Consider the following 144,179-nt stretch of genomic DNA (forward strand, 5'->3'; position numbering starts at 1 on the left):
TAATTATTTTATTTTAATTTATTCAATATAATTTATTTTGATAACAAAACCTCCGTGAGACACAGACATATTAAATATATGAAGAACAGGGATAGCCGGGGTTCTGCGGTGACGGAACACGTATTGGATTCGGATTCGACTCACTATATACGTTTCGATAAGGTAACCGTGCTGGCGAAAGAAAAGTTTGTGATTCAGCGAAAAGTACGGGAGGCTATCGAAATTGGTCGTCATCCGAATTTTAACCGTGATTGTGGTTGGTCAGTGCCTCCGAGCTGGAAAACTGTTTTGGGTACTACGTCGGTGGACAGTGTGGACGAACCATTAGCGAATGACGTAGTGGTTGTTGTGTGCAACCCACCATTCGACAATAATGCCGTAAACGAGGGTAGTTTCTCGCCCCCCCTGCCGCCACCGGCGCCCGCGCCGAGTCATCGGGCGCGGAGAGCTGCGGCCCGCAGTCTGCGCCGGTCCGTCACCGTCGACGCAAGCTCCTGATGACGCTCCTCGGTACGGAGTGAAACATGTCGAGCGTTTTCGACTTGAAACACGTGAGTGACCCGTTATTAATATATTTAATAATTTATTTTTCACCTCAGCAGCTCGAACAAGCCTACTTTTACTACAATGTACCTTTTTAATTTAGTGAAGGCCATGTACTTCATACTTTTATTACATTTTTTTTATGGTATGGTATGGTACGGTACGGTACGGTACGGTACGGTACGGTACGGTACGGCACGGTACGGTACGGTACGGTACGGTACGGTACGGTACGGTACGGTACGGTACGGTACGGTACGGTACGGTACGGTACGGTACGGTACGGTACGGTACGGTACGGTACGGTACGGTACGGTACGGTACGGTACGGTACGGTACGGTACGGTACGGTACGGTACGGTACGGTATGGTATGGTATGGTACGGTTTGGTATCGTATCGTATCGTATCGTATCGTATGGTATTACTTTAAAAAACTCTGTTCTCGCCCTCTTGCGACTGTCTGTAAGCACTTAAGCAGTCAAATTTAGATTGATACAGTATTGTTTTTTTTCTAATCAAAGAGAAGTTCTGATAAAATCGACCTGTCTTAGCTGTAATTTTAGTTTAGTTTAAGTATCTGCCGCATGGCGCTAGTTATAATGTGCGGCCAAGCTGAGTTCGGCCGGATATAACAGCTGTACGTGGTGATAGCGTTTATTCTAATATGTATTTTTAACTTATCTCTGTCTCTGTCTTTTGTATGTTATATTATATATTAATTTTGTTGTTTTTCTTGTTACCTGTCGTGATTGTTTCACCGGATGGTCTCACCGGAAGATCAGCGGTGGAAGTCGCCAGCAACATGCTGAGGTGAGACCATTTCGTGGCACTTTTTATTTTTATTTATGTTTCTCTGTTTTGTATAATTTTCTATTTGTGTGTGCTAACGAATAAATTATTTCTATTCTATTCTATTCTATTATAATACTTTTTTTTTGTTTATTCTGTGTAATTCGAAATACATTTTAACCTTTAATATGTTCTCACTACTGAGGTGAAAAATTATGTGTGCAACTCTCTGTGTGTTTTGCTCTCGTGAGCAAAGTTATTTTACATCTCGTGTTTATGAGTCCCTCGCTACGCTCAAGATTCTACCTTAGAATCACTCGCTTCGCTCGTGATTCAATTATAGAATCTTTCGCTTTCTCGGGACTCAAAATAAACACTCGCAAGAAAAACCAACTTTCCTCTCTTGTTGCACAAATAACTATTGTCTAATACTGACACAACTGTACTAAAATAACAGTTGGAATCAGTAGATCGGGCAATCGAACTGTCATTTTAGTATCTCGGATATACATAAGTATGTAAAAACAGAGCTTAGTTAACACGTACCCATACTCTGAATCGCCTCCTAGTTTCTAGTAAATCAAGTCCGTGCATCTGCATTAATGTATTCTGATTCACAGCATCTGAACGAACTTCATCGAACCCTTATCCGCTGGTCAGATAATTGGTGTTTCATGTAAATAACGTACAAGCTCATAAATTGCTGATAAATCAAGTCAGTGCCTATTTTAGGAGGATATAACCAAACGGAGACGCCTTGTCTGTAATTTTCTGTACAAAACACTGCCGATTTTTGCGGGGGTGGGGCATGTCAAATGTATACGTAGGTAACGTAAAAATAGCCATGTCAGATAAACGTCAGTCCATACAATGTGTATGACCATTGGTCAGAGTTTCGACAGAGGGGAACGCCTGTTATTGGCTACTCCGTTTGGTTATATCCTCCACTAGCGACCCGCCCTGGCTTCGCACGGGTTATACAAAACCTTTACAAATTATTGTAGCAATTTTGGGAATAAATAAAAAATATAAATGCCACAAGATATATATATATATATATATTGATATTTACAAGCCACGGAAATCAACCTTATTAAATAAAATGCCACGGAAATCAATTTTATAAAATGCCACGGAAATCAATCTTATTAAATAAAAAATGGCTAAAGCCTACTGGTACCAGTGGGGATCAGCCAGGAGTGAAGGCTGCGAGTAATAAATATTTAACAGTGGTTTAAATTATAAAAGATATAAAAAGGAAGACGTTGAGTAGATTGCCTAAAATTGGTAGGTAGGAAATAGGTTGGTCACTTCCCTTGAGAGAGGAGAGTGAGCTGCTTGGAGAAACAGGCCCAGGCCTATACCGGTACCGGTCAGGCGGATGTCGGAGCCGCAACCAGGGATCTATGCCGGACACTGTGGTATGGCGTGCGCCGTGATCCGTGTCCAGAAAAAGTAGGAGCAATATGTTCTCCAAATAAAATGAGAAACTGCGGACGAAGAGAAGGGCCACGCTATAATAAAGTGATGAAATGAAAACCAATAAAATAATAAAATAGAATATGGAACGGACTTACCCGCGACAAAAAGCGGTTCTCCTTATTTCTAAAGGGTCGGCTATTCACGTTAAAAAAACTTCCGTGATCCTGGATAAACCCGGTACTTGTTATAGTTGGGCAGAAATGGCAGAATTACTTTTATTTTGTGAAAAGATCAATTACTTTTTCACCATCACATCTAATTCCTTCTCACATTGACAGTTTTCACACCATCTTTTTTTCATTCTTTTGGCAGTTGTCAAAGCAAATCAAAGAATTCACTTGTAAAGAAAAAAGGTTTCTCCTAAAGCGTTATGCTGCAGACATCCTCTAACATACACAAAAAAAGGTGGTTGTTATGAATGGTATCTCAACACAAATACCAAAAAAAAAGAGCACCTCCAACAACTAAAAAGGTCAGACTGAAGTTCCTAGTATTACTTCATAGTGATGTTACAAATATGGGAAATGAACCCGCAAACAATTGATCCTTAACCAAGGTGTCCTTTCTTCGTAACCAATAAAAAAACTTTAAACGCTAACAACAAATGATTGTTATGAAAATGCAACCAGGCGCAAATAAACGGTACCTTATGACACTCGCGAAACGAATTATGTAAGCAACAAAAAAAACTAAATTATCGCAACTTTCCCGAAGGTACTTTAAGATGTCTTTGACGTCGTGTGGTGAGCTTACGTCAGCCAGTTCATAAACTTGCGGCGAAATACGCCTGACTATGCGACACGAGACAAACCGCGGAGCGAACTTCCCGCCAGGTCCTTCTCCGACAGGGCAACGTTGAAAATTCTTCCGCCATACTATTTCACCTGGCTGAAACATAACAGCCTTCCTTTTCTCATTATGGGTGTTTGCGTTCCGTTGAAAAGCAAAAAACAAGGAATCAGCAACTTTCGCATAGATGTCTTGGAGTGCTACAAGACACAAGGCGCGATCACTCCGACTACGGACCAACTCTGGGCCTGGAGTCTGAGAATGGGCACGTTGTCGCGTAGTCTCCACCTCACGTCCATACATTAAAAAATTAGGGGTATATGAAGTTGCGAGGTTTACGCATGAATTTAAATATAATGCTACTTTTGGCAAATTCCTTGCCCAAGTGCGATTATCATTATCTGTCAGAATACTAAGAGTCGAGATTACGGTTTGATTGTAACGTTCAGCGACGTTGGCCTGAGGCGTGTAATAGGGCGTGTAACACGGACCGGGAATATCGTAGGACTTTAAAAAATCTACGAATGCTATGCTACAGAAAACAGTCGCGTTATCACAAAGAACGTTGAATGGCGTTCCATAGCGCAATATCACTTCCGACTCCAAAGCAACTGTGATAGATCTCGTATCAGCCTTCTTCAAAGGTACCAACCATACAAATTTTGTAAAAACGTCAACTATGGTTAAAATATATCTATATCCGTAATAGGCTATCGGAAGAGGACCCACCAAATCTATGGAAATTAAATCTAGTGGAGCGTATACAGGTCTTGGATAAAGCTGGTGCCCACGCGGTTGTGTGTTAGAAATCTTGTATGCTTTACAGACTTGGCACTCCCCAAGGTATTCGGTTACATCGCGATACATATTTGGCCAATAGTATAAACTTCTCAATTTCAAATAAGTTTTCATGACCCCAGGGTGAACATTCGGGAACCCGTTGTGAATCTCAGCGATAGCCTCTCTTATTTTATCTTTAGGCAAAACCGTCCGCCAGGAGTTAGTCTCTAAAGGATTATTAACCGCCATCTTACGCATTAGAACCCCATCCCGTATTGCATACGCCGGAAATATTTGTGGCGATCTTGTTGTACCTGTAAACACCCTCTCGAACCAGGGGTCAGTCGTTATGCTGTCACCCCGTCTGAAGGAAATCAAACCAATATGGGGACGAGAAAGAACGTCTGGGACAACGTTTAATGCGCCTTTTCGGTGCTCGATCTCAAAATCGTATTGGGATATTAGAGTAGCCCAACGAGCTAGTCGGCCACTTGGATTGTCTAGGGTAATGAGCCATTTTAGGGCAATGTGGTCTGTAATTATCTTGAACTTTATTCCATCGAGATAGCCGCGAAAGTGTTTAATAGATTCCAAAACCGAGAGCAGCTCCCGTTCTGTCGTTGAGTAATTGCGTTCCGCTTTTGAAAGCAACCGTGAGTAATAGGCAATTGGATGCTCCTTTCCATTAATATTTTGGGCTAGAACCGAACCAAGACCAACCGAACTGGCATCACATTGCAACACGAAAGGCTTTGTAAAGTCTGGACATGCCATAACCGGAGAATCAATAAGGACCGTTTTTAATCGCTTAAACGCAGATTCAGACTCACTGGTCCAACTGATGGGATCTTTGCCTTTCTTTTTTCCGATAAGAGACGTTAAAGGCGCGATGATAGATGAGAAATTATCCACAAAACGTCTGTAGTATGAGCACATACCAATAAATGCCCGTAGAGATTTTGCCGTCGTAGGCGTCGGGAAATTACTAATCGCCTCTAACTTTTTTGGATCGGTCTGGAGCCCGCGTTCATTGACAATGTACCCCAAATATCTGAGTTCCGATTTGCAGAATTCACATTTCTTTAGATTGATAGATAGACCGGTCTCTCTTAAGCGATCGCGGACTTTGGTGATTAGGTTTAGATGACTATCAAAATCGCGAGATACTAAAATTAAATCGTCCACGTAACCAAATACAAAGTCGTCTGATTCAGCTGAAAATTCATAGTTGACTATCATATCAGTTAGCCGTTGCATTTCTGACGCAGCATTCGTGAGCCCAAAAGGCATACGGACAAATTCAAATAACCCGCGTTGAGGAACAATGAATGCTGTACGTTCACAGCTGTCCTTGTCGGCGAGCGGAATCTGCCAGAAGGCGCTCCTAAGGTCAAGCGATGTGAGGTATCTGGCACCACGTAAGTTATCCAGGATGTCTTGGATTCGCGGAAGCGGGTAGGAATCGCGGATAGTAACACTGTTTAATTTCCTACTATCTACGCAGAATCTCACACTTCCGTCGCTTTTTGTCACCATTACAACTGGGCTTGCCCACGGTGACCGAGAAGGGAGTATGACCCCCATCGCAAGCATCTTATCAATCTCTTCATTGAGGACCTTCAATTTGACAGGAGACAGTGGGTAATAGCGCTGACGAATAGGCGGTCCAGTTGTCTCGATTTTATGGGATAACCAAGATGTACATCCCAGACCTATCTTGTCAGAAGAGATGTCTTCCAGGGTGTTTATAACGGACTGGAGTTTGAGTTCTTGATCGGCAGAAAGGACTCTTCTCGGATGTAAATATCGAGTATCACTAGCCTCGATGCGTCCGCTGACAGGAACGTGAGTAGACGGCACAAAAAGCTTACCGCTATTCTCACCTTCGAAAAACTGTTTGATGACCGATGTCAATCCGCACACATCCCAAAACTCCATTCCGAGGATAAATTGTGTAGGTACCTACGAGACATGGGTGGGTAATAGACATTCCATGAAAAAAAAATGGTAAGTTCTACTCCACCAAGAATCTCGATCGGTGAATTGTCCGCGGATACCACTACTGGCATTGTACCCGTGTAATAATTTAAACCTAAACCCCTAAGAAGTGAGAGGTCGATGAGAGACCTCATAGCACCAGAGTCTAAAAGAGCTTTAACAGGAATACCAGAAACAGAAACTTCGACAAATAATCTATTATCAAGAGAGTTGTTTATGACTATCGGCGACACCGAAGGATTGAGCGTGGCGCCGCCAACATCTAGTTTTTTTTGTGGCGTGGGAGGGTTACAGTTGGAACAATTCCGGGTCACAGCACCTGCCCGCTTGCACTGAAAGCACACCACCCCTCGAACGTTTGGACACCCCCTATAGTCGTGTCCCAACATGTCACACTTAAGGCATGCTGGACTTAGGGCGTTAATCGGAGCCACTGTAGTAGCCGGAACCAGCTGTGGTTGGAATGATTCAAAATTTTTAGCTACCTCCAGCAAAGCGTCCATGTCTCTTATAATATTTGTGGCAAGACATGGGTGATATCGCTTGTGTAATCCGTATTTGACGATAGTAAATAAGTCGTCTTCACCGACTGGGGCACGTAATTTAGCATTAAGGTCACGGACCTGTATGACGAAATCGATAACGGTCTGAGTATCGGACTGTTTCAGTTCTCGCAGTTGACGTTCTGTTTTAAAATCAAAATCAACAATATCGAAGGTGCGCATAAAGGCTGACTTTAGCTCAACATACGAAAGCCTCGGATGGCGAATAGCGCGAAAATATTTCAGAGCGCTGCCGGAAAGTAGCTCGTGAAACCTCTGTACAACGTAGGATGGTTTAACGCCGCGCGCAATGCCCTCCTCTTCAACCCGACCGAAAAAATCGCGAACACAGCTCTCACCCGAAAAGGTAAAACACCATTTAGTCAGCGACTCTGGTTTCCATTGGTGACTCGTATACATCGGACACGGAGATGCTCCAGACTGCGGTGGTGGTTCCGCGAATTGACTTGAGTGCGCGTCACCGCTATCCATGGTTAGCACACGTGGATTCGGGTCAGCAAACGGATTTAGAGATCGGTGTGGAGTGTCGCCAATGGATCCTTCACTTTGATTTGACATTATAACACTACTGTTCTTGGGCACGAAACTAAGCGTTACAGTGAGGCCGTTTGACCGGACTCCCTCCCCTTTCTTTAACAAAAAAAAATTAATATCGAAAGTTTATATAATAATAAAAACTTTCTTCTAAAGCGTTATGCTGCATTACTCTATTGATAGGTGAAACCGCATCAAAATTCGTTGCGAAGTTTTAAAGATCTAAGCATACCATAGGGACAGACAGACAGCGGAAAGCGACTTTGTTTTATACTATGTAGTGAAGATCATACCTAATCATAATCAATTATTCCATTTATTTAACCAACTACTTAGATGTTATAACAGTGACAGTCTTGACTTGACACTAGTCTGTGCTGTGACAGTGGCAACGAAGGTTTTTCAGAGTATTTCACATGTGATTGTGCAAGCATTAAATTAATATGTACTTACAAAACAAAAAAACATCTGTAAAATTTATATCAGAATTTGTGGATTTAGTTTCAAACGCAGGCTACACGCTCGTCACAATGAGAAATAATCGTGTCCAGATAAAGAAAGGTATATTGACAATCTACAAACAACTGTAAATTTAACCAAGATGTAGACACTACCCACCATGGACTCGACAAGTTCAAAGACACATGAAGTAATGACTTCGAATATAAAACAAGTATTCCACCACAAAGGGAAATCTTTCATACGGGAAGTACTTTTAGCGGATGCAAACGTACCATACAAATTATCCGTAGACCGAAGTAAAAACAAACTGTTTTTCTGTATAAATGCTGACGATTTCTCTGACCAAAGTTTCCATTTAGTAGTGTTGGATCTTGAGACTGGGATGCCGTGGGTCATCCAGGGGATACGAAACGGGTTTGCGAGCGCCGTAGATCCCGCCACCGGCACCGTGTATCTCGGTGGGAGCAATGGCATTTTCAAATACAACTATAATACATTAGCTGCTCAAGGCCCCGTGCTCAATAGAGTCGATGTCTTTGATATGTTCTTCAAGAATGAACTTTACTTCGTTGACACGGCAACGCAGGCTTTGTCCATTCTCAGAAATACTACAAAAGTTCCCGTTAAACCTCTAAAGGGTTATTTGATCCAGCATTTCGTAATAGATGGCAACGAAGATTTTCTTTTCAGTAATTCAACGGGTCTTTATATCTTACCTCATGGAAATCAAGCTGCTAATTTAGTCCCCTATAGCGATACTATGAACTTCAGAGGGGCGGCTGTCGATACTTATGGACGCGCACATTTTATCACTGAAGATGGTGTATATCAGATTGATAAGAATACCAATCAGTTGCGGAAATGGTTATCGGTCCGTAATGGATATGGTTTGGCATTCGACAAATATAATAATATCATTTACAGCGATGACCGATCTGTTAATAAAATCTGCCCTTTAGAATATACTACAGATGATGGCGAAGATTCTTATCGTTCACAATAAAGCCAAATAAATATATTTCTTTTTATTTTATCTAAAAAATGCAATTTATTATGAGATAACAACTAATACGTTACGTACGTATAATATATCCAGTGATATTAATGGGTATCCAGTTTTTTATCCCCGATGGAACGGAGACGAGGCGGTATACAAATAAAATGGTTACTCTTCTAGCGTGACCTCTTCTTAAGTTTTAACTACATAGACGTATAAATTGTATGACGTTGTGTTGTTGATATTATAACGGGCCATGCATTGGTAACGTCTTTGAAGTTATTTTTCGAGATAACGCGAGCACGACGACGGCGAAAGCTTTAGATACTCGTATAAAGATGTCTATGTCTAAAATTACATTTTTTTATATGACTAAGGCAATCGTATCAGCTGTATCAGCATAAATCTAGTTACCCATATTATTGAGTTACCTATTTTGTTTTCTTTGTTTATATAGTATAAGGACTGTAGGTAGTGAAAAATTAGACGTCATTCATGACTAACCACAATAGGTATGAGCACCTTGTAGCGGACCTTGGCTGCTTTCACAAAATATGAAGCGACTCAAATGGAAACAAATTGCTTTAAGTTTCACCAAACTTCGCTTAATATCAAAAGTACCTTTCTTTGTACGTTAATGAGACTATTATTATTATCGACCGAGAGGGGGTCTTATAGCCGACAAGGCGCGCATTTGTGCTAATGTTTTTTTTTATAAAACGCCGACGTTCATGATAAGATTGATAAGTGTTGTTTTGTTGTTGAATATATTTCGTAAGAGCAAAGTTATGTACTAATATGTAATGTGTTTTTTATAAGTTCTGATAATTCTAATATTTCTAACATGATCATCATCGGAGTGTTACAGTCATGAGTATGAAGCCAAATATATAGTATGTACCTACTTAAATAAAAAGTACCTATAGTTCGAGTTATCCATCTGTTATTAGCTTTTTCTATTCTATAAATTTTCCTTCGGTTTTATTATGAATTATGATTAATAAAAGTTATAGTTACTATAGATACGAGTATATGTATAAATCCAGTGAATAGTAGTACCCTAGATCTGTTCTATTTCAATAATAAAACCTAGGTACCTTTATTATTAACTATGTATGGCCTTCGGTCACGAAGAAAACTCTCCAGGTAAGGTAGAATCGGATGGTACCTTTTTGTGCTGTTTTCGCCAGTTTTCTATATAAAATAACGCGGCCGTATCTCAATAGGGATAGCACTTGAACGTCTCGTTAAGAAGCGGCACACGTGTTCGGCGTTTTCGCGAAATAAAGCTAATAAAGTTCGCATCTGGGAGCGATTGTGGATTTACGAAAACTACCTACGAACGTGCGTTGCCCTGAAGGAGATCCTATGGGCTAGGGATTGGTAATAGAAACGGTATTTGTAGGCTGTTTTTGTAACGCATAATAAGTAAATATTATAAACTATGTAAGCATGTAGGTATCATCATGTATGATCGAAAATAAAAAAATAAAAAAACATATATATGATTGGGTACTTATATCATGTTATTTCTTATTTACCGTGTAAGCGAATTGGTTTATACTATGGTTTATACTGTAAGCTTATATATGTGAGAATAAAATTGGATTTGAATCGATTTGAATACGATATACGTGACGTCTCCCTTCGGGGTGCAGAGAGCAAAGATAATTCCTATTTTAAATACCAAAATTCATTCATTACCTATTCTACGATCCCGTTCCCAACTAGGTTTTTCCTATCTCCCTCTTTCTGATCTTATTTATGATAATTTGCAGAATGAGAGGTATCTACATTCGACGAAACAATAACACGTATCTTGTCAAAGGTTTGTAGGTCAAACAAGGGTGAAACTGTCAAATACATTAAGTTAGGGTGTTGAATTAACAACATAAATAAATGTAAACATCTCAACAATCTTACACCTATCGACCTGGCCCCAAACTAAGCAAAGTTTGAACCATGGATACTAGGCGACGATATAAATTCTTAATGTAATATTCGTATATAGGATTTTGATGATTTTGAATTTCCATTGTGAGAGGTGGAATATTTTATCTTAGTTATTTACGAGAACTAAACACGGACTTAAAAAAAAAGTTTTGAATTAATATGAAATGAGTTGCACAGCTTGTCATTAATCTTAGTATTCTAAATGAACCTAGCTTGTCTACTTGTCTAAAACATGGCACATAGTAAGCTTGAGCAGTTAATTATTCCGTTAAAACATATTACCTACTGTCCGCGCGCGAATTCCGTGCACGGCTTAGGAATGTTAGGAATGTTGGGCGTCATGACCGAGTGGTGTCATTTTGTACGTACGGGCGCGGCGCACACCCTCCCACTTCCTCGACCTCCGAATACACGCGCGGACAGTACGTAGAACTCTGTGCTTGACGTTTAACAACTACAAATATACCTAGGTATTACTTACACAAATCATAAATATTTTCTAACAGGAACAAATTTCATATAATTATATTTAACAGGTAAATATAGTAAAATCTAAAAGAATCCATGTACCTATGGTATAAATATTTTTTCCTCGAACTCTCCGATACCGATACTCGTGATCATAATATAATCATATGAATTAAACTGAAATGTACATTATTTAACGTTCTACTGCATTAGGTAAAATTTGCAGCTTTACTAGAGTTAGATACTTTCTTTGTTATCGACTTCTCGAGTATGAGATTGTAGGAAGTAAATGTACTCGAAATCTAGGTAAAAAAGTTAGCTGAAGCCTCTCTTTCATGTAGTTGTGTACAGTTTACAAAAACGCGGTAAATAGATTACATACATTTGATAGTAGTAGATCTATTTCTCTATAATATTAAAAAACTGGAATTCATTGAAAGGGTTGGCAAAAATAGTTTAAAATAGATAGTTTTGATAGAGATACCGTAGGGAACACTAACTTTACCAACGGCCGGGTGATTTCGCCCATGTAAAATAGATTATATAGATAGATTGGATTCGCAATGAATAAATAGAGCTAAATAAAAAAAATGTAAAATAACCTGACGTCTCCACCTGTCCCCAACTTCGGCTAGTACTAATTATGCTGCATTTTATGCAGAAAGCAAGCCGCTTTGCCCACTGATACAAGGGACCAATCTGAATGATTTCATCCAAGGACACACAAATTTCATCCACTAGAATTCAAGTAGGCGGACCTTTTCCAAAATGGCGGCTGCAAAATTTACAAAAAATATAGACACAAAACGGCTTAACCGATTTTAGTGATTGGGGTATCAATCAATAGGGTATTTGACTGTATTAAAAATAAATTGTTTTACACCATGCATGAAATAAAGCACCAGAAGATTAATAGAGAAACGTAGACAGCAGTTATTTTTAGACACAATTTCTATTTTAAAACCCGTATAAAACTATAAGAGTAGGTAATTTGATTGTGACGTCACATGCTAGTGTTTCATATAAATTCCATAGTAGCAAAATCGTTTTGACAGTTCGAAAAAAGAAACTGATTTGACTAGTAGTCAAATACCCTATTCGTATTCGTAAGAAATTAAAGATGGCTTCCGAATATTAAGAAAATTGTGAAATTTTCGAATATTTTTTTCCTTCTAATGAAAATAACAACTAAATATTCTATATTATTTTTTAAGATTTTCTTTATAAATAAAATTATTAATTAAAAAAAAAAAAATATTCTATTATATGGTCACATATTCTCTAATTAAAATAAAACCTAATAATAATATTACATACAAAATAAAAAAAAACTTGACAATCCGTCAAGTAGTTTTTGAACTATACGTAGCTGGAGCTGTATGTATAAATAAATTTATTTCCGCTTATTATTTACTCATCATTTTCGTCAGATGTGGTTGAACTTACAGAAATGAAAATTCATATGAAGTCAGATCAAAATATACCTAATATAATAGGGGGTATTACTGCAATGTTCTGCCGCCAGAGTGCAGCACTAGCACCCATCGTAAACCATAGAGTAACTTGTACATACCGTGCCTTTCTCAGAATAATGACTAAAGCATAGAAGTCGGGCAAAAATGCTTCGCAAATATGTATACCCGTACTTTACTTCCTTACGAATTAGATAATGTGCCGAAAAGAGATGCATATATGCTTGTTATTTCTCATTTACGTACGGTGTCATAAATTTGATAATTTGCTAGGGATGTAACTGTGTCGACTTTTTATATCGATAAATTATGCCTAAGTTTATGTGCCGTGTAAAAGAATAATCACGAAATTGGCAAATTGATAATTGTCTGGCTAATGAAAGTTGAACCTGAAAAAACGCGGCAATTTCAAGAAATCTGTAGCAGGCGGCTCGTTGAAATGAAATGAATACAAGGATTGCATAACTTTTATACTTTTTATAATTTTCATATGCTAAAAATCATAATATATTTATTGTGACTATAGGTAAAAAAAAAAGGTGTTACATTTTATGGGTACTAAAACCATAGCCTACCATCTTAATGGCGTACAATATTTGTTACTTAAAGCTAAAAATAATATTTAATGTCAAAAGAGAACATAATTAGTACTATTAAAAAGTATAAAAATTATGGAATCCTTGGAATCAAAGAGCCGCCTGATATGAGGATTAATGCATGTACCTAATATAGCTTTTATCTCATTTGCAGTCTACCACTCAGAACCGTCTAACTATACCTCTCGTTTTTTTATCATTAGAAAGAAGGCGAGCGATCTTAACGTGTCGTTTTATCGAAAAATACTGAAAATAAGTCACAACAAATATAATATACGATCATTTACATACTTTTGCTTTCATAAGTAAAATATTGCTATATCGCTAGATGGTATCGATATACCATCTAGCGATTACGAACACCATGTTCCGACTTCCAGCTAAGCACAAGAACACGTGGATGCACCCTAGGTCCAAGCACTGGCACCTGATAGATTACGCAATCGTGCGGCAAAGGGACATTTCCCAGGTCCAAGTCACCCGCGTAATGCGGGGCGCTCACTGCTGGACCGACCACAGGCTTGTAATTACAAAGCTACGCCTTCGCCTCCGTCATCCTCGTAGGCGTGAAAGATCGAAGCCGGTATGTTTTAACGTGGACAGGCTCAATGACCGCGAGGCCAGGGAGACATATGTTGAAGCCTTAAATTCAAAAATCGGGTCAGTGGACATGAACACGGGTGATGTCGATGCTATCTGGGGGACTGTGTCATCTCATATATTAGACTCTGCTAAGTCCGTATTGGGCAAGAAAGTTCGTAAGCATGAGGATTGGTTTGATGAAAATGACACAGCCCTTTCGGAAGCTATTGGCTAACACCGTCGTCTTCTTCAGCAGCACGGGAGTGCCGACCAAGGCAGAAGCGTTGCGGAGCTACGGCGGAGTAACATAAGTCTGCGTAAACTGTCAAGGGAAATTAAAGACAAATGGTGGCAGGATAAGGCTCGCCACATGCAGTTGCTCGTGGACACTAACCAGTTAGGGGAGTTCTATAAGGAGATCAGGAACCTAACGAATACCATACCACCTGTAAAGGTACCTCTTAAGCCTTGTAATGGCGAAGGCCTTCTTAAGAGTAAGGATGAGGTGTTGACAAGATGGGCAGAACACTTCAACACTCTGTTGAATGTTGATCGGGCAGCAGATCTGGTACACGTCCGGTCAATACCTCAACTCCCCATTGCCGTTGAACTGGATGAGCTACCGTCAAGGGACGAGGTTGCTCTTGCTATTAAACAACAGCAAAACAAGCGTGCGGCTGGCGTCGACTTTATACCAGGAGAACTGATTAAATACGGCGGCGAGGAGTTGCAATCAGCTATGTGGAAACTTTTTGTTCTTATATGGGAGAAGGAACGAGTCCCTCATGACTTTAAGGTCTCTCGCATAAGGGCATTATATAAGAACAAAGGTGACCGTTCTGATTGCAACTCTTACCGTGGTATTTCGTTGTTATCGGTCCCCGGGAAAGTCTTTGCCAGAGTCTTGCTGAACCGCCTAATGGATATATCCGAAAAATACTTCCAGAGACCCAGTTTGGCTTCCGGCCGGACCGAGGCACCTGTGAAGCTATATTCTCAGTGCGTCAGCTAGAAGAGAAGAGCAGAGAGCAAGGTCGTCAACTGTTTCTCTGCTTTGTTGACCTCGAGAAGGCATTTGACAGAGTGCCTCGTGAAGCCCTCTGGATAGTTCTGAGCAGGCTTGGATGCACGGAGAAGTTTGTAAGGCTAGTGAGACTCCTACATGACGACATGGAGTGCTGCGTTGCTACCGACGACGAACAATCGGACTTCTTCCGCGTTACGTGCGGGGTGAAGCAAGGTTGCGTCCTAGCACCCACTCTGTTCGCAATGTATTTATCGGTCGTAGTCCGAGAAGTCTTACTCACATGCTCTGAAGGTGTTCGCGTCCGCTATCGCATTGACGGCAACATTTTCAATCTGGCCAGGTTTAAAGCACGCACAAAAGTCTCATACGCAGTGATCACAGAGATCATGTATGCAGACGACTTGTGCTTTGTGACTGAGTCCCCGGAAGGCATGCAACAGCTCATGTCCAGCTTCGACGAGTCCTGTCGCAAATTTGGGCTCAAGATCAGTGTCAAGAAGACTGAGGTGATGTCGCTGGACGTTCTCAGTCATCAGACACTGGTCGTTAGACTCGGCGAGGACCAGCTGAAGCAGGTAGACAAGTTCCGCTACCTAGGGAGCACGTTAACATCCAAGTGCGACCTTGATGCTGAAATTAACTGCAGGATCGGGGCTGCGGCTGCAGCTTTTGGCAAGTTAGACCACAAGGTCCTCAGCTCACATGACTTAAAACTGGCCACTAAGATATCCGTTTATGTGGCAGTCGTGCTGCCTAACCTTCTATACTCCGCTGAGACGTGGACCGTTTATCGCCGCCATATTCGCATGCTGGATCGGTTCCACCTCAGATGCCTACGCAAGATACTGAAGATCCGATGGTCTGATCGTGTTCGGAATACCGAAGTACTGCGTAGAGCAAATGTGGGTGGTATCGAGGTATACCTCATGCGACGTCAGCTTCGGTGGTGTGGTCACGTTTCACGGATGAACGACCAGCGTGTGGCTAAGCGCATCTTTTATTCTGAGCTTGAGGAGGGCAAGCGGAAACAGGGCGGCCAATTCCTCAGGTACAAAGATGTGCTTAAGCGGCACATGAAAAAGTGTCGTATAGAGCCCTCGCGATGGGGGCAGCGGGCAGCCATACGAACAGAATGGCGGGATACAATAAATGCCCGGGTGGCTGAATTCGAATCGCGACGGCGCTTAGAGCTGGATTCCAAGCGCGACGAAATAAAGGCCAGACCACCTGCGGCAATACATTATAATTACTCAAATGGTGTGCTCACATGCCCGCAATGCTCGCGAACTTTTGGAAACAAAATCGGCTACGTCAGCCACTTGCGAGCACACCAGAGACAACAATAACGGAGTTGACAGCAGTCGCCGTGGCCGAATCGGCCGTGGAGTTATTATTATTATTGCTATATATTTATAAAAAAACTTGTCAATAAAAAGACACGTGGAAATGGTTTACCGTTTTTTCTGATGCTAAAAGACTAAGTATAGTTTCTAGTCATGTGCAGTCAGCTGCAGAGAAAAAGCACCCCCCCTGCATACAAAGTTCTGTAAATTAGTATGGACGTGGGGTACCTTTTCTCTGCAGCTGACTGTACCAAATAGGAAATGAAAAAAAAAAAAACGTTCGTGTAATATATTTTTTCATTTAATAATAGGGAATATTACGCGAAACTCGGCGTAGGTGGCGCCACTATCACAATCTGAGGGTCTATCGCGAAACAAGAAAATCTAACTTTCGTCATCTAACATCTCTGTCACTCTTGCGTATTCGAGCGATAAAGAGGCAGCTAGATAACGAAATTTCGGATTCGAGTTTTCCGGTAGGTCCCCTGAAAACTTGTCAAAAACCTGTTAAAGGTACAGTATGAATAAGTTACTCTACGGTGCACTAAAAAAGCTAGTGCCGCACTCTGGTGGCAGAACATTGCAGTAATATCCCCTCGTCCTTTGGAAATCTGAAATAAAAAGTTGAGTTTTGTGAGATAGGTAAACCAACAATATTAATAAAAGGAACATTCATCAATGATCATTAATGTCTTTTTTATTAGGGTTCCGTACCCAAAGGGTAAAAACGGGACCCTATTACTAATACTTCGCTGTCCGTCTGTCTGTCACCAGGCTGTATCTCATGAACAGACAGTTGAAATTTTCACAGATGATGTATTTCTGTTGCCGCTATAACAACAAATACTAAAAAGTACGGAACCCTTGGTGCGCGCGTCCGACCCGCACTTGACCGGTTATTAGTATTATACTATAGTCTGGCAAACACAATCTGTCAGTAAGTAAGAACAAAGAAAACTATAGGTACAGTCGAAGGCAAAAATATCGATCCAGACAAATGGCTTAAAAATATGTGAACACGATTTTATTGTCTGAGCGTACACATATTTTTGAGACTTTGGGAATGTATATATATTTATGCCCTTGACTGTACTCATCAATTAAAATGAGACAGTCCTGGGCCAAACTATAAGAAAGCTGTAAATGTCGATAGGTTATTGATCTGAGGTCGATACATCACTATGCCAAAAATATAACCTTTCATACTTAGCAGAAAAGTTCGAAAATATATGCAAAAATCTATATAGACTTGGAATGCAAGTAATAATTACATAAACAACATATCGATTTCTATGTTTAGGGTCAGGTCCTATAAATTAATTTCTTCAAAATTGAACAATACTCACCGATTAAAGGTTATCGGTTCGTGCGTATTTTCTTTTCTTCCTGTATGCGATTTACAGCCCTCGATCACACAAGACATTATCACAAAGGGAACTTCAAACCATTACAAATAAAAACTCAGCACGTTTTTCAACAATCTTTCAGGAATAGCAAAAATATAATTAAAATAAACCAAGATGACCGCTGAAACATCCCGAAATATTTCAACTAAAATAATACGACTATGTCAAGTTGTTACAGTTGACACCTACCTGTGAAATAACGAACATATATTTTATTTGGCTGGATTATATTATAGAACCACATAGGACCATTTGACATTTCCCTCAGTTTATCTTATGACAATACTGAAAAACACGAAAGAACTTGCGGATTGTTGTCTAAACAAAAAGTAATAACGTGTTGTGAATACGATATCTTTTACCAAGCTTTTATTTTTGCCCGGCTTCTTTGCTTTAGTCATTATTCTGAGGTGCCTTTAACTGTTTTTTGACAAATTTTCATAGACAATAAAATATGAGATTGATGCATCAAGGCGGTTTGTGTACAAAGGGCGTGCCGGGAAACGCGAAAATCGAAACGGCTATCTGCCTCTTTATCGCTCAAATATGCAAGTGATAGAGGGGTTAGATAACAAAATTTCGACTCTCGTTTCGCGGTAGACCCTCAGATTGTGATGGATTGCCACTACCAAGTGGCGCCCCCTACGCAGAGTTTCGCGTAATATTCCCTATTAAATTAAATACATACATAGAAATGAATTTCACCAAACTGTCCCGCCCCTCAGTTACTATTTCAATGTGTGTTACCTAGTATTCAAATAGTAATGGAGGGGCGGTACAGTTTGGTGTAGTTTATCTATACCTTTCATTTTTGCAGCTGCCTTTGCATGTGCTGCATTGCACTGTGCAGGGTAGACCCATCCTCTGACACGTGCAGGCTGCAGCGCATTGTTTCCCATCCTTTTTTATTTACTACGATATTTCTTTCAAAGCTGGCGTTACTTCAGGGTGTGACAACACTGACAACCACGTTTTGAAGCAAGACTTCTTTCCTCTTGCATGGAAATAAGAAGTAGTGTCACACCCTGTAAAGGCGTGAAAGCCAGGAAGAGCAGTCGATCTGTCAGGACTCAAAGTATGTATTGTATTACATATTTAAAAATAAGGCCTCCGACGATATTACCTAGGATGGCTACTAAGTATTAGGTATCATTGAAGTAAATCCGCTTAGAAAAAAGATATGATAGAAGTTTCACAATTGAATAAAACTCATATTCATTGACAGTACGTCCTGCAGTGGGTCAGGTAGGTATAGAGGACGTTTTCTATTTTTCTATTTTTATCATTCGCCAGTAAGCTCTTTGCAACTTGTCTTTGTTCAGGCGAGACTGAATATGTTTCCACGAAGCTTATGTTTTTTCCCCCACAAAAAATCTACTCAACAAACAACAAATAGGTGGAGACGTATTCTGATTGTAACAACAGGTTATGAATTAGATGCAGATTTCAAATGGGCAGTGCCAGACAAAAGTGACATTTGTTCAACCAGAAACGGCACTTTTAACCACGGAACAAAGAAAGCGCGCCCTTTTTTTGTGCTTTTAACTTTAACACTGTGAGATCATATCTATAACAAATACAAATCAAATTCATAACCTTTTATTACAATCAAAATACGCCTCCTAAGGCGTTAAAATAAAATTATTTCTGTTTCTGCCGTTAAATTAAGCAAACAAGAATTTTATTTGAATAGGTACCTACGTAAATTGTATCTCTACGGGCAAAATATGGAATCTGAGAAGCATTGTTGTTTAAACTTTTAATAGGATTGCTAAATTCGGACTTAGTGTAAACGAGGTCAATTGCCTGTATTGTTTAGGTCGTTAACTATTTCCATGGCATATTGTTTTGTAATAAATTGAAAAATGAAGAAATAAGTTGGTGCTAAGACGGGATTCCGCGGTTCGGTAACCGCTAACCGAGTTATGAAAAATTTTGCGGAAAGCAGGTAAAATGTAAATTCTGAATAAAGACGAATTCAAATACCGAATTCTGAATAATAAATACTGCTAGTCTAAACAAAGTTGTGTTCTTCATAATTTTTGTATATACGAGCCTTAGATGGGTTTTAGTTTTAGGTACACTAGCTAAGCAAGGTGTAGGCTTGGCACACAAGTAGATTTAGTGCGCCACATGCTTGAAGAATGCCCCGCTTGGGAACTCAGACGAGCCGTATTACGGCAAGAAGTGGGAGCTGACCTCTCACTGCCAGGCGATTTATGGGCGATGCTTGATAGCGAGAGGAGCTGGAGAGCTGTAGCCTCTATCTGCGAAGACAAAATTTCACAGAAGGAGGCTTCGGAACGGGAGCGAGAAAACGATCCGAAACGGCACCCGCTCCGTCGACGTAGGCCAGGGAGGTCGGTGCAGACGTTATGCGCATTTGGTACCTCCGCCCTAGTAGATCCATGGCGAGAATGGGGAATCACCCACTATGGTAGTATCATTAAAGCCACCCCCTTTAAACTAAACTACTTAATGCCCCATAGAGCCTGCAGCCCGGTTGCGGGCTGCCCGCTGGAACGTCGCAGTTGAATGCTCACCGCGATCCTGCGCCACCCCGTTATACTTAAGCCGAGGTGGCACTCGATGGGTTTTTAGACAGCAGTAGGCATCCTCGTCCTTTAGTCTGTCATACTTACCCGTTCACCCGTCTTGCTCCCCTCGAGACGGGATGCGTAAAGGCATTTTCCCAACGCAAAAAAACTACTAAGCTGCTAAGTCAGTAGACTTAAATTTTAACGTAATTTCTTTTATCTATAAAAAACATACAAGAAATATATTTTACTTTACGAAAATTGCATATAATTTTACCTGTAGGTACTTTAAATTATAAGCAGTAAAAATAAGTGTCTTAAAATATGCAGTAACGAAACATTTGTCTTAATAGTACATTTCGATGCTAGTGCGGAAAGATTGACATTTCCGCACGTGTATCGAACGACGTTTTTAATACAGTTGCGAAAAAATAAGAAAAGCAACAAGTAAAGAACGGAATTCGAAACTTTCATATTATTAATTCTGTGACATCAATCATCATTGACATTGACATTATGAAGAAGTGTTTTTCTAGCTTTTATTCGACTAGAATAGATTTTGTTATTATTATTGAACCCACTTCAATGAAAGTTTTTTTCAAATGCATGTTCTATAAGACAGAAACAATTGTAAATATTAAAACATTGTACTATTATTACCTAAATATCGTTATTTATGATTATTTGTGTATCGTATATGTATAAAAACCAAAACAATATCGAATGTTGCATTTGGAAACTTAAAACATTCTTGCAGTAAGAAAATACGCCTCTTCTTTGACAGGCGTTCCGTTCCATTCAGACAACTTATTAATAACGGTGTTTCAACATTAAAAAATAAACGTGTAATGATGAAGAGGTAAGTAATAAAATATGAAATATGCATATATTTCGTATTCTTACATTAACAGTAGGTTTTTATGTTGATTACGACGTTTAAATGAAACTAATATAAACACTCATCAATAAGTAGTCATGAATTGGCACAAGTAAAAATTTAAAAAATTGGAAAAGTAAAAAGCACTAGTTCGCGAAAACCAACTTTCCGCACGCTAAACAGCCACGAAAAGTAGCACTTTTTGAGCAACTGTATTAAAAAATACATTTATATTTGTCCTCCGATATTTTCAAACTAAATCAAGTAAGCATGACACTATTTTCATACCGGGTGGGCCTTGTAACAGGAACAATAAATGAATACTCTTTAAACTGACTTTGTTTCGCGACGAAATAACTTGTACGCAGTGCCGCACAGTAGTATTGAGAATTATCAATTACAATGATGATAGCGTACATTGAAGATAATAATTAATTTGTATGAAAAATAGGAAGTAGTTGAGTAATGCACCAGGGGAATGGTAGTCAAGTTCTGGACACATATTTTTAGGGTTCCGTAGCCAAATGGCAAAAAACGGAACCCTTATAGATTCTTCATGTCTGTCTGTCTGTTCGTCCGTATGTCACAGCCACTTTTCTCTGAAACTATAAGAACTATACTGTTGAAACTTGGTAAGTAGATGTATTCTGTGAACCGCATTAAGATTTTCACACAAAAATAAATAAAAAACAATACATTTTGGGGCTCCCCATAATTGGAACTGAAACTCAAATTTTTTTTTTCATCAAACCCATACGTGTGGGTATTTATGGATAGGTCTTCAAAAATATATAATTAATTTAATAATTAATAATTAATTTAATATTTAATTTTAACTATTTAATGTAATTTTTTAATTAGGTTAAGTTAATTATAATAGAAATTCAAACACAATGTTTATTGTTATACTGAATAAATATATATATGAAATGATATTGAGGTTTCTAATATCATTTTTTTCTAAACTGAATAATTTGCGCGAGAGACACTTCCAAAGTGGTAAAATGTGTCCCCCCCCCCCTGTAACTTCTAAAATAAGAGAATGATAAAACTGAAAAAAATATATGATGTACATTACCATGCAAACTTCCACCGAAAATTGATTTGAACGAGATCTGGTAAGTAGTTTTTTTAATACGTCATAAATCGTAAACCGCAATTTACCTTTCACTCACGTTTCGCATAAAAAATACATTGTTAAAATTATGTAATGTACGGAACCCTCGGTGGGCGAGTCCGACTCGCACTTCGCCGGTTTTTTGAAATTAAACAAAAACTACCTATCAGACTCAAAATAAAATAACTTAGTTTTTTTGGGGTACCTACTTTGTTCAAAAAATAGGAAATGAATGCGCCAGGGTATTTTTTATATTCGACGGCTACTTTTTTCTCATGGACGCGGAAAATTGACTTTTTGAAAATGAACGCGGTACAAAACGGAATTAGAAAGTAGGACCACATACAACACACAACAACACTGACTACATACAAGTTTCCAAACGAGCCATTGAATTTAGACCTACGTAGTTGCGCCATCTACAAACAATGTCGAGGAGGAACGACTTTATGTACCTACATAAAGATGGGCCGATTTTTTTTCAATATAATTTGGTATCTAGGTTTGAAGAGCTCTTCATTCTGGTCAGAATAAACACGAAATCCCAATTTGGGACAAACATGTATGTAAATTCCCGTTGTGTTACGAAAATTCCATACGTTTTATAAATATTGTAGGGCATACTACAATGAAATTGCGCTTGTATTCTACAGAATAGGGAACTCTATCTATCCACCAAATATCAAAATATGACAAAAATGAAAGGAACGACAACAAAATAAAAATCGGCCCACTTCATCATCTTCATCATATTCCTCGCGTTGTCCCGGCATTTTTTGCCACGGCTCATGGGAGCCTGGGTCCGCTTGGCAACTAATCCCAAGATTTGGCTTAGGCACTAGTTTTTACGAAAGCGATTGCCATCTGACCTTCCAACCCAGAGGGGAAACTAGGCCTTGTTTGTTGGGATTAGCATCCAAATAAACGTTTTATCTATCTATCTATCATTAGTCCGGTTTCCTCACGATGTTTTCGGCTCACTTAGCGTTTATTAATTCTCTGTGAATCCGACTCACTTTCCAGTTGTATTTTATTCATGGTATGATATAGCCCAGCGAATCCAAATTATAAATCGTCTGATGGAACACAGTCCCATAAAATTTACATGCATTTTGTAATAACCCTTACTAGGAATTGTTAGCTCTGTTTCATTCGCCCTTTAAAGATTCGAAAAGCATAGCATCAGCTAGGTATAAATCGCAAATATAGCTAGGTAATGTAGGCACCTACTTGTGGTTGTTAAGAAACCCGAAATGAGGGTTGCTGATTAGAATTCAGTGCGTCGACTCCGCCTTTCTCGCCCCTTTTTGCTCATTTTGAGAACTTAATAACACATTTTGGTAAGTAGCTCTTTTATCGTATGTTAGCAACTAACATCACAAAAGTTGATATGGAAGAGCGGCGCTATTGAAAGTACGTATACTTATATTTATTATATAAAATAATCCTATATAAATTGATATTTTCTTATCTGATGATAAAAAAAAACACTAGATTGATTTACTTACTAGGGAAATGGGAGCGGGTATTCTTTTCTTAAAGTAAGCGTGTTATGTTTCATAATTTTAAAACTCCCAATCTCAAATGGCTCATTAAAAGTGAAAGTAAGTAAAAAGTATAAACAACAGCCTAAAGCTACGAGTATGAAATTTACTATAATTTTAAAGGTAAACTTTTTGTAAAAAGCTTATATACTCTAGGGCCCCGTGCCGTCAACGAAGGTAACGTTCACCGTAATTTCTTAAAATCGCCGACCTTAATACATATGGACTAAGAGTTTGATATTAATATCTGTTAAAAGCGCACTACTTACTTGCTCATGGTGATACAGTCTTTAGATAGCGAACGTACGCATAAATGTCAAATTTCTAGTAAAAGATGACGTTCACAATGATACTCCCACACTTTGTTCTATCAAAGTCGGTGCAGAGTTCGCAAAGGCGGACTCTAATGCTTTTAACCATTATCGTCTACTTACTTGTATTTTTATAGTAATATGTGCGTGCTGTTGCCCTGCAGGGGCACTTATCCCTAGTGACCTAATATTTCCGATAAAATAACATTACGCCTTATTTTGTTTATCTACGTGTAAACGACACAATGTACGTCCACAATTTAGGTATGTCAATGGTCAAAACCTCCATCTTGAATCGCATCGTTTTAAATGAAGGTAAGTTGATTTTGCGTCAATATTTGAAGTGTAGTTTAAACAAGCAAATGTTTACGCAAGTTGAGCGTTTGATAAATACATCCAAGTTTATGTGTTGCATTTGTACGAGTTCAGGTTTAATAATTAAAATTATTAACGGAATACAGGTATGATATGTTTAAAAGAAAAAAGTAGAATGAAAGGCACTCATACCTGCCGAGGTATTTTGGCGCTCGAACGCAGTGAGAGCGCCAATAGTCCGAGGCAGAAATGATGCCTTTCACCCGAGTTAAACACTCTACTTTTTATTTCGAATACGAGGAAAGTAAAATGCATGTGTTTTTTTTAAAACATGACTAAGTATACATTTTTACAGTATTTCCTGAGGGTACTTTCAATTAACAATTCAGGCAAAAGTATCGTTATTTATGGAATGGAGAGTCAAATACCATAATGGAAATTGTATAACAAATCCATTTAAACTCAAATTTTAATTGCTTATCGTAAAAAAAATAAAGAAAAACGTACTTCGAACGTAAAATGCTCTAGTGCAGACACGTATCATTTTCTGAACACCTTTCAGAACAACAATGACCCTCTTTCAGAGCATGAGAAATGAAAAAAACTTTCTACTGCCGACTTTATGACGTCACAGCAACTACCCCACACTCTCGCGCTTGTCATCTCATATATTTGTATTCAGGGACATCATACTGAATGTACTGATACCAAATATACCCATGTCCGAGACGACATGAGCGAAAAGTAACCTAAAGCCTGTTCGGCCACTCTACTAACCGCTTAGTACTGTTTTTAAGCAACTTACTCACACAATGACGCATGCCGCGTGTACAGACGTGCCGTTCACACATAGAAATGCAAGTGATATTTGATGTATAGCGTGTCCGCCCTGTGACGAAAGCCGCAAAAATATCTGACACGATCTTATTTGAAGAGCCATAAGAGCGGGCTACATATTTTTGCGGCCTTGGTGACTGTATACTTGTATAGTACATTCTCCTACTTGTGTCTATGTATGTAGTTATCTCACTCCTAAAGTACAAAAGTTTATTTTGGCCTGGTTGGTGTAGGATTATATTCAGATCTTTGGGCTTCATTATGCACACTCGACACACATATATGTATCTACCTATGTATATGAACTGAAATGAAATAAAAATAATTTATATCAATGTAGCATAACTGCAATACAATTAAAGTATAAACTGCAGGATTAGCTGCATTCCCTACCTAAGCAGCCCTAGCAGGGTTAAGGTTATTACCAATTTTAAGAATTGAGAGACCATACTTTCATTGTTGATTATTATTTTAATGTCACTCAAACTCACCTGCACACCCTTAGAATGTTACTCAATAATTTGTCCTTCAAAAAAATTACATAAATATGATCACTGACCCAAATATCATTCCATTAACAGGCGAGTCCTAGACAAGAACTGTGTACGTAAAGTTGGGAAGGATTTGTAGGTCAAGCTTTACTGTTCAGCCTAAGAAAGCCACGAGCATAAACCTCTATGACGATCACAGCCTAACAATCTAATTTGTCTGCCTTTTGCCTCATCCTGTGCCTACGGATGTAATGTCCTTACGTAGATAAAAGGTAGCGCAAAGAACGCAAAGTCGGGCAGAATAAATTACATATTTTGATCTTTCTTGATGTTACATTCTTGAGGTATATTGTTCAGATTGTAAATCTCTGGTGTGTCTCGAAATGGGAGGGAATGTACAGAGATAGCTATCATGTTGGCGTCATTTTCCTAAGGTATTTTCAACCCTTTTAGTTATATTTTGCGAGGTGCACATATAGACCATACTGAGTAGGTAACTTTTACTATGGGGCCAAACCCAAAACCGCGAAACAAAAATCATAATAAAAAAAACAATCAAATATGTGAAGTTGTAATAAGCAAAGTGATGATAACCGCAATGCAATGTTCATTTCCACTCTAATGAATTTCATTATAAAAGCAATGGTGTATTAAACCATAATTGTTTGACAAAATCACACTAAAATATATATTTATTGAAATAATGCGTTTCAATATATATAATGAAACGCATTATAATTTATGTATATATATATAATATACCTATAATTGTGCGACAAAATTACACTAAAATTATAGTGAGTTTCAAAATATATAATTCTAATACACTCATAATCAATTAAAAACCGATCTCTGTTTATAAATATACATACATTAGGTACTAGCCGTTACCAAATCCGAAGTCGTAATTTCTCACGTAGCTCGCGAAAGGCTGAAGAGAAACATATTGCAGTTGCAAACACATTTGAGCTGACCCCCGACGGGACATCCTGACCTAATTAAGCGACGATCCACATAATACAGGTCCCAGGGTAAACAATATGATGCGAACACTTAATAAATACCTATGGAACGTGTTGCTCCGGGAAGTGTTGGAGTGGTTTGTAGCCATTGTTCGTAGGTAAGTACAAATATTATTCATCTCTCTTCGGGTACAGTACAGGTAACATAATATTTCTCAAACGACATTATTTTATTAATTATTCTACATTCCCATCGACAACGGGATCAGTTATTGGCTTGTTTTGATGAATTATTTTTATCGTTTAAAAATGCATTGTAATATTTTTATACTTTTCCAGATTTCAAGTATTACCTTACCTGCCTCAGATATAATGATTGTGTTGTTTTGTTTTCATTTCGAATTTTCGTCACTTCGAAACGCTTATTAGGCTTATTACAAGCTTTTATTAAACTTGCCTTGTTAGTATTTAGTATGTATATATGTTGGTTTGTTTTAGTTTGTAAGTTAGTGTGGGTCAAATCTTGAAAGCTAAATTTGACCTATTTCCCGATTTCCGAATAAGCTGAAAATTTGCATACATATTATCTTGTGGCGGTCGATAAGTCGGGTAACAATGCAATATTATGGTACCAACGAGCTAATCTGATGATTGAGACAGAAGGTGGCCATAGGAACTCTGTGATGAAACAACGCAACCTAAATTGTGTTTGGAATTTTTAGAATTGTCTCGATGAGTATTAGTTGCCTGCGGTAAGAAAAGTACAGTCAGCGATAAACTCAGTCAGTCAGCTGCAGAGAAAAGGCACCCCCCCCTGCATACAAATTTCTGTAAATTTGTATGGACGTGGGGTACTTTTTCTCTTACCTTTTCTGTACCAAAATAGTTATTTGTTATACAAGGGTGCAAAGTTGTATTTTACCCGCGAGTGTGGAATTGAAATACGAGCAAGCGAAAGGATTCTATAGTTGAACCACGAGCGGAGCGAGTGGTTCTAAAATAGAATCCTGAGCGTAGCGAGTGTTTTAACACACGAGAAGTAAAATACATTTGCACCCGTGTGTAACACAAAACTTTTCCCCTCACTATAGCGAGGAAAGTGCAACATCCACAGGCTTTAGATCATCTTCATCAACTGGAATCACTCATTTTTTTACGATATTATAACAAAAAACTCTCGAAATTCTGTACTTTTACGTGAGAAGTTTATAAGTAAAATTTTTGTTGACAATGTTGACATTTCTGACGTATGAAATGTCAATGATGCGTTTTGAAATTGCATCGACTTAACTTGTGCGTTCAGAATTATATTTAACATAATTATTAAAAAACAAACGTTTATTATGGAATTTTAAGGTTTATGACTTAAAATCATTAAATAAAGCTAAATCTGATATTTTCTATTAGATTCTCAATCCATTTATTTAATGATAATGAATATCGAACGAACCATTATTATGAGCGTTTTACGTTTTGTTATCTGTCAAGCTACTTAGACACGCTCCATCCAAGATCAAATTACTTTCCCCACTAGTGGATAAAATGCGTTTTTCCCCGCTTGTTTTAGAGGATAAAAGACGGCTTTCCGAGCTAGTGAGGGGAAAATATTTTTTGTACCTAATTATATGTCTGTGACCGCAGTCTGCAGTTGAATTTTAAATCATTAAATAATAATGCTTGAAATCATCTTCGGTTTAACGTCATTAAAAAAGACAATTTCAAATAGTTTTGAAACTTGTCTTCTTTATAATAAGGAGCGAAATAAATAAATCAGTAAAACAACGTTCCTCCATAGAGTTTATTTAAAGCCAGGAACACAAGTGTTGATAATAGTTTACAGTAGGTACATACATCACGGCAAATTATATCACAAACGGGTTAACAATTTTCCTGACAATTTTCAGGAAGTGTGTATGCTTCTTGGATTACAATCATCTGTAAAGTAATGGTTTTGTTTTGTAATATGATTTGGAAGAGTTGTGCATACAAGGTTTTTGCATACATTAAAATGTATAGGAAGATTAAATAATAATCTCTCAATAAAAGAGGCTTATTTTAATGATTACTTGAAAATAAAAAAATAAAAAGGAGCAAAAATGCAAAAAAAAGTCCTAAAATCGGGCCCCTTTTGCTATACCCCAACCGAATATTTATGGTATTCGAGTAATGAGCCTATTATTACTTTTGATTTTCTCTAACAACCAGACCGTTTAAACATTTGGCAAGGAGCTACAAAAAAACCTCATTCATGTAGGTACATACAAGCTTAGCTCACTGCGGCGAAAAATATTTATCCAAAATATGTTTGCTCAATGTAAAAGAATATTCCTTCGAAAAGCCTATTTTTAAATAATTGACTCATGGAATGGTCTTGATTTTATTCAAAAGTTGTAAAATTTTGGTTTAATAATACATTTTCTGTTTCTTACAAAGATACAAATGTGTGATTAAAATCTCAGTGATATGGTTTTTGGTTGTTTGGATATGTCGACTTTCTAATGCCTTATTATTAGAGTTATTAGATATCGTATAGGCAAGACCCAACCATGAAAAAGGCGTTGATGATTTATTTATTAAAATGTCTGTATTTGTTGGTTATTTCAAATTCAACGTTAAATTATCTTGAAGTAAGAAAATATTGGATAATATACCTACCTTTTTTATTATAATTAGAAAAGTTTGACAGCTAAGCACACGTACAAGGTAACACATTATCTACACACTGAGTAGTCTGACACGATATAGATCCTTGTTAATGTGACGTAAACTATTCCTTTGTTAAATAGTATAGGTATAATCAATATGAGTTTTATTATTCTCTATATTATAGTACACATCAATACACTTTCTTCTATAATAACAATAGGTATACTTGTATACATACGCAATAAACAATTTTCACATATAGTTATAAAATTTTGAATATCTTCATACAATAATTACACTAACGATGAAAATCAGTCGTCAAGACAATGTAAATAATCATTTTTATAGATTACAATGACGGATAGATATTTTACGTGTGATACAAAGCTCTTTTTGCGTGGATCATGCGGAGGTATTTATTATTATTTAAGTAAGCGGAGTTTGCTCAAAATCTTTTCATACATATTTGAAGAATGGTTCACTTAAGAGTAACGGTGCGTAATAAAATAGATATTTCAAGTGACCAAATATGGAAGGAAGCCACAATTATGCGTATCAAGCTCAGTGCAGTTTGTGTATAATAACATGAAGTGCCTGTAGTGTTCATTGTAGATGTAAATAATGTAAAGCGCGTATATATTAAAGAACCGGTAGTGAAATGTCTAACGACGAGTCTTAAAGTACTTGGTCAGGAATTCTAATAGATACTACGACTAGGTACATAAGCTCCGAGGGTGCATACTAATTATAGGTACACGTACACAGTAAAATTCTCTCGTGAATGAAGAATTACACAGTCTTTGTAGTTTATAATACATTAATACTGATGCGCTCGACATCTCTGCATAAGTAGGAACGGAATAACAAAGAAAAAAGAAAAATACAATTTTGGCAAATATTTAGGGCAATCGTTACAGTTACAACGCATACTTGGAAGTAAAGCGCAGACTACCATTTTTCTTTGGGTTTTCTATCAACCACTATAACAAACGTATATTATTAAAGTAAAAACAACATTTCTCATAACTAACTTTTAAAATATCAAGCTGCAACTAAAAAGGTCTAGAAATCAGTTAAGTAGACGTATTAAAATACAACCCACCATTTATTTCCCCTAATCTATAAATATTTATATAAATAAATAAATATGATCTCATAAGTATTGAAAATTTGTAAAATATTCTTAATATATTGTCGACATTATAATGGACGTTGTGCGTCAATAGAAATTTCAATAAAATTAACTTCATTTGGTAAATAACAAAATAATATTGACAATGTTTTCATATTATTTTACTGCTCTGCAAATCGTAATTTTTGTTTTTTGACGAAGTCTATAGCAACCTTGTCCGTGGTGCGCGATTCCAAAATTTGTAATATAGGGTGATCTGTAAAAAACAATTGTAATACACATATTAACATGTTTAAAAATAAAATAAAATAACGGAATCACTTATTTTGAGGTACGTAAACTCGCAAAATTAGTAACGTATTGCGACTGCGACGTGATTTGTTTGCTAATCGGCCTGATTCTAACTTTAAGATACGTCAAAAATTTATTTATTTAGAAAAAGGCGCGAGATTCAAATTTTCCATGGGACGATATTCGTGTCTACATTTTTAAAATTTGCCGCCTTTTTCTACTGACAAGATTTGCTTGACCAGCTATACATGAAATCAATATATTGCCGCTCTAGTTTTTATGAAAAAGATGTTTCCTGTCAACTTTCCAGAAGCTTCAGTAAGTAAGTATATAACGTTCGAGTAAAATTTCAGGCATGTGGTAAATTATTCCTAAGTTTGTAAATCATCTTGTGCGGTTTCGTAATCGCGCTGAATATTTTTGAAAGAACGCATGGTACATTATGGCATCATTTTAAAAATAGTATTGAATTGATTCCTTAAACACATTAAAAATGCATCAAGTAAACGTTTAAAGTTAAGCCTACTGATTCTTAATAACAAAAAAAAAGGTACTTTTAATCGGAGTTTGTTTGTCATTTGTTACCAAATATTACAAATCAGAATTTGCCCACTTCTTGGTTTCCGATTGAGCTGAAATTTAACACATTCGCATAAGTTCGATGTTAATGTAGTATTAGGGTAACATCAATGGAAATCCAATAAAGTCAAACTCATCCGATTTGAGCTCGTTAGAATCGCCTCGAAAGAGAAGCAAAATTGGCAATAAAAGGTACCGTTCTACTAAAAGTATTTTTTGATAAACTTATTAATTAGCAATTTTAGTGTCGAAAGTGACATTTCTTCAAAAAAAAAACTTCACTTTTGACACTGATAGATCGGTATCGTATCGCTGTGACATCTTATAAGCATTGCTCGATTTGGGCCGACTGTCATTTGCCAATATTTCCAAAATTCAAAGCCGTAGGTACTTACTTCTATCATGTAGCTGCATGAGAGGCAGCTCAATGGGACGCAGCGGGTCAGGAGGAGCATTGCTGTTGACGCCAGGAATCCGCGAGAGGGACACGTAGGCTTCGCCGGCGAAGTCGTCAGCGGTGAGCACGTCTCGATCCCACACGGACAAAGCCAGAGCCGCCTTAGGCGACCGACACGACTCCAGCGACACCGCGAACTCGAAACACTCGTCCCATATTGGATTCAGGGTTTTCTACGAAATTAATTTGTGTATAAGTAGTTCGATGTAACTACAGGAAATATTTTTTTAATCACACTCGCTCAATAAATGTGGAATTGCACGCAGGCTTAGCGGGAACTATAGAAAAAGCGTTTTCCCTTGGGAGTTATGAAGTTTCTAGTACTAATACTAGAAACTATACCAACTATACTATACTTTAGTATTTAAACTGTTAATTATAATTAACAGTTTTTTGTCTTTATAATTCATTTTTGTATTGCAAGTGTGATGAAAAACATTGTGGATAACTCGGGGCGTAATAATATTGCAAACTCGAGTCTATAAATCGCTCCGGCAAGCCGTCGCGATTTAATTATACTCTCGTTTGCAATATTTAACTTACGCCCCATGTTGCACAATGTACAGGATAAGGAACCTAACACATTAGAGCTTAATTTACCTACGGTCATGCTGCGTTTATGCGGCATACTGTATGTTAAAATCGCGACGCACTTGGCAATCACTGCGTATTTGTCACGTCACGTCGTACTACTATAATATGGTATGTATTATATTTATTGGACTTAGACAAAGGGGAAAAATATGCCTACCAGTTTGCGCCTAACCAATTATTAAATAATCGCTACCACTAATATAAACTATATTTTAAGTAACGTCGGTTAGTAACAGAATCACATATAATTTGCGGTATCGGAAATCGTGCTCTATTTATTTGTTAGACAGGGAAGCTTAAACCTTTAATAAATATCTAACTGGCTTGACACTATTAAGTTTAGATTGCTATCTAAAGTTACTAATTCATAAGTCACTTCTAGTGTTGGATTTAATTGGGTTTCTTAGAAAACCTTTTAGATCGGTAAAAATAAAGTGACTAACCTTTTGAACATTAGTAGTTTGTTCGTGAGCTTTGGGGAAAATTCGCTTAGGCACCAGTTCCAGAACGACGAATGGGTCGCTCAGACCGTTGGGGTCCAATGGTATGACATCACGAGCTGATAGCACTTCCACCGACAATGAGTCATGATTGAAGTATACCCTATAAATAAATATTTAAACCATTTTGGATTCATTATACAGGAATTCCAACAAAAATATGATCGACTTTAGCCCTTCGCATGCATTCAGCCCTTTTCCTGGTGGTAATGATGATCACTGCCTCAGCATTGGCATCGGAAAGTCTTCATTAGATATAACGCAGCAGCCGAGGTGCTCAAAAATATCTGAACACTCTTTCTAACGCCTTGCTAATAGAGGCGTGTTTAGATATTTGAGAGCACCTTGGGCGCTCCTATATATATCTCATGGTAGCTATACTTTAAAAAATTGCAGTGGAGCAATGCGTTTCGGACAGGATTTTGCTCAGCAAGGGATCAAAATCAAGTTTTAATTACAAGCTTTTATTTCCTTTCACCTGTCCTGCTGTCTGTATGTAATCAAAGCTTGTAAGCTAAATTAAACCCACTTTCCAATATTCGATAAAGCTGAAACTTCACGTACTTATGTAAGTTGGGTAAATAGTCAGATGGAGACCGGAGGTGGCCATAGGAAATTAGGAACTCTGTGATAAAATAACGTAACTTCATGCCTCAATAAAAACCAGATTGAAAAAAAAACAACGTAACTCCATGGTTTTTGGGTTTGTTAGAATCGATGAGTATTAAGTTGACTGTTTAGAGAAAAGTACAGTCAGCGATAAAACATTTAATTAAAAATGTTTTTTTATTATTATTATTTAATAGTGGCATACCTGACTAATATTGATCCGTAAGGCGATGGCAGTGGTGTCCGAATCTGTTCTGTAAGTCTGTCTGCAAGCCAGAGCTCAAGCAGCTCATCAGTCGGAGCTTGATGGTACTGCATTCTTTGTTCTACCTTTCCCCAATCTGCGTTGTGAACTTCCGACATTGGTAATCCTATTGAAAACCAAAAAATCGTGGAACGGTCAAAATGGTCTAAACAAAGTCTAAGTCAAAATTTGGTCTTAACAAATCAAAGCACCTTGATAAATGATAACACAAAAAAAAACAAGAGGACTAAAGCTGTCATATTTTACTGAACTAAATAAGAAAAAACACATAATTATTACCTAATGCCAAATCTTTAAATAATTTACCTTTTCCTTCGGCGTGGAAAAACTCTGCTAGCAAGTCTAACGCTTCCCGCAGCCTAGAATGGTAAACCCTCGGTCTTTCGGCGCCACCGGCGTCAGCCTGAGATGACACCTCCTTCAGCACGGCGCTCCAGCAGCCGGCTAGGGCTCGGATGAATGCGCGCGGCAATAGCCACGTGTTCAGGGACGAGAGATGCTGGTCCAGGAACTCCAACAGTGGGGTTATGGCCTGTTATTATAACATTCTACTCGTAAATGTTGTAGGGCGACATTGGGAGTTGCAGTAGGTAAGAGAAATACTGTCGAATAAGGCAGTGGCTATCCGATGGTTCCACTGTCAGCAAGTCGCGGTCACCGCTCAGATACCGATGGAAAAGCTGTTTGCTATGTGATTGTATTATAGAGCCAACATAGTAAGTGAGTAAGTACAGAATCTATTACAGCTCGAGTGCCGAAGACATTTTGTAATTAATTTCCGGGATAAGTAGACACATCTTTCCGACGAAAATAAAGCATCTTCAAGTTAAAGGTTTATTTACCTGCGGCGTAGGCAGAGTATCCGGTGACCAGGCGAGGTGGAAGACCGCCTTACGAAGAGGCGGGCGAGCGCGTGTAGCGAGCGGCGCCGCAGCGCGCGCCGCGCGGGCGTCCAACGTGCCAAGCGCCCCGCGCACTAGCTGACGCGCGCTTTCGTCGTTAGCCCTTAACATTGGATAGCATATGCCGCATATGAAATTATGACATAAATGTTGAGCTCATGAGTAGGTATGTTCCCAGTCGGACCAAGCTAGGTTTCACTGTACCGACTTTGACGAGACGAAATGTGGAAGTGACATAATAAACCATTGCCATTGCAGTCTGAGCAGAGTAAACTAAGAGCTTAATTCTGCAGCTTACTGATGGTACATCACAACTGTCAATTTAAGTACTTTCTTTATTTCTGGATATGAGTGTAATAACTAATACTACTAATTGTTTAATAGGCGCTATTGTTGCTTTGGTATGCTATGTGTGTGGAAATGCGAGCATGTGTTTCTACCTATGGAAACTTTTAATTGGATCACTGTTTCTAGGTATGTCTTTAACTTTCTTGTTACTCTAGCTGTAAGCCCAAAGACGAATAATTGATACTAATATTATGTAGGTACAATTAGTAGTTTTAATAATTATATTACTACTTAAGTATTGTTTTTAAGTTGGTACAATAAATAATAATAAAGTTAATCATTATTTACTTCAGCAGCCGGGCTAGCACATGATTGGCGCGAGAGTATCTCGCCGCGACATAGACTACCCGTCCCCCTTTAATTCATATAGTTAGTAAAAGACGGGTAGTCTATTTTGCGGCGAGATACTGTCGCGTCAATCATGTGCTCGGCCTACAGTACAGATATGATGGTCGTATTTGTCTATGTGACAGCGTGATATTGACAGTGTCTGTGTCAACCACGTGGTGTCAAAAAGTTCGAGACACTTCTTTTGTCACGTGGATAAAGCCATAAGCATAGAGTAACTTATACTAGAGCGGTACTGTCATAGTAAATTTTGTAACCCCAGTAAATTCACTGCCATCTGTCGACACACTATAAAACTAAAAATGAAGATTTATAAAAATACGATAAAATGTATTTAAATATGGATAAATGATTTTTTTTATTTGCATTAATTATTTTTATGATTTTGACCCATGTTGTTTCACTGATATGCGTTAAAATTGTTAAATAACAAACGGAACCGTCAACGCCATCTATACGACAGTAGGCCAAAGCTAGTAGCGCCCTCTGATCGAGAATCAAATTTTCTTGATTTTCGAGGCACGTTTTTTCCTTAGACTGTATCCATCTATTACGGAGTTATATCTATCTTTGCCATAAGCCATCAATGATACGCCTGGTCTGCAGGGCAAATATCTATACAACTGTTCACTTTATACCTACGGTAAAAGCAATTAACGATTTGTGATATAACACCAATTAAATCCGGCCTGAAAGTATATTTATAATTAATTTTCCTGTAATTGAGTGAGTTTCAGGAAGGTACATTATTTATGTGAGATATAAAATATCTTCTCAATTCATTCAGCAGAATTAAATTTTTGCAGTTCAAATCTTTGCCTACGTTTGACCTTTCTTTGATGACCGGTCTAGAGTATTTGTAAACGCAATCATGCCTAGTCCAGGACATTGAAGTAAGTGGCATGTATACCTGATGTCGACTTAGTGACAAGACACAAGGCAAGGGGTCGAATTAATTGACTTTACAATTTTTTATTTTTAAACTACTCGTACATTTATTCTTGCTCTAAATAATAGGTATTCTTACTCGTTAAATCACAAATTCCTACCCACTTAATTCTATCACAAATACTCGCATACCTATTCATTGGCTGTACTGCCTGTACTCAAGCGTGTACGGCGTGTACCTCGCTCCCACCTACCTACAGTCGCCATTAGATATATCGGAGCGGCCGAGGTGCTCAAAAATATCTAAACACGCCTGTAGGCGTGTTCAGATATTTGTGAGCGCCTTGGCCGCTCCGATATATCTGATGGCGACTGTACATTTGTACAAGCGCACTTGCGCCACTTCGCACTTACATGTGTTCATCGTCGTACTCGGCTAACGAGCGGCGCACGTACTCCAAGTTGTTCACGATTGTGCATATCTCCTCCATCGTTTTGTTTTGACCTGCATACAAATTATCCTTGTAATCCACAGCTTTCTTAACATTATCTTGATGTTAATACCAACTAAGTGGGAATCCTTAAAGGTTTAAAATGTAAAATAAATCCGCAGTGCAAAGCTACGGTTAACTTGAATAAATCTTTCTTTTTCCGCCTTAATAATGAAGAAGTTCTAGGCATCTATGCATAAAAGAAAAGTTTGTTCTTTTGTTCGCTTCGACTTTAGCCGTTGAATAGGAGACAACGACATTAAAAAGTTACGTATTTATTTATTTTATTGATACAAAATAGGTACGAGTCAAATGTATCGAAAATTTTCTTCGATAATTTGTCGATACATTAGTAAATAGTAACGTAATCACTGTCTATCTAATTACACATACCTATCTACCTATGGAAACTATATGACCTGAAGCCACTGTAGGAATTAATGCACAACTAGTATTTTACACGTTTCAGATGTATTTGACTGATTAGACCTCAAGTAATTAGTAAGGTGAAGTAACACATTAGAACGTTCCATGTTTATGTTACATATCTGAAAATTTACAAGCTAATCGGCGGTAAGCGGTAACATGATACAGCAGTAGCGCGTTTGTAACGCTAACATACCACAGACTACCTCACATAGAATCCGTCGAGAGCAAACAGTCCTCGGTTCCCATACTTAATTTTTCCTACACAGACGCATGTTTTTCATTTAGAAAGGCGCGCACAGAGGCCTATATCACGAAAGTTGTTTTATTAAAAAAAAAATCTTCATACTTTATGAATACTCTGTAAGCGCGAATAATTTTTATTGCTATGCTCGATTTAATAGGACTTTCAAAAGTGATCTTTGTAACATATACAATAACACACGCCCAGGAGCTGTTATGATAAAGCCACGTGCCGCACGTGTGTCGTAACGTATGAATAATTTTAACATTTTATAAGATTTACTTTTTTGTAATTCTGTGAACTAAGTAATTAGGTACCTATCTCATTTCATTAATTAAGTTTCGTATTTATTGTATTTTATAATAATATTTAGAAATTATAATACATTTACCCGGTTGGTAAATTTCCTGTTTCCTGACTGTAGAAATTGTAGAATAATGTACTGTAGCATGATATTTGCTGTTCTATTGTGGTTGGCGCATCATTTGGCTAGTTTGCCGCAAATGGAGTGAAAGGCGTGTTGATAGTGTTACAAAGCAGTTTGCTTAAACGCCGTAGCTTGCGGCGGCTGTCCTAATCATGTGTTGGTTATGTTATTACGATTGCACCATGCAGTACAAGGACGCATTTCGACACTAAATTTTGACTGCTCGTGTACCAATGTTGTAACATGACCATTTGTGACCATATATGTTTTTAAATCACGAAGTTTCGCATAATAAATAATATATATACGTCCATTACAACTTTCATGACTGAACTGCAATATTAGTTAGTATGGTCGTTGTTAAAATCTTGGGTTATAAATCTGTCAGTGGTCCTAAAAAAACAAGCAGGCACAAAAAACAATGCGGTAAGGACTGTATCGTTCGCAGTGGTGGCGCACGCGGCTTCGAGCAATGGCATACCGCCGCCCACCGTGCCTCCCTCTACCAAACCGATCCCTCGCCATACTAGCCTCATGTAGCACAGGTGTTCAACTTACCGTGGTTGTCATAGTAGCCCTGGTCTGCAAGCGCGCCGTGCACTAAGTCGGCGTAGTGCAACGCAGTAGCGCACGCGGCTTCGAGCAATCTCATACCGCTGCCCACCGTGCCTTCCTCTACCGAACCGATCCCTCGCCACACCAGTCGCATGTAGTAAAGGCTGCCAAATATATGATCATTAATATATTAATTTAGATAGATCGCAGCGCCGAGTTATATAATTTTTCCGTTCTCCGTGCGGAAAACGTTAAATTTCGGCCCGCTACGCTAAACGAAGTTGCCGTTTTCCAGCTCCGTCGAACAGGAAAATAGTATTTACCTACACCTCAGCTTCCCCTCGGCCCACGATTACATGTGAACTCAGACATTTCTTACTTTACTGCCCTAGGTATGTAATATACTGTTACGTCAAAGGTCACGAAGTTCATGTGTGAAACTTAAAAATGTATACGAGAGGCTTGTTGATAGGTGATATATGCTTATCTGATGTACAGTATACAATACTAGGCACCTACTGAATTAAAAATAAAATCTTTACAAGATGCCGCTCGTGTATAATATGTGTGTAGTGTACCTTTAAATAAAGGATACGGTAGAACAATTCCAAATATCGATGTTAACGCCTGTTACCTCTAAGACGCCGTAGCCAGTAACATATAAGAGGATTCCGGGTCAATAGTAGTAAGGTAATTGGCTATTAGGGCAGCATCCGGCATTGCACAATAATTGGATGCAACATCTACTTAATATTATATTGAATTATTGCTAACGGATATAAAATAGTGTTCAGGAATTGTAGCATAACAATAAATCTATTCAATTTAAACGTTAAATAAGTATCCTTTATACCTACCTAAATATTATTTTAAGGCCACGTTATTTATTGTAACTAATTATTTACCCTAAAATGGTTATTAGACTAAAATACATTTTATCTTGGCTGTATTCTAAACGGCCGCAGTATTTATTATTTAAGGAATATTGATGAGCAGTATAAATCGTGCCGGCTGACGACTTGGAACATTTTATGAGTTTAACGGTCCAAAATTCATGCAGTTTGTACTCCTTTTAATTATTGAACACCATATATGGAAGGTGATCCGGGGTTATTGTAACCATAATAAAGCATAGAACAACTCGAAATGATTGTGCTTTGTGAACGAATAAATGAGATTATTTCTTGATGTATATTATATGAACGATATTGTTTTACGGGTTCATTAGTGGTGCTTGGTTTGGCAAACCGCATAGAATAAGTACGTATACCATATTTTTCAGTTTAATAGTGGATATGTCGTATAGGTATAATGTAAAAACTACGAGCTCAAAACGTTGAGGTCCATTAGTAATACCTATTGCATTTGGAATGAATTCAAACTTCGTCACTATTCTACATAGACTTAAAGGATTCCCGATAATGCATCAATTCAAATAAAGTTATTGAAACAATGCACAGTATTGGCCAGCGGTTGGTACCTAGTAAGCAAATACATAATAGCAATTCTGCAAGCGCGGGATGAATCTGGTTTTGTCAGTTCTGAATACAGGAGGTATTGTTTTTATTTTATACGATCCGCAATCCGAATTTCAGTTGTTTGTTTGACTGTCAATACTATCAGCAAATTGTGGAGGTAAAATGTTGTAACATGTAACTTAGATTGGCATTGCAGTGAGCTACCGAAACATTATTATGACAAGTCTTTATTACATTTTATTTCTGGTTTACAATACCTATTCTGTAAATATGATGTGAATAATTGTAATGTAATACGAATTCGTAAATTACATAGTCTTTTCCTAAGTTTATTGACTTGTATGTCTCTCGAGTAAGGTACAACTGACACAAACGTAATTGATTATTAAAGTTATAAAAGTTTTGATGCGCTCGAAAGTTAAATGTAAGTAGTCTCGGTGGATTAAGTTTTAAGCACTTTACAAAGTTTTAATAGTTATTTTATCTTACGACAGTTAGATCGTATATATAACCACAAAAATAACCTAGAAGCGTTTATCTTAGAAATCTTAGAATAGGTATTAAAAGCTGATAGTCAATAATTTGTGCCACTGGTGCGAAACTTGTTCAATGTAGGTAAATAGGTCGCATTAAAATATGTTCCAATCCTTGCTCTTATGTCAAGTGTGGGGTAGGTCCGAGTTAAAAGAAGAAGCCCTCGTCAAACGTATAAATTGCAGACGATTGTCCATAAAACGTGACCGAATATAATATGAATAGAGTAAACAAGAGCAGTGACAAAGCGGGGATATTCTCACCATGCGGCGGTGTCCACCGAGGACGTGCTGTGCTTCACAATGTGCTCGCCTTCCACCAGCCGGTCTGTAACAATATCATAGGATCAACCGGACATCGACTGGAATATACTTCTTATTACCTACGTGTACAACAGGGATGTTTTATCGGAACCGAAAGCGAAACCAGATGTTTTAAATTTAGTTTATCGGAACCAGAAACGGAATCGGAACCGGAACCAGAATCCGAGCCTGAATCAGCACTGTCAGTTTGAACGAACACGAATTTTTAATTTTTAAATAAATACGTATTTTTACTTTTTTAGTTCAATACCTAACGAGTAACGAGCGAATGACAGGTATATTATAAACCTGTTTGTTTTTGATGTTCGCCGCGCTAAGCTTTGACATCCGATATTAGGTTAAAAGATATAACTTCCGATTCAAAAGTATCGGAACCGAAACCGAAGCGGATGTGTAATACCAATCGGAAGTTTCGACTTAACGGAACCGGAAACGGAGCTCCGTAACATCCCTAGTGTACAACACGTCAATAAGTATAACGGGCAATAACGAATGCAATAAAAATTGTTTTAGAACTAGAGTTCGGTTCTGAATTAAATGTTTGTCCTGAAACTGTTATGGATTTGATCTGACATCTGTCAAAAGTAACATTTCTGGCCATAGAGTAACTTATACTTATACTGTCATAGTAAATTTTGTTACCCCAGTAAATTCATTGTCATCTGTCGACACACTTTAAAACTAAAAATGAAGATTTATAAAAATACGATAAAATGTATTTAAATATGGATAAATGATTTTTTTTATTTGCATTAATTATTTTTATGATTTTGACCCATGTTCTTTCACCTTTCACTGATATACGTTAAAATTGTTAAATAACAAACGAAACTGTCAACGCCATCTATACGACAGTAGGCCAAAGCTAGTAGCGCCCTCTGATCGAGAATCAAATTTTCTTGATTTTCGAGGCACGTTTCTTCCTTAGACTGTATCCATCTATTACGGAGTTATATCTATCTTTGTTTCTGGCCCAGATCAAAGAACTGGTAATCATCAAGGCACTACTAACTTTATTTTTCAGCCTTGAAGATCTTTAGTTTATTTTTTTGATTTTAAATCTAACGAGTGTAAAGTACAACAACATATACCAAGTTTCGTGATTGTACGAAATCTAATGTAAACCAATAAATAGTAAAATGACAAGTTATTTGAATTAGTGATTGTATAAGATTTTATGATTATTCGGTATCTTACTAAATATGTAGCTAATTGACAATTTATGTTGGTTTAATTAAAAATAAACTAATTGTTTATAGCACTCGTCAACATTATTTTAGTTAAAATTCGTTTGTTTATGTTATTTATTACTTTTAGAGGCTTATTTATGAATGAACAAGGAATATTATTATAATAAACGTAGGGGCAAACGTAAAGCATCGGGATGAGAATATTATCTTTATCTCCACATGCAATAACAATAGAGGACGTAGCTTACCCACGGAGCTACGGGCCGCGACGCCCGCGACTTGCCCCGGGCTACGCCGAGCCTTGTATCTCAAGCGGTATTATATTTTGTATATTGCTTTTCCGTAAACCAGCAATTTAATTTAACAGGTAAATAAAGGTAACAAAATAAATTCGCGATAGACCCGATTTTAAATGTGATTTAAAATTTAACAGAGCCTGAATATAGACTTACAACCACCAGTGAGAATAATCATTAATGTAAATAGCGTTAAATATTATTTGAACATATGTCTAGCAAAGATATATGTAACTCCGTATTAAGTAAGTAAAGTCTAAGGAAAAAACGTGCCTCAGAATATCAAGAAAATTTGATTCTCCTTTTTCTCCAATAGATGGCGCCATACCTTTGGCCTATACTCGTGTAGATGGTGTTGGCGATACCGTTTGATATTTAACAAATTTAACACATATCAGTGAAAGAACATGGATCAGTCATACGGCGTTCTAAGAAAAAAAAACATACATACATATATCATTTTTATTGATATTTTGATTCGTTTTAATTTTTAGTTTTAATCCTGTAATTTGCCTTGTTGCTAATTTATAACTTTGAAACATAAAATTAGACTGACTTGATGTTGACTTGACTTGTCGGCACATGACTGATCCTGATTGACACAATGATTAATGTATACATTTACAAACGAGTAAACAAGCATTATCATTATGAAACCCTTTTACGGCATGTGTTAGTCATTATTAGTCTCAATTTGCTCAGTACTGCGCCGTTTGATACCCATAATACGGTTTATGATGCAAGTCTAATTTGAGGCTGTTTTGCCTTGTTTCTATCAATAGAGACGCACGTAGTACACGCCGGGCCTAATTGAGATGGATACATGCCCGCTGACAGCTCAGTAATTAAATTCGTGTCGCTTCCGATTAGGACTCCATCCAGATAACAGCCAGTTAGTTTACATTCCAACCATACGCTGCACATCAATCTTGGCTACAATTTGAGTTATCATCATCATATGATCAGAAAGACCACTGCTGGATAGGTAGATAAAAGGCCTCTCCAAGAATCTCCACAACGATCGTTGGAGCATTGCTGTCATATCATCTTATGGTTTCCTGCAATCTTAAACTAATCGTCGGTCTAACTTTTTGAGGGCTTCTCCCGCCGTGATTTTCCACTTAGCGGCCGTTGCTCCTATCTTGCATCGTTCCCTCAGGATAGATGTTTATTTTAATTCCCATACATTAAATTTAAATAGTTCTGAATAAATGGTAATATCGCATCATGAATATGTCAAATTATTTTCTTGCGTCTAGTTTCAATAGTATTTAACAAGGATAGTTCCATTCCTTTTTATCTTACAAACGTAATATAAATTATATTGTGAGTTTCTCCACACTCACGTCATAACAGCATTGTTAGCATAGCCAAGGTAATATAATATCCCCGTTGCCGCTTGTTTGAATTGAAATAAGCTAAACTCCTGTCACGCAAAAATGGTAATATCTCGGCTTTATTGTGTGGGGCATCCGCTTTGTATTGGTAGGGTAATCGAGAAGACTTCGTCGGCGTTTCGTATTTTTAAGGCATCTCTAAAAACAATGGAAAGTTTTGTATTTTGGCGTTTTATCTAGCGCTATTCAGTTTACCGGCTTATTTAACGAAATATGAGTTTTACAACATTTATGGAGTATGCAATAACAAGAAAATATGCCAGTCGGGAGCAACGAAAAAGAGTATGTACGTCATGTATACGGATTTTATTTTTACTGTGTTGAGCGAAAGTGGTACGTGCCATGATGTTAATAAGGAAACGATAGGTGGGTTTGGAAATAGAATGTATAATTTAAACTTCGTTAAAATATACTCATGGACAAATTTAGAGGAACGCTAAAAAAAAGTTTATTTATATACAGAGGTGTTACATGCGCGTTGCCGACCCTTTAAAAACCTGTACACTCCTTTTTTGAAGAACCCCATACTGTAGACCCTAAACGCTAAAAAAAAAGTTTATTTATATACTAATTTTAAAATGACTAGGTGCTGTATGTAATCCAGTAATTAAACCTTTCTTTCTACTCGTCGAATATAATCTGTGTATTACAACTTCATATCCAACACTACAACGTTACTCTTTTCAACGTTGGATAGTCTATGGCACTTCCGACTCAAGCATAAGAATTTTATCGTTACGGTTTAGTCAATTATAAAAATTTTGAAAATAGAACTTCATACATTTCGATAAAATATTTCTTGTTTAAGGAAACTGGATTTAATGCAAATTAATGCAAATTAGCCTACTTAAACACGCTGCTGCGTCGCATCTGCTTTGTGATTGGTTGGCCAACAAAAACATTTTATTTTATGTTGTAGTAGAAACAATTGCTTCATAAGTCAGAAACGCGCATGTGACATCCTTCATATAGCAACATCCATACCCTACGAAAACCGCTTAGCGTTGCTTGGTAGCCTCCATAGGCTACGGTGGCTAAAATCGAGAAAAAACGGTCTTAAAATTGAATTTAGCGCGGAGCAGGTACCAGGGCCTCATGAGTTACGAGGAGGTGTCGTTGACCAACCCGGCGGCCGGGGCGCGTACGAGGATGAAGGTATCGCGGGCTGCGGCAGCTCGCGTATCTTAGCTGTATACTTTTGGTTTGGTTGTATGATTCTACTAGTTGAAAGTATTATTTTTTTTGTCTCGTAGAAAAAGTATTGTATACAATAGTGATATAATCAAGCTTTTCAAGCTCGTACCTTAACTTAAGCAACTCAGCAAGCTTCGTTGCTTAAACACGGTACTCGACTGAAAAGCTCTCTATTATATCACGATTGTATAAAATACTATTTTGCGTTCCTCTAAATTTGTCCATGAGTATATTATAGAAATAGCTTTTGTGTCTATTCCACAGCCAAAATTTAATTTCATATTATAATATTTCGTGATACGGAGCGGGCTGGGCGGAATGGGAAATGTAGTTACTTGACTCACAATTTATTAAATACGTGAAATATAAACTGCTTACAATATTATGTACAACTATTAACCTTTTGAACACTTTATGTCATTAACAAACACATCACTCAAACGCCAAGCTCCCGGGTGGAAGGGAGCTAATGTAAATAACCTTACTTGAAAGTGTGAAGGTTTCTTTTACAGCGTCCGTCATAATACCTATTGGGGCCGTGCACGACGACAGCGCCACACAGCGGTTGCAACTATAGGCCCGTATTTTGTCACAACTATTAAGCAAGGAGTAAGTAAGTAAATCGTAATAATTTCAGTGAAAGCTACTCAACGGATTTTTATGCGGTTTTCAACTATGAATACAGTGATTCTTGAGGAAGGTTAAGGCTTATAATTTGTTAAGGTTTTGTGTAAATTGGTTGAAATATGACGATATTTGCTAATGAAGTCAGAAAAAAATAACGCTGGCTAAGAGCTTTAAAAACAAAAACACTGGCCAATCCGTAGTGGGACAGAATAGCCTTCGTGTTGTTGTATCGTTTAGATTGCGATGCTTATCTAAACGCTTGCCCAACCATTGGGTGTGAACCTTGGACCTTATTCTCTTATACGCATCTGACGGTTGGAAATTATATCGAAAATTTACACGCGTTAGAGCTCAGAGGGCCTTCTGCGAATAATTAAATCGAAATTTCGTTATCTGCCTCTCTATAGCACGAATATGGACGAGCGCTAGAGAGGCAGATAACGAAACTTAGATTTTTGTTTTTCGCGGTGTCACAAAATAAATAATAGTACTATCGCGGTGTAGGCTAAGTGTGTATGCGAGCGCGACACACCACTGCTCTATTGAATTAGTTTTTAATACTCATTTCTGAAAACGGTCACTACACTGTTCATGTTTGTTTGTTAGTTTGAAAACCGCTCTTTTGTTCTCCATAATACTTTACAATTTCTTGGAAATCTACCTTGATATATTCGTGTTTCGGAAACGGTTCGATAACAATCCGCTGCTTATTCATACGGTTTGATAAAAGGAAACTTTACTACGAGCATAGCATTAGTAAGCATTTCCTCCCGCGGACGCTCCGGCTGTGGAATGAGCTCCCTGCCGAGATTTCCCGAGGGTCTACAGTATGGGGTTCTTCAAAAAAGGAGTGTACAGGTTTTTAAAGGGTCGGCAACGCGCATCAGCCGGGCCGTATGCTTGTTTGCCACCGACGTGGTATTAAAAAAAACTATACTGAGTGATTCTAACATTAATTATGTAACTACACATAGGACGAAGTAAGTGTTCATTTATATACAGGGTGATAAATCCAAATGGGTCAGTAGCATAGACCTAGCATTACATAGACCAGCTATATGCGTGCGCCCGTAAGGGATAGACATAGATGACGTCATAAACGTGGGGATACCATATTGGTAAAAATTACCCCAATATTTGATATCACGTTGGGGCGATTACCCTGAAGGCAAAGTTAGCTTGTTTGACGGAATTAAAAAATTGTTAAATAAAATGTCAATGGGCCGTTCTTTTTAGGCGTATAAACAATGAAATACCTCCTATAATTCGCGCAGGTGGTACAAAACTAAACATGTTTAGTAAATAAATCGTAAAATAAAATGTATTATGGGTTTTAATTTAAAGAAATCACAAATCGCAATCACACCAATTAATGTACACCACATTTAATCTTCACAACATTTGTTTATTTATTTTTTGGAATTAGAAGTACGAAAAAACTTCGAGGTCAAAATTACCCATAAAATTATGATATTTTCATCTGGTATCCCTAACATGATTGTTATGCAGCTAAATTAAGAAGAAGTTTAAAAATCCAATCCAAATTTTATATATAAGGAAAAAATGGAAAAAGTTACACTTCCGGCAGGATTTGAACCCGCAACCTCCATCCTGTATACATTTTATTGAATAAGCCTATAAAGATAAAATCCACAATTCCTTATATTTTATGACAGCGTCTCGAAAATGTCTTAATACGGTGTCGTAATTTTGCCTCACAGACTTTATGCCTTGTTTTATTAACCCGAAATACGTTTTGCATAGCATTAAACCTCAAAAAGTCATATAACTCGTATTGACATGGAAAAAGGTTCGTCTTCTTTTATCAATAAAATATAATTGTTTTGAAACATTTCATTTGGCTAGAGGAATCCTCTGATGCTTAGCTTAGGGGGCGAAACGTCCAAACAAATGTGAACGAAATTGCAATATTAGTCATTTACTTTCTCGTTCCGAAACGCGTTTAAGTTTTGTGTGTCTTTTCAGTTAAAAAAAGCATAGTTTTGTTGAGAAATCTAAAACTGGTCATATAACTGAAACTACATCCATCCATGCAAACTATGACCGGCGCTAAGCCTCAATATAAATAATTTGGTCATATAATGTATATTTCACATCAGTTATTTGTTTTACAATGGGGTAAAATATTGATACCAGAATAAGCGAAAAAGTTCAAAATTGAACCACAAGCGTAGCGAGTGGTTCGAAAAGTGGAATCTGTAGCGTTGCGAGGGCTAGAAGGCATGAGGGTTGAACAAACATTGCTGCCTAGTGAAACACAAAAATTTTCACCGCCTTAACGCGGGGATAATATATAAGTACTAACTGTAAAACATTACATTACATAGTATAGGTAATACAGCGATTCAATTTAACTGAGAGCTTGATTCTAATTTATCAATTTGTTATGGCTTTGTTTGATCTGTTTTTTTTTGACACGACCATGACGATTATTATGGTGATTAGCGCGCATCTCACGCACGACTTAATTTCGCATGCACCAATCAACGTGAGCGATCTAAGGTTGTATCAAATAAGATCAAAACCATAACAAATTGTTAAAACCTGAATTTCTCTTTTCGAAAGATAAAGAGTGTCTTTATGAGCTTTTGTGGTGAAAATAAAAATGTATCATAGTGTGTATAAAAATCACAGAGAGGTAGTTATTCATTAGGCATAATATGATGTTCTCTAAGACTAACCTATCTGTTTATCTCTACTCTTGCTCAAATCATTCCCGATGTATGCTCATGACATGTTGCCAGAGTTAGTACAGAAATCCAAGCAGACTATTTACAAAGTATCACTCATCCTCAGTAAAGTTTTAATGATACCATGTTTCCATTATTGAAGTTCAGTAAGTTTTCAAGAGTTTGCCAATTTAATTTGTTTGCAAACATTTTGTAAATATAATTTGTAACTTGCATGACTTAAGATTCTTAGCATAATCTTGTTTTTGTATAATTTAGATACGATTGCTAAGAGTAGGTATGTATGAGATTTATTTCTGCACACTTTTCTGCGTATATTTCTTTGTATCTATATACTTATGTACGGTCAGCTGCAGAGAAAAGGTGCCACACTGCATACAAACTTCTATGCAGGGGTGGCACCTTTTGCTCTGCAGCTGACTGTACGTATGTACATATTAAGTTTTAAGCGAGTTCCAAACTTGTAAATAATATTGAGTCAAGTATATTGTTAAGTAAGGAAACTCATGTATAGGGTTTGCACGACGGCTCAGAAATGTATTTATGGGAAGATCCGCGGATCCGGATCCAGATCCGGTTAATTTCATACATTTCTGGTCAGGATTGCAAAGCCTACTCATGTATGGAGTTCGCACTCTAAGTTTACTTATTTTTCTATGGTCCATATTTATCTAGCCGCTAGAAACTTTTAGTAAAATATTTTTATAAAACAAAATGTAAACAATATTATTTTTCGAAGGTAATCTATATTAATGAGTCAAGTCACCTGTTATCCTAAACAATAGCTTCTGTTAATTAATCTCCCGAGTCAGTCACCGCCGGCGGGCCTCCGCCGCGCACGGCTTATCGGTCAAAATAACAAACCTTGCATTAATACAGGGTGAAATTGGGGACACTGTCAGAAACTACGAGAAATTAGAAATCAACCAGTATTTGTCGTTATATTTGAACTAAATAACGCAAACAATTTTTAGAAATCGAAGTTAATATTTACTGTGAGGCTACTGTTAAACAAAAAAGAAGCCGCAAAAGTCGAGTTCAGCAAACCGCAGCAAAAGTAACGGTCGTAACCCACAATTTGGGTCGAGTTTAATTATTCCAAGGTCACCTATATTATCCTCTACAGAAAGTGCTAATAAATTTGTTGTTTAATCACTCACCGAGCTCGACGGCCGCACGCACCCGCTGCAGCGCCATCGTTTTGGTCACGGCCAGCCAGCGATCGATCAGAGGCTCAAACCACCTGCGAACAACACAATATGTACCGACGTGCAGGGATGATTAAACCGGTTGAATACGGCCAATTCAAACTTACGTGCTGACATTAAATTGATATCATTTGATCATTCGCGCGTACATTTCGCTAGTACCTTCTTGTCCGTACATGTATTGGCGCGAGATGCACGGGCGAATAATGACATCATTTAGCTATATCAATTTGATATCAAAACGTAAGTTTGAATTGGGGTCGTGGTAAAAAAAAACTGCTAGTAACATATTAATAAATGAATTATGACGATGTTTGATCTGTGATTGATCATTATGTTAATGCCTAATCATAATCACAGTGATTATATCTATTTCGGGGATTATTTACAAAAAATATTTTTTTACCTTAGCAGCTTGAACAAGCCTACTTTCGTCACGCCCTAGACTGAGGAAAGTGCGACTTTCCTCACTCCAGGGAGTGAAACAAAGTAGCTTTTTAATTTAGTGAAGGCCACGAACTGCCACTTCATACTTTTATTACATGTTTTTTTATGGTATGGTGTGGTATGGTGTGGTATGGTGTGGTGTGGTGTGGTGTGGTGTGGTGTGGTGTGGTGTGGTGTGGTGTGGCTTGGTATGGTATGGTATGGTATGGCATGGCATGGCATGGCATGGCATGGCATGGCATGGCATGGCATGGCATGGTATGGTATGGCATGGTATGGCATGGTATGGTATGGTATGGTATGGTATGGTATGGTATGGTATGATTTGGTATGGTAAGGTATGGTTTGGTTTGGTATGGTATGGTATGGTATGGTATGGTTTGGTATGGTATGGTATGGTATCGTATGGTATGGTATCGTATCGTATCGTATCGTATCGTATCGTATCGTATCGTATCGTATCGTATCGTATCGTATCGTATCGTATCGTATCGTATCGTATGGTATGGTATGGTATATATTATATTACTTTTTTTCTGTTTATTCTGTGTAATTCGAAATACATTTTGACCTTTAATATGTTCTCACTACTGAGGTGAAAAATTATGTGTGCAACACGAGAGCAAAGTTATTTTACATCTCGTGTTTTTGAGTCCCTCACTACGCTCAAGATTCTACCTTAGAATCACTCGCTTCGGTGATTCAATTATAGAATCTTTCGCTTTCTCGGGACTCAAAATAAACACTCGCAAGAAAAACCAACTTTCCTCTCTTGTTGCACAAATAACTATATTTTTGTTTAGGTTTAGGCAGAACAATAGTAGCTACTAGGCCTACCCCTAGTAGCCCTAGGGTACCTAAACCATTCTGTCAATTCCATACTAAAATTGATAATGGTGTAAAAATAGTGTTTCAACCTTTTATCAAACCTGCCTACGTGCTAGTCCCACGGGCATCGGCCGAACGTCACCTTACTCTACAAAAGCAATTTACAGGCAACACATTTTAAAATAAAAATTGGCCAAGAGCATATCGGGCCATGCTCAGTGTAGGGTTCCGTAGTTACCATTCTGTCAGAATAGGCTAAATGGGGGCTATTAGTAAGTATCATTTACATTCCAAGCATAAGGGAGTACCTTCGCAGCGCTTTGTTCCTTGTACCTACATCCTTTTACTAAAGAAGAGAAGACTTATAAGCTATAACTCAAAACCGGCTGGACCGATCATGTTCCATATAGTTTTCATTGAAAGTATGTATTAAGCTTTTCATATATTTTTCATATATTTTTTGGGCCCGTGGTTCAAGTTAGAGGGGGGAGGGGAGGGTGGAGGGGCGGAGGGGCAGGGGAGGGGGGGAGGGGGACGGCACACACATGTTTTTATTCTTTTGGAGCGATTATTTCCGTAAATATTCACTATCAAAAAAATTATGTAAAGACCCTTATTCGTTTTGAAATACCTATCTAACGATACCCCACACACCATTGGGTAAAAGCGAATAAAAAAAAATGTATTTTGTACCCTAAAGTTTTCGTTCGCCATGCATGATTTATATATCCATGCCAAATTGCAGCTTTCTAGCACTAACGTTCACGGAGCAAAGCCGCTGATGACGGACGGACAGACTGACATGGCGAAACTATAAGGGTTCCTAGTTGACTACGGAATCCTGAAAGTCGATAAGCGTCGCTTTATACATTTGTTTTGGAAAATGTACGAGTATTTTTGCGCATGTTTTTCATCACGTACAATTCCCTAAGCTCCATGCCTGTGAAATTTTTTCGCAGTTGTAATATTCTTGACTGTAGTTTTTCTATGTTCAGTTAACGTAGGGTAGGTACGTCTGTAATCTATAACTCTACATAACGGTCTAGCTAAGATGACTAAGTTGATAGAAAACGCAAATGGAAACTAAAGTAATGGATGAAAATAGTCACGTGACTACATTTTTAGGGTTCCGTACCCAAAGGGTAAAAACGGGACCCTATTACTAAGACTCCACTGTCCGTTTGTCTGTCTGTCACCAAGCTGTATCTCATGAACCGTGTTAGCTAGACAGTTAAAAAATTTACAGATGATGTATTTCTGATGCCGCTATAACAAGAAATACTAAAAATTAAATTTGTACGGAACCCTCGGTGGGCGAGTCCGACTCGCACTTCTCGACTTCTCCGGTTTTTTTTCTTTTCCTTTGGTGCTTGTCGACGTACGATTGACATCTTGGCTAGGCCCTGAAGGTCAGGGGTGGGGTAAGAGAAACACCGGGAAAAGAGCAACACTTGTTGTGATTTTTTCTCACTTAATGGTCTTATCGGAAGATCAGCGCTGAAAGTCGCCAGCAACATGCTGCTGAGATGAGGTCATTTCTTGACACTTTATTCTTACTATGTTTTTCTTATATGTTCATTGATTGTTTGTGTGTTTACGAATAAAAATATTTCAGTTCTATTCTATTCTACTTGTAGGGAATACAATACAGTAATTTTTTTACAAATATACTTTATTGCTCAGCAATATCCAAAGAAACATTCGTTGGCTAAAGAGTGTAAACCAGCTTCATCTATTATTGGAAATTGGAAACAAAGAATTTTGTACCTACTCTGATAGCTGTTAAAGTTAAAAATTAATTAATTTCAAAAATGGATTTAGGTAGGAGGTTTACACTATTTGTACCCATGCCATGTCATGCCATATCATGCCATAGATACAAATTAAGCATACTTAATAATAAATTATACTGTGGTAGACAACAGGCGGTCTTTCTGATACTGTATATCTTGCCCCGAGCAAAATAAACTATGTTTTTCTTACCCCACCTAACCTTAAGTCATATTTATAAATACTTATATTTTGTAAGAAATAACATACCTAGGTAGTCATGCAAATAAGATTTCAGCTTATAATTTCCAATCAACATTTGAAACGTGTACCTATTACTCAATTTTGTTCAGTAGTTCTATTTACAAGACAATTTAACAGACCTCGTAATTATAGAATTTATAGAGCAACCTACGTAGCATGCACAAGTTGTATAATTAAACCAAACTAATGGCTTCTAACTTTTCTACCCCAATGCTCTCTCGTTGCATTTCAAAAGGGTTTAATGAATAAGCTGTATAAGAGAATGAAACTACATATTCATCAAACGTTTTGTAGACTATTTTATACTAGCCCGAATGGCTAAAATTTTATCTTAGCTATCTATGTTAATATATGTATAGCCATTTTAGTACTCGAACAGACGGTAGAATTTTAAAAATATCCTCACGGTTTTCTGTGTTCCACAATAAAAACAACACACATGCGAAATATGATGATAATAAATAAAAGCTTGAAACATTATATGAGTCATTTATCAATAAAATGTAATGGAGTTGCCAATGTATGTAAGAGCCTTTCGCGTATCAATGGAGCTATTACTGGGAAAATGCCAGTAAAGATATTATTAACAGAGCGCAACTCATTAACTAAATTACAAAATAAACGAGATGAGGAAAAACTTAAGTACCTGTTTTGTGGAATAATGAAAGTACTCCAGTGATTTGTGCGAGGAAAATATGAATATCTATAGAAAATTATAACGGCGGTATTTGAAGGTTTTTTGTAATTGGCGGTAATAAACAAAATGCCATGTTATTTTGATTTTATAAATCTGGAGGTAACTAAGTATTTGAAGTATAACACGTTTACGGGCGCAGCAGCGCCATTCTCGAAACGGCGTGATGTGGCACAGCCCGCACAGGTAAATCTCATACAAGATGTTTTCCCGTTTATGGACGGACTGCCACATTACATTTTCTATAAAAGTTGGGTCACATACTGACAGCGTAGTTTGTATACATCTTCATATATTGAAGAGGCTCGTGATACGGCATCTCGTCTATAGCCATATAACGTTCTCAGCCGTGTCGTGCCGTGCCACAGCATGCGTCATGGCCCTATCTATAGGTACCTATACTAGTGGTGGTGGTGCATAAAGTCGGTAAGTAAGTCACACTTTCTGTGACACCAGAGAGCCTTGTGGTGTGCCTAAAACGACACAAAATACTTTACTTCATTATAATCCTATGAAAATTCGGATTTTGCCAAAGTAAAAATCATCGATCACGAGGATGTCCTTTTACGTCTCTCGACGGACTGTCCGTGAACGTGTTGAAAAAGTTGTTGATATTTGAAACTTACTACTTATGTGAATAAGTAGATAATAACTTTGTAAACAAAGGCATTGGTATTTATCTTTGGCCTAGTAACCTGTTTATTTATAAATACTTATCAGCCGACCCACGCATTCCTGATACTTTTATTGCATTATTTAGAGTGTCATCACAGATTAATAAATAGTTACTACGTAACAGATGCATCATTCCCATACAAAAGCGAAAATACCTACGCTATAATAGCCTACAAAATCTTAATATTAATACCTGCTTCTCAGGACGAGAAAAATTGTACCATAAGTACGCGCACAAAGAGTCGAGACTGCGTTGCCCGCCGTGCGAGTCACGTGCCAACGCGTCATCGTAAGAATGCGCTAGGGTTGTACCTATGATGATTATTGTAATAAAACGAATGTCAACCACATTTTTTATTAGTCAATCAAATATTTAAAAACAACACTAATAATACCTGACTCAAAAAACTTCTTAATTTACGATTTAACTACTTATGTTCAAAGAAATAAATGGTGACAAAATTCATAAAGATAGATTTAAAATTGGTATTTTCACCTTTCTTCTTCTCTCGGCAATGAAAAAACTACAAATTTTCCTTTGTTTTTTGACTACTGCACAATAATTACGTGGTTTCGGCATTTCGAAGCGTAAGCGCGGGAAACGTGCGGTGCGAGCGCTCAGGCGGGCGTTCGGCGGCCCTCTGTCGGTTGTATCGTCGACGATACGCCGAGCGGTAGGCATATAGCGCGTGGCCTTGAGCGAGTGACGGAGGCCTGGTGTCATCGTAAAATGACAAACCTTTTACACACAATTTAAATGAAACAAAGAGTAACTAGCTGTTTTGATGTGCTCATTAAAACTGTAATATGACATTATCTGCAGTAATATACATTAATTAATTGTGACGCAGACTAGCAACAACAAGTTCAGGTAAGCACAGGCCACTCAATGTAGAGCTTAAGACAAACAAGCCCTCTGTTTTTCTCAACTGAACATTTTAACGAGACAATGTTGGTAGTTCCATTAAATGTATTGTTTGCTTGTCTACTCACTCACCCGGTCATTAATATTCGTAGACATTATCGAGCCCGGGTTTAGACGTGGAGGCCAATTGAAACTTACATTGTAACATCAAAATCATGTCGGCCGCCAGTGCGTCTCGCTCGCGAATAAACTATTAGTACGAGCCAAATGCACGCGCGACTGACATCATTTTGATAAATATCATTTTTATGTCACAACGTAAGATTGAATTGACCTCATAGATGTTACGAGTTATTTGTTATGTACTAGTTCAGAAGTATTACATATCCAGATAAAGCCACTGAGCTCTAACATGGCAGAAAATGCTTCTTGGTGCTTTGGTCCCCACGTAATCCTAAGATCGCTACTTTAAGCCCTCGAAACCGAGTAGGTAAGCATCTCAACCTCCTATTAGCTACCGCTAATCTTTGAAAAGCCTTTTTAATTGAACTGATGTCTGTAGAACATCTGGGAGACTAGAGCTGAGTTTGCACGGAGGTTTCAGAAAAAATAATCTTAAAATAAGCTAAATCGTCAGTAACACATTTTACCCAACCTAAATTCTCGTGACATAAACGTAGTAACGTGAACAGAAGATTTTTGAACACATTAATAAATAAAATGCCGTGAGAGTGATCTTTTATTTAAGAAGTATAGGTACATACGTCTAAGCAGTTGCGTGGATGCGTCGTGTGGATGTGAGGGATGCGCAGACAGCGCGGGCGCCGCTGCGGCGGACAGTTCTCGCACGAGTCGCACCACCGCCAGCACTTCAAACGGCAACGTGTTCGCTGACACCAGCCACACTACGAGTTACTTACAGATATGCATCTAGCAGTTGCGCGGGTGCGTCGTGAGGATGTGAGGGATGCGTAGGCGGCGCGGGCGCCGCTGCAGCGCACAGCTCTCGCACTGCCGCCAGCACCTCGAACGGCAACGTTTTCGCTGACACCACGCATACTGAAAACAACTTAAAATGTAAGAAATAAAACCCTTATCAAAGTTCGAAAACTAAACTCTTGACTCTCTTTTTTTATCGCGATATTATGGTATTACTTTCTTATGTTATTGAAACGCCAAGCGAACACTATATAATTATGATTGCGTATTTTGTCAACGAATCCCTTTCGTCATGTCAATGTCACCGAGTTGCAGTTTACGAAATTCAGTTTATCCATATACGGATAAGTAGTCCAAATTAACACGATTGTAATTAAATTTTTATAAATATAAAGACAATGATACAAACTTAAAATTAAGGATAAAAAATGTGTAAAAACTATAAGAACAAACTAAATTACTTTCTTATGAAAATATTTTAATTTATGTTTATTTCATGAGTAACTATCGCGGTAACCGAAGACAATTTTATGTTTATTTTTTTACAAGAAATCACACTACTATTTAAACTATAAACGAAATAAATATCATATACCTACGAAGGAAAACAAGGCCTCCAGTACCCGGGGCTGTAATCGAACCGGTTATTAGGAGGTGGAACTATACTGTTCTACCTCAGGGATGGCCAGGGGGCGCCACAAGCCTTCGGAAATTGTCATATTTAAGTTAACCTCATAATTGTTATAATAATAATAATAATAATAAATATTCTTTATTGCACCACAAAGAAACAAAATTTTTAAAACAGATATACAATGTAAATAATGGTAGCAACAGGCGGTCTTATATATAGCATATTATACCATAGACCATACTTAGCATACAATCTATTAGAATGTAGATTAGGCTAAGTCTGTAAATAGTCTTTGTAATCTTTCTTGAAATAAACAGTTTAAATTTTAATTTTTTTTTTTTTTTTATATACTTGGAAATTTTGACCCATGCCACTGAGCCCGGGTGGCCGAGCGGTTCAGGCATCTGTCGCGTAAACAGAGGACGCTGGTTCGATTCCAGATATGATATTTATTTTGTTTAATGTGTAAAAACTTGTCGAGGCCTAAAAATGTTACATTTTTTTCCTATACCTGGTTATTAACAGCACATAATCACACAAATCCTACCTCCGTTTCCCTGTTCATCATATATTTCTTCCTCGGCTACGCCACACCAGCCCTCGTTTACCCAGAGCTCCACGCACTCTCTGACATCTTCAGACAACTAAAGCACGAAAAGACAAACATTAAAGTAGATATCACTCTGTCACATTCTCAAAGGGAAATCACGGAAAGGTCGCCTTTTGTTTTCCTCAATCGAACAAGTACGTAATCTTTATGGGTCCGTCAATCATGTGCTTAGAAAATACGAGCAGAGAGTGTATTGGAAAAGAAATAATTCGCACTATTCCTTCAGCCACATAGATAATTATGTGTTATGTGTATCTTGGTTTACTTAAGGAGATAAGATTTTAGCTGGCTGGTATTTTTACCTAGGTACCTAATATAATTACCTTCCGTGAATTATATATTTATTTCAATAACGTCATTGGCCTATTAAAGAGGTCCATGTACTGTTATATTTCTAGGTTTATTATTACTAATTCATGACTATATAGGTACTTAGGAATGCAATGATAAATGCAAACAATGTAGGCTGCTTACGTGCATGTTACTAATTCATGCATTATGTACGTGAACGCAATCGTCCATTAATTTTTTATACAGTTGCTCAAAAAGTACGTAAACTTTACGTAGCTGTTTAGCGTGCGAAAAGTTGGTATTCGCGAACTAGTGCTTTTTGCTTTTCCAATTTTTTTAAATTTATAATTATTCCAATTCATACTACTTATTGATGAGTGTTAATATTAATTTCCTTTAAACGTCGTAATCAACATAAAAACCTACTGTTAATGTAAGAATACGAAAAATATACATATTTCATATTTTATTACTTACATCTTCATCATTATAACACGTTTATTTTTTAATATTGAAGATTGAAAAACCGTTCTTAATAAGTTGTCTGAATGGAACGGCATAGCTATGAAAGGTAATAGAGGTAGGAATAGCTGCCGAAACGCCTGTCAAAGAAGAGGCGTTTTTTTCTTACTGCATGCTAAGTTTCCAAAGGCAACATTCGATATTGTTTTTATTCCTAACTTGTCGTTTTTCTTATTTTTTCGCAACTGTATTAAAAAACGTCGTTCGATACACGTGTGGTAATGTCATTCTTCACTCGTCCCGAATCTTGCCACTCGCCTACGGCTCTATCTCGATATCTCGGTGCTCGTGAAATAATGACATACTTTCCGCACTAGCATCGAAATGTACTATTGTGCTTCAATATCGATAACTTTTAAGAGCCATTGAAACAATAGTCAAAGTTGAATATAAATTAGGCCAATGAAAGTAATTCGTAGCTGATAGAAGAAAGCGGATTCAAATTACGTAACATTTAATTCAAAATCGTTCACTTACCATCTTATCAATCTGTGCGAAGACTACGTTGAAGTAGGGGACATTGTTGGTTCTAAAAAGTTCAAACAACTGTATTACAAAGGGTTGTAGTAGCATAGTCGTGGTTTTCCCCAAAACAGTGGAGTATGAAACTATAGGTAAACGATGCCTTACAAGGTCATCAAGGTTTCAATAAGCGCCTTCTAACCCCATCCCTTTGTGAAAACAAAAATGTTACGACTTCGACAAACATGATTAAATATTTTAATTTTATTTCAACAAACGTATAGTATAATGGTGCATTCCACGAGAATGTCGAAATAACGAAACGCCGTTCTTCTAATAGTCCCGAAAAGGCTGAGAAAGTGATATTGGGCCTGGTAATATTTCATGGCTTTGCTAACAAATTGGCAGTATATTCTCGAGCTTTATGGATTTGATGGAATTAGCTGCCATACAAGGCAAAAGCATTTCGTAAAGGACATTCTCGTGGAATGCCCCTAATCTACATAACATCTAATTTCCATCTGCTTAGCAATTGTGGAGCACTGCTAATTGCTGCTGCTAATAAGTATATATAAATAGGGAATATTACGCGAAACTCTGCGGAGGGGGCGCTACTACCACAATCTGAGGGTCTATCGCAAAACAAGAAAATCGAAATTTCGTTATCTAACATCTCTGCACTCTTGCATATTTGAGCGATAAAGAGGCAGATAGCGAAATTTCTGATTCGCGTTTCCCGGTAGATTCTCTGTAAAAAACCGCCTTGGTGCCTGGTGCATCAATGTCATATTTTATTATCTCTGAAAACTTGTCAAAAACATGTTAAAGTCTGTGTGTAATAAGTTACTCTATGGTTTAGGTACTAAACGGGTTAGTGCTGCACTCTGGTGGCAGAACATTGCAGTAATACCCCCTATTGTCTCTTTGGTAGCTACTATGTAACTCCCAATGCCTTGCATTATTATTAATAAAAAAAAATGCTTTTCGTCGGGAGCCGATCAAAACAATGTACTACATTGTATTAAGTAACAAAGACAAGGAACACAAGCACACTCAAATAAACTCTCATTTAGGAAAGTAAGTAATATATGAATAATATATTGGTATAGCCTTACGTCTCAAACAGTGGATGGTAGTAGGTGAGTCCTTGTTGCAAGTCAATTTGGACAAGCGTGATCAAGTTCACCAAATCCTCGCCGCGCTCGGACTCCGTATCCTGCGCGCATAACGCCTCATACCACTCGGAGGTCCCTTTACGCAGCGATCCGACGATCTCACTCCTAAAAGAAAAGCTTTTTTGTGACGGTATCTAATGATGTTTTTATGAGGATATAGGAGGCCATACCAGCCCGCCGCTCTACCAACTGAACTACCGAGACATACCCGTTGACAGCAAATACTTCCACCATATCCTTCATATGCACCTTAGGGAGGCGGCTAGCGATATCTACCGTGGGAGTGTTGCACTTCTTAAACGGCTACCGAAGTTTCAAGTCATCAGTAACAATGCCATACTTAATTAATTTTGTAATAAACATAAACGTCTACAAACAGCTAAACTGTGGAATGAACTGTCGCCTGCGGTATTTCCGGACCGATATGACCTTCAAACCTTCAAGAAAAGAGCGTACTCCCATCTTAAAGGCCGGCAACGCACTTACAACCCCTCTGGTGTTGCGGGTGTCCATAGGCGGCGGTAATCGCTTACCATCAGGTGATCCGTCTGTTCGTTTGCCTCCTATTTCATAAAAAAAAAACAATACCACAATGCTTAGAAAAAAAAATGTTGTGGTAGGTATCGTTTTATAAAATAGCAATGTAGAAGTTAGACGTTCCGCGAATAATACTGAAGACGCGGGTTTGAGTCCGGCCATTGTACAGTAGGTTTTTTATTTTAATTTAATTTTACGTTATATAATATTTGTGTACACAATTTAAATGTAAACTGGAATGGAAATTAGGAGGCACGAACACCAGTCGTAATTTGTATGGAATATTTCCGTGCTATTCAGAATAACAAACAAGCCGTAAAATGAACAATAAACTCAATTTGATGGCCTAACACGAAGAACGTGTGATATTCAGTTGCCGAGCAAACAATTGAGATTAATTTATCTCTGTGTAAATGCGTCATTAGGTGATCGAATCGATTAGGCTAATAGCGGGATAAATAATCACCTAATTATGATACAACTGTTCTGCAACTAAATTACTAGTAACAACTTGCAATATAATTATATAAAGCTTAATATTTAACGAGTACAACCGGATTACTTAATTAAATAATTATTTTCTTACACCCGTGACTATTCTAAACGACATGCCCGACAACACAATACAGAGTGGATGCGTAAATAACGGCCTCATTCGAACAATGCTTAAAAGAAGTCACAGCAGTACGATACCGATCTGTCAGTGTCAAAAGTGACGTTTTTTGGTTGAAGAAATGCCACTTTTGACACTGACAGATCGATATCGTACCGCTGCAACTTCTTATAAGCATTGTTCGAATCGGGCCGTAAGTATTTATCTCCAATTTACGTGAAACTGCTCTATTTTTATTCATCATGAAAAAATTATAACGGTTTTTTGTTAACTACGAAATCCTTACAAGGAAAATTTCTACGTATTATTATTATACAATTATTAGGTACGCTTGTATCACTCGTAGTTGGAAAATAAACTGGCTGTAGCCGATGATACGACCGCTGAAGAGGGTAAAAGTGCAAACTTGCAATTCATTGCGACATAAATAGCTTCCATCCAAATGACATATTAGCTCTAAAACGGGGAGAAATTAGTTTCGCATTTTATATAAGAGTAGGTATAAATAATGGTAAGTCATTTGTTTCTTGGTATTATTTTAAACCTTTCAACCTGTAACATAAGACATACCTAACCGTGACTTAAGACCGGTGACCGTTCATGTTTTGATGTTTGGTTGTTTCTCGTATATTTAAATGTTATCAACTATATTTTGAAAATAAGTTTCTTTATTCGAATGTATTTTATCTCTTTATGTCACGCAATGCCTTAGTGATTAGTGTAGTTACTAAAACGATTTTCAAACAGCGTTCATAAACTTTTTACAAACTGCTAGCCTTTCCAAAACATTTTTACACGTGAAAGCATTCTCTTTTGGCACAATCGAGTTCCAGTTGCAATTCAATAACTGAGTAGGAACAAAAGGAAATAATTTCCGGGTAAAAACTATTTTACTTCATTTACAATGCCGGACTTCGCTGGATGACAGTCAGTTCTATCTGTGTGTTAGGTAAAGTTACTAATTTATTTGTACGTATTCTTACGTGTAAGATTCTCGTACATTACGGATTCCCTGATGGACAGTTTGGGGTTAGGACGGGGATTGTTCTATAAACCCCAAATTCAGTCACATCACAACCGGCGCCATTTCTTCGTGTTCATTTTCCTATTATTATCTTCATTCTAGTAACTCGTTTATAATTCAATAAAAGACTCACCGTTTGACGTGGTATTTTTTTTGTTGATTTAAGGGTTATGGGGAATGAATATTCATATTTTTAGGAGCTGCAGTAAATCTCGTTGCGGATGTAATGTAAAAAAAATCATTTCCCGGTACACGTACCCCGAAAATATTTACGCGTTTCTACAAAAATATTTTCAAGGTATTGTATTTCAATTTATTGTTCACGTATTGTTCGGTAGGTAAACACATAGTATCTCGTCGTAGTAGTAGTACCTAGTCTTTGACGACTGGTCTGGCAAAGTGGGTAGTGAGCCTGCCTGTGAAGCCGATGGTCCTGGGTTCGAATCCCGGTAAGGGCATTTATTTGTGTGATGAGTACAGGTATTTGTTCGAGAGTCTTGGTTGTTTTCTATGTATTTGTATATTATATATATCATTGTCTGAGTACCCACAAAACAAGCCTCCTTGAGCTTACTGTGGGACTTAGTCAATCTGTGTAAGAATGTCCTATAATATTTTTTTTACTTTTATTTGGTATTTGACAACTCTATCGCCGGCATGACTTCAAAATAATATAATAATAATGCAGGAAACATCCTGGAAGAGTAATTCAAAGCCGAATGAAATTTGTATACTGAACAAGAAACTATTCTGATTTCAATATTGCATATGCGCACAAATCAACATAAACCTAACTTAATTTGGTACCTAACTTAATATGCAGGTCATACGATCATGACATCTTTCGTTTTATTGAATTGAAGATTTTTATTTTTAGTGCAAAATAAATATATCATAAAATATTTAACTTTATCCACGATTCATAAAGAAATAGTTTTAATTTGATACTACGCCTAGTGTTTATATTAAATTTATAAAAGCCTTTTCAAAAAAAAAAAAATATGGCACAGATGATTTTGTAAACAATAATACTAACAAGTCAGCTTAATATCATAACCTAATAAACAAAAATTCGCTAGGAGGAATATGGTTTTTTGGGCCCGAAAGTTATTTCGTGAACCGTAATTACGGGCTACGGGTTTATTCCTAATCAAGAAATCGCCATCTTATATTTTTATCTTCATCTGTACTGTAGTCAGGCTTCAATTTACGCTGATGAAACCGCAGCAGGGGAGTAACAGCGATGGTACTCGTAAACAATAACAAGCTAGATTGTATTGCAGACCTAATCTCTTGGGGACATAATGTTATAGATAACATAGATATATTTCATAACTATAAGTAAACGAATACGCCCCAATTCAATCTACTGAAAAAGATGAAGTTCTTGCGGCTGGTACGATAATATATTGTTGTATAATCTCTTTATTAGGGCGAGCGAACACACATGATAAACTATTAGAGTACTTATATCGTTGAATATCTCGAGACATGATAAAAGAAATATGACATTTGTTTTCTTTTAAATGGTCTTCTTAGTGATCAGTGCTAGTAACACACAAGCAACCTCGAAGTACCTTAGGCTTAGAACTTTTCAGTCGCCCCTCGTACTACTATTGTAAGCTATACTTAGGTATGTTTTCTAAGTCGTAATTAAAATGTAGGTAAACTTGTTTTGGCTTAGTAATTAGAGATAAAAATCTTCATTCATTAACATATGAAATATGACCCTACTCATATAAACATTACTTGAATATTTTTGTACATATCCAATATTCAAGAAAATAGCGCCCTATTTTCTTCCCTAGTGTTTCAGAAAAATCCGTACTTAAAAATGTCAAGATGAATGTATTTTCCGTCCATTTGTGTCCGCTATTATACCTGTGAATATACTGGCAAAAAGGCGAGAAAATGACGCATGTAAAATGTACTTTAAGTAAATTTCTCAAAGCATTCTTTATACATTTTTTTTTTTCGCCATAATAATTGTAAAATACCGACGAGGTATATTTTGTTGGACATTTTTGTGTTTCATCATTGATAAACAGAGCAACGGGGGCTTAGCTTATAGCGAAATCTGTGCATTATTAAAAGGTAGATGGAAATCTTGGCTTACCTTATTTCCTTATTAAAGGGACAGCACCGCCAGAAGGCCTTCATTTGCGATAACTGGCTGAGGCAGCGTAGGAGGAATTCCAGCCTGCAAATTTATGCAAAATTAATTACAACCGCAAGGAGTCACGAAAGTTATTCTTAATGATAAAATGTGAAATAATAATGCAAATATCTACGTACAATAACTACGCTTAACCTAAAGTTGAAACCTCACCCGGGAAATCAATATTTTGATTACAAGCAATAGTCTTATAATTTTTGATACAAGCTCTTATCGCCAAGTGAAGTTTTCTTTGATCAGTCATCTACTCACTGAGGTAATTTTAATGAGCTCAAACTCAATGAGGTAGCGTTGCTTCATCACAGAATTCCTACGGCCACCTTTTGATCTCCATCATAAGATGGGATCATATATTATATTTGTTTTGTCAACTTAAGTAGATAGATATATTAAATTTAATCTCATCAAATATCGAGAACGGGTTCAAACCTTGCTTTCAATAATAGATCCACACTAACAAGACAAGTTAAAAAGAAACTTGCTTGTAAAAATGGAAGAAGTCTTCTCAAGATTTGTCCCACATACCTACGACATCAAAGAAATCTCTAGCTCACGAAGAAATATACGTGTAAATAATGTCGATTGATCTTCACAGCCCACACTTCAACTTGTGTAACATTTGCCTTTAATTCTTCAAAGACAGCTTACCTACAGTGCGGATCGAACTCTTATTTTGTTCTGCCAATCAAAAGAAAGATTTGGTAAGTATCTATGTAGGTATGGGATGCATACAGAGTTACTGCGCTTCAACTTTGAGTAGCAGTGTGAGATACGAGATTTTTTCAAAGTAGCATCCTCTAGCAGGTAACTGACAAACTAATGAAATTACAATATATTATTTTCATCTGTGCATAGTTATACTAGATAAATGTAAACAAAGTAAGGTACATGAGATCAAGATATGTTTAAGTTAAGCTTTGACATTCACACCCTGTAATGTATAATAAAATAAATATTATTTATAAATAAACGTTATAGGACATTCTTACACATATTGACTGAGTCCCACGGACGGTATATAGACGAGAGAAAGTGGTGATGAAAAAAATATCCTTCTGTATTTCAATTATTTTATTTTTCTACTTTACAAATTAGTGAAGTACAATTAAAACTATCACTTTGTTTATAAATTCATTTTCATGGCCCGAACCCTGCAATATTAGTTATGTTTATATCTATCGTACAAACGCCATTATCAAATTCTAATTATGCACAATATAGAATATATTATTATTATTTGTCTGTCGTTCCATATCACGGGACCATGGGGTCCCGGACCTTTGGGAGACATGCGTGGGGCTGAAGCCAACAGCGCAGAGGCCCTTTAAGACAATTTATTCTAAAAGTAAGGGATACACGTGGCGGATATCATCCCCGAACACACAATGTGATACATCCGGAGATGGTCCCCGCCAGGTGCAAAGTTATTATTATTATTTATTTATTTACTTTGTTTTTCTCTCCTAAGTGGAGGTGATTTTACTTCCATAATCGCGGGCTTTTGGCCAAACGAGAATTGAATTTCGGATCCTACTGATCTAATTATTATTCTCTTTATTTATTATTTTTCTTACGTTAGGTTTTTTATAATATGCATATAAAAGTAAAATATAAAAACACTTACAAAACAATACAAAATACATATAAACAAATTATAAAAAACCTAACCTAGGGTGCCGCCAGCAGCGGGGCAGGGCCCAAGCTGCTGGTGGTCAGGGCCGCAGAGAGAGGAACCGGCGGACTATCCGCGCCGTGTCCAAGAAATAATAATAATTATTATTATTATCATGCATGTGTTCTAATTTTGAGATAAAACGTATTGAATTGACTCACTTTTCAACAAAGATTCAGAGCAGAACATATAGTGACAGATTTTACAATTTTACAAACACAATTTACCCCAACAACAAAACTCCAAACAGGTATCCTTTTACATGCCCCTTTTGTAGGCAATTACTCTGAAAAATTTGTCATTATTAACGAAACACCGCTTTATACGCGCTCGTTCATTAACTCCAGTGCTTAAATCACAAGGGATGGTTAATGTTTCTTGCTGAGTACACTCAGGATATTTACATGAGACAAACAACTAATGTTTTAAGTCAGTTACCGGTATCATTTATACCATTTATGGTATCAGTGTTCAGTCTTGTGAACACGAATTATCATTTTCGTTATTCAGTGCCTTGCGTGTCAAATTTTACGAGTGTTGGGGTTGCCGCGTTTCGCAGCGCATCCGGCATGTTTGCTGAGTCCCGCGTGGATGATATTTATGCAATAATGCGCAAACGTAAAAAGTTTATTATTTATTTAATAACATCTAGCCCTGATCGAATGTAGGAATAGGATGCATGGTCTACAAGTCCAACAACAACTAGTTTTAAAATATTTTTATTAGGCTGACATGACTGTCAAATAATAACACAAAAGGATCAAGACTGAAAAGTTACATGAAAGACACGACGCCGCAAAAAAGTTTGCCGGGTATATTTTGATGTAGTAATAACAAAATACGAGTAGTAACTCGTGTTGTTTACGCTTAATGACCGTCTCAAGTTTCTACTTCCCCCCGTGGTAAATGTAAATGAAACCCACCCCACCATACTATACTATACTATACTATACTATACTAACCCGAGTTTGTGATTGACAAATATATTTACACACACACTTGATTTTCTACCTTACACTCACTGCCAGCGAGCCGATAGGCGGGTTCTCTATTCGTAGGCGCTATTCGCTACAAAGCGTAAAAACATGTCGGCTACAACCGTAGCTCGTAGCTCACATTGGCAGTGAATGCGTTCACACAAACAGAGTAAAGTCGAATTTAAAACACAAAACCCAATAAATTGTATGATTCTTATTATGATCACTTGATCACGAAATCACAAGCTAGAGCTGGTGTGGTGTTGCGGGTGTCCATGGGCGACGGGTAATCGCTTAGAGCATCAGGCAATTCGTCTACTCGTTTGCCTCCTATATCATGAAAAAAGAGCTGACCAAGGTGTAGGTGTAATAACGATATTGATAACGATACTGCGGTAATTGTTTCAGCAATCAAAAGACAAGTCATGTATTATTTTAATACTTGGCGTAAGTGTTAAATTATGTCTTTAATGAAACAGCTACGTCATCACGATTATCGTCGAAATTATTCTAGCTCCGAGCGCAGTTTTAAGTCTTATTTTCTGAAAGTCCTTTAGTGAAAGAGAAAATCTCTCATTCAATTGTAAGTTTTACAAAGTTTCCCTGCAGCTCACTGATTATTAGTTATCTAGTCTTATAATTGAGAAAGTTAATTAGTTATATCAACTTAGACGTGGCAGGAACGTATAATAGAAATCTTGTGGAATTAACGGACATCAGCTGTTGTCAAGAAGTTCTAAAGATAGTTCCGCGTGAATTGCCGGTTACATGAGTTTCTATACTAGAACGACCCTCTGGTGGCACTTGGAAGCTTATAATATAAGCTTGGACAATGTTTTAAGACTCCATTTTTGTACAAACACGCGACGACATACAATTATTTAAACATAATAATATGGCGCTGTATCGAAGTTTTCAATTAAAAGTGTGCTCGTTTTCATACCAGCTGATGAAATCGCCGCAAATCGGGCTGCGTGTTGTGTTTTTCGTCTCTACGTAAACGGTTGCCTGTTATAGAATGTACTTACTAAATAAGTCATTAAGTCCGTCACTTGTACTATCCTGTAAGAGAAACCTTTATTTTACGTGTTACCTAGAGATAATGGATTTTCTCTGAACTTCATAAAATATTAACGAATCACAATGTAACCCCTGAACTTTGACTGCACCCCGATAAGAGCCATTTACGTTTGACATTTCAAGCCTTTTAGTTAGTTTCGGCTTTTAATTGTATTAAGGATCCCGGTGGGTGCCCCTTGTGCCTGTCTGAAACACACTTAGCTGATATTTGCGGAAATATGGTAGCGATATAATTGATGCGATAAGGAATGCGATGCAACACAAGTATTGGGGCAACTACTTGAGAAGACGTGTTAAACTAATCTGATACGAAAATATATTATGATCGTCAAACAATTACCTATATACTTAATAATAATTCATTGATACAAACCAGCGCTCCTCGTCCCGCGTCAAGTGCGTCGGAACTTAGTTAGAGGCACGTAAACGAAATAGGTACCTATTTATATTTAACACTAACTTGTTAAGACTCTGGTGGTGTAGCACAGGGTACAGGTCGCGGTGCAGTCGCAGCTGGTGCAGCGCGCGCTCGACGAACTCGCCGAAGCAGTCGGCGAGCCAGCGCTCCTCGTCGCGCGAGGCGCACGAGCCCCCTGCGCCGGGGCATGCCTCAGCTCGCAGAGGCATCCCCTCTGACGCGCACCAAGTACGCTCTAGCTCGGTTAGGAGTTTGTACATGTATCTGTGTAAAAAAAAATACTAAATTCGTTTTGACTTTCGAAATTGAATGGCTCTCAAATATCAACATTTTGAGTTTTCCCTTCGTGGTGATTTTTCACTCGTAATATCGTGCTGGTTGGGTACCCAATTACATAGGTAACTCACTTTTATTAACCTTGAAGAAATCAATACCATCTATAAAGAGCACGAGAGCCAAGTACCTAATTATATCATAATCTTACTTGGGATCTAGCGGTGCATCGCTGTTGAGCCTGCAAGCAGCAGCGAAGCGCGCTATCGCCGCCTGTAGAGTGCTCATGTCGCTCTGAACGGCGTGTTGATGCAGGAGCGTCTGCGCCGCTCCGCACAGCTCGCCCTCCCACATCGCCGGGCATTCGCTTTCAGCACCGCTCGGCCCGCCGCTCGCTGAATCCACCTCGTTGGCCAGTAGCACCCCAAACAGACGCTCGTGTTGGCGGACCTTTATAAAAAATCCATACTAATAATATACTAATACTAATATACTAATCCATACTTAACTATCCATCCATACTAATATTATAAATGCGAAAGTGTGCCTGTCTGTCTGTCTGTTAGAACCGATTTAGTTGAAATTTGGTAAAGAGATAGTTTGAGCCCCGGGGAAGGACATAGGCTAGGTTTTATCCCAGAAATCATCGTTTAAGGGGGTAAAAAAGGGGGTGGAAGTTTGTATGGGAAATCGATAAAAAGCAGATTAGATAAAAAATAAGCTACCCAAATTACTAACTCTACGCAGACAAAGTCGCGGGCAAAAACATAGTAAAATATTAAATCGGACGGGACACCAGAACCGAATGAAATTGCTTTATAAATACTAGGTATCATAGACGTTCCATGGATGACAAATACTTGCAATATCCGAGCAATCGATTTTAGTGTATTGGTTATGCTAATGAAGTAGACTAGTTATAACCATGATCTCGTTATTTAGAGGTAAATATGTATTGCCAGAGATGGAGTAGGATTCTAGCATAGAGTAACTTATACTAGAGCGGTACTGTCATAGTAAATTTTGTAACCCCAGTAAATTCACTGCCATCTGTCGACACACTTTAAAACTAAAAATGAAGATTTATAAAAATACGATAGAATGTATTTAAATATAGATAAATGATGTTTTTTATTTGCATTAATTATTTTTATGATTTTGACCCATGTTCTTTCACTGATATGCGTTAAAATTGTTAAATAACAAACGAAACCGTCAACGCCATCTATACGACTGTAGGCCAAAACTAGTAGCGCCCTCTGAACGAGAATCAAATTTTCTTGATTTTCGAGGCACGTTTTTTCCTTAGACTGTATCCATCTATTACGGAGTTATATCTATCTTTGATTCTAGTAACTTATTACTTAAAATAACAAATAAAGGTTACAATCTGCTTTCGACTGCAGCAGCATTGCGGATGCAACGTTATTGCTGCAGCGTTGTAGCAGCGGGGAACGGGCGATGTTAGTAACAACATTTAGCTATGTATCTAATTGAATGACAGTTTGCACAGCTACAATTTATAAGAATCACAATAGCTCATAGGCTAATTAAACTGAAGCCATGTCACCGACAGAAGGCATGATGATTGTTAGATTACTTATAGATTGCTATATCATTCGCAGTGTATTTAGGACTTTTCCATTATATATTTAAAATATATTACCGCTCATGTTCGTGAACATGTAAATGTCTACTATATAGAGACCATGCGCGTTGGAGGGTCTGCAATCTTGTGGCTTAAGTCGGAAATATAAACTGTATATTGACACTTCACGCCAAAGAAAGTGCTGCTCTCTACAGTTCACGTACGTTTTCTTTTGCATTGTAGGTTCTGCCATCTTGTGGGCTACATTGGAAGTTTTAAAGCACCCCTGCTGCCCCCTACAGTTAATGCACGCTCCCTATATGTATGTATGTTTTATATTGGAATATAAAGAAATTAAGAAGCCGAACAAATAAAATTTGCGAGTGGCGCTTGAGATAAGAAACCTACATATATTTAAAGCAGTAGTGAAAAGGTCTCTACCTCGTGAGGCGGTATTACGAAGTCTCAAATTTTATAAATGAAAGATGAAGTTATTTCCTTAGTTTCTTGTTTCCTCGATTTCGAAGTAAACTTAAAGTAACTTTTTAATTTCGCTACGTTCGTTCGTATTTATTCCTCGTCTGTGGTAAACAAGTTAGCATACAGTTTGACAGCTTGAGACGTAATATATTATTATCACGGATTTATTACGATTCCAGTTTCGAAATTGGAAGTTTCCATGAACGTAATTTTATGTATTTAACTTTATTTCATGAAAAATTAAGGCAGAGCAGGTGGCTGAGAAATTCGATCTAATCTCTACGAGGCTCTTTCAAGAGCTCGCAAACACTTTTAGCATCAGATTAATGTAGGGAGCCTCAAAACACGGTAGAGCATGTTTAAACGCCGACTTGTGATTAAGATTTACTTCTAAAGACGAACTGGCATGAAAAAAAGATCATCTACTCAATAAAAATAAAAAGAAGAAATAACAGCGGCCGTAAACCCTGAATAATGAAAGGGGATGTGAAAACTTGTGGAGCGAAAAAAGCCGTGTCATTGAGTCTCGCCGTGGAAGAAGTGTAGAATATTATGTGTATACAGTACACTAGGCACGAGTGCGAAACTAAATTGGATTTATCTTGGACAGAGAAGTACGTATGTATTTGAGAATCGTTCATCTCACTCCGGTGATTACACGACGCTAAACGATTGATACGTACGAACATAGATAGATACGAACCGTATTTAATACTACACACGTGTAGGTACGGGTCACATTGAACAATAATCAATCGATCAGGTGTGAAGAACATTATTTGTGTGCGCTATAATTGTCTCAAACACTACGTATCAACTTGTAGAACACTGATTTGGAAGCTGTTAGAATTTTTTTTTCTCGATTTTTTTATTATAAAAAACTTAAAAGGAATTATATTAGCGTATAGATCATTTATTATATTTGCTTATTTTAATGGCAGCAGCGAAATGAGGATCCTATTTTATGAGATTTAACCACATTTTGCTCATGTCATACTGAAAAAATCTTTTGCGTTACGTAACGTAGTTCTTATCATAACAAATATATTAAAATCTGTAAGCATGTTGTAATAGGTTTATTTGTTTAGTATAGCAAAGAAGTACATTAGAATAGCGCTTGTTTGACATAAATTCCATTTATTTTGTAACAAATGACATTTTCAAATCTTAGCTATATTGTGTTTAACAATCATTAAAAGTGTGATTTCATTGCCCGTATAAATCTAGCAATTTGTGCGACAAAGCTTACCTTTACGAAATTAACATGATCCAGTAAGGTGGCGGGAAAGCTTCCCAAACACGCTTAATTAAAGCCTACACTTTGTTGAATCCTCTTGGACATTTTAATTAAGGTAGCTCAAGACTTAACTGTCAAAGTAATTTTTTAAAGTCTGTTACTTATTACAACGGCATTACCATTATTTGATATTTAATTTAACGGCACGACCTAGAAACCTGTTTACATTACTAATTTTATTTATCAAAAATAAAAGTCGATAAAAAACAAACAGCTTTAATCGCAATTTTTTTTTCATTTATTAAATAAAGATAACAATGATCTTAATTTTTGTTAGTATATTCTTAAAAATAATGTTAGTACTTAAAAATTAAATTAGATTTTACATTTAAAATTATTTCATTAATTACACATGATCAGCAATCATTTTTCTTAATCGCAAAAACGGGGGAAAAATGCATTATAATAATTGAATAATCTATGTCGGGCAAATCTGTTAAGAAATTCAAATTTTGTACGGGAGATCGATTTTTTTTTCAATCAGATACGTCTGCGAACGTTACTACAAATTTTATAATGAAGGAAAAATGGAAAAATTCCTACCTCTGCAAACCAAAATCGCAGGTTCAAGTCCTGCCGGAAGCGGTGCATTTCCTTTAATAGAACATATGGTAGAACATATACTACATTTTACAGTACATATGGTGCTACTTTACCGCACTGGGGCGGTAATTAGCACAACGCGTCTTTGTCGAAAATTTAAAGGGCAATATGTACTGTAAAAAGTTGTAACGATACCTACACGTGCGAAAAATGAAAAAAACCCTACGAGTGGCGATAAACTAATACACGACCGAAAGGAGTGTTTTAAATCGACACGAGTTTTCGCTCTTGAATCGTACTACTGTACTAAATAATTACAGTATTATCATTAGGTACTGACATTATTACTTATTTCTAATAAAGTCCACCGCATTTGTGGCGCTGTATTGCATAGAATACTATTGTACCATGAATATGGCATTGTTTCAGATTAATCTAGTGAACTTTAAATCGCGCCGCCCGCACTTTAAGTTTCGCTTCTATTACTTCAATTTGACTTGTATATCGCTTACCTTGTCTGTGACATTAACGCAGCGTACTACGTAGGCGAACAACACGCGAACGCGAAGCGTAGCGATGCGGCGCGGAGTTAATCAATCCTTTGATACCTATAGAAGTGTCCTACGTGGGCCCGCCGCGCCGCGCCGCTTCGCTTCGCGTTCGCGAGTTGTTCGCTTACTTAAGACGCTGCGTAAGAACGTAGTCTTAAGAGGATACATTAGTGGTCATATTTCCAAAGAAACGTTCTCGACATTTTCCTCTCTGGATTTTGGCTCTAGATGTTTTTTTTATATGAGTTCAATATTACCAGTATCTGTGTACGTTTAGGTTTTTTTGATATTCTTGTTTTTATAAAAACTAGGTTACTTCAAACAGCGCTAAAAACGTCCAAATAAATGTGACGTAAACAGACGTCTAGCATACAAAATCGGTATCAATAAACGCAAAAATCAAAACAGTCAGAGAGATAATTTCTTTCTTATTCCGTTTCCAAAAATTTCGTTACGATTGGTTAAGTTTTGGAGGAGGAAATGTAGAGAACGAAAACTCGATTTCTGAGATTTTTATGCAAAATTTTCGCAGGAGCCGTCCCCGTCAGCGCGTCGGAGATATTTACCACAAATTCTCAAATCTAAAATGGGGCTCAGCTAATATATCCTCTTAACTACCTAAAATTTAATCAGTTCCACGAGAGCCACAAATCTTGTTTTTTTTTAATTAGTCGGACACGGCGCCGCGGTTCCTTATTTATGCTGTAACGCGTATACCAACTAATGGGCCGCTACGAGAAACCTCAATAAAAGAGTTTATGTCCAGTGCAGTGGCTCAGCAGATTAGCAATATTGGTCCGATACTCGGTAATCCTTATTTTATTACATACAGTCCCGCTATATTACGAGTATATTACATACTTTGGCCATTAAGGCAACAGCGACACAATGACGTTACTGGATATTAAGAGATCATTTGGCGTTATTAATATCGAGAGGTCTGGAGTAAGAAATAACACTAAAAGCATTGGCAAGAAAATCATTAAATCACATAAAGCTCCGAATCTATTATTCCATTCGGGCGGAAAAGTACGTTTCCATTTTCATTTTCGCTTGACGTCGCAATATTCAGTGGGATTCCGTATCACTACATTAATGTAGTCAATGTAGTCAACAGCATTTCAGTAATTTTACGGTTAAGTACCTTTATGGTTACAGATAATTAAGGGTTGTTGTGTAAACAGGACAACAGGACTAATAAAGGTTTTAATAACGTACAAAAAAAAAACAAGTAGGTACCTAAATGAAGAAAATAAACAATCAAAATCTGCTTTTCGGCTGTTGTTGACGTTTACAATAACCACGACCACAAAACAATCAACATCAGGGTCGGGGCGTAAAAAATATTTAACGTGCAGAATGTAAGTAAACAATCAACAGAATAGGAAAATTGGGAAATAATATCAGACGTAGGCGTCGATGGCGACGACTTGGAGGTCCGTCCGAAAATGCGTGACGGGGTACGCGTCCGGCACGGCACAGAAATATCATTAAAACTACATCCTTGTCGCAATTTCGCACAGAGCTGCGAAAACGAAGGCACATGATACACAACGCAAATTCACTTTTTGCAAAAAAAACACGCATCCTAGCACAGAGACAGTGACAGCAATATTTGAAATTGTCGCGTTGCTATATCATATTTATGTGTACCTTTTCGATGCAGCAATGTCTGCCAAACCAAGCCATATTATTGAATAGGCACAAACCTGTTGCCAGTTGTCGTCGTCATGTCTGCCTGCCTCTCGCGCCGACAGCCACAACCGAAGCCTGATGCGTCCCTGGACCGAGGAGCGCTGCGAGCGAGCCTCTAGTTTGTACCACGCTTCGACACCCGTAGACGGGATCTCGCGAAGCGGAATGTTCACGCACCCTGCACAAACAATATCTGATTGACTGTCTTTCATAATCATAACACACAACACATTGCCTGCCTATGGTCCAGTGAACCGCATTATCGAAGAATAATACTATACTTCTTGGTAACGTAAATAAAGCATGTGTATGTTTATAAATATTTGTGGAGTGGTGCCAAGATGTGAATATACAAACTACAAACGTAATAAATTATACGGTTTTTATCACTAACTTACAATTGTCTAAAATGTAAGTATAAATTACTTATAAGAAAATGTAGACCACCTGAATCTAAAACTATACAAATATTCAAATGATTTGTCTTAAATTACTTAGGTATATAAAAACGCAATGTTTGCTAAATGATAGGTATATAACACTGGTACATTTTGGATACTAAACAAAAATTTAAATATTCAAAAGAAAAGAGTAAATCAGGTTACAATACAATATTGCCAAATAGCAATGTTATTAGGTATTTATTTCAAAACAATAAAGTGCATAAGTCCAACTGTCATTCACCTGTAGCTGAATGATTTCCATTCGGAATGAATATCAAACAGGCCCCCGGCAAATAAAAATTGAATTTGCGCTCGCATCCATCAATCTTGTTACATCTAATTTTTTGACGTGAATACCCATTTTAGCGCGCCGCGAGAAGATTTCGAAATGCTGACGTGCCATAAAGTTTAGGCGTTCATAATCGTTGCAATTTCACTAAAATATTTTGAGGATGGCAAAGTATTTACCCTGTTGCATCGAAATTCCTTGCGCTGAGGTAATATTCAGGAAACTTTGAGAGTTTATGCTCCACGAAAGTAGTAAAGGGAACCAGCAAACTATCTACTGCATGTGGGGCTAAGCAGCTTCCTATCTGGCGTATATTATCTTGTAATTGGGAAAGGGGGCAGTAAGTAATTAAATCTAGTCAAGAATTTTTAAAACGATACTCCTCAGACAAGACAAGATCCTCCAGTTACCAACTCCTCAATATGCCTACAATTTTACGCCTATCACCCCGATTCAAGATATAATTGATTGACCCATGATGACCAATTAATTATTCATGTTGGTTTATTGTTTTAGATAACGATATTACGACTCGGTCGAAGCGAATAATTTTACGTAGAAGTTTATGTTTATTTTGTGAGTGAATGTGGTTTTATTTACCTACTCACCTTGCTGAAAGAGAAAATGGAGACCGAATGCTTAGAAAATATTACCTTATTTAAATAAAAACAATGCAAAAATAGGTTTATTCGCCAACACAAAAAAACAACATTTGGCGTGGTAAATATGATTTAGACTTTTTTCATGCTGCATTGTTGTAGTCGCAACAAGATCCTTATAATAATAAATTTTTCCCCTCACTAGCTCGGAAAGTTGTCTTTTATCCTTCAATACAAGCGGGGAAAAACGCGTTTTATCCACTAGTGGGGAAAGTAATTTGACCTTGGATGGAGCGTGTTTAAGTAGCTTGACAGATAACAAAACGTAAATCGTTTATGATAATGATTCGTTCGATATTAATTTTCATTTAATAAATGGTTTGAGAATCTAATAAAAATTACTAAATTTAGCTTTATTTAATGATTTTAAGTCATAAACCTCAAAATTCCATAAGAAACGTTTGTTTTTTTTATAATGATGTTAAATATAATTCTGAACGCACAAGTTGAGTCGATGCAATTTCAAAACGCATCGTTGACATTTCATACGTCAGAAATGTCAACATTGTCAACAATTTTTTTACAAAAAATCTTTTCTCACCGACTCGCGTAAAAATACACAACTTCCAGAGTTTTCTGTTATAATATCGTAAAGAAATGAGTGATTCCAGTGATAAAGATGATCTAACGCCTGTGGATGTTGCATTTTCCTCGCTATAGTGAGGTGAAATAAATTTTACAGTACATATGGTGCTACTTTTTCGCACTAGTGCGGGAATGAGCACTTTTCGTGCATATGTCGAAAGTTTAAAGGGCCATATGTACTGTAAAACGTTGTACGATACACGTGCGAAAAGGTAATTCGCAACTCGTGTCGATTTAAAACACTCCCTGCGGTCGTGTTTTAATTTATCGCCACTCGTTTCGAATTTCCTCTTTTCCGCACTTGTATCGTAAATAACTATATTTAATAGGAAATTAAAGACGAAGATTCCAAAAAAAGTAAAATAAAAATTATCGTCCGCTTGCATAATAAAAGTTTTTGGCAAAAATTAAATTTTTGGTACAATCGTTTATCGCTGACTGTACTTTTCTTTCCACAAGTAACTAATACTCATCGAGACAATTCTAAAAACTCCAAACACAATTAGGTTGAGTTGTTTTATCACAGAGTTTCTATGGCCACCTCCTGTCTCCATCACCAGATCAGCTCGATGGTACCATAATATTGCATTGTCACCCGACTTACATATGTACGAAAATTTTCAGCTTCACTGGAAGTCGAGAAGTGGGTCAAATTTAACTTGAAATATTTGACCCGTACCCGTTCATACATACATAACTAGGTACACAAGTTTTAAAAAAAACTAACCTAAACTTAAGCAATTATATACTAACCTTAAACGTCGCCTACGCCTAAAGCCCCCACCTGCATCAAAAATCTAAGGGCTCCACTTCTTAAATACATAAATACATCTTAGGAACACAAAAACTAATTCTGCCAAAGGAAATCTTTTGTTGAGAGAACGCCGTATTTGACCTTTTTGTGGCGAGCACACTCAACTATATCGTCGATTTCGCGTATTTGTTACGATCTAAAGGTTACGTTGCACTAATGAGTACCTACCTACTCCCATGAACTCTACTTTCTCGAGCTTGCTCCGTCTAAATCTTATAAAACATAGTCCACTGCCGCGTCTGTCGACATGTATGTATGTATGTTCGCGATAAACTCAAAAACTAATAAACGGTTTTTCATACGGTTTTCACCTATCAATAGAGTGGTTCTTGAGGAAGGTTTAGGTGATTTTGTGTAACCCATGCGAAGCCGGGACGGGTCGCTGGTAGGAATATGTAACGTCCCACGGGTAAAAGTACCTTATGGTGGTTGGCGCTTACGACGCGTAGCAGCGTATTTGTTTAGGAGCGTCGTGAATAACAGCGTTAACGCCAGCCGCCATAAGGTACCTTTCTCGTGGAACGTCACACATATGGCACTGGATTGTGAGTCTCAAAGTTTACCGCCCATTTAGCCTCAGATGAAGTTGTTTATTTTACGACCTCCGAGTGCGTATAGTTGTTATCAATGTAGGTACCTAAGTGTCAATTTAGACGCCGAGACGAAGTCACAATCGAGACGGAGTCATTTGTGAATATATAGCCCGATACGAGGGAGTACTTTCGAAACTCGCCGATATCGGCCCAATAAAACTTGCGATAGTTTTTGTACCAATATGTTTGATGTTATCCAACACAAGATTAAGAACGCACTACTTATTGGGGAAATATTTTCAGGGATTACAGTTTTACAAACTGGGGTAAGCTGGATTATTTGATTACTGTTTTATTTTCGTGTCCCAACTAGTCCCTACTAATATTATAAATGCGAAAGTAACCTTGTTTGTCTGACTGTCTGTTACCTCTTCACATTAAAAGCGTCAAACCGATTTAAGTAGATGATATTTGGTATGGAGATGGAGACTGTTTGAGTCCCGGGGAGGGACATATGATAGTTATACTTATCACAAAAATTATCTCCACACGCAGACGAAGTCGCGGGCAGAAGCTAAAATACAACTGGACTGTTGTCTGTTCCCAAAAATTAAGGACGCACTGGATCCAAATTTCTATTAAACAACGGAAGTAGTTTTAGCATGTAAATAGGTACTCGTATTAGATTGGAGACGGTGGCGGGCCAAAGGTGGCTAGACCTGACAAAGGACAGGGCAACCTGGATTTCTTTAGAGGAGGCTTCTACCTGAAGGGGTCCACAAAGATTATCTAATATTAATATTAATAATGAAACTATTGTATGCTGTTGACACATTTAAATTATATAATTATTCAAATTTACTTTCTATCTATGATTTTAATTGTACGTCTTATTAATTATATTGTTTCTAAATTACGTCCTTAATTTTTGCAAACATCATGATCTCATCGATCTGTTCTGTGATAGTTTTAGTTCGATACGTAAACTTTTCCCACTGTTAGCACTTATGTTTCTCCATCCTGTTCTTTTTTCTCTCTTTTGTTCTTCTCGTTCAGTAAAAACCAATTCTCCCTGTCTAGGAAGATAAGTAAAGTATATAAATTTATAAGTAAAGTAAGCACAGACCTGAAATTTAAAGTAATTATTAGAGTAGTAATTTAGTACGTCATGTACTTTACGCAGTTTCTATCTGTGAAAACTTGTAATTGGCTCACTGTTTCTATGTTATTACCCAACTTGTTACTCGAGCTGTAAGTTTTCCTAACAAATAAAATAAAATTACTGTAATTGATGACTACTATGCATGTAAGGTTAATTTATATGAAAATGAAAAATGAAAAATTGTTTATTTGGTTATATTTCACAATTCACAATTTAGTTATGCTTGGAATCTCCTTGTAAGTATTGTAAATACTTGTGACAGAAGACCCCGCTACTAACTATTAAGGTTTTATAAATAGTAACCGAACGTATATTTTTTCCTAATGACAAACCATGGGTGTGTGAACACAACGCACTTGTGTGAATCGCGGCAAACGGGACGCAAACTAATGCGCCTAATCAAAATGGTAAGCATTTGCTTATGCTATATCCTTATTGGCGAATCTATGATTGTGTTTGAACTTCGTAAATTACAATTACAACCTATATTACAACAATTCACAAAATTACTAAATACATAATTGCCTAATTTTTGAGGAGAAGCGGTTAAAAAAGTTTATTTTTGAGAACATAGGTCTATAGTCTATAAATCTTATAGTCTCTGTATGAAAATGTTGATTTTCCTCCCTTGTGGAAAATATTTTGATAAAATTATATATTTATTAACTAACTATATTTATGCCCCTATTTGTTTTTTTTTTCGAACCCCGTTACAAAAGGCGACAAAGTTACTGGATTATTATTCTATTGCTTGATGTCTGATGACATTGATGAGTTACCAATAAAAAAAGGTAACTTTATTAACACCGTATCAAACATAGTACTATTACTCAAAAAAAAAGTGAATTCTTGTGTCCTCCTATGAATATTTCCGAAAATTCATTGGTTCGTGCCAAAATCGAATTTAGGATGAAAAATGCGAGCCAATGTCGCTCGCTACTGAAAAAGGGCAGGCCCAGCCGAGCGATGGTTTCCTTCGCTTGAAAAATATGTAAATTGATATCATGGTTTCTGAGCATCATTCATTTGACAATATTGAGCACATCCATTCAGAATTACATTGCTTGTAATGTTAAATGCATGAGTCTCTTTTCTTTCAGGGAATAATACAAAAATTGGAACCAATTGTATTTCTCAGGATTTCAGTCAGTCCAAAAATCTGATAAATATGAACTGACCAAGGTAAAAAACCCTCATCGGTGTAAGCTACAAACGAATTGAAAAGGGCAATTTATAAAATTAAAGCATTGTTTCAATATTAATATTAAAACCTCGAAGGAATTCTTATGTTAATTGTACGTTTTAAAATAAAATGAAAAACATAACATGGGTACACACGAAATCGTTAACGAAATAGTTGTTTTTCAGTTGACAGGTCCTGAGTAAAATGTGACATTGAACTCGCTTGGGTTTTTTCATATCACACACGGGGGGTCCAGACAAGTGCTTTACAAAGTACCTACCTTCATAAAAATATTTCTTAATAAGCAATGAACGCTTTTATTAGGTCGACCTGTATGTAACTAACTATGTAATGGAATCTAAGGTAACTAATTTAACCATCTTCTCGGTTTCCCATGAAGCTGAAAATTTGCATACTTACAACTCTAATAAGTCGGGTGACAATGCAATATTATGGTACCATCGAGCTGATCTGATGATGAAGACAGGAACTCTGTGATAAAACAACGCAACCTAATTGTGTTTGGGGGTTTTAGAATTGTCTCGATGAGTATTAGTTGCCTGTGGAAAAAAAAGTACAGTCAGCGATAAAAGTTTGTGCCAAAAATGAAATTTTTGCCAAAAACTTATTTTAAGTTGATTTCTAAATACAAACAACTTACAAACTTAACGAGGTTATTTTTGGAATTTTATCTCATTTTACATTAGATATAGTGGTGAATATGGTAACATATTCACCACTATATTCTAGTCTATTTTATTTTTATAACAATTCATCATTATTATCGTTTATGGAATATATTATATTCTTCTTATTTAGGTTACCTTACTGTTTAAAACTTTAATATCAAAAACGAAATATCGCCTATACGTGAAAAGACTTTTAAAACCGATGCGACAAATGTGACGTTCACAATATTGAAACAAGCTTTTAAACTACTATAGCGTAAAAGCCTGCTCGATATTTTTTGCCATTTTTCCCGCTTCGATGAGTCAGATAATATCCGACGTCGACGATACAGTTAGCGCTACAAGTAGAACACCATTATATTACTTTTTCGTATTAACGCGATTATGAGGCAATGGTTTGTGTCAGCGAAATAAATACAGATCTTACAGCGATAGAGTACCTACTAACTTTGTCATTCATATGTGGGGTTGATCGACACAACCTGTAATAATATACATCGTGTCTTAAAACAGATGCGTTAGTCTTAATTAGATTAAATCTGATACATGTCTTTCAAATGCCTTTTTTTTTGCAGATTTTTTTGCAGCACAACCGAGATTGGAACCCACAATTTTTGACCCACGTATGAAGGGTTATAAATTATAAATATCAACATCCACACCTGCCAAACTCATTTGCCAATTACTTTCACTGAAGTGTAAATACGATAGGTATATTATATAGGCATATATAACCATATTTATTGTTCGAGGTTCGATGCATTGAGACTCAAATGGAAATGGGTAGGCCACATTGCTAGATTTAATATTAAAAGATGGACACTTAAAACAACAACATGGCCAGGGCCTATAATACAAGGAAAAAGAAAACCAGGCAAGCCACGAAGGCGTTGGGCAGAAGACATTCATAAGGTCGCAGGTGCGAGCTGGATGGAGTCAGCCAAAGACCGAGAAAAATGGCATGGGTTGGAGGAGGCTTTTACCCAAACGGGGTCCATATAAGAATATCATTCATGGCAAATAATATAAGAGAAAATGTTGTTAAAATTATGGAAAAAACAAAGCTTTAATAATAATAATAATTGTTCGAGGGTCGATTGAGGGCCCAGGTGCCAACATTTAACCTGTCTACGTTCGCCCTGCGCGCCAAAACCTCACGAACAGAAAGTTACTGGCACAGGTGTGTGTTACACCCTGTTTACACACGCGTTAAATCTTATATAGGGACTATAACAACATTACGTACTTGGACAACTCAAATACGGCGTAGCGTGCGGTACCTACAGATGCGGAAACGTGAATTATGCTTTTCCACCAAAATTGGTGTTTCGCATAATGGACTCCAAATACCGTTACGCCCATTTGAAGTCTAAACGCATGAAAGTTTTTAAACACCATATAGGGGAGAAAAAATAGTAATTAGCTTCGGTCCCGAACAAAGTCATCGATTCTTATAAAATATTCATGTTTCATTTTGTAACAAGTTATGAATACCTATAACATACTAACAATCTACAAGTTTATAGTGTAATTGGATGTAATGTTTACCTTCCGTAAATAGTTTAAATTATTACTTTGATATTCTGCTAAGATAATTCTGAATTTAAAGCCTTTTTGATATGCATTTACTGATTTTACTGCCTGCGCGAGCTACACGCTACATTCGTAACGAAAAGTGCCTACGAACAGTGAACCCGCTGGCAGTAAATATGTAAGACAATTGTTTTTGAACTCGTTTGAGTTTGAACGGCGTTCGGAGATGACCGTGGTTTGAGATGTCGCAAGCGTGTATTTTGTTAAAATTTTCGTCTGAGACTTTCGTCGTGAAATAGACTAAAAAGACTAAATAGAGATGGACCGAATATGGAGTTTGCCGAATACGAATATTCGACCGAATGTTCGGTTCAGATCTTACCGAACCGAATATTTGGCCGAATTATTCGGTTCAACTGTATCATTCTAAATAGAATCCTGAGCGTAGCGAGTGTTTCAACACACGAGAAGTAAAATACATTTGCACCCGTGTGTAACACAAAACTTTTCCCCTCACTATAGCGAGGAAAGTGCAACATCCACAGGCGTTAGATCATCTTCATCACTGGAATAACTAATTTTTTTACGATATTATAATAGAAAACACTAGAAATTCTGATTTTTACCTGAGTCGGTGAGAAGAACAGTAAAATTTTTGTTGACAATGTTGACATTTCTGTTCTGACGTATGAAATGTCAACGATGCGTTTTGAAATTGCATCGACTCAACTTGTGCGTTCAGAATTATATTTAACATCATTTTAAAAAATCTAACGTTTCTTATGGAATTTTAAGGTTTATGACTTAAAATTATTAAATAAAGCTAAATTTGGTATTTTTTATTACATTCTCAAACCATTTATTTAATGATAATTAATATCGAACGAACCATTATTATGAGCGTTTTACGTTTTGTTATCTGTCAAGCTACTTAAACACGCTCCATCCAAGGTCAAATTACTTTCCCCACTAGTGGATAAAATGCGTTTTTCCCCGCTTGTTTTAAAGGACAATAGACGGCTTTCCGAGCTAGTGAGGGGAAAATAATATTTTCCGAATATTCGGCACTTTAACAAAATAATTCGACCGAATACGAACATTTGCCCAAACCAAACTTGCAGAATACCGAATAATTACCGAATATTCGGCCCATCTCTAATAAAAAAAAAACCGGCCAAGTGCGAGTCGGACTCGCGTACGAAGGGTTCCGTACCATTACGCTCAAAAACGGCAAAAAAAATCACGTTTGTTGCCCCACTTAAATATTTATTTTATTCTGTTTTTAGTATTTGTTGTTATAGCGGCAATAGAAATACATCATCTGTAAAAATTTCAACTGTCTAGCTATCACGGTTCATGAGATACAGCCTGGTGACAGACAGACAGACGGACAGTGGAGTCTTAGTAATAGGGTACCGTTTTGCCCTTGGGGTACGGAAGTACGGAACCCTAAAAAGCTCTGATCATACATTAGTACGTATTGTAGAAATGTAACTATATTTTTTATAACAACTTGCCTAAGAAATCATCCTGGCTGCCCTGACGCGCGCTCTGGCAGACCTGCTTGAAGAAGCGGCCGAGCCCGCGGACACCGCGAACCTCGTTGAGCCGCGACACCGCGTCCAGCACCGAGCTCTCGTCGTCATGGTCCCAGATGTCCAGGTGGAGGACGTCCGATGAAATGTCGTCTATGTCACTACGAGCAGAGCGATAATGGTAGATAAAAACGTTAAAGGATTTGCCACACTGGATGCGTTCTGCGGTCAGCGGTCAGGTCAAACCCGCATTATGTATGAACCACATTAACAGCAACCTTTGAAGTTGAAGTTTGACCTGACCGCTGCCCGCAGAATGCAGCCAGTGTGGCAGATCCTTAAGTGGTTAAATTAGGGATAACGTAATTCATTTTTAATAGGAATACATTGAAATGTTGTGATTTTAGTTTAGCTTGTTACATAAGTTCAATGTCAGCCCAGCCCCTGAACGAGGCGTTTTTATTTGTATTAAACTGCTGTCCTAGCGGTAACAAGAACCAGCTATGTGTACATAGATGCTCATAATAAATGTAATATTGTCTAGAAACAGAAAAGAACGAAAATCAACCAGTCAAATTGTTCCTTAGCAGGAATCGGTAATGATGGTTCACAACGGTCTATGTTACTTAAAATGGTACATAACATAAGAAACATGTACCTAGTTTGGCACACTGAGATTTTTGTTATCCGCCACACATGTAACGCTAGCTAGGAGTCGTGGAGTCTGTCATTGACCCCTCGGTACGGTGTAAAGGGCATGTAAAATTAAAACGGGTTGTGAGTACAGTTTAGTGCTGATATATTAACACTAACACTGCTGCTGCTGTTTAGTGCTGAAACACTAGTTTAAGCACCTATGCTATAAGTGTAAAATAGGACACGAATCCCGGTCCAGTTCGAAATAGTCCAAATAGTCGAAATAATGACCCACGATCTTTCGAACGTCGTCGAGCAATTGAACTGGTAGATGATCGATTTTTTATTTAAATTTTCAGTACGTAATACCATTATTACAAGACTATTATAAGACTGCCATCAGTCTTTTTAATTCTAAGCGATATGTTGAAAACATCTTTTGGAATCGTTCTAAATACGCAGCATCGTGCAGTATTGTAATTTGTAGTGAATTTAAAGTTTTATTACTTTCTTTCCAAGGGAATATTATATTACGACAAGCCATGGATGTAAGATGTATACCTATCCATTAGAGACAACAATACGTTATGAGTACATAATAAGTTCTAGCTTTCAAGTAGCATGTACCTATTAAGGATCAAGCTAAAAGCCTGCCTAAGAAATCTGATAACATAATAGAATCAGGGCTTTCAACTAACTAATTGAACTGCAAAATATATGTTAGTTTTGTATGTACGAAAACGCATATTATTAGTATTCCTCAAACAACTTGGGTGCGCGCTGTGGTTTACGCCATACGTCAAAAATAAAAAATGACATGTTCATAATAGTAATCGTTTAGGAATTTACTATGTCTAAACTGTAATCAGGTATAAATAAAATAAATCTACTAATTACCGTCATTCAGTTATCACCCACGAAAGTGTAACTACTTATCTTATATAACCTGCAATCTTCTTATTAGTTGTTTACGCAATTTTCTGCGTGTTGTTTTGTTATTCTCGTTCAAGTGCATCTTTGTCATCTAAAACTGTAATCGATATTCAAGATCATATTAATATATGTATAATAAATAATATTTCAAATTGTTACAAGTTAACAGTAAGCTGTTTTAACGGAAATATTTTACTTATGTGAAGTTCACTTTGAGTTTTAGTTTATAGGCCATGCATTGCCCATTAATAATTTTTTTTCTATTAATTAGAGATACTTAAATTAAGTATACTGATTATGATCATACCTCCTTCTATCCTTTTTTGGCAATAATTTAGGTGCTACGCCAATGCGTGTTTTCGTAGCATGGTGCTATAAATGACGTAGTTTAAGATGTAAATTTTAGTTTTCATATTACTATATTGGTTAAAAAGTTTTTTTTATTATTTCAGATAACAGCCGTGTATATGAGTTTACACGTATAGATATCTTTAAGATTTGGTCAAAAAAGCAATGTCACCGGAGTGAGTGTCGTGTCAGCGAACACGATAGTTTGGTGTCTGCTGAGATTCATGACTCTAACAGTTGAAAATAGAGAAAATATTAATTTGGATCACTTACTCCAACGATAATTGTTATTGCAGTTAACAGAAATGAATAACTTACCGGTCAATTCGAACAACGTGAGAATTACTAGATATGAGAACAATACGAGATCTAATAGATACGTCATAGTTTAGTTCTCAACTAGTTATCTTTTGCAGTTCGATTCGAGAAACCAATTGTCATTTCACGCTACAATTATTGTGACGTTTTGTGATATCCATTAGATATCCATTGGATGTCAGTAATATCTTAAGCAAATCTTATAGAGATCGTTCAAGAGGATATTCGGAATCGCGGAAATGTCAAATTTGACATAAATATCTCGTTATCGTTTCTGTTTCATATCTAGTGGATATCTAGTTGATATCTAGATGATTGTGCCCGTAAGCCGAAGTATACCGAAAAGGTTTTGCATGAAGATCGCTACCATTTTGGTTTGACTTCTCTTCATGCCTCTATTAGGTTTTATAATTTTTTTATAGGTTTGACGAAATATACTAGCTGAGAGAAATAAAACACATTATAAATTTAAAAGTGGAAAAATTACTGCCTTGGGTGAGACTTGAACTCACGGCCTCTGGATCGATACTCCAGCGCTCTGCCAACTGAGCCACCAAGACCTCATCCATAGTCAGCAAATCTTCCCACTATATGGGTCTAGGGGACCCAAGCGACATCTACCGTAAGAGTGTTACACTTCTTAAACGGCCACCGGAGTTCCAAGTCATATTGGAAATTCACCAGTTACGATGTGCTACCCATTCTAAATTAATCTAAGCTTAATAGCATCGATCGCAGACGTTTCTGCTTGTTAAAAATTAATTTAGAATGGGTAGCACATCGTAACTGGTGAATTTCCAATATGACTTGGAACTCCGGTGGCCGTTTAAGAAGTGTAACACTCTTACGGTAGATGTCGCTAGGGTCCCCTAGACCCATATAGTGGGAAGATTTGCTGACTATAGATGAGGTCTTGGTGGCTCAGTTGGCAGAGCGCTGGAGTATCGATCCAGAGGCCGTGAGTTCAAGTCTCACCCAAGGCAGTAATTTTTCCACTTTTAAATTTATTCTAAGCTTAATAGCATCAATCGCAGACGTTTCTGCTTGTTAAAAATTAATTTAAAACACATTATATCTAAAATTAGAGAAGAAAAGGGATTAATAATGAATAAACTTAAACCGGGCGGAAATGGCACCTCTAATGATGGTAACAGTGCTAGAAGATTATTTGAAAGCCCTGAAATACCATCAAAACTATCAGGGGTTGATGAAATATTAACAGAATACTGTGCCACAGTTTTACAAACTTTGAGATCAGGCTACAAAATTAACTCTGACATGTTTGAAATATTTTCACTGAAAACCGCTGAAAAAAATATTGAAAAGTGCAATTGGTATTATATTTCAGCATCTGTGTACAAAACTGTAGTGCATGGTTCTGATATTATAAGCCATGCGCTGTTGTCAATAGGGGAAGGAATCAGAAGTAGCAGCTGAAGCTAGAAATAAGTTATACGATCACAAACGGTTCGGCGCAGTTGATCCTAAGTGATATAAAATTAAATCACACTAACAATTTAAAGCTCTCATTCCATTTAGGCGACAGCGTGTGCGGCCTCACGCTAGTGGCCCTGATGTATCTCGCGGGCAGCCGGCCCAGGCTGTCGCGCTGCTGGCGTCCGTCACGGCGCTTGAAGCTGAGCCGAAACCCGTGCTTGCGGCCCTCGTCCTCGGAGGCGCGCGGGGACGCCGGCAGGGACGCTGGCTGAATGCCCAGCATGCAGTACGGGTCGCTGAACCCTGGACATAATAGAGACCATATAATATCTACCATATCAACTCGCATAAACAATTCAGTCACCCGTAATAACATGTTGTCCCATAAAAGTTGATATTTTTATTGTGAATAGTCATCGTTTATATGAAACCTAGTTTTTTGCATATACCCACCTAAATACAAGCAATATCATATTGATGTGCAAAACCTATTTTGGTGGTAGAAAATACAGGATGAGTCGTGGGTCGTGGCTAATAAGTATTCGAAGTAAAACCGGCCAAGTGCGAGTTGGACTCGCGTTCCAAGGGTTCCGTACATTACACAATTTAAACAATGTGTTTTTTATGTGAAACGTGAGTAAAGAACCCGTAGGGGTCGGATCAAAAACTAAGCAATTAAGTCCGACTCACGCTTGACTACACATTTCTAATAGGTTTTCCTCTGATCATGGATAAGAACTATTTTGTGTATTTTTTTCAAATTTTTTGACCCAGTAGTTTCGGAGATAAAGGGGGGTGAATGGTCATTTTTTGTATATTTTCTTGAATAACTTCTAAACTGTTTATCCTAAAATTATAAAAAAATATATATATATGAGTTTCTCACAATGAGCTCTTTCATTTGATATGTAACACGATATATTTTAAAAAACTTATTTTTTAATTTTCTCATTTACCCCCCAAAAGTGGTCCCGTGGTGGTGGGTTGACTTTTGAAATGTGATCTATGCTAAGAGGGAGAGTATTGCCATTAAATTTTTCTATATAAATGTTTGCTATCAACCATAAAAAATGTATGTGGGCGAAGTTGTGGGCTAGTGCAATTGCCATCACATATATCGGAGCGGGCAAAGTGCTCAAAATTATGCACTTTAATGTCTTGATAATACCTAGAGACTGTTCAGATATTTGTGAACACCTTGGTCGCTAAGAGATCCACTAAGAAGACAGAAGAAGACGACTATACATTACATTTTATGTGCTTACCTACATAAAGCCACTGGCATGAGCTGTTGGTGTTTTAGTAAAAACATGAGTTTAAAGTGAAAAATCAAAGTCAACATGATGCAGCCTGTGGCATAGGCTACTTTACAAGTGTACAATTTGACAAAATTGTTAAATTGTAAACAAAAAAACGTACCACAATAATTCCAAATATGTATTCGTTACAAGTTTGCAGTGTACAAATATGTCACTTTTGTGAAAGCGTATCACAAAGAATAAAGGTATGCCACGACAGCTAAATAATTGTAGGATTGTTGATTTGTGAATATACAAGCGAAAAATTGTAATGTTACAACTACAAATATGTAACAATTTATTCAGCTTCTTTGATGTTGAAGGTAGTTTTACTTTATACGCAATACGCAAGAATTACATTTATTATAATTATATAGTGATCCAGCTACGAGCATTGATTACCTACGTACCTACATACCAACTGGCAAAATTTACATGTGATGCTGCAATAAAATCTTAAATAATTGAGTTTCCATTGTTGGCCATCGTACTTCACTTCCCAGTAATTAGTCCACTATTTGTTCACATAAACACCACGGAAACACCATGAGCATCACCAGTGACGTGATATTGTGATCCTGAGTCCAACCATCTTAAAACAGTCAGTAACTGTTGTTTAGGATCAAGAGCGTGACTTCTTCGTGTCGGATGTCTAAGGTTTCCACCAATAGTCTGTAGATATTCGACGGTAGATTTACTCACTCTGAACCTCTGATTAATGTATAATCCGTTATGGTCAAAGTTAAATTTATACGTGTCCTAGGGCGTCTTACAATTAATTCTTCTTCACTATCACTGCTACTTGAACTAAATATTTCGTGGTACGAAGGGTTGGAATCGCTAAATATGATAAAATATACTGCAATTATTAGTATTCGTATACTTAGCAAGAGGGTGGGACACACGTTTAGAGAATTGTTAACATGTAGGTACAATTCTACATATATGTATAATTATTACTACAATATAGTGTAGCACAAAACAATTGTCAGCTACAGATTTGTACATTTTCCGGAAAATATATGTATCATATGTAAACTTTTGTGATACAATAAATTGTAGACTTGTCAATACAATTTACATATATGTAAGAGTTTTCCACTACAAATTTGTTACTTGTATATTTTGTGTTACGCACACTTGCATTATTACAAACTTGTAACTTGACACTTGTAAAATTGTAATTGTAAGTTTTGTGGGATAGGCCACTGGTTCTGAAATCTTGTCGGAAATTGTATTAGATGCGCTGGAGAGAGGTAAATAAATATGAATATGCACCGGGAAACCGCTTATTTTATAAATTATAAAAGTGGTTTACAGGAGCTTCGCAGTAATTCAATACCTATTTAAATATTTACATTATTTACTAGTAGTTACATAGTTGCAATATTTTCAGTTGACATCATGTAGAACGTCACAACTAGTGTCATATCCTTATAAGAACTGTAGGGAGCGTGCCTGAATTGCAGAGGATAGCAAAAATACCCTTATTTATTGGAGATCCCGTTTTTGATTTTGACCCTCCAACGCACACAGGGAGCGTGTGCGTAGCCATAGAATTCTGAACAAGTTATCTTTAAAACAAAGCAAATAGCAGCTCTACAAGTGTGTGTCACCATCATAAAATATGTAGGAATACTTAGATAATATAGCTCTGCATATTTTATCATTGTTATAAGGTTTTAATATTTCTGTCATTAAATGTGTACTTATTGGTTTTGACTTTGACTGCTAAACTTTATATCTGCCCAAGTCTATAAGTATTTCTTTACATATATTTTCTTAAAACTAATAAGTTTTCTTCTAGTCGCAACAAAATAAGTATCAAGTAAAGCTCTGGTCTCGTTTGAATTCTCAAAGAACAAAAAGAACAGCTGACATCGACATCTACATAGTTATTTATAAATTATGTATAATACGTATGATGTGAGGCCCGCGAGGCTGCGGTGCGCGAGGAAAAGGCAGAATTTTACCTTGCAACACAGATTACTTAGGTACCCACTGGATGAAGAATGTACAGCACTTAACTAACCAATCGTGGAGCTTACGAGTATCTCGCTGCACTAACTTAACTTATAGGATTTATACACAGTCACATTCAGGACATGTGTATGTTTGGATTAAAAAAAAGTCGATAAAAGCGCGATTGTACCTATAGGCATGTTAAAAAATATTACGAAATATAATTATTAGTTCTAAAGATCGCCTCTTGTCATATTGCATAGACAAGCCTTTGTAAAATTTACCTACCTATGCTTCATATTGCGGAGTCTCTGTGTAGCAGTATATGCCCGTGCCCGGCACGTTACGTAAGCGACCCCTGGCTGGCCCGTAGAGTGGAAAACTTTGTAAAGATCACTCCACCCGTACATCCTACCGAACTTCAATGGAAATAGAGGAACGATTTTCTTTTCTTTCCTGCGACGAACGCAGATGGAATTGTAATTCTGTATCGAATGCTTCTTTTAAATAAAACTGGCCAAGAGCATGTCGGGCCATCCTCAGTGTAGGGTTCCGTAGTTACCATTCTGTCAAAATAGGCCAAACGGCGGCTATTAGTAAGGATCATGTACAATATGTACATTAGAAGCATAAGGGAGTAGAGTTAGACCATGATAAGTCTGGGAGGATTTCGATAGCACACGTAGTGCAAGTGTGTAATAAATTGGTATAAATAACACTTGCCTAATCGTTGCAGACTTACCTTGGTCTAACTCTAACTGCGCAGTTAACTTATTACTAAGTAGAGTAAGCTTTTTGCAATAACTCAAAAACGGCTGAACCAATCATTTTCGCTATAGTTTTCATTGAAAGTACTTATTATTAGCTTTTATTTGACGATTTTTTTTTTCATATTTTTTGGACCCGTGGTTCAAAAGTTAGAGGTGGGGGGGACATATTTTTTTTCTTTCGGAGTGATTTCCGAAAATATTCACTTAATCAAAAAATAATTGTTGGAGACCCTTATTCGTTTTGAAAGACACCCCACACCATTGGCTTAAAGCGAAAAAAAAAATTAAAAAACAAAAAAAAACATTTTGTATTGGGGAGGTACCCTCAACATTTTTTTGCAGTGGTATTTTTACCGTTCTGTCGCAATGCATGTGTATCCATGACAAATTGTCGCTTTCTAGTGCTAACGATCACGGAGCAAAGCCGCTGACGGACGGACAGACGGACATGGCGAAACTATAAGGGTTCCTAGTTGACTACGGAACCCTAAAAAGATGTAAATATATTCCAATTTAACTAAGTAGGTACGCTTAAACGAAACTTCAAAGTACTAAAAGTATAATATTACCAGCATTCTGTAAATAGAGCACAATATTCAAATAGAGTATATTATAATTTTGTTAATTATAATTGGTAAATGCTCAATAGTTGCTCAATTCGATATATCTAATTTCTTAAATAAAAAACATCTTTGAGGAGGTATTATTATTATTTACCAACTCTGCCTGATCATTATACAAATGATACCGATATGTACAATTTAAATTGGATATTAAATATTGCGACCTAGTTGTTATCTGGTCCTGTATTTCTCGTCTTCTTATTCTCAGGCGAGCATTTGACAAGGACAGACAGACTAGCATAAATAATTGGACGTAGTTCTGAAACGGGAACCAACCGACACTAAATCTCCATTCAAATGAATGTTTTAGCATTAAGGTTCGATTTACAAATCTTTTATTGTTTGTGGAGTTGGTTCCCGTTTGCAAAATTACGTCCAATTGTGACAAAGCACAAACAAATTTTCTTTGTCAATTCTTAAGGTGGACTGCTAAGCGATTCCGGCTAAGTCTCTTTAAAGCAAAAGTGAATAAGGTGTTATTGTTACTGCTATTTTTCGATAAGGTTTTTCTTGATGAATTTTTTTACCACTTTTTTGCCATTTGTACAAAATTTGCCAAGATCAGTTGAAGCTACTAAAAGTCAGCTACCCCCACACAGTAGGCATTTTCTATTTTTTTTATCGGGTAGGGTTTCAGGCAGCCGGTCACCGGACTATTATCATAGGCTTTGTCGTCGCATGCCATCAAGCGAGACTAGGGTACGAGAATATTATCAGTATCATCACTTTTAGTCATACTTGTTATGGCCATTTTTTGCCCGGATGCTGCACTTCATGATAAAAGCAAGCCGCTTTTCACAGTGCTAGTAGGGACCAAACTGAGTGATTTGACCCGCAGCAGCGCAAGTTTCACCCCTTAGGAACAGAGATGGCGCCACTTCTTTAAAAAATATTTCAAAAAATTCTACAAGCTAAACCAATGAACCGATTTAAATGTTTAATATCTCAAATGAAAGCTCATTATATAAATTACTTTTTAAAAAATACTCAAAAAATATATACTAATTACTTTCGACAAGAAACGGCATCTTAAGTTTTTTTTTTTTACTCGATTGATAGTTTTTACTTGGTTTCTCAAAAAAAATGTATGGAACATGAATAGCTTAATGCATGTATATATTACTAAATGAATAACAAGTATTATAAAAAAAACCCGTCACCGATACCTCTCATACTTCACGAAATATAAAAGTTTGAATGTGAGTGTAAATTTCTTCAAAATATATTTCAAAAAATTCTACAAGCTTAACTATTTGACCGATTTCAATGTTTAATATCTCAAATAAAAGCTATTTATATACATTACTTATAAAAAAATACTCATAAAACATATACTGAACCCTTTTGGCAAAAAACGGCATCTTAAGTTTTTTTTCTTACTCGATTAATAGTTTTTACTTGATTTCTTAAAAAAAATATTATGGAACATGAATAGTTTAATAAATATATATATAGTACTGAGTATATAGAAGTATTACAAAAAAACCCGACACCGATACCTTTCATTCTTCACGAAATATTTAAGTTCAATTATGCACGTTCTTACAAATAAATCCTTTAAAAGAAATCTTCAACCGCAGTAAGTGCACTGATTTTAATATGAAATGTGTCATATGAAAAGAAATCACCCAATTTATTTTAATAAATAAAAAAATTATCAATAAAAACTGAATAAAGTTTTTTCCTGGTGGTGAATTACAAAAAAAATATAACAAATCTAAAATTAGGAATTATTTTTATTTAAAGTGACTACATTTGTAAACAAAAAACTTAAATGTCCTCTTCGGGTTCATATTTATTTATTGCAACCATGGTTTTATAGGTATTACAAATTCTTGGTAGTTCCACATGGACCCCGTGGGGGCATACCAATATTACATGCATACTTAGGATCTAATCTTAAATCTATGTGTATAATATAAAAGTAGGTCAATTTAGTAGATTTTATACATATAAGCCGAAATGAATCAGATAATTGTCAGATAATTGTCAGTGTATTAAATACAAAAATAAACGGGCAAATAATTATTATTAGGTGATGTCAAATTATATGGTTCACCGGTAGATGTAAAACTGAAAAAGAAAAGTCGTTTTGAAGTACTCGTACCATTCCAATACTACAAAATCACTGATCATACATGAACTGGTTGCTGTAGATTACTGTTGAATTATTTTTGTGCCTAGTTGATAACCATTAAACCTATAATTTTGTGCCAGACCTATAATTAGTGGTCAGCATGCAAAATAACCCTGGATTGAAAATTACATTAACTTACTTTTGATTTGTACAGCCACATTTGCATGATTTACACTGGGCTGTGCATGGCCAGCTGACGCGACGACACTCACAATGCATAGTTTCGCAGCCAGATTTGCAGCCACAATGGTCCAAGAGGCTTAATTGAGACCAAATCGCAGTAACTGCCGACCATTCCGGAGTCCAACTCTCTTTTTCCTCAGTCCATCCCCAAAAAGATGTACATGGTATGGAAACTTCTGGTTTCAGAGCGTTTCCCCATATATGGCCCTCTTGGTAAGCTGCTCGAAGTGCATGTTTATAGAGAGCAGCTGATGTAGGTGGCAGGGTTGGCAGGTTCTAATTTCTCGGCCAAATCAGATTTGTTCCCTGAACGACGCCCTCCATTGACTGACAACGAAGGTGGACAAATTTGGTTTTTGTACTGGAAGAATTCGTTCAGATCAAGCTGCCTTTCTCTGGCCACTATAAAAAGACGGGAAAATAGGAGTATGTCAACTTTTAAGTTTTTGATTTTGTCAGTTGTCAGGTGTGTAACTACATATTTTAATTTTAGTATAAAGTTACCCTAGATTTGTGTTATTGTTTGGCCAAACGGAACACATACACGTAAATGAAGTTCACAAATATTTGTTTGCTTCAAAAAACAAGCTTGTGACAAGCCTGCCACCTACATCAGCTGCTCTCTATAAACATGCACTTCGAGCGGCTTACCAAGCGGGCCATATATGGGGAAACGCTATGAAACCAGAAGTTTCCATACCATGTCCATCTTCTTGGGGATGGACTGAGGAAAAAGAGAGTTGGACTCCGGAATGGTCGGCAGTTACAGCGATTTGGTCGCAATTAAGCCTCTTGGACCATTGTGGCTGCAAATCTGGCTGCGAAACTATGCGTTGTGAGTGTCGTCGCGTCAGCTTACCATGCACAGCCCAGTGTAAATCATGCAAAGGTGGCTGTACAAATCAAAAGTAAGTTAATGTAATTTTCAATCCAGAGTTATTTTGCATGCTGACCACTGATTACAGGTCTGGCACAAAATTATAGGTTTAATGGTAATCAACTAGGCATAAAAATAATTCAAAAGTAAATCTACAGGCACAAAAATTATCCAACAGTAATCTACAGCAACCAGTTCATGTATGATCGGTGATTTTGAAGTATTGAAATGGTACGAGTACTTCTCAAAACGACTTTTTTTTTCAGTTCTACATCTACCGGTGAACCCGAAGAGGACATTTAAGTTTTTTGTTTACAAAACTCACTTTAAATAAAAATAATTCCTAATTTTAGATTTGTTATATTTTTTTGTAATTCAGCACCAGGAAAAAACTTTATTCAGTTTTTATTTATTAATTTTTTTATTTATTAAAATAAATTGGGTGATTTCTTTTCATATGACACATTTCATATTAAAATCAGTGCACTTACTGCGGTTGAAGATTTCTTTTAAAGAATTTATTTGTAAGAACGTGCATAATTGAACTTAAATATTTCGCGAAGAATGAAAGGTATCGGTGTCGGGTTTTTTTGTAATACTTTTATATACTCAGTACTATATATATATTTATTAAACTATTCGTGTTTCATATATTTCTTTTATGAAATCAAGTAAAAACTATCAATCGAGTAAGAAAAAAAACTTAAGATGCCGTTTTTTGCCAAAAGTATTGAGTATATGTTTTTTGAATATCTTTTTATAAGTAGTATATATAATGAGCTTTTATTTGAGATATAAAACATTAAAATCGGTCGAATAGTTTAGCTTGTAGAATTATTTGGAATATATCTTGAAGAAATTTACACTCACATTCAAACTTTCATATTTCGAGAAGTATGAGAGATGTCGGTGTCGGGTTTTTTTTATAATACTTGTTATTTATTCAGTAATATATACATGCATTAAACTATTCATATTCCATACAATTTTTTTGAGAAATCAAGTAAAAACTATCAATCGAGTAAAAAAACAAACTTAAAATTCCCGTTTTTATCAAAAGTATTGAGTATATATTTTTTGAGTATTTTTTTAAAAGTAGTATATATAATGCGCTTTCATTTGAGATATTAAACATTTAAATCGGTTCATTGGTTTAGCTTGTAGAATTTTTTGAAATATTTTTTAAAGAAGTAGCGCCATCTCTGTTCCTAAGGGGTGAAACTGCCGCTGCTGCGGGTCAAATCGCTCAGTTTGGTCCCTACTATCACTGTGCAGAGCGGCTTGCTTTTATCATGAAGTGCAGCATTTTGTTCATAACAAGTATGACTATTTAAAGTATTTAGAATATTCTCCAAGGCTGTATGTAACTAATAAAAAAACCGCACAATTGGTAAGATTCTCGAGGCGACATATGTACGGGTTTGCCTTAGGGCGTGAGTATTATATTCTTTGCTTAGGGCCTTGCCTGTTGGGAATATAGGAATAGCAATCTTGATCTATCATAGTTAGGGATGCACATGCTGTCCGGTGAAAGCCGTCCGTGCTGTCTATCTATTTGCATCTAAATGAACAGCGCGGCAGCCTCGTTCTTGCCTTCACTTTTCCTTTCTAATACACGTTAACGTCCGTAACGGAAAAAGATTAAAATAGATACCTGCAACTCGTTGCTTTCAATTCAACGCTACTTGTATGAAATATAAAATGATTTTTGAATAAGAATGTGCTGCGAAAACTGAACAGTGTTCGTCATAGATAAATGTAAAAAAAATGAAATTTAATATTAAAATAAGTAGGTACAGATGAAGCGCTGGTGGCCTAGCGGTAAAAGCGTGAGACTTTCAATCCGGAGGTCGCGGGTTCAAACCCCGGCTCGTACCGTCGCTTTCGTAAAAACTAGTGCCTACATCAATTCTTGGGATTAGTTGCCAAGCGGACCCCAGGCTCCCATGAGCCGTGGCAAGAAGCCGGGACAACGCGAGGAAGATGTACAGATGTAGTGCATAATTGTTTACCATCGTATTTTCTCAGAAACGTTCGTATTTGTCATGCTACTTTACTCAACCTCAGTACTTATTGTACTGAGACTGACTGAAATAGCAGGACACGTTCGTACGTTTCCGTGAAAATACGAAGGAAAACAATTATTATGCACTACATCTGTATTATATCCTACTGATTCAGCCTGATGACAGATAGACACATAGACACAGACAGACGGACAGACGGACAGCGAAGTCTTAGTAATAGGGTCCCGTTTTTACCTTTTGGGTACGGAACCCTAAAAAGTTCACCTGATACAAGTATTAGCTCAATTACTTATATTAAGGTATAGTCAATGTGGTGCTACGCTTGGCGAGCATGTACTACGAACGCATTTGCAATTTATATTTTTCGAGTTTCGATTTTTATTCTCTTATTATAAAAATATATATATGCAGTGTGAAAAAACATTACGGGCCCTGGAGGGAAAGTGCCTGCCTAAAATCTTAAGTTAGTTCATTTTACTTAAAGGAATCATTCTTTTATTTATAAAAATAAACAAAACTGTATTCAGTTTTAATATTATCTTCGGTTACCGCGATAGTTACTCATGAAATAAAACTATGAAAACGGATTATATCGCGTATATTGAATTTATAATACATCCCGACGTTTCGAACTCTTTACAGCGTTCGTGGTCAACGGGTGACTATAAACGGGTGTATTATAAATTCAATATACGCGATATAATCCGTTTTCATAGTTTTATTTCATGTATTCAGTTTTATTTTTTATTTGCTTGTATCGCCTGGAAATCGAACCTACTAAAAATTAAAAAAAAAACCTTGCTATTTTATTTCACTAGTCGATACAGTTCATGTTAATGTTAAAATTTCTCCAAGAAACAGTAGGTCTTACACTCGTCTGTCGTACAAAACATCCATAAAATCGAATATTTAGTATTTTTTGATTTTTTAGTAGGTTCGATTCCCGGACGAGGGAAACGAATTTAAGAAATCTTTGAACGCAGTTTTGTTTCTTTTTAAAAATAAATGAATGTTCCCTTTAAGTAAAATAAGCTAACTTGAGGTTATAACGTACTTTCCCTCCAGGGCCCATTATTTTTTTCCATACTGTATACCTACCTACATTATTGCTAAGTCTTTTGGGCGTCACCGTCAGTGACCCTAATATTTAAAGATAATATTTGAGATTAACCGTTTGCATCTTTGGCCTCCAAGCCATCCGCTTCGATGACCGTGCAGCCGAGTACGACCGTGGGCGGGCGCTCGCTGCCGGCCGCCATGATCGCCCGAGCGTGCAGCTCCGGCGCGACCCTGAACGCGCGCCGAGCGTACTCCACCATGTCTTCCTTGTAGGCCGCGAACTGCCCGTCCGGGGCCGGCGCTCCCACTGCGTTCTCGATGCAAAACAAAACCTGAAACAAACGTTTTTGTAGCAGTTGTGGAACAGCTGGCGATTGGGTGCATATTTTTTTTTGCTTTCAGCTCTAAGATAAAAAACACATCTCGTGACCTTACCTCAGAAAACAATTACGTCACAAGTAAAGCTTGAGGTAGCTCGCTAATAAAAAAATGGCGACGTTAAGGAATGTGTGCTAGGGAGGTCGAGATGGGACTGGGACTAGCGTGTCTGGAGAGTGGAGACCGTTAGCGTTGGCAGCGTTAACGATAACGTCTTTAATAAGATATAACAGCAACACACTTAATTGATCATCGTTAGACCTTATCTTGTTGTAATAAGACTAATAAGGCATAGATACAAATGACCAGTTAAATTTGAGTACTTATACTTACTTGATGAAAAAAGGGCTAAGTTTATAGGACATTGAACCGAAAGGTGACTTGAGAGAGTTGAGAGGTGATCATGCTAATTGTTAGCCGCAAAGGCCTATGTTGTACCTATGCTACATAACAAACAACGTACGTACAGTCAGCAAAGCCCGCAGGGCTTATGCAGATACATATTTGTATTGTATGCTATTTGGGGTGCTAAGCTAATAGCTTTGCTGACTGTACAAACGTGGCATCATAGGTTAAACTTGAGGTTATACTACTTTTGGATACCTCTGTATAAAGATGCTCATGCTCCTTGTGAGACAGTTGGGCCGATACGCTGGGCAGGCCGAGCTCGTGCGGCCCTGGTGGCGGCCGTTCGGCACGCGCCTCGGCGAGCCGCAACGCCGCCAACCGACGATTCTCCTGCCTCCACGATAGTGCCGTGAACGCCTCGAAGTAGGAACCGTCTGTTTCTTTTACCCTGTACAAAGTGCTTAGATTAAGGGTCGGTCGCACCAAATCGTCTGTCACCGTTAAAGTGTTCGTTAAATTTTATAGTAGGTATGGGAAGTTTCATAGTTCACCGCTAAGTGCGGGCTGCGAACGCACCCACGTTACTACTCGAACTTGTATCCGAATGAATGACTTGCTTACTCAGGTCCCGGATGCCGACATATTTGCTGACAGTTTTGGCAAGTTCATTAGGTCCGCCATGTCGGCTTTGAACTTTGCCCCTGTAACTTAAACCATGTTGTATTTGTCTGGATTTGTTTATTAATTATATTCTGTAATTCTAATTGTATTCCAAATTGTAGTTTACTTTTGAATTTGTCAAATATGTATAATTTGTTATTTTGTATTTACCGTGTAAGCGCATTGATTGTTATTTACTGTAAGCTTATAAGTGAAATAAACGATATTGAAAATTGAAATGACGTTGGTCAGTCCGTCAACTGTAGTTGATGCACCGGGCCTAAGTGACAAGGAGCGAAATATTCCGATTTTAAATGTCTGTTAAGTATGGTTATGGTGGAATCGAGTTTTATGGACGCTTTGTCCTTCGCTTTAGACCAAAAAGGTACAAAAGGAACCCTTATGGTGCGACTCTGTCCGTCTGTCTGTCTGTCTGTTACATTGCTAAATATCTCGAGAACTACTGAAGCTATCAATTTGAAATTTGGAATACTTATAAACAGCGTTAACCTTAACACATTGAATGTGTAATTTTTTTTTATTAACTATGAAAAATGCCCAATATACCTAACTTTGGGTATCAGTATCATATTACATAATAACAACATTTTCAATAAACTATGTTTACACTTAATACTTAATACCTACCCTATTACATAATCATATTAACCTCGATAGTAAATTTTAGATTACCTGTCTCACAGATTCAAATTCAATATTGCCTATATGCAAAGCTGCCTAGGTTTAATTAGGTTACAACCCATGCAGCTTTGTGGGTTACCATATTTCCGTCTTTGGTCCCGGATAGTTAGTAGATTTCATTGATCTAGAACGATTAAATTTACTTGTTACCCTCTCGAGCTTACCTTCAATCCATTTAGATTAACGTAACATGAATGTTGTGGTGTTCTACTTCTAACTAAAAGTTTATTCTAATTTCTAATAAACAACCTTTTGTTGAGAGCGCTGGTGGCCTAGCGGAAAGAGCGTGCGACTTTCAATCCGGAAGTCGCGGGTTCAAACCCCGGCTCGTACCAATGAGTTTTTCGGAACTTATGTAAGTACGAAATATCATTTGATATTCGTTACCAGTCGCTTTTCGGTGAAGGAAAACATTGTGAGGAAACCGGACATTAGGATTGGGATTACCAAATAAGACCTAGTTTACCCTCTTGGTTGAAAGGTCAGATGGCAGTTGCTTTCGTAAAAACTATTAGTGACTACGCCAAATCTTGGGATTAGTTTCCAAGCGGACCCCAGGCTCTCATGAGCCGTGGCAAAATGCCGGGATAACGCGAGGAAGATGATGATGAAACGGTCTTTTCGAACGAGCGAGCGAAGCTAAGTGAAGTTCTTACATTCAACTTGGAACACAACATAGCTGGCTCGGGGCACGTCCCGGCAATTCGATGTTTTTAAGCTGAACTACCAGAGGAATGTACATACAATAACTTAAGTAAATTTGTTCTAATTTAAAAGAATTTCAGTAAACGTGTCGATGAAGGCATTTTATTTTAGTTTTTAAATTATGAGCAGGCTCGATCAAAGGGTTATGGAGCTAGAAGAGCCTAGAAGGCCATAAAGCTATTTGTGAGGGGTCTTGTTATTCTGGCCATCTTATTTGCAAGAAAGTATGGTCGAGTTTTGTATCAAATGAAAATGCTCGGTTTACACATTTATAATACTGTCTTTTAATTTACGATATTAAAGGATTGGCAAGATTTATAAAAATGAAATTAGGTATTTGACATTTGACAAGAAAGATTACGGCTTACCACAGATACAGTTTTTTTATCTCTATGGTGACTTAAATCTAATAGTTAAGGGCTCCACTTGGCGGGGGATGCGGTGCGGTGATAAAAACGAAACTGTGGAACCCAATTTAAAAAAAAAACAGCATTCCCCGTTGACTGTAGAATGGGTGCAGATATCAAATGTCTAGGCTAAGAGATTCTAAACCGCTAGTAAACTCGAGATTGTGAACAAGCCTGCCCGACGCCGACGATGGACGGAGACAATTTGGAGAAACTGGTATGAATATGAGGTCGAACCTGAGCTTTGTAAAATATATCGGTGCCCAGTGTAAAATAAGTACAAAACACTGAAAAATATCCTATTTCAAAATACCTAACTAATGCGAGATGCAAAATAACTAATGCGAGGAAAATGCCTAACACCAAGTCGCGTAGTGGTATGAGGTCGCATGTGGTGCACGCAAAGTAAACATAGTTTATCTACACACATATCATAAACCCTCTGATATGTGTTGAAGGCATCATCAAAATCCGTAAATAATGGCCAACATTAAGATCAACTGTTTTGTTACAGCAAATTTTTTATCCGTGAAAATGTTATTATTGCTAAATAATAACATCGATTTCGATAATATTATTTTATTCAAATTTCGAACATCTGAAAAACAAAGAAATTTGATTTGACCTCTATTCTAATATCAGTCGAGATGACGTTTTATTCGAAATGAAATGTCAATTGCATACAAATTTGACAAATCTCGCTTGTTAGTTGGTATCGAACGATATGACAATCGACCCCCACTCTAGTTTGCCTCTGAATTTTAAAAAAAACTACGGATGCGTGACATGCGTGAAAAAAGTTTTCTTTGCCGCCATTTGACGTGTAGTTTATCTTTCAATTAGTTTGTAAGTAAAAAATAATTTGTTTTGTTGTTTTTAAAGTAACTCTAGCAAAAGTTTCGTGTAAAATGTGCGATAAAGATATTTCGGAGACCACCACCACCACCACCTCATATCCGCGAATTCCGCCAGAGAATAACTATGCCCCAATGTCGGCTGTAATATGAGGTTAGTGAATATATCATAGAAAGTTTATAATATGTGTGTAGATAAAGCAGTGTATGTAACTGTACATAATTAGGCATTAAAACACTCGTGTGATTCTATTATGAAACTCAGTACGTTCGTTTCATAAACCCACACTCGAGTTTTAATGCCTTTCATTATGGAGCAGTCACATAAACTACTATTACAGTACATATGGTGCTACTTTCTCGCACTAGTGCGTAAAGAGCACTTTTCGTGCTTATGTCGAAAGTTTAAAGCGCCATATGTACTGTAAAACGTTGTACGATACACGTGCGAAAAGGTAATTCGCAACTCGTGTCGATTTAAAACACTGCCTGCGGTCGTGTTTTAATTTATCGCCACTCGTTTCGAAATTCCTCTTTTCCGCACTTGTATCGTACATAACTATTGTGCATATTATATGTGCTGCTCAGGCACGTATAGTTGTGTCAATCCGAATAAAAGGTATCTTTCCTCGCGTAGGGTTGTATTTGTATTATGAACATTGTTAATAGTGGCGTAATTACAGCCCTAAACACGTAGGTACGAAGGTAAAAAGGCACAAACAGTAGGTATACTATAGGTCATTAATGTCATAAGAACGTGAAAAATACAACTAACAAATATTATTTGTTTATGAAAATGTATTTTCACCACACCATCAGCAGGTAAAGGGTCTTGATTGTTCAAAAACTGATGGGAAAGTTGCATTTTATCCAAATGTGGGGCAAAGTAATCAAATGCTAATTTTGAGTGGATTCCTTATGTTGGCTGGTAGAATTGACTTTTAAATGATGATTTTGCATGATAAATATTTACCATTCATTTTGAATTGATTTACGTTGATTTTGTTTGATATTTTACAGTTAGCATTTTCCTTGTCTTGGTGTGGTGAAAAATATTATATATATTTCACTCGGTGCCAAAATTTGTTTTTCCCCTCACTAGCTCGGAAAGCCGTCTTTTATCCTTTAAAACAAGCGGGGAAAAACATTCGTTTGCTCGGGTATCAATATTAGCACGAGAGGTTAAACAAAAACTTTGCCCCTTGTAAAACAAGTATAGTTGGTCAAGCAACTCTCGTCAGTAGAAAAAGGCGGCTTTAAAAATGTAGGCTCGAAGGGATATCGTACCAAAGAAAATTTGAATTTCGCGCCTTTTTCTACTGACAAGATTTGCTTAATCAACTATAACTATTACTAATATTGTCTTCGGTTACCGCGATAGTTACTCATGAAATAAAACTATGAAAACGGATTATATCGCGTATATTGAATTTATAATACATCCCGACGTTTCGAACTCTTTACAGCGTTCGTGGGTGACATCAGCCGGGGACACCCGTTGACCACGAACGCTGTAAAGAGTTCGAAACGTCGGGATGTATTATAAATTCAATATACGCGATATAATCCGTTTTCATAGTTTTATTTCATGTATAACTATTACTATTTTGTACGTGATTGTTTTAGAACAGGTATTTACGAGGTTTGATCTCATTGTTTACCTAACATAAGAGTGGTTTTCCTTGTATAATATACCTTATACCTACACATTCGTTACAATACAAAAAGTATCTAGCTAATCTAAACTACGAGTATTGTAAACTTCTTTTCCCATGCGGATCAAAACTAGGAAATAACTTTTGCTTTTATTTTACCGTAGACGTTTAATGAATCACGTAAGTTTCTAGCTTACTTAGCATAACTAAAACTTTCGTAATAGTCATAACGATATACTTACTTTCTAATTCTATAAAAATACTTATAGAGAGAGATCTACTTATGGTGTTTTATTGACTGTAGTATATTGTGAGAATCTCAAATTTATATACAGGGTGGCCAAAAAATAAGTGCATTCCCGTTGCCAGGGAGGTTTTGGGATTATACTTAGCAACTTTTATTATGGGACCAACCCCGAAATCGCAAAAAAACTTTGGCTGTTTCATACATTTTGGCTGGTCCATTTTATATGGGAGGGTATTTTTTTTTCTCGCGATGTCGTTGTTGGTCCCATAGTAAAAGTTGCTCAGTATAATCCCAAGACATCCCTGGCAACGGGAAGTGGGGAATGCACTTATTTTTGGCCACCCTGTATATTTTTGTAATTTTAAAATAAATAGTTTAGAAGTAATTTAAGAAAATAGCCAATTAATGACCAAATTGTGTAAAGTACGGAACCCTAGGAACACGACTCCGACTCGCACTTGGCCGGGTTTTTTATAGGTACATGCTAGTATAGCTGTGCATTTCTTCTATCAATATTTACTTTACCGGGACGAGGTTTTCGCTATTTCCCAGCTAAGGACTCCCGGGTGTGGCAATCAATACGAAGGGATTCGCAGCCAATGAAACCTCGGTAATGTGCGTTGAGTAGCAGTCGAGGTTCGCTAGTTTCCAACCGATTATGTAGGGATCACCACATGAAAAGGTTACTTACAGCATCGATTTACCATAGTTACTTAAGGTATCAAGAAACGGTATTCAAATTATATAATTTGTTTAAGATTTGATATTGTTGTGTAGGTAAAACTACATACTTAATTTGAACATTTGGAACTATTCTTACCTTCACACACGAACCCTACCTATTCCCTAAAAGATACCTAGCATTTAGACTCGACAAGAAACCGACTCCTTACAATCGGCGACAAAAAAGAAATTACAAATACCTATATCCCCAATTAGTATAAGAGTTCCCGCTCGGGCCTCTACTCCGCCTCGTCTTGTTTAGTCAATGAAAAAGCGTTTTCCTTCCGAATGTTGGCTATCCCGCTCAAATCGCTCAATATTCAATTAACATTGTTATTTAAAGGTCGCGAAATTCTTTAGGACAGCTCAGCTTGGTAAATTCATAGCATAGCAACAACCTGAAATATATAATATAGGCATTCAGTCCGCCATTTGTACTTTTTTGATGTGCAATAAAGTTTAAAAATATATAAATAAATAGGTAAATAAATAAATAAATTTGCATCTGAAGCTTGTTTAGAGAGCCGAGCTAAATTTTTCGTAGCTCACGAAGATCTATAGGTAGGTATGCATAAGTAGATAATCTATGTACTAGTGTTTACCGAGACACCTGCATTTTTGCAACTGTATGTACAGTGTATGGCGTTTGGAGCTTACGCTATTATTAACGCCGCTCCAATTAATATTGGATGGCGCTTACGTCGCATAGCGCCGCAATAATTTGCGACGTACAGCTAGCGCGCCGTAAGGTACCTTTTGCCGTGAAATGTCACATATCTTTACTATTTCATATCTAGTGAATCTCTTATTAATTTCTCGAATCGCGCCGTAATATACTTGCTTGTTCTCACTGCAATATTGGCATTCAATATTATGTATGTACTATCTACACCATAATTGTTGTACAGTCGGCCTCAAACAGATGGTGACGGTCAAAGTGGCCAAATATATCAGGACACATCTTTATTTCTGTGGTAACAAAGGTGTGTTACGATATATTTAGCCACTTTGGCGGTCACTATTTATTAAATTTGATGTTGACTATAGATAAACATTAGCATACAATTCGCATATATAAATACAATCAACTTCTAGAAAAGCGGTCGTTAAATATCTGAACCTTACACCTACACGTCACTTTACTTGCACTACATAAACCCGTAACGATACGTCGCTCATAACGAAGATGCTTCGAATTGCAATCCCATAGCTCGTTAGTCGGACACACTCCCGGACCCATTGGTCATTCATAACTCTTCGATCTCACCGACCACGTCACAACGTTCCTTTACTGAAACATATTCCTGCGGTGTTTCCTTTCACGACGTCTGTACACTTACAACATGATAAAAGACACACAGAGATTGCGAACGAGAACATACCTATTGTGCTATGCTACTAATTAATTGCAAGCTACATTACTTACTGAAACCGCAATTCTTAGCACATTTTTTTTTCTATTATCCAAAACACTAAATTAATATTTGTTTGCCAGGCCATTTATTTACAACCAATTACACCATTATTACTACGTGACATAAGCGCCGACCGCTAAAGGGCTCTTTAGGTATGGATTGTCACAAATAAAATTATTAAATGTCAACAATCTTACTTATTATTGTAGTACAAATATCTGAACACGCCTCTATTGTCAACTGATTGTTGACAATCCTTGAGGCGTTAGAGTGCGTGTTCAGATATTTATGGCCGCACTGATATATCTGATGGCGACTGTACCTGTACATAATCTAGTGCGCCCGAGTATAGAGTACATTATACTAGAGAGTGGGGGCCAAGGGGCGGGCAACCGGGCATCATAAGCGTCGCGAGCACGGGGTACAGAGCAACAGGTCGCTTGATGACCTATATTAGCCAGAAAGTTGTATTGTTTATATTATGCCGGGCTTAATTTTATGGAGACCACTGTTTTGTGATGTCGGTTTATTTTTCTTATTAATGATTACTTATGTGCCTACTAAGCGAACCCTTCTAAAATAGATTTTATAACAAAGTTCTAAACTAAAGGGTGTGGACAGGGTTTATTGAATGTTATCAACGTGAGTAAATAAGCAAACCGTATCAAGCCCTAACAAATTGGATTTCCCTTGAGCAGGAGATGGGCCTCGCAATACTTAATTGCTCCTATCAGGACTACATATACGACGAGGCAATCACCCTGTCCCGTGGAGGAAGCGACCGAACGCCTGTACCTATGTAGGTACGAGTAAGTACAAGTGTATCTTCGGTGAACCACACTGTGACAGTAGGCAGGGGTGAAATTACTATATTGTTGCGATTCCGCATCGATACAATCGCTCTAGACACAAATCACAGACAAATTCTTGAATAAGATACGATGCAGATAGGTAGTGATGTATTTATTCAATCGTATAGCATAAAAATGATATAACTAATCGAAATAAAGCATCAGGTATGTAACAAATTAATATCCAAGGTATTTAGCTATTCAGGCTCAACAGTTGTGACGAAGAGCAGGTCATCGGGGCTTCCAAATTAAGTTCCGAATGGGCATGCACAAAAGATAGACGACGTTATGTCGCTCGATTCGATTTACTACTTCGCAGCTAAACAGTCATGCCCATGCCAGCCGCAACAGTCGTTTCATTCACTGTCTTTGATACCTATCGTCAATACGGAAAAATAACTTGAATATATATTTCTGCGTAACTTGTAATAATGAACCGGAAATTACTTCATCAACACAAGAATTGCTAAGGTAACGCTACCCAGATGTAAAATGGAATAAAAGTTGCAATCGGGCCCGACTTTAATCAAATATTCTATTCGGCCAAATGAAACCCCCGTTGATAAATCGAGTCATCTACCCAGACGGGAGACCGCCTGCTATTTCACCGACTTTGTTTATTGATGCCCATTACCATGCTCAGGCCTGAATTAAATAAAGTTCACTTAAACCGAACTTCGGTGGGATTGCTATATAGGGACGTGTTACCTGTAGACTTACCTACCTACCTATAGGCTTCATGATTCATGTTTCATGAGACATGAGGGTTTTTTTTTCTAATTTATCATTAGTGTGTCTAATTAAGCTTGCATGATTTGACCCGAACATACATATAGGTATACCTACATACAAACATACATTGCAACTTGTAAAATACTCTAAACGAAAATTACCTTTATGAGTTCTAAGCAAAAAACCGGCCAAGTGCGAGTCGGACTCGCGCACGAATAATGTAGTATACAGTATATAGCAGAAGGCCCTTACACCGTGACCGTACATTTCCTTTTCCTTATCAGAACAAGTGCGCTTACGTTGGCATCTTTGGACAGTCAGAACTGACATACATACTACGGTACACGGTACATGATTGCATACAATACAAAAGCCTCAAGATAGAATAAATGTTACTATTTTCTTATAAAATAAGCAATATAATTTGTATCTGTTAGTGGTAAATTTACTTACAACAATGTTGTCAACATTCTTACCTAAATGTCATAACGTGGTACGAGCGACTTTTAATTTGATTAATTAAACCAGATTAAACATTGAGAATATATCTACTGTAGTACGAGTAGCAGTGAAGTGAAGTATCTATGCTCTGTGTGCTGTGTGTGCGTGTGTACTCCACCAGCTGCTAAGGCAAGCCAGAGGCTATTTATCCAAGAAAAATCCCGATTCGCTCAGGTAAGTGAAACCGCTTCTTTCTAACCCCAACAGCCCGCCACAATACATTTCCTAGGAGTAGGTTGATACTAGTATTATAGGTACATAATCTGTGCCTCGGCCGCAAAGACTTGCCGCTGATTTGCAATTCCCTTCCCTCGGAACACGTTAATATCCTTTGGCTCCGCAACTTCCCGATACCGTTATTTATCTTGATAACCTTTGCTTTGCCGTCAACGTCCAAAATGAATTTATTGCTACTGAGATTCCCACGGTGTTAATAAAGAATAAGTTGCCTTATCGGACGAAAATAAATTATTTTAGTACCTACGTAAACTCTTTGTATGAATACTTAATGAATAATAACTAGTAACTACAAACAAATATATACTCGTACTTACTGTGTAGGTACGATAAGAGCGTCACCAATTAAAATAATCGGTGTTAAGGGACATCATGTATTTTTCAAATCACTTATTCGAAAAAGAGCTTATTCTTCCCCGCTAGGAGGGATCAAAGTGGCACTTTTGTTCCCTGCTAGGAGGGATCAAAGTGGTACGTACGGTACGTACTTTTCTGTTCTAAGACACGATTTTTTTCTTTTTTGCATACAATTTTTTTAGGTAATTAATATTTTGTAACATAATAATTTACTCATAGGTGATGTGAAAAACAGTATGTGTCACATGGTAGCAAAATTATTTCCACCTTGGGCGTTATCACTTGAATAACTCACTACGCTCAAGATTCTATTTTAGAATCCGTCGCTACGCTTAGGATTCAATTATAGAATCCTTCGCTTCGTTCTGGATTCAATGCACGCCCTCGTCGTAAATATGTCATTTTGCTCCCTTGTGACACAATCTACTATTTCACATCACCAATTTGAAACAGGGCTTTTTCTTCTCTGCTAGGAGGGATCAAAGTAATACTTTTCTTCCCTGCTAGGAGGGATCAAAGTGATACTTTTCTTTCCTGCTAGGAGGGATCAAAGTAACACTTGTCTGTTCTATTCTAGGACATTATTTTTTATTTATTTTTTGCACATTATTTGTTTAGCTTAAATAACATTTTTAAGGTGGTTCGATTTTCATACAAAATTCAATCTGCTTTAATTAAGGCACTACACACTATTACTACACAAATATTTGCTCATTTATCTACTTTCGAATATTCGTTTGCGCTAAATTAATAGAAAAACTTTGTTTCATACAGAAATCATACATAAATCAACGTAATTTTTTCATCAATTTTACGTATGTGTGTGTCACAAATGTCGTGTACAAATACGTTGCGTGCGGCGTTGCCACTCTATGACGTTGGCGACGTTGCCTGGCCGACCTGGCAGGATTTGCAGTGCCATCATGTTTAGTGCATTTTTATTTGACAGTGTTGACACTGACACATAGGGTTATGTTTATTGTGTCAATTTGTTTGTATAAATTGAAAATGATAGCAACGTCTAAATCAAGTTACAAAAATCATCGGTGTTCTGGTCCGCGAAAATCCAGAAAAATTCAGACTCAATTGAAGCGGAATTCATGATGGTGAAGTTTCGTAAGGTAGGTACAGTTTCATTCCTTCATTGTACATTGTAATTTTCTCGTGCCGATCTTTTTAGAAAATAATTCTCACTTCTTCCGTAATGGTAGAGTAGATATAAGCAGTGAACAATACCTATATAATGTAATTATTACTGTTTTGGTTGCCGAATAGTCAATGTGTCACTAACTCTAGGTTTTTTTAGGTATTGTGCAAAATGAAGAGGCATTCTTGGAAATAAAATGTTTTCCTTCATTAGCCAGAAAAAATCAGGACATCCTCACTGCAATAAAGTAAAATAAAACATTTCCTGGGGATGAAAATTATGGAATTTTGTCTATGAATGAAAAACAGAATTATTACTAGGTAAGTAAATGATAACTTTATTAGAATCCATATTGTTGCATCATCTTTCTTCCTATAACATTAGAGATTTTGTGCTATCATGATATTATTTTTCTTTCAGGTACAGGGACAACTACGGATAACAAATATGAAAAAATGTTATTTCATTTGTTGTGTGAATCCATCTACACCAACAAGACATCCACTGCTGGACATAGGCCTTCCCAGGGATCTCCACAACGACTGGTCTTGCAAGACCGGCCAAAATATCGAGAAATAAATAATATAAATAAACATGATAAATATCCCGTTTTCTATAATAGTTATAATTAGAAGGCCATGCAATGTTGTTACTCACTGTACCTACTTGAATCCAAAAAAAAAATATAAAAAAAGTTTTAATTTTATTTTACAATTACTACTTTATTATTAGTACATTACGATACAAGTGCGAAAAGTAGGAAATTGGCAACGAGTGGCGATAAATTGAAACACGACCGAAGGAAGTGTTTTAATCGACACGAGTTGCGAATTACCTTTTCGCACGTGTATTGTACAACGTTTTACAGTACATAATTATGGCCCTTTACATTTTCGACATATGCACGTATTGTACTAATTACCGCACTAGGGCGGTAACGTATATGTAGCACCATATGTACTAAAAAGTATTTTACAGTACATATGGTGCAACTTTCTCGCCCTAGTGCGTAAAGAGCACTTTTCATGCATATGTCGAAAGTTTAAAGGGCCATATGTACTGTAAAACGTTGTACGATACACGTGCGAATAGGTAATTCGCAACTCGTGTCGATTTAAAACACTCTGCGGTCGTGCTTTAATCTGTCGCCACTCGTTTCGAATTTCCTCTTTTCCGCACTTGTATCGTAAATAACTATTTCAAACTGCAAGGGTACGATGATAGATCTCAATTCAATATAATTTTGCAACACTTGGCATTATTAGGTTATAAATTGTATGGAGATGAAATCTATCATCGTACCCTTCCAGTTTGAAAAATACTATAGAGGCTGGGCAGTAAGGGATTGCTTTACTTGTAGAACTATATTTAGCGCTTTAAAAAAAAACTGATACCTGACACTTACAAACCTGGACTTCCTTGGGCTAGTGCTACTAAGAATCGTCAGTATTCTCCATCCTTTCTGAGTTGGAAGAACCCAAAAAGGTGAGATTTGTGAAAGTCAGGTTTTCAATATATGTGGCGTTTTCAACCAAACGGGTACCTACTTATTGTTGTCATATTTCCATAAAGCTTCAAAATGAAATCAACCTAATAGACAACCGACAATGTGGTACCTTTTAGTTCAAAACGTCACATATTTTTATAAAACGTTATAAACTAATTTATTAATAATACTGAATATCTGGGAGAAAAATAAAACATAAGTAAAAACTCAAAAATGCTCGTTTTCCCAGAGATAAGACCTACCTAGATCGAACCCCTTACAGCAAATTTCATCGAAATCGTTAGAGCCGTTTCCGATATCAATGAAATATATTTCGGTTATATCGGAATCGGACAAGAATTCGAAGAATAAAAGGTATAAGAAACATAAGATAACACAAAAAGGACAAAAAAAGTACCCCTGTCGTACCAGTCTCGAACCCTAATCTTCTTGCACGTATTTCCACGAACATACCGCAACGCCATTGCAGTATACTTACACTGCATGAAATTGTCTACTACAAGCATCACGGAAACACTGTTTGCATGTGTGAGTAATAGTAGGAAATAGCATGACAGAAACACTCTGTCGACTTTAAAAGTGTTTTTTGCACTAATGAAGTATTCAATGTTTATTATAATAGTTCAATATTTATGTAAAGAGTGCGCTAAACATACTTTTAAGTATACAGATACCAACACTATTCCACAAAAAAATAAAACCTGAAAATTTGCGAAAGTGACGCCATCTAGCGGGGTTTAAGCTTTGGGTAACCTAGTCGAACCACCTTAAACATCATAATTACCTCATAGGTATGTAATGTGAAAAGCAGTATGTTAGCAAAATTTGGTAGCAAAATTATTTCCATCTTGGGCGCGACACACTTGAATCTTTAAGATCTTTATTTGTTGATAAATGGATATTCCTTAGGTTTTGAGAGCCCGTTAAATCGTCGTAGCTACCTACCCTAAACCTAAAACAAATAATAAGAACAAAATGCGGGTAGCCCTATAAACCTGCGAAGCTACATGTTGATAGAATTGCTCGCCATCTTGCGACCAAGAACGTAATGTCAGAAATGCAAGTCCACGCAACTTACCCAGAATTCACTGAGCTGTCTACTTCAGGCCACGAGAGCCGCCTCTTGCAGAAGGCCATGGTGGGCTTTTCCGGCGGCAGCGGCTGACGAGGTACGCGCAGCGACCCGCCTCGGCGGACCGGCGCCGCTGGAGCCAGGCACTCTAACGTGCGGCGCCGCGTGCTCAGCGCCGACGCGCCCTCCGTTGGCACCACTCGGGGAAAACCTACACATAAAAAAAACACAAAAATGACCAGCAAGTTTGACTTTGCTGATAAAAAATTTGGTGGCGAACTGCATAGTTTACGGTTAGTCAAAAATTAAAAAAAATGAAGTATCAATTTTTGTAAGTGCGATGTTGCATATAATAATCCTTTATTTGACACGAACTTTAAAAAAAGTTGAAACGCCGTTATAAAATGTAGACTTGGGTCCTATAAGGGTCCTATATAAGTTTCTAACCTTTGTAAGGTGGTTTCTTTTTCACGACTACGACTACGATGACGCCACTGGTCCTCCGTTTGTCTTCGCGCCGACACGACATCACACGACATGGTGTAATAAGGCTGCGATCGTGGCCCAAAATGGTCCCGCCGGAAGATCAGCGCTGACTTTCGGGTCAGCATTATGCTGAGGCGAGACCATTTTCGTGGTAAACTTCAACTCCTACCTATTTTATAAATTCCTATAGTTTTAGTTATACTTTTGTATGTAATTTTAGTTTTAAGTTTATCACGAATAAAACATTTGATTCTGATTCTAATACTGAGTGTAGGGTTTTCTTAAAACCGCGCCTACACACCCGTGGTCACAATCAGTATCACATTTGGTGACCCCACAATCCCCACATTCTTTGCTCTGAGTTGACAATAAGTCTGTCAATAACGCAGCAATTATTAAACCGGATGATACTCGTTCGCGGTATTCACAAAGCTCGATTTACATTTGCTCTTGTTTCGTCATAACATGTTAAATATTTTACGTGCGTCGGGATTACTACGATTACATTTAATTTATTTTGCATTAGGTACTTTGATTTAGTAGCTTGACGTAAACTGTCATTTATTATGTAGGTATGGTTCTATACCATCCATAAGGTATGGGATGTATGGATTTTTGTAGGTTTCATATAGAGAGGTAGTATTCATTAAAAAAACGATATCTGTCACTATAGTCTATAGAGCACCATAGAGTAACTTGCTGTAGTCACACTGTCACTAATAAGTTAATAACTATTGAATTATTTTAGGTATATTTTTACTGCTTCTTGGTTGGTCATTACTCATTAATTATTTCGTTTACAACATAAGAGTTAGAGGTTCTACTTATAATATAACTTATATATGTGACACGGACATTTGACTATGTAGATTGCGGATAGACTTGATATGCCTACTCTCAGCAGTGGCTCTAGCTTCGTGTGCGAGAGAGAGAGTACATCATGGCAACTTTCGACGGAGTTGACTGCCCTCCAATAATGAGAGCTGATGAGGCTGCACACTTGCTGCACACTGTGATGAAGTAGGTAAGTCTGCCAGTCGTAAGCCCTATATCTAATATGTCCACCACACCATTTCATTCACATCAAAATACTAACACCTCGCACGGTGACTGTAGAAAGTTTTCTAAGACGACTTCTCACTGGAGAAACATCCCCACGTATTTTTCTAAAGACGTAGCATGGTCACGCTACCCCCTCTGCCACGCATAAGGTTAGCTTTACTCGATACTTTTTCCAATCACGCCACCAATCTACTTCAGTCGGCGGTCCACATGTCTTTGAACGGACCAATCACAGCACGGGACTCGCTCACGTCGTCCTCCGCACCCCCGTATTTTTGGCAGCATCGGTTTCATGAAACAATTACTCTAAGCTACGTCTTTAGAAAAATACGTGGTCTGTGTGTGCTACCTAATTGGATTCACGTTTTCCACAATTACTTACTTTAAAACATTTTTGTTTTTTTAGAAAACTGGACTCGTCACTGCTGTGTAAGTCGAACCACGGCGTGGTACAAGGTAAGTATTACCTTTATAAAAAATACATAAGATAAGTAAACCTTATACTAAAAGACGACGCTTAAACGCCAGGAATTACTTATTCTTTCATAGTAGTTGGTTACCATTGATTAGTTGACAGCCAGTTAGCTGAGTTGACATCAGCGTCTACTTGGACCGGAACACCTCAATTATTTCAAAAAAGTGATGCATGACGGCCGCAGTGGCTGGTGCTGTCTCCTAGGGAGAGCGGTGGCGTAAAGGTGACGTATGGCGCAGCGGCAGTGTCAGCCCTGCCACATACTGGCCTAGTGATGCCAGGAAACTGACTTACCTCTCATGGTAGCCGTGGAGGGTGGCGGCTGCGTCGCTTCTTCATAGGAGGGCGTTATGCGGCGCAGCGACAGTTCCAGCCCTACAACATGCTAGCCCAGTGGTATCAGGAAACTGACTCACCCCTCATGGTAGCCGTGGAAGACTGCGGCGGCGGCTGCGCCGTCTCCTCGGCGGAGCGGTGGCGCGACGGCGGCGCGCGGCGCGGCGACAACGCCAGCCCAGCCACGCTGTCCGCCACGCCCGCCACGTACTGGCCTAGTGACGTCAGGAAACTCATCGCCACTATATCACTTCACTACACGATGTAACTTATTACTCATTTGCTAGCGTACTAGCTTCAGTGGCGGATTTGCCCTAAGGCCAAGTAGGCCCGGGCCTAGGGCGGCAAGACGTTAAGGGCGGCAGCAAGCAAGTTAAGTGTTGAGAAAGGGGCGGCTAGTAGTTACTACAGGGCCTGGGGCCTAGGGCGGCCAAGACTGCAAATCCGCCACTGGCTAGCTTAAACGTATTTAACGTATAAATCACTATTTGACACTGCTTTAACCGTTTTTACTGCACATTGTCAGTTCCTTTTGTAAGTTTATCTGAAACAAAAACAAGAATGTTAAATAGAATAAACCACCATCTTTTATGCAGAGTGAAATTCGTAACATGAGACGGAATGTTGGATGACCCTTGGAGAAAGCAGTTGTTAACTTGTTAGAGTACCCTCTAGCATCACGTCTTTCTATTTCGGGTATTTTTTTTTTTAAATAATTGGCACACCTCAGTAAAAGATACAGCTTAAAGAAAACAATTGGTTAAGGATAGAGGTAAACAACATGCGGTCTTATAGCTGAAGAGCGATCTCTTCTAGATTACCTTTGGGCTTTTTGGGGTGTATAAATAATACCAATTAATTAATAAATATAACCTTTTATAGGTATTTATTTTTTTGATTTTATTTTTTTGTGATCGTATCTAACATCCGATATTGCGCCGGACAAAGTAAAAACCCTCTAACTTAAGGGCCACAGAACGCGCGCTCCGAGCGTACATGCTCGAGGCTGACTCTGAACGCCATCATACATCGATTAAAACAAAGTTTCGTGGCCAAGGCGTTTGAGGTGTACGGAGTCATAGTTCGAAAATATCACTGGATTTAGAAAAACTCGTGTTTAATCATTTAAAAAGGATTGTTATGTAATTATAAATTAAGGTACACATGAGAATAAAATATTAGCCAGTTGTTGCTTCTGAAATTTGATCACAGCTACGAGTAACATATAAATACTCGCTTACTACTGGAGAGAACGACAACTTAAGGTCAGATAAACATAGCGTCGAGACTTAATGTTGTTATATTATCAGTTTCGCTTAATATAATAAACTTTTCAGATTTTGGAAGTATCCCATTTACGGAATAATTCTAATACACCGTATATGTAATATGCATATTACTCGTATTGTAATACTGTATAACTTCATTTATTATGTATAGTGTAGACATTTTATTAAATATCCATGGCAATACATTTGTAAACCGGAATTATATTTCAGTTATACTCGTATTATTTTCTTTGATTAGAGTTCTATTATTTTCATTTTCATGTGCGCTGTTATTTCCCTTCTTCATAACTTACACAAAGTCAAGAATGCGAGCTATTAAAATTAAGGGACGGAGTTTAAATAGCCGCAACATTTTTCCTCATAAGTTGAAGTTATAAACATCTTATGGTCGCAGCGAAATTATCACGAAAAATGTCTCCGTCGTTTTTTGTATAGTATAACTAATTAAATTAAATGGATTTTATTAAGGTTGCTAGGCGAGAAACTAATGCTTACAAATCCTAGTTAAGTGTAAATAATTGATTTCTGTATTACTTTATCAAGTCTACGCCTGTGGTCTCAGTTTAGCCGTTGAAAATATGGTTGTTAACTTTTTTAAGGTTGTTGTTATAGAGAATTTTATTGACACATTGAGTGCCGGGAACCCGCTCGGCAGGTTCTCTGTTCGTAGTAGCTTTCCTCTACAAAGCGTGAAAACGCTGGGATCGGCTACGAGCGTAGTACTACGAAAACGTTTACAGCGGTCATAAAACCAAATTTACAGAAATACACTGAAAAAACAAGATCAAACATGTTTGTGCTCTAATTACTTGTAAATGTGTATGTGGATACATTATGACTTCACAAAAAGCAATTTCATACTATCTAACTTGTAACAAATCATTTCAAAAGTTTCATAAAGTACAATTTGCTTGTACCCAGTTAACAATTTGAACTGAAACCTACAAAAAAACGTCTTTCTTATTTGAACACTTGGCGTTCTATCGATTCTAAGCTATATGCTTACCTGCAGTTCAGCCTCTGGCCTCGCATGGGGAGGCGTCGAAATCAGGTCTTCGGTGCTAGGTGGATCTCGGCCTTGGGCCTCGCTATTTGACATTAATCGGTTTTGTTGGGTCGATGTTGGGTAATGACGGCGCTTGATTTTCCTCACTCCGGCTCTTTAGACTGTCGACAAGACGTGTCCGTGATACAGTCTATCCGCAATTTTTTACTTAGCACAAAAGATAAGGGCCTCGCTAGGATCTTCCGGCCGGGCCTCGCCAAGATTAAGACCGCCTCTGATGCCGCGGTATTACCACTTATCTACAGATTATGCGACATAAAACTTTTTTCGTAAGATTATTCAACGTTCGTAACGTTCTTACGGCAAAAACATGTTTTTTGGTAAAATTTTGGTTTGAATTATTCGCCGCTGCTGCCGACCGATTTTGACCAGCGCGCCGCCGCCGCCTAATTGCTTATCGGCGCTCATATCTAATCTCTAGCAAGACCTCCGATGAAAAGTTTTAATGAGTTGGATACAACTATTGCGAGATAAATATATTGTATGTAAGATATTTAAAAGAGGTTCTAAGTCCCAAAAACATTTATATACTTAAGCGTATAACGTGTTAAAGCGCAAATGTTGGTATCTTATGTAATCATAACCAAGCATAGTGTGAGCATTCCACGAATTTATGGAACATGTATACTTATATTATATAGTATACATTTAATTTCGTGGTTTATCTGTGAGCTTAGAAATTTAAATATTCTCCAAGAAACTTTGAAACGAACAACCAAAGCCACGCAACCGTTTTGTTACCGCTTTTGTTCCATAAATTTTGGCCTGAACAATAACCCTCACAGACAACACGAAAGTCCGGAAACCAAGGTGGGCTATGATGAATTGAAAACGATAGTAAAGCTGATCCATGTCAAACTATATATATATAGGTAGAGTTAGATAAAGAAAATTTTGCACCAATTTTTAATAGCATACACAGTGCCAGTGTTATTTATACGTCATAATTTCATAGAAGTTTGACGTTTAAAATAACACTTACACTGCGTGTGCTATCAAAACCGTTGCAGACTTTTCTTGGTCTACCTCTAACAGAGCTCCAACAAGCTCCGGATTTCAGCAGAAGTGACAAAACAATATTGATTCCTTTTATTCAAAGCCAACATTTTAAAAGCGGGAGATAGTTGCCAAATAACGTTCGATCTTGAATCTTATTCGTGTGCGCTACATTCTGTTGTGTTAACCTTTTCTTGTTTTATATACATAGGTGCGCTCGCAAAATTACGTTACAGAGGGTTCCCGTTAAGGGTCCCCGGCAAGGTCGGATCTCCATACTTAATAACTTTGTACTTACAATAGGATAAGGTATAATCTATGTCTGTAATTAGTTTATGTAGTTTCAGATACCATAGTTAAAAAACCGGCCAAGTGCGAGTCGGACTCGCGCACCGGGGGTTCCGTACTTTTTAGTATTTGTTGTTATAGCGGCAACAGAAATACAAATTTCAACTGTCTAACTATCACGGATCATGAGATACAGCCTGGTGACAGACAGACAGACGGACAGACGGACAGACGGACGGACAGACGGACAGACGGACAGCGGAGTCTTAGTAATAGGGTCCCGTTTTTACCTTTGGGTACGGAACCTTAAAAAACACAGCGAACTTAAGTTTATCATACAAAACTTGCTTTTGCTCTATTTCATTTGTTTTATAAACTGGAGCTATATATTTAATCTAATTCTAATTACAGACCTAGATATACTAGCACAATCGGATTAAGTCTAACCTCGAAATCCTTCCAAAGATATGAAATTTGGTATATATGTTAATAAAGGTCTCTTTTTCATGTCCACACTATTTGACATTTGGGGACCTCGAGGAATCGCAGCCATCTAGGAAAATGTGTACCATCCTGGAGTAATTTGCGTTATGCTCTAAATATACGTTCTCTATGAAAATATAGTGTAAGGCAACATTAAAGCTTATTAAATTCTACACAAAACAGTCCTAGATATCTTTGCGGAAAAAATACATCTTGTTATAGAAAATAATAGCTGAATCCAGATTTAGCGCTTATACCCTTTCAGGGGATATTCTCTTAATATGAAACTTGGAGGAATATGAATTCCACTTTTGTCTATACATTTGTACACGTTCTACCCCAATATCAACATTTTACTCGACTGCGACTTAACAGAAAGTAGGGTTATGGGTTTAAATACTGAAAATCAGTACACCCTGTAGCTCAGGAAAAGACTTGATTTCGTCATTGGCGTCATTGCTTTTAAATTCTCTACAGTAATGTTTTCTACCTACAGGAATATATCCTATCTAGATAGATAATTGTAACTTCATATCCTATTGAGGTTGAATTACTGGGCAAAGTCAGTCAACGAATCAAGGCTGTCAGTTTCAAACAACCAGATACTTTTAAACAATGGAAATGACAGAACAGTTCTAGCGGAATGAAATTGGAGGACAAACGCAACTCCCAGCGAGATTTAACTTCGTTGTTATCCAAGATTAAAGGGTATACTCGTAAGCAAACATCGCGAGTGTAAAAGTTACTTTTAGCCGACAACAGATTTACCTATTCGCTCTGATATCATCTAATAGATAACTTTCAGGACTCGTGGCTACATGTAATAGTATATGTGTAATTGTGTATATTTTATTTGTGTAGGACAGCAAATGGCATTTATTTAAGGGGTGACAGTGACTTCCAAAATAATGACATTTATAAGGACAACCGGGGAAAACCGGTTTCGAAGCGGTCGTCCCCTTTCCTCTTAAGGTACTTATAGGTGAATATTTTTCACTTCGAAAATGAATATAAATGTTTCCTCACTAAGGCATGTTTGAATCGTCTTACGGAATATCTAAGATCAGTACCTATCTTAAGGTACAGTTGGCGATGAAAGCTATTATTGAAAATGAAGTGTTTGATAAGTAATTGTCAATGTCACCGTAATGAACGTTAGTTTCCTATATCTAGTTAGGTAACTATAAATAATTTGCCATCCAAATTCACTTTGTCCCTCATCCCTCATTATCGGGTGTCTAAAAGTAGCATTTGTTTACAAAGTGCCTCGTCAGTGTTTTAAACCCAGAGTAGGACCGGGTGCCACACTGCCACTCAGAATTATTATCTCGACGAAAATTGGAGTTGACACTAGCAAATACTGACAGGCAGAATGAAATATTAAATGCTGAAATAGATTAGGGAATAAAAGGTTTTAAAATTGAAGTCAATTCGATAAAACTGAATATCGGTTGTGATATTCGCTGAACTAAACGGGATTAGTTCTGTTTTCGTCAAAAATAAGGAATGATTGAGGTCGTGCACCGGTTCAGTAATGTCAAAGAGGATATAATAAGATAGAGCGGTACTGTTATAGTAAATTTTGTAACCACTGTAAATTCACTGCCATCTATCGACATACTTTAAAACTAAAAATGAATATTTATAAAAATACGTACGTAATGTATTTAAATATGGATAAATGATTTTTTTATTTGCATTTTTTTTTATATGATTTTGACCCATGTTCTTTCACTGATATGCGTTAAAATTATAAATAACAAACGAAACCGTCAACGCCCTCTATACGAGAGTACGCCAAAACTAGTGGCGACATATGATCGAGAATCAAATTTTCGTGATTTTCGAGGCACGTTTTTTCCTTAGACTGTATCCGTCTATTACGGAGTTATATCTATCTTTGGTAATGTTTACTCACAAAGTGTTTACTTTGCTTATTTATTCTTGTATCTCCCTTCTAGATTAAATTTTGTGATCTATTTAAAACCCACTTTTTGAAATAATCATCCTACATGTTTTACATAATAAATCACTTTAAATGAGCTACTGAATTTCCTAGTTAAGATAGAAGCTATAAGAAATGTACAAACAAATATGCATGTATTACAAATTTAAAAAAAGTTTCATTAGTTACGCGACATCTTGGTTCTCATCGACGTGGCAATTAGAAATAAATCCGGTATACGTATGATACATATAATTTATACAACCTCAGGGCGTATTTTTAGCCAGGTGAAGGGCAAACGAGGTGCGCGACCAGCCGTGCTGGGGTCGGAATGAGCCTGCGCTTTAATTACCTAGAAATATAAAACACTTAGACGCAAGCTAAGCTTTACATTGTAAACTGACAGGAGCATACTCGGCCGTTTATACTTTAACGCTTCTAGGATTAATTCAGGCAACCGGTCAATTCGAACAACGTAATAATTACTAGATACGAGAACAATACGAGATCTAATAGATACCTTATAGTTTAGTTCTCAACTAGTTATCTTTTGCAGTTCGAATAGAGAAACCAATTGTCATTAACTATTTGCTTACTTACTTACGCTACAATTATTGTGACGTTTTGGGATATCCATTAGATATCCATTGGATGTCTAAGATTACTTGTCTTGTCTAAGATATTAATCTTAAACAAATTTTAAAGAGATCGTTCAAGGGGACATTCGGAATCGCGGAAATATCAAATTTGAGATGACTATTAAATATCTCGTTATCGTTTCTGTTTCGTATCAAGTGGTGTGGTGATAGATCATTATTCGAATTGGCCCGAATGTTTTAAACCTACCATAGAACAGGAAGTAATCGTTTTGAAGAAGCCACTTTTTCAGAATCCAATTAAAAGATAGTTATAATATACGAGTGCAGTGGTGGTTTGATGAAATATAACAATTTAATTTGGAAAAAAAATATTTAATATTTATTTGATACCAAACTCGATCATATTGTTTCGCAACCTAGATGCCATTATAATAAGACCTTTGAGCTAACCCCATTCAGGGCCGAGCCTACTCATGTTAAAATTTAAGAAAATATAATTATAAAAAAAAACCTAATAATAAAAATATGTTTTATCGTTTAAAACAAATATATATCTTACCTATCATATTACCAAATTTCAGAAAGATCAGAAAAACTTGACTATTATAGTTATTGCGGTACAAACATATAAAAAAACCATTGGTCACTTGAGGTGTTACTTAACTTTTAGGTAGGGGAAGGGGGGTACACGAAAACGTTACGGCGCGGTACACGGGGGGGGGGAGGGAGACTAAATTTTGATGCGGTTTTTTTTAATAGATAGAGTGATTCAAGAGGAAGGTTTATATGTATAATTTGTAAAGGTTTTGTGTAAATTAGTTGAACTACCCGTGCGAAGCCGGGGCGGGTCGCTAGTATAATATATTTAGGAAACCTTCCACTGTCAGTTAAGTTGTCGACTAAATGCGGCTACCAGTTTAATTAAATGACAATTAATAGGAAGTATTAAATGGTAAATAACAAAGGTTCTAATAATCTACCTCTATACCGAAATGCCAGCGCTCATCGACGTTAATATCGCAGTTCAGATTATTTAATATTTAAACCCGTTACTTTGATGACATGTCGTTCAAACCTGACTTCATGTTATGATTCATTGCATAACCAATGAAGTCTACCTTTAGTCGTCATGCTCTATACGTCATAACCTACACGGTCATTAGACCAGAAACTTAATGCTCAAAATAAGTTATAGAGGGAAATGCTTAGAACACAATTTTTGACTTCGTAACTTTGTTTGGACTAGTTAAGAGGTGAACATAAAAGTCCCCGGCCAGTTGAAATTTTCACAGATGATGTATTTCTGTTCCCGCTATAACAACAAATATTAAAAACAGAATAAAATAAATATTTAAGGACATTGTGAAAACGCTCTTAGGGAAAAATTAACCCCTATGTACGTGTAATAACGTTCACTGCTGCTACGGGCTACGACGTCGTAGCACAATTGCAACAAACAAAAGTCCGTCTTCCTAAAAAAATAATATTTTTCTAATTAAAAACAGCTGTAACAATTCACAGATTTCATTTAGTTTATGGTTTAAAATAATTAAAGAATGGTCTCTAAAAGCCATACTTAATCAACTTTTTGGGCAATTCTTTGAAAGTGCAAGAAAAACAAGCAATTCAACTCATTTTTACCCACGATGGAATGGAGAAAATATGTAATTAGGTACTCTTTAGCCTGAGAACTTGTTTTTATGTACACACAAAGAGACGGTTCCGTGAATTTCCAAAACGTATTGACCTATTTAGGTGCCATTTTCTGTAAATTTCTCCTGTTCTTCGACGAGAGAGCCTCCTTATCTCTATTTAATAATATTTTTCAAAGTTTTTTTTCTTTGTAATAAACTACATAAATATTTGCCGCTCACTTGTTTGTCTAAAAGTGCTAAATACTTTTTCTACCTATATGTAATATCTAATCCTGAACAACATACTGATACGAGCCTAGCAATCTGCATTAGCATTAGCATTCAATAAACAGGTCCTTATCATTTTAGTAAGCTTACTATCTGTCGGCTGTCATTGTTATCGTGCCGCCGCTATTATGAAACTATACATGCTTATACCTATTAACAAATTTTACCCAGGCTGTAGAGGCCAATTCGAATGTACACTGGCATCAGAATGATATTTGAATGATGTCATTTAGCTATCGTGCGTCTCGCTTGCGCCAATACATGTACGGACTCAATTTCAATTTTGCGAAAGTAACTGGCAATACCTACCTACCTCAGTGAATTTATATGGTGAGAACTGGGAATTCCCGGTTCCAGCATCTATTTTGTATAGAAATACAGTACCGGGCGGTCGAGTGCGTCTTATAACACATAGGTAAGCATTTTTGGTATAATTTCAATTTACAAACGTTCGAAAAGTATATAAATGTGGTATTTGATTTTGGGGCGTTCTTTCTCCTAGGCAGGTTGAAAACCAATACTATCGACGCCCACTCGCCGAATTACTGAAATCATAGCATGAAACGAATAATTCCTCTCAGTGAACCCTTTAATTTGATACCCATATTATAAGAATGCGTAAAAAATTACTAAACGGCGCTATTCGGGAAATGAATTAGAGATTCACTAGATATGAAATACTAAAGATATGTGACGTCCCACGGGTAAAGGTGCCTTGTGGCGGATGGCGCTTACGTCGCATAGCGCCGCAAATCATTGCGGCGTTATGCGACGTAAGCGCCATCCAATATTAATTGGAGCGGCGTTAATAATAGCGTAAGTGCCAACCGCCATAAGGTACCTTTACACGTGGGACGTCACATATATTATCTTTACTATTTCATATCTAGTGAATTTCTAATTCATTTCCCGAATCGCGCCGATAGTCTGCCATCTTGGGAAGTCCGCTATAAGTAAGTAATTAGATTTAGTGTTTTTTTTTGTTATTCTCAGCACACTTTTTTATTTAATACCTATTTCATTTTTTCATCGTCTTAGTTAGCATCAGGGTTCGAAATCGGGAATGGATGGTGCTATATTTATTTTCTTTGAATTCTTTGATAGTAAAAACAATGATTGGAGCGTTTTTTGCTATGTACAAATGGGGACTGAGCGAAGATGTAGTGACAAAAATTGAGAAAGGTATGTTGAGATGGTTTGGACACGTGGAAAGAATGAGTGAAAGGAGGCTAACAAAGAGAGTGTATATAGGTAAGGGAGAGGTAGAAACGGGAATCCTGAAGAAAGGCCAGGTCAAGAGCACCCTAAACCGGCGAGCGTGTATGAGGAATGTTATGAAAGTGAAGGAAGCGAAAGAGGTATGTCAGGATCGTAGCAAGTGGAAATCCGTGGTCTCTGCCTACCCCTCCGGGAAATTGGCGTGATTATATGTATGTATGTATGTATGTACAAATAAAAACTGACCGAATATATTGATTAGTTTTTTTACTAACCATTGAAATATAAGATTAGCAATCATAATCTAACAATCTAATCATATTTCGTAAAGGAGAATGGGCACTTTAGTATGGGAAGTGTACCATGGATGTATACTGTTGAGACATATGTCGTTTTAAAGCTCTTAATCGTAGTATCATTTTATAGTATGGCACCAACCTTAGACAACTTGCAGGGACCGAGCTATACAAAAAAAAAAGTTGCGCACATAAGCAGTTATTTTTCATAAGACGCTTGATATAATAAGTTGTAGCGTATTTTAATAGAAAGGATATGAAGAATGCTTTATGTTCCTTGTATCAACACCAACGATATAGTATTTAAAGGGATTCAATTAACAGTTTAAAAAAATCGTCATACTAAAAATGACTTGCTGTACAGCGGAATAACAGTGTATACACATGCCATGTATATCATGTAAAAAGTATCTGTATAAGCTATTTTTCGTATTATATAGCTGAGGTCATACGCTTGCAGGAATCGAAATATAACTATTTAATGAGTGAATTAATTGTAGTTAATTACGCCTTAATTTTTCTACTCACCGCTAGATGTAGCTACAAGGCAAAATTCAACTTGACGTAAAGCATTTCTAAAGTGCGGTAATCTCGTCAGTCTTACTCCATCATTAAAAAAATATATAAATAGTTGACCAATGTCTATGGACTTTCTAAAGTAATGTCAAGATGACGCTCAATGTAACATGCAATTTAAAATAATGAACATTGTCATTATGTACAAAATAGCGTATTTTAAATGAGCTAGAATTTTTTCCAACCGAAAGACATTCCATTGATTTATTTCAAACCCGATGTATCTCAGCGAGTACCCCACTAGGTACATATATACCTACGCTCTTTGATGATCTTCACTAGGTAAATAACGCGTAATCGGGGTAATATTATGAGTTGTTGTTACAATGGTTGTATATGAAAGTATTATTTTTTCGTATAGCTCCTATAATAGTGATCGTCTCCATGGATAAAAACGAAGGCTCGCAATTCTACATGAAGGTAATTTCAATAAAAAGTGCTATTTAAAAAGTATTCAAAAAATAAGTTCCAATACACCTAGGTATTTGATATATCGTATTATCCGCGTATTACCCGTGGTTCCACTGTTTTGTACCACAGTGGCTCCACGGTTTTTTTTTCCGTAGACCCACAATTGTTCGCCAGTGGATCTACAGGTAACCCCAGCGCCAGGGGGAGACACTGAGGATATGTGAGGTATCTACTCACTAAAAAACCTGGGGTGTTCGTCTCTCGGCCTTTTGGGTGGAGTCACGGGCACGCGGCGTCACTCATCCGCAACCCCACCAGCAGCTGCCCATTAGGACCCATCACCGGGAAACCTAACGTCCCTACCTACCTACGCGGTTTTCCCCAAAGTGTAATGTTTTCACGGACGTCACACTAAATCAATAGGTAGATTAGGTTCGAGTTGTAAGAGTTTCAATAGTAGTTTACTCATAGAGTACGTCTGAATGTCGTACCGAAGGGCAAACCGCCCAAAAATAGAGGGTCTCCGTCTAATTAAGTTGAGAAGGAAATGCAGTGAACGGAAAGGAAATCTTTTTTGCAAGAGAAACAGTGCGACTGCGAAGGGACCGCGGGTAAAAATTCATTATCCGTAGACCCCTGTTTAGAACGCCGTTTACGGGGGAAAAATACCTGTGGTCCTACTGTTTTGTACCACAGTGGGTCGAAGGATATTTTTTTCCCTGTCGTCGCCGTCCTTTTTAATTACACGCGGTATTCGAACATCATCATGTCAGCCGATAGACGTCCACTGCTGAACATAGGCCTCCCCCAAGGCTCGCCACTCCGACCGATCCTGTGCCGCTCGCAACCACCGAATTCCCGCGACCTTCACCAGGTCGTCATTCCATCTCGTTGGAGGCCTACCGGCAGTTCGTCTTCCGGTACGCGGACGCCACTCCAGAACCTTCCGGCCCCACCGGCCATCAGTTCTGCGAGCAATGTGCCCCGCCCACTGCCACTTAAGGTATTCGAACATATTCATACATTATCTACTTTTGAGTCTTCTGATATAGGTACGCAACCTTGGAAATGGACTGTCATACCTAATTATTTTACTTGCTATTGTTTTCAGAATTTCACTGGCCATATTAGAGGACTTATATTCATTCATCGGATTCATACTTTTACTATATACCTGCCGCGTCAATTGATGGTCTGACAATAAATTAATTGGTAGGTACCTACCTATATTTCTAAATAAATCATTGTGTTAATAAATTATACTTACTTCCAAAAATGTCTACAAACATTTTACGTGACATGTAAATGTAGCGCATCTTTGCTCTGTTCAAAAAGCGCTTTATGGATTTTCTAATAATATTAAAATTGTTTATATGACTGCCTTTTGCGTATTTTCATTAGAAGCGTTTACTTGTTAGGACTTAGGAGTTCTCATGAGGGGGAAAATACCAATGAGTAGTAGTAGTAGTAGTAGTAAACACTTTATGGACACAGAGAATACAGTAAATGCAATATGTGGTGTGGTAACTGGTCGTGTCCACCCACAGCGCCATGGACAGGACAACTATAAAGCGCGCGGTGGTTTTATGCGATATAGGTAATTACGCAGCGGGCAACGGATCTGACAATCAAAAATGTTGACAATAGATTTAATACGTTTTTATGGTAACAGAGTTGTTCATATGCTTCATAGCAAAATAAATATTAATTCTGAGATACTTGAACTAAATGTTTAACTTGTACGGGACGCATTAGTACCTATAACATCTACTTTTCAGTGCTGTAGCTCGCATAATCCACAAAGTACAAAAAGCGGAGACTTGACGCCAGAAGGCTTCCAGAAGGCATTCACATTTAGTCACCATCAGGCCAAACAGAAGTTTTAGTTGCGATCGTGAATATTGTATTGTGATTGTACATAATATATGCTGTAGGTATCGAGTTAATGACCCAAGAAGAGACCCATGATGAAGCCCAACTTTTTAAACTTAAGCAGAAACCAATCCGCTTTAGGGCCTCACCTTTATAGGTGAGCTCACCTATAATTGCGTGCGATTTGTTTATTTTTTGATTTAGATTTGCATTAGGTATATTTCTGTATTTGATCGAAAGATTAAATTGGTTGACCCACTTAGCAGTAAAGTAAGTAATCTAAAATCGTATGCAATTTTTGCAAGGTCTAAAGAGGCCTTTACAATATAAATCCCAAAATTCTACACCTCTATGGATTCATGAAAAAAATATAAATGACATACACGTTTTTTCTTAAATCGATATTATGTATTACTTATAGACATGTGCGATATTTATAATTTCCATGGTGGAGGCGAATGGCCATCACGCTTTGAGTTGTTGTCGCTGTTCGGGGAGGTTTCCGCGTCACCACGCTCTCAATGACATCGTAAGGAGGGCCTTAATATCCGCCAACATCCCCTGTGTCCTGGAGCCGCCGGGCCTCTGCCGCACCGATGGCAAAAGGCCGGACGGCTTGACTTTGGTGCCGTGGCAGAGGGGTAAGTGCCTACTGTGGGACGCCACGTGCGTTAGCACTTTCGCGGCCTTACACCTCGGCCGAACTGTGCGGACAGCTGGTGCCGCGGCAGATTTTGCCGCGGTCAAAAAGCGGGATAAGTACGCGAACCTGGCCGGTAATTATTATTTTGTACCCCTGGCGTTTGAGACTACTGGGTGCTGGGGGTCAGAGGCTATTGCCTTTATTAGGGAAGTGGGACGTCGCATTAGGGAGAGGGGGTCTGACGCCCGCGCGGGTTCGTACATGGTGCAAAGGTTGATGAAGTTTAGGGATCCGTACCCAAAGGGTAAAAGCGGGACCCTGTTGACTACAATGTCCGTCTGTCTGTCTGTCCGTCTGTCTGTCCGTCTGTCTGTCACCAGGCTGTATCTAATGAACCGTCATAGCTAGACAGTTAAAATTTTCACAGATGATGTATTTCTATTGCTGTTATAACAACAAATATTAAAAACAGAATTATATAAATATTTAAGTGGGGCTCCCATACGACAAACGTGATTTTTAGGGATCCGTACCCAAAGGGTAAAAGCGGGACCCTATTACTAAGACTCCACTGTCCGTCTGTCTGTCCGTCTGTATGTCCGTCTGTCTGTCCATCTGTCTGTTTGTCTGTCTGTCTATCCGTCTGCCTGTCCGTCTGTCTGTCCGTCTGTCTGTCACCAGGCTGTATCTCATGAACCGTGATTGCTAGACTGTTGAACTTTTCACAGATGATGTATTTATGTTTCCGCTATAACAACAAATACTAAAAAGTGGAACCCTCGGTGAGCGAGTTCGACTCGCACTTGTCCGGTTTGTTTTTGCCTTTTTTGCGTAATGATACGGAACCCTTCGTGCGCGAGTCCGACTCGCACTTGGCCGATTTTTTTGCGTAACGGTACGGAACCATTCGTGCGCGAGCCCGACATTTGATAAAGTGGAACTTCTTATATTGACTAGAACCTAAACTCTACATCTATAAGGGTTTGGCGTCGCGTTTGGTGGATGCCACGGCCCACGGGTGACCAAAGGGCTAGCCAGTATTTTGCCCAGATAATTAGCATCGCTATTCAACGGGGAAATCCGGCCAGCCTGCTAGGCACACTGCCTGCTGGCGGCGAGTTAGAGGGTGTGTTTTGTTTGTAGGGTTTTTTTACGTATAATTTTAGAATAAGTAAGTTGACCGGGTTATAGACCGTGATTACCTTTTGTACTGTTTATGAGCTCCCGATATTTCGGCGATATATCCCGGTCAATATAAGTCTAGTGAAACTAACCGTGAATCATTCAAAACTCTTATAGTAAGTAAGTTGACGAAGCCAGTTGCAAATCTTATTTCTGTATTATTTTGTGACGAAGCCTGTAGCTGATTGTGAGTTTGTGTTCACCTGACGAAGCCTGCGTTGCGGATATAAAATTACACGTACTTCACGTTTGGCGATTTGTCTTCTGTACCTATAAGTCTACCTATAAGTAAGTTTGTATGTATGTGTCTACACAATGAAGCACATTATACCTATTGGTAGTATTGGAGACTTAAAGCGTGGGTTCGACACCCGCTTTAGCTCTTTGTGTCGGTAAACCTACGCAAGTGTACGTTCCCATAAGTAAGTGTGTGTCTACACAATGAAGCACATTATACCTCTTGCAGACTTAAGGCGTGGGTTCGACACCCGCTTTAGCCCTTTGTGTCGGTAAACCTACGCAAGTGTACGTTCCCATAAGTGTGTGTCTACACAATGAAGCACATTATACCTCTTGCATACTTAAGGCGTGGGTTCGACACTCGTCACCGGTTTTAGCCCTTTGTGTCGGTAAACCTATTACGCAAGTGTACGTTCCCATAAGTAAGTTTGTGTCTACACAATGAAGCACATTATACCTCTTGCAGACTTAAGGCGTGGGTTCAATACCCAGTGATTTTTTGTTGGTTTTGTTGTTAGGGACAAGCGGCTGAATGAGTAAAGTTTCCTTAAGTGGTGAAATGGAACTCCTCACGAAGACCAGAATGGTAATAATCCACGACTACGAGTAGTACCTAGGTATTTTACGTCTTGGGGCTAATTGTTATGAGATTTACATATATTATGGGCATAAATAATTGTATTAGCATTAAAACTATTTTGTGAAGTTTTTTTTTCCAAGATTATTTGATAATTTTAATCGGACTTTGTACATATGTACAAAGGTATGTGTGTATCACTACATAGTATAAAACAAAGTCATAGAGTGATTCAAGAGGAAGGTTTATATGTATAATACGATCAGCATTGCACTCGTGCGAAGCGTGGGCGGGTCGCTAGTTCTTAATAAAATTGTAGGAATATTATATAAGGTTGGTTGACATTGGGTTGGTTTTTAGGGTTCCGTACCCACAGGGTAAAAACGGGACCCTATTACTAAGACTCCTCTGTCCGTCTGTGCGTCTGTCTGTCCGTCTGTCTGTCACCAGGCTGTATCTCATGAACTGTGATAGCTAGACAGTTGAAATTTTCACAGATGATGTAATTCTATCGCCGCTATAACAACAAATACTAAAAAGTACGGAACGCACGGTGGGCGATTCCGACTCGCACTTGTCCGGTTTTTTTTTCAGTTTGTGACATATTTTAATGTTAAATTAATTGTATTTGTAAGCTATACTTTTAAGAATCGTACGCCGGAAAGGTATATCATGGCTGCTGCATGTAAACCACCCTATCCTATCCTATGATTATTATGATAGTTCCAAGTTGGTCCTATTTTTGTCAAAAGCCAATTCTGGTGATGGATGCATCTACGCAGAATTGAGGGAACTCCTTGAATCTTATAGGCATACATAACCCACAAAACATTTGCATTAAAAAAGGGCAATTTGATGAAGTAGAACTGCGGATAATCAGAACGGAACTTTTCAACGATGTGTACCTATTAAATATATTAATAAAGGGTCACTCACGTATTTTAGTCGAAAAACGCTAGACATGTTTCACTCCGTACCAAGGCGTGTCATCAGGAGCTTGCGTTGACGGTGACGTGTACCTATTTCACATTTTGCGATTTGTCTCCTTCGTTAAGTTTGTTAAGCAATGCATACGGTCCAGTTTTGATGATGGGTTTCATGAGGAATTTTTAATACCATATCAAGCAGTTTTATTCAAAAAAGTGGCGTATGATGAAGTGGAACTGCTGATGTTGACCAGAATGGAACGATTTTTACTGTACCTATTTTTAAGTAACATTCTTGTCAAGGTCGAATCCAGTATCAGGATTGCATGAGGAATTTAGGGATTTTTTTTTAACATCATAGGGGTCAGCGGCTAGATGTTAGATATTAGGTAACTTTCATATTAGTATTGTAAGTTTTAGGTTATTAAAATTTAGGCTATACGGATTATGCTTGTAGAAGGTTTCGGTACAAAAATGTTGTAAAACATAACCAGTATTTAAGTCATACATAAAAATTTTAGGTAAACAAGCTTATAGGCGCACAAAAATTAGGGTATTCAATTAATGTTAATCAATATTTTATGCGAAACGTTGTTATGTCAACAGATTTTATGCTATGTGAAACTAGGTAAGACAAAATTATGCGTTTCAATAAAGAAAACCCTGTCCTTTGACCATTTAGGTACAGACATTTTACCGTAGTACGCCTTTGAAATAAGCAGAACGCGCGACCCTCAGTTCAAACAAGTTTTTTTTGTTTCTTTTTATTTTTACATCTTATACTCACAAAAATGAAAATACCTTATATCAGTGTAAATTAAACATTTTTTTAATTTATACCATTGGTATATTGATTCCAGCGGGTTAAGAATGAATCTGTCCTTACTCAAAAAGTGGAATCAAAGATGACTCTGCGAGTCTGCGTAGATAATGTATTTTATTACAGTATTTTTCAAACACGAAGGGTACGCTGACAGATGTCATCTCAGTACAATTTTGTGAGGTTATAAAATGTATGTAGGTGACACCTGTCACCGTACCCATCGTTATTGAGAAATACTATAATGTCAACTTTGATAGAACAACAATAATTAACTGTATTATGTCTCTTTTTCATGCGGTGAAATCCCCACACCCCGGAATGACAACGACGCCCATTTTTGTCGACTCTGGTCGACTCCAATCTGATACTAAAAGTAAGTACTAGTAAGCAAGTTGTAGTAAACATTCGTTCTTAGTAAAAATCGACCATGAGCATGTCGGGCCATGCTCAGTGTAGGGTTCCGTAGTTACCATTCTGTCAGAATAGGCTAAACGCCTGCTTAGTAGGCACTATCGCCCTATCTATCTATCATGTAGATACATTACAAGCTTAAGGGACGAGTACCTTTGTTGCGCTTTGTACCCTATTTCTACTAAGAAGAAAAGATTTGGCGATTTGTAAGTAAGGTTACGCAAGCCTGACGCAAGTAAGGTTTTTAAGGAACATTTGTGTCAAGGTCCAGCTTGGATGAAGGGTTCCATGTGGAATTGAAGGAACTTCTTGATGAAACGTACCCGAAGCGCAAAACTGTTTAGTGACATGACTGTTTGACCAGACAGGAACGAATCTTGCAGATTGTTGCGTCCCTCATAATAAATACCTAGTAGTAACTTACTAAGTAGGTAAGCTGTGTACTTTTTACAATCTTTGACCATAGTCATAAAAAAATTGTCTGACGGTACCTACTTAAATTAAAAACGAATAAATATAACAGATTTTAATAAAAAGAAACCGCCTTCAAACATATCAAAAAACAAGATTTAAAATTGTTAATTATACTTTCAGAAACTTACGGCAAGAACAAGGAAGCATCGATGCAAGAAAAATCTAGCAGAATCGAGTTCAAGAAAAAAGCAAATAAAATGTGTACTTGTTTAGTCAAAGGAAGTTAAAAAAGAATAAATCATGATGTGCATAGAATACAGAACCAATGGTCTGAACATTAACTATTAGGTATATACGTACAGGCCATAGGTACAGGTAGGTCGTACTACTGGTACTAATATATTTCTTCTTTTCAATTATATTTCATTGGAATACTTAGGTACCCTAGGTACATTTGACTCATATGTATATTGGTTCTGTATTCTAAATGCACATGAATTGTTTTAGTGTAATTATTATATTAAATACTGTTGACGGAATGTCAACAGTATTTATTTCTGTACTACTATCACAGAAGATTTTAGGTCCTACGGTAGGACTTGGATTAGTATTTAGGTACTTATGGACAAATGTAACGCAACGTGAGTTTGGGCCTAAAAATCAATCTTTTGTGAACGTGGTGTAGAGAACCGTTTACGACAGAAGTAGGTAAGCGGGCAACATGTTTAAAATGGGATGTGTGTAGAACACTGCATCCACTTAACTATATATTCTTCTGACTACCTTTTTACCGGACACTGCTATCTTGATGCTAAGTGGGACATAGAAACAACCCCCTTTAGACGCATAATTTGGCATTATGCGTCTAAAGGGGGTTGCGTCTAAACGCAATTAAAACGCCATTTTGTCGTTGCGCGTAATTTAAAAAAAATACGCATAACGCCAAATACGAAGAATGCCAAAAAACGCATAATGCCAAAACGCAAAACGCCAGATCACTGTCAGAGTTCAGATCAATCTGTTTCCAAGATTTTTCAATTTTTGTATGAGTACATATCCTTCGCAACTTAACTAGACGGAGCCCCGATTCGCGGGGCTCCTATTTCTGGGCGGTTGGCCCTTCGGGCATCTGAAGCTACCTAACGAACCTAACCTACCTACCCCTATTGATTTAGTGTGACATCCGTGAAAACATTACACTTTGTGGAAAAAAGCGTAGGTAGATAGGTAGGTTAGGTTCGTTAGGTAGCTTTACATGCCCGAAGGGCAAACCGCCCAGGAATAGGAGCCCCGCGAAGCGGTGCTCCGCCTAGAAAGGGTCGAGGGGTTTCGTACAAAAACAAAAACAAGGTTTGGATGATATCCAATAATTTGCTGGGTGTCATTAGCTTTTGGCATTATGCGTATTTGGTTTTTATACAGCTTTGGCATTAACAGAATTTGGCAATACACGTCTTTGGCGTTTCGCGTATGAATGGCGTTTTGCGTTTTTGGCATTATGTGTCTAAATGATTCGAACGTTCACTTGACATCAAACCGATAGTATAATAATTTTGGAATCATATCAGTTAAGCTGTCATTCGCACGGCAATCTTGCTCGTACTAAGGGCCACCCCACACTAGCGTCTTTTGAGCTTCAGCGTCGTCAGCGCTATGCAAAATTGCGTCGCTGCACTTGCGCCAACGTTGCGTCAAGCAGCAACCATAGAGTTGACTAGACGCCGACACTGGAAACTAGTGTGCGGTGGCTCTAATAGATGAGCGGACAAGTCTGAGGAAAATGAACGCGCGAATGATTTGATTCCAATATTATTCTAATATCGGTTTCATGTCAGGTGCACGTTCGAATTGGCCTGAGTGTTATGCATGTACAGTCGCCATCAGATAGAGCGGGCAAGGTCTCACAAATATCTGAACATGCACTCTTAACTCCTTGACAAAAGAGGCGTGTTCAGATATTTGGGAGCACAAAGATCTGCCTCTCGCTCGCACATCGGACCGGCGTGTGCTTTTAGCTTTATGAACGCCAAGAACTAAAGAACTCGGAACAACGCCATGAACACATTTTAGGTAATATAGCGTACGCTGCCAAGTAACCTTTCAAGTAAGGTACCTAAGTCTCTTGCGCCCGTGACCTATTTAATTGTGTAACGTTTTTGTTTATGGCTTAACCTCTCGAATGCCGGAACGCGGATCCACGTTAGTAGGTATTGAACTCTAATTATTAATTAATTAGAATTCAATACTTACTGTTCGAATTTCAGATTCGCCAGATTCTTGTTTCGCCAGATTCCTGTTTCGTGGGATTCTCGTTTAGTCGGATTGTGACGTACCTAAAACTTACTGTCCGTGTATTACATGACATGCACCGTCAAACTACTCTGCCACGTCTACGTGACGTCAGAAATGGATGGCTCTATACATTTGTGCATTACCTGTAATGCACGGACTTATCAATCCACGGCAGTAGTAAAAGCGAGAGGCAGTTAAAGTGTTAAGTAAATCCGGCCAAACAGGAATCCGGCAAGACAAGAATGCACCCGCACCAGCTATCAGACCAGACGCGTCTGCTAGCTGGCGCGGGTGCATGAAGCGGGCACGGGCCGGGCGCACGCGTGGGGGGCCATAGTAGGTAGACGTCCGCGCTAGTTAGCGTTGCTCATACTGTTTTTCGTTGACCCGCCCACCCGCTCCGTGCACCCGCGCCAGCTGGCGGAGGCCCTATGCGAACCTTTTGCAAATGGTCCGAGATTAGCGCACTAGCCATGCATTTCCAAATCTGGATGCACGTATTCACACTTATTACCAAGGTTCGCTTTATATTGAATTGTTCACTCGTCCTGCTAATACTTGTGCGTGAAGAAAAGAAAAGTATGGCGTGAATTATTTTTCAATTTGCATGAATTAAAGATATTTAAAGTATTCAAAAGGTTTTATTTAATAGAATATATATGAGTGAAAGAAATACAGCTAAAAGAAATACCATCGACTTGGGAAATAGTTAACTTCCTCTACAAAAAGTCCCTGATGCAATACATTCACTCCGTGAATTTTATCCTGCTTTATATGGCAAACGGAAGAAAATAATAGGTAGCGCGTAACGCAAACCCAAATGTTTCACTTGTACATAAGCACCATTCTCCTGCAGAGAGAGAAATGAAAAACCTTCTTACGACTACTTTTATTTTAACATAGAAACTTAGATTATGGTTTGGACACGTGGAAGGAATGAGTGAAAGAAGGCTAACATAGAGGGTGTATAAGGGAGAGGTAGAAACGGGAGCTGGAAGGGGCAGACCTCGTCGGACTTTCTCTGATCAGATCGGGGAAAACCTGAAGAAAGTCCAGGTCAAGAGAACCCTAAACCGGCGAACGTGTATGCGGAATGTTATGAAAGTGAAGGAAGCGAAAGAGGTATGTCAGGATCGTAGCGAGTGGAATGAAAGTCCGTGGTCTCTCTGCCTACCCCTCCGGAAAACAGGCGTGATTATATGTATGTACTTAGATTATATTTTCTTGCCGTTAAACAAATAATTGTGGCATTTCATAAAAACATTATTTACTTATTTATTGCTTAGGAATCTTATTTAATGTTGAACTAAGTTCATATTAAGTTTTTAGCGCGATATAAATACGCGAAGTCTTAGTTTTTGGTTATATTTTTGAGCGTTTAAAAGCGACTATATGGATCCAGCATTAGCCGCTCATTCGGTTCTTCTATTGCACGCAAGATGTCAGTACTAGAGAGAATTTGAAAATACATACTTAAGTAGTTTAATGCGATTTATTCAGCAGGAACTATTCACGAAAAATAATAACGTAGTTTTTCATTATATTTCAGGCATGCAAAGTGATGTAAATGGTTACAAAAGTAACCTTATATGAATGTCATTTTTTTAGTTCCAGTTTACGCCGCAGTGCATGATCAAAATCATGAATAGCATCTTCCCTGGACACTTTCGGAGTTTGGTGTCATATAAGTTATTAATGCTAAAAGTAAGACCTTCCAAATAAGATATGTCTCAATTATATATACCAATAGTAAAAATTGCCCATTCTCCTACCAAAGCTCCATCTAGTGTCGGGTAGAACAAACAAAGCGGCATTTACCACAATTAATTAACTAATAAACTAGTTTTATTTCCGCTCCTGCATGGATTTGAGTCCGACTATATTTAAAAAAAATAGCTTATAATAATGCCTTTTCAGTGTTATATATGGCTTGTGTATACAAGTAAGTTTCAGGGTTTCGTAACAGTTTTTTAATTCAAGCATATGTTTTATCAATTAATTCCAGTCCTGTACGTACTTAAACGTAGGTGTTGGTATACAGAAGTGTAGCATTTTTCATATTCTTTTATATAAAACACCTAACAACTGGCTACAAGACAAGTATTTTGTAAAACAACAGTTTATATGCGCCACACTTTTTTTTTTATAGCTCTGTCCCTGCACGTAATCCAAAGTTGGTGTCATACAACAAAATAATGCTATTCGTAAGCCGTTTCAAACGAGATATGTCTCAACAGTATACATCCATGGTACAAATTGCCCATTCTCCTTTTAGGTTATGATCAAATCGATAATTATCAGTCATAAAAATCACGATTATTATCCTTTCGAACCCTGGTATTAATTGGTTGCTAATCGCTATTTCCTCACAGTGTTTTCTTTGATTTCGACGTCAAACAAACGGCCACGATACGATCAATTTAACCTATTCTTTTACTACGAATAAAGCTTTGATAACGAATAGTAGAAGCAAAACAAATTAAAGCAAAGCACGGTCCCGTCGCTATGGGCCGCCGCGCCGGCGAGCGGTGACCACTTTCAACAAATTAAAAGTGACCGTCACCGGGTACGGCGGCATGAAAGCCTTGCTCTAAGCCGCTTATATGAACTTTTAACTTTCAGCGCGCCGAGTCCACATAATGAATACCAATGTCAGTTCGTTTATACATCGCCATTACTTGAACAGTTAAGGTTAGTTAATTCAGAATTGCTGCTTGGAATAGGCTAGATGGCAAATTTTTATTAATGGTATCAATCGATCAGGTTTGTTTTTGGAATCAAATGTCTATATGGGACTCAGCAAAAGTCAGAAATGATAGTCAAAGTCGTACTTCACTCGCGAAACGCTCCTAACATAACGATAAGTGAAAGTGACGTCAAGGTCACTGAGAGCCCCTCTTGAAGTATGGAAAATAAGTCAAATTGCGATTTTGTCGGTGAAATATTGCGTTTATGCATATAGTTGCTGTACAATCTTTTTTTGGATAAAATGTAAGGAATCGAATGGTACCCTTACTTTATTCCTTTTTTGGAAGTAAAAGAAAACTTTAAATTTTGAAACTCCTGTATTTTTTTGTCATTTCCATATATTACTTTAATATCCACATTATTGCGATGAATTGCTCATTTGCGGTCTATCTCACTAGATTTTGTTATAAAATTCAACATGTGTCGTTATCCCTATTGTATTACACACATTTAAAATGTTTGTTAGTAGTTTTGTGGAATTGACTTTTAAGTAATGATTATGAATGAACAATTTTGAATAGCGTTAATTTAGTAAATACGATGAAATTGGTTTGTAATGTTTACAGTTAGTATTTTCCTCGCGTTTGTGTCGTGAAAAAGTTTGTTTATCTAACCCTCGCGCCTTGAAACCCTTGCAACGCTCAATATTCCACTTGCTACTTAATCCTTCGCTTGCTCGGGTATCAAATCAATATTGGCACGAGGGGTTTAACAACAACCTTGCCCCCTTGTAAAACAAACCACTATGTTTTTTTTTATACTACGTCGGTAGCAAACAAGCATACGGCCCGCCTGATGTTAAGCAGTCTCCATAGCCTATGTACGCCTGCAACTCCAGAGGAGTTACATGCGCGTTGCCGATCCTAACACTCCTCTCCCTCGAGCTCTGGCAACCTTACTCACCGGCAGAAACACAACACTATTAGTAGGGTCTAGTGTTATTTGACTGCGGTTTTCTGTAAGGTGGAGGTACCTCCCCAGTTGGGCTCTACTCTAGATCTGGAATGACATCCGCTGTCCTGTGCCCTACCACACAAAGCGAGATGTCATTCACAGTGCCCATACCTCTCTTTTGGACGTAGTTTAAGGACATACCCGGGTCCTTTTGGACGTAGTTTAAGGACATACCCGGGTCCACGTAGTTTAAGGACATACCCGGGTCCTTTTGGACGTAGATTTTGTGGTTAGGCGACAGCAAGGACCAGGATTTGTTTCAGAAGTAGACATATAAAAATGCACCCACTGAACCCTTTATAGAGGACACAAATGGCACAATAAGATTAAGAATATTAATATATTATAATGAGAAAAAGAGCTTTCCCAAGCAAAAAGATAATCTGGTCTGTTAAAGGTTTAAAAAATATAAATGTGTAGTGTAGATAACCTAACCTCTAACCTACTTTTCTGCCGTGCACATGTACACGCACTTTGACTACACAGTATGTCTCTGACCATGGGGCTTTAAATTCAGGGCCCGTGGTTATATTAAAATATTAAGAATTGAACAAGAGCTAAATGAGCTCATCATTTAATAAATAAATAAATATCATTTATAGCTACTTGTATCATTTTTAATCATGTTTTTTGTATTTTTAGTGTACATATATTATCTACCTACAGAAATTAAACCTAAGAAGATTTTGTATTTTAAATCGTCTCCTGCCTGCTATACGGCCACATCTCAAAATGTATGATTATTGGATTATCTTAATTAAAAATAATAAAGTTAAGTTTCCTTGAAACATTTTGGTGGCCGTATTTCAAGCACGAAACGAAGTGATAGCCTGCAAGGAATACCTATTGGAAACTTTTTTATTCAATTAGCAGGTACCCATTTAATTTGATAAACTGAATATTAAGAAATAATATCAGAAATATCTAAAATGAGAAAATGAGCGAGTTTAGATGTGTTTTAAGTTCAACATATTTATTTTTATTCCTCGCAACACTTATGATTTTTTTATGAGTATACTTATCATAGCTATGGTTCAAGCTCATCATAGCTCAATACAAAAACGTTTGTCACAGAAGTTCCTTTCGATTGAAATGTAGTCGTTCATAAAATAAGGTATTTCTAGTTTAATTGAATTACGATTGATCCCTGAAAGCTTACCCTTTATTGTCGATTAACTCATTGACGAACGGAAAATAAAATAAAAATTGTTGCCCAATAGATTTTCAACTTACCTCGCCTCCAGCGTAAAACGCTTTTAAGGACCCTAAGAGAATCCTTCGCTATCCTTTTGCACTTAATAAGTACACTTGAAATTGTGTAGTCTTTTGTCGATTACCAATTAAGGCAGGTATAGAGTGGAGATGTTATTATTTTTGTTAGTGCGCGTGTGGGATGCGTTGATGTTTGTAGTAGTATTGTGTCGGCTGGGGCGCGGCGCGGGAGGGCGCGCTCTCGGGCGGGCGGCTGGGCGACGACTGGCGTCCTCGCTCCGTCCGCGGGTCCTGAAAGCTCGGAGCGAGGTCTCTTCCTGTTGATCGTGTGCCGTGTTTCGTTCCATCACCCGCGCCGTGTGCGCGACAGGTGACCCAGAACTCCTTTCGTCAAGGTGCTTTTTAATTATGGTGATTTTTATTTATTCATTGCCATTTGACATTTATTTTACGCATATTTAGTAGTTATATAAGTAAATAAATATTTCTCATTCTTGCTAACTTATGCTGAATGGTTGGCATCTACTAGGCTACTGACAAATATTCATATATAAGATGTGTAACGTCTAAGTAAGACAAATGCATGCTTCGAATTTTACGGCTGATGTAGACGGCGCAGTGTTGTTGACTGACAATCAAAACCTCAAATGCTATGCACTCTCTTAAATCCTGTACTAAACTGTTTATGTTTAGCCCAATGGCTGAATGGTAGAAAATGCCTTAAGGCGTGAAGTCCGTGTGTACAAGTAGACACGTTGTTTAGTCTATAATTTTAGTAACCGAATTATGTAGGTATTAGATTTTAACTTAAAGACTTATGGCTTAAGTATTTGAAGAGTAGAGTGCAGCATGTATAAATACGACGTCATGCCTCTGTTCAATGAGACGAAATCAAAAAGCCGAATCAGTAAAATTTTGCATGTTTACTGTCTTTTGTCTTTTTAGAAAGTATAAAAAAAATTAAAACCTCAAGGGAGGTTAATGACCAGTTATAAATGAGAAGTTCAAAGATATTATCGTAAAGGTTATCTTTTGTCGTCCTTTAAGCCCTTCATTTGTCATGATGATTTTTCATATCGTATGGTCAAGATGGTCGTAAAGGAAATATTTTACTATTGATAATTATTTTACTTGCCCTTTACGACCCGCCCTAAAAATGATTTAACCATAAGTATATGAAGGTCCGAAAAGTTTGAAAAACACTGCTATAGAGAAACCATACCAAACAATGAAATTGTCGCAATCGCAACCTGTATCACGCGACCAAAACGTCGTCAGCGCAGTAAAAAATTTATGGCGCTTACGCGTTTAGGCCGCGAGATTCACGCACCGCTGCTATGGTTTGTTGTCAAAACAACAACAGCTCATGGTGCAAAATATGTACTGGTTATCTGCGCCGGTTCTATACAAATACAAAATACAAAAATCTTTATTTATTTTAAACACAAATTGCCATGATTTAGGTGATGGAGCCGCCCGGTAAGCAAAAAATTGCCTGTGTCGGGAGGCACCGCTCTTCCCTAGGTTAAAGCAAATAAATAAAAATTGTACAAATAAAAATTTAAAATCTAAAGATTAATTTCTAAAACTAAAACAACAAAAATGACCATTTAACTTACACTAAATTTTAACAAACTCATGTAACTTAAATAATTTATATAATAATAACTATAAATGCATGAAAAACGTGTAATATACATATATACATATATATGTGTGTGTGTGTGTGTGTGTGTGTGTGTGTGTGTGTGTGTGTGTGTGTGTGTGTGTGTGTGTGTATGTGTATACATAGTAATAATAGTTCAATGCATATTTGTTCCACGCCATACAATCCATAAGAAGTGCATGCTTGATTTCTAAACTAATTTTCAATCCATCGATTGTTAATGAATGACGCACGCAATGACGGTTACGAACCGGGTAGGTACATATATAGCTAAATCGTCCGCTTCGAAGACCGTTTGATTGCTCTCTCGTGATTTATGATCCCTGCTATTTTCAGGTCAATTATTATGTCAGGGCATTGTCATACATATGTGAGGTTCTATAGTGACGGTATTAGACCTGTACCAATAACTTCTGAGGTTATAAGAATATTAATGTTGCTTATTTTTTATATATAGTTTCCAGACCATATACTAAACCTAAAAATAATATTTTGTGTCATCCTAGGTATTTGCTTAGGTAGAAATTTAGGTATTTCTTTTTTCAATCAGCATTCTGTAAAAAAAATATTAGAGACGAAATTCTTTGTTTCCCTGTAAAGGCAAAGTGGCTTCCGACGTACACACGCATTTTGTGTCATTTTCATCCACGGCTATAATGGCATTTAATAAATACCTAATATTGATCCTAAAACGCCTAAAAAAATATTAGAGTCGGTAAGTGAAGTGTTGTACTTTACAGAACATTGTTATATGTTATTCAAACAAATCTGTGTCAAATTCATCCACCGCTTTTATTTAAAAAAAATTTTTTTCTAATTAACACCCTGTATCTGCCACAAAAAAAAATTCATATTATTAAGTTTACGTCTACAATATTATAATACCACATTGAGACATCATTCATAATTTGGGTCATTTTGATCCACGGTTTTTTTACTATCTGGCAAAATAAAACTCAATTGAGCAAGAAGGGCGTGCGCGGGGAAGGGTACCTACGCGGGTGGGGTGCTTATTATACTTGCCGCAATATCAGCTGGCGACTGAGATCTTAATACTATCTATCTCCTTTACCCTTGTTAAGACCAACCAAGAGATGGCATTATGAGCTGTCTCGCCACTTAGTTTTGCGATACAGTGTATTTATTTCATTTGGAGGCATAATTACATTGTCTTATCAATCTTACCGTAGTAGGTATATAAATATAATTAAAAATAAACTGTAGGCTGCACTCCTCATACTGACCAACATTTGTGACGTTCCTAATCAAAAGGTACCACTTTCTCTGACAGGTTATTTGTATAAAGATATAATCAAATTTCGTCTTTATGGTAAACGACAAAGTGGTACCTACCTTTTGATTGAGAATGTCACATCAGCGATTTAAAAATTACTTTTGTTTCGATTTTTAGTAGACTTTTTAAGTTTATTTTAAGACGCAATTTATAGTGATTTTTGTTATGTTTAAGCGTGGCAAGCAACATTAATTACAATGATGATGATGTTCATTAAATACAATATTTTTTCATACTATACTGAACTGTCACCCTATACATGAGAATGAACAGCGCCCTCTTGACAATGATCATATATTACTGGTCAGGCTTTAATATGTGTCATAATTTAGTAAAGTCCCCTTTGTGGATTCTAAGTTTCCGAGTTACAGCAGTTTAGTGAAAGCGTTTTTTTTTAAATATAAATTAA

At 37.4% G+C, this 144,179-nt stretch overlaps 2 protein-coding genes across 2 annotated transcripts; one reads left to right on the forward strand and one right to left on the reverse strand.

The window, feature by feature from the left end:
• Positions 1-7,956: 7,956 nt before the first annotated feature.
• LOC134745564 (ommochrome-binding protein-like) lies at positions 7,957-8,945 on the forward strand. The gene has a single exon (XM_063679638.1). The coding sequence runs from the start codon at positions 8,100-8,102 to the stop codon at positions 8,943-8,945; it is 846 nt and encodes a 281-aa protein (XP_063535708.1). The 5' UTR covers positions 7,957-8,099.
• Positions 8,946-29,942: 20,997 nt separating this feature from the next.
• LOC134745205 (BAI1-associated protein 3) lies at positions 29,943-115,892 on the reverse strand. The gene is made up of 24 exons (XM_063679202.1): positions 115,508-115,892; positions 113,075-113,279; positions 99,552-99,744; positions 98,683-98,902; positions 87,712-87,937; positions 83,945-84,123; positions 74,552-74,715; positions 68,595-68,833; positions 68,153-68,374; positions 63,904-63,987; positions 59,554-59,718; positions 58,454-58,505; positions 57,101-57,197; positions 55,901-56,039; positions 49,390-49,472; positions 40,755-40,818; positions 38,483-38,643; positions 36,751-36,841; positions 34,693-34,855; positions 34,157-34,382; positions 33,791-33,956; positions 32,920-33,079; positions 31,821-32,055; positions 29,943-30,811 (listed from the first exon to the last, which is right to left on the reverse strand). Exons 1-24 carry the CDS (start codon positions 115,662-115,664, stop codon positions 30,717-30,719), a joined length of 3,786 nt encoding a protein of 1,261 aa, XP_063535272.1. The 5' UTR covers positions 115,665-115,892; the 3' UTR covers positions 29,943-30,716.
• Positions 115,893-144,179: the final 28,287 nt, after the last annotated feature.

This window comes from Cydia strobilella, chromosome 11 (assembly GCF_947568885.1).
Source record: "Cydia strobilella chromosome 11, ilCydStro3.1, whole genome shotgun sequence".
In the NCBI taxonomy this organism is placed as follows: Eukaryota; Metazoa; Arthropoda; class Insecta; order Lepidoptera; family Tortricidae; genus Cydia; species Cydia strobilella.

Excerpts from the sequence above, each read along its gene's own strand:
- LOC134745205 (XM_063679202.1), bottom strand. The coding sequence starts at position 115,664 with ATGAGTTTCCTGACGTCACTAGGCCAGTACGTGGCGGGCGTGGCGGAC. Across the intron at positions 113,280-115,507 it reads TTCCACGGCTACCATGAGGG|GTTTTCCCCGAGTGGTGCCA; the intron begins GTGAGTCAGTTT and ends TTTTATGTGTAG. Across the intron at positions 98,903-99,551 it reads ATGAGCATCTTTATACAGAG|GTTTTGTTTTGCATCGAGAA; the intron begins GTATCCAAAAGT and ends CGTTTGTTTCAG.
- LOC134745564 (XM_063679638.1), top strand. The coding sequence starts at position 8,100 with ATGGACTCGACAAGTTCAAAGACACATGAAGTAATGACTTCGAATATA.